Consider the following 141,087-nt stretch of genomic DNA (forward strand, 5'->3'; position numbering starts at 1 on the left):
CAGGGACTGGGGCAGTGACCACCAGGTGGGGCCATGGACCCAGTGGATCCACTTTAAGATGGACTTCAGCCAGGACTCCATTTTGACCTGGCTTATATCCCATCACTCTACTGGGGGTCCATGGTGACATTTCAGGTCTCTGAACATCAGTATCATTTCAGATCCTGTGTCCTGCCGGACGTTCCTCTCCCTGCTCATCCAACCTCTGCTTATAGTCTACTTGATGCCTGCTGACTGGTCCCAATGGCAATGCCGCATGTTTTAGGTTTTAATTATGGCAGTATCCCATTTCCATGCACCAATAATGATTTAATAATTTCTCACAATTCTGTGGATTAACTAGATGGCCGATCTTCTGGTCATGTCTGTTGTGCTGCATTCAAGTTGTGTTTGCATGGAGGCTTGGATGTTGGGGTGGTTGCATGTGGTTTCAGGGCCTCTTTTCCCATGTGGGCTCACATCCTCAAGAATGTCAGTCCAGGCTCTTACATGCAGCTGGATTTTAAGAGGGCCAGCGAGGGAACTGCAAGACCCCTTAGAGCCTAAGCTCTGGAACTTACACAGTGGCATATTCTATTGGTCAAAGCAGGTGACAAGGCAAATCCAGTTTCAAATGGTGAGTGGAGTAATAGCAATGCCTTTCAAGTGGGAGGAGCTTAATAAACACAATTCAAAAGAGCATGGAAGGAGGTTGACTCATTGGGGACCATTATTTAAGGATCTACCATACTATGTTCAGTTTAAGATGCCTTTTAAACACCTAAGTAGAGACGTCAAGTAGACACTTGGCTGTAAGTACCTTGATCCCAGAGTGGGGTTCAAGCCAAGGAAGTAAATTTGGGAGTCATCAATATGTAGACATGATGCCTATGTGAATCTTCCTGCCCTCCAGGTTCCTGGTTCCTGCATAAGTCTGGACCGTGGTTGAGGCAGGGTGCTTGCAGAGTGAGGCCCTCTGCAGCCAGAGCTGGGTGGAGGTTGGGGGAAGAGGAACATTCTGTTCTTACGGTGGTTCCAGATCCACTTCCCACTTGGGCATAGAGCATTCCACTAGCCTCTCCCTCCCTCTCCCATCTCCATAGAGCCACAGTCTTAGGGATGAGGTTAGGACAACTGGCCTGCATGTGGTGGACATAGGACAGTAAACCATTCCACTGCCTTGTTTTGCCACCTAAAGAAAGGAACCCAGAAAAATGGGGATCGAGGCACATTGCCCTATTTCATTTTCTTTTTGTTGTGTTGCATTTGCTGCTGGGCAGGAAAGCTTTGCAAAAGCAACCAGATTCCCATTGCTACCAGTTCTAACCATTTTCTCTCATTCTTCATCTACAGCCCAAACTGAGCATCACCCCAGACTGTCTGATAATACTTTGTTACCCAAACCTGATCACCCCTATTTTACATTTTTCTGTGTTTCTTGGAAGGAAGGCGCCATTTGCTGTCATGGTTTTAATATCTGGAAGAAGGAAAAGCAAGAGTGAGTTTGAGTCTAGTATTTCTGAAAGAAAGGGGTGACTTAAGAACTCTTCCAGACCAGCAGGAAAGACAGGAGAGATAACCCCAGCCTGTCCAAAGAAAGAAGCAGAGAGGAGGAGGGATTAGGAGTCAGAGACTGATGCAGATCAAGAGTTCCAGCCTTTACAACAGTGAAAACTGCCTATGTCCCTCTTTTTTGTAGCTGCACCAAATTCTACGCTCCTGATAACTCAGGAATAGTTGGGAGTCTGTATTCCCCAGTAGCTCCCCAACCTTAACACAGCTGTCCCACACTTGTTAATTCTCCGAGATCCTAAATTCAAACTGGTCCTGCTAATTTTTGCATTCTCCCCATGCCTGCTTCCAAGGAAGCCCAGGGTTGGGTTGGGGTTGGGGTAAGGCATGTACAGGAGTTTCTGGCTCCATCTCTCTTTTCCTGACTGAGCTGGGTTGCACTAATTGACCTCGAGGGTCTCTGCTGTGCTAAATTGGGTGTTTGTTAGATCTCGTAAGGCTTGTAATTAGTGCAGAGAATCTAGGTCAGAGGCAACTGGTTGGGGTGGTGGTCTCAAGGGGCATGAATACAGGCAGGGAATAGCAAACAGGTTTCCCATTCCCCATCCTGTGGGTGGGGTGAGCCAGGGACAGGGAATGGTGGGACTGGGGTCATATGCTCAGACAAATAGAAGGTCACGTGCAGAAAGGCGCTCAAACGTGTGCGTGTGTGGGTGTGTGCCTGTGTGTGTGGTGTGTTCCCTCCTGTATTTACTCGGGCTTCTTTGCAACCTCTTCTCCATATATGGTGTGGCTCTAGAGCGAGCTGGGGATTGGCTGCTGTTGTTGGGAGACTGGGAGGTAGGAAGAAAGCAGAGAAAGAAATGAACCAGGCAAGGGAAAGGGGTAAGAAGGGGGAGGCGGCTGCAGCTGAGACTGGAGGGTGCAGAATGGGGCTGGGTCCGCTTCCTGTGAGGTTTAGAAAGGGGAGAGGGTCTTTGAGACTTTTTTGGGGAATGAGGTAAAACTCACTGTTGGCAGAGGGGTTGGGAGAGAGGGCAAGAGCTATTTCCCTGGGGTCAGAGCACAGCATAGCTCGTGAAGGCTGGAGCAGGAGTTAGAAAAACTGGTGGGTTCCCCCTCCCACCTTTTCTTTTCACCCTAAACAATCCATAGCTATGCTGTGGAAACTGGGAAGTAGCATGCAAATTAACTCATCAACTTTCCTGGTCAACACCGCAGACAGTCTTCCTGATGGAGCAAGACCAGGAAGGTTCCCCAAACCTGCATCTGTTCCCAACTACCTACTTAACAATTTAATGAGGAAGAACCAGAAAAGTTGAGGGAAATGTCGCTGAAATATGAAATGGCATTTAGTTCTTTACCTGACTTTACCCCTCACCCTGTTTGAACTGTGTCCTGGATTTCCTCATCTCCCCACCCTAGGGCCTCCCAAAAGATTTTCCCTTTTCCAGTTCATTTGTGTAAGAATAGAATATAGCAAAGTTGTTGGGAGAGGGGGGAAGAAAGAATAAATATCCTGAAAAATGTCTACCGGCAACTGTGTAGTAAGCAAGTTGCCCCACGTGCTCCCACTCCATCTACCCATTTACCCCAGAACACAGTGGCTAGGAGGAAGTAAGGAAACTACTGCAGGTAAAGAAACTGGACTGGTGAAGTGAGGAAAGAGAGGTGCTGGGGGGGTTGGGCAGGGGAGGATTATAGTTATTATCCTCTAGTTGGAGTTCCTATGCTCACTCTTGTGAACAGAAATCGTGCCAGCACCCAGCATCAGGGTACACTTCAAGCTGTCTTCCTAGTGGGAAGCCTGGCTTTGTGCCAAGTTCTGAAATTCTTGGAGACAGGAGATCATGCTTCCCCCTCCTTCTGTCTCTAGCCATCATCAGCACAGTACCTGGTACACTCTCTCCTTAAAGAAGGGGAGGTTATGAGCACAGCCTGTGGACTGGATCAGTTCACCAACTAGAACAAAGTGACAGTGATTAACCCCATGCCTGAGGCCTCATTCCAGCCTTTCTCCCACCACTTGAGCTAGCTGTCCATAGCCCACTGAGTCACACTAGTAACAGTAGCTGCAGCAGCCACAGCTGCCCCTCATGAATGCCAGTGGCCATCTATCAACGGTCAGGCATTGTGCATAGGTTGTCTTTAATCCATTTTGCAGATGAGAAAACTCTCAGAAAGCTTGTGCCCTGACCAGAGCCTCACAACTAGTCAGAATTTGAACCCAGATCTGTCTGTCTCCAAAACTGTGTTCATTTTGCCACCTTGTGATTTGGTTCTCGTGCCTGAAGACTCAAGGAGCTCAGTGCCCAGCTCTTGGTGGCCCGGGATCCCCAGTCTTTCTTTGCTGCTTCTCCTCCCGTCATTCTTCCTAGTGTCTCCTCCACCCTCTAGCTCCCCTGGGAGCCACAGATAACTGGCATGTTGGGATATACATGCCATTCTTGCTTACGTCTTTTTCTTCATTACGTGGGAGTGAAAAGGGAGGAAAAAAGGGAAAATGCTGGTAAAATAAAATCCATACGAAGATGGAGACTTATAAAAAGGAAGTACCACTTTAACCTAGATCTTCAATATTTGTGACAATGGTCCGAGTTTAGGAGAGTGACGCCGGCTTGGAGGACAGGCAGTCTCGAGACCCAAATTCCCTCACCTGCTGCCCCAGGGAGACTCTGGGGATGACTTGTAGGTGGCACTCTGGTGCACTCCTCCCTACTCTGTAGGAATACATTCCCCAAGAAAGAGACTAGTTTACATAACTACAGACCAGATCTAGGTTAATCTTCAACTATGAGTGGTGGGGACTAAAAGAGCAGGACTCTCTTCCTTATAGATGGTTTAACTTGGAGGGTGCGCCCATCTTGCTTACATGGATCATGGGAGTAATAATGTCCAAGCAGAATAGGAATCCGAGGGTCTCTGTTTCATCCAAAGGATTTACTTTCCCTCCTACCGTATCTTCCTGAACGTCAGTCACATTGGGGCAGCCTCATAGCCAGGATCTACCAGCAATTGTCCGCATTTTCTCTCTTCCCTCATCCCTAGTGAAGCTCTAGTCTAGGTTTTGGCCTTTGCAGGTGAGATCTGGGGAAGCAGATCAAGAAGCTAGCAAGGGACATACTTCAAAGTGGCTTTCAATCCCTCATTTACTTGGTTCATGAGGCTGTCCCCTTCTTTCTGAAAATCATTCATATCTTGCCTTCACAACTCTTCTCTGGACCTAAACTCTTCTATTACTAAACTTAATCTTAGAAACTTCAGAGGAAAGAGGCAAACAAAATGAGTTGTGGAGGACCTACCACAGACAAGAATTCAAGGGAGCCTAGTTGGGAGGTGTGAGCATTGAGATGTTTTTCTAAAGTCGGGGCTTGATTAGTGTTGGAGGAGAGGTTTACGGAAGGAGGGGAGGCTACAGGAAACTTAGCTTGGCCGAAAGAGGAACCTGGGCACATGTTCGGTTTTCCCCTTCATCCAGCCTAGCTTGCATCACAAATCAGTTTCATTCTTAGTTGGTTCTCCGATTGGGGTCAGCTATCCCTAGTTCCTCTTTGCTAGAACCCCCTAGTCAAATAACCAAACCAATTCCATCCACACCCAGCGTTGTATCTCTGAATCAGTGTAGGGAAGGATTGTGGAAGATGAAGGCAGGCAGCTCAGTCTCAATCAGAACTTGCTGGGAGAAGCCAGTGTCTGGCAGGGAGGGTTTTAATTCCCCCAATCCTTTCAGGCCTGGGATAAACTTCACTTCTGTGTGCATGGACAGGTGGCACTGGCTTCCACATTCCTAGAGCCAGAGCTGGGCGGCTAAAATTTCACCCTCAGATGGAAAACCTGGAACCCCCCAACTTAAAAGCCTATACATGTCCTTGGGAGCATATTCCCCACTATATCTCAGAGGGGTGACATGTGTAAAATGGTTAGGCTGTGTCTTTATTATTCTTTCTCTCTCTTCATCTGGGCAAAGCTTCTTAATACTGCTATAGGGTCACCTCCTCCTCAAACCTGAGTGGAGGTAAGGAAGGAAAGGGGGTTGGGAAAGGAGAGTTGCAGGAGGGTTGAGCATCAGCAAGAGCAATGAGTTTGATTGTGTTTTTGTTTTCTTTTTTTGACTGAGGTAAATAAAAAAGCTTTATCCTGCAACATTTGGAGATAAGAGTCTGTGCCCCCGCCATCCCAAGGTCCAGACCCTGTCCCCTTCCTTCACATGAGGCTCTTCCGGTACTGACTGTGCTGAGTGGTCTGTCTGAGGTGGGAGTCCGGGGTCTGTAGGTCCATCTGTCTGTATAGGTCTCTCAGCTCCCTGACCTCCTGCAGCACCCTCTTTGCCTGGCTCCAATTTGAGGACGCCTCTCCCAGTAGCCGCTCTGTCTCCAGCAGCAGCTGCTCTGACTCAGAGGCAGGAGGAGACCGAGGGGGGTCCTTGGCCTTTCGCTTCCCATCTCCTAGTCCCTGAACCTCTGCCAGCAGCTCCTGAGTCTTCTCCAGTTTCCTTGCTACCAGGTCCTGGATCCGGGACAGCTGCCCCGGATGGGGTGGGATGAGGGTTGGGGGCTCCTCGGCCCGCAGTTGGAGGGTGCAGGCTGAGGCAGAGTCCCGCTGAGATAGGATCTCCTCCAAGGAGGCACAGCGGCCTTTCTCTGTGGTGGTCAACTTCTTGGGTGCCTGGGGGGTGTAGGTGGCCCCCTTGTTTGGCTTTTCCCAAGGTCGAGGAAGGCCGCCTGCCCGGTCTGAGGAGGGCTGGATACGGTCTGAGTCTGCTCTCTTCCGACTGCCTGCGAGCTGGGCCACTGACTTGTCCAGGTCGACCCGAAAACTCTCAGCACAAGAGGTTGGTTCCTCAGGGGAAGGGTCTTCCTCCTGGATCAGGTCCAAGGTCAGCATCCCATCTGAGGTAGAGGTCGAAGCCTGGAGAGGAAGAGGGCAGGAAGGAAGGGGTACTGTCATCAGTGGGTGTTTCAGGAGCGACTGTGGGAAAGAGATTCAGGCTGCGCTCGTTTTCCTCCTCAATACGCCTTCCCGATGGGAAGCCCTCCTGCCCGACTGCGCCCTTTGACACTATCTGCTGTTGCCTATTCCTTTGACAGTGATTTGCACTGCTTTCTTTCTTTTATTTTTCTGTGACTAAAAGTAATTTCTCCTACTCGTTAAGTGTTTCCTGGAAAGTGTCGTTTTTCCCATATCACAGACTCTAAGCATAGCACTGGGTCTGACTCTCATAGGAAGCTCGACACAGCATAGTAACTGCCCTTTTTTGTCTGCATCCTCCAAGCCACACACCTCAACCCCCTCTGCTATTGGGAACTCAGACTCTAGTAAAACTTGTTCTCTTGTTTCTAGGACACTCTAATTTAAAAAAAAGTGATAAGGGTCTTCAGTACCTCAGCTGTATGGACCCATATGTTGTTTCAATCACTGCTTACAGCAGCCCTGCACGGCAGGTGTGATTACCAACTGCCCCACTTTACAGGGGGAATCAGAGACTGCACTGCAAAGCTGGGTTCCCACCAGGTCTGATTCCAGAGCCTAGCCTATGTTCCTTCTACCTGATTGCCTCTCTTCCCAGACTTAGAGAGAAACCAACACTTTGTATGTTATGGGGGTTCACTGATCCTTCCTCCTCTTAATGGAACAGAATGCTGTTAGCTGTGAGGACAGCTGGCCACCAGACAGTAGCTTATATTGCTTTTGCCACTTTCCTGCAGGTATATAGCATTTTCCCCAAAGAATGATGAATTTGTTGAGGGCAAAGACTTTTGAACTCATAGTAGGTGCTGAACAAATATTTTTGAACCAGAGGAATAAGGCAGGGGGGTGGGGTAGAGGGATTTCCCAGCCTCCGACCTTGGTGTCACAAACGCCTCTGGTGGCTCTGTGAGATAGTCCTAAGATGAACTGACATGGAATTGGCCCTTCAGCTATTTTTACTCTCTCATAGTCTTACATACCACGGCCATTAGGTGTCCTCGAGTTGGCGGGCGGCGGGAGTGTTGGATTTTTGCCCTGTCTCGAGTGGGGTGGGCGAGATAGCTGTCCTCTTCAACGGTGACCTGAAGAGAAGCATTGTGAGTCGATGACTGCTCTTCAGAGACTCCGTCCCAACCCCGCATCCCCTGAGGCCTAAACACGCCTGGACTTGGAAATAAACCTACCCATGAACTGCTTCTGAGCAAATCCAAGGGCAAGGTTTACTGGACAGGAAGGGGCTCCTCAAGGTAACCCAAGGCTGGCCCAGGCATCATAGAGTGGGTAAAGAGGAATTACCAGAAAAGACTTAAGAAGGTAGAAAGAGGAAAAGGTTTTTCAAAAGGGAGCTGGAGAGGAAGCAAGTCAACGGGGCTACACCATAACCTCCCCTCTTCAGGAAGCCACAGCGGCTCCCTCTGCCCCAGTGTCCCTCTCCCCACCATGAGCCCCTGACCTCATCCAAGATGCGGTTCTTGGCCCGGGTGATAGCAGAGTTGAGGGCATTGATCCATAATTCCTTCTCTTCTGGACTCACTGCCAGGAAGATCAGGTTGGGTGCCTATGAGGGGAAGATTCTTGTTTCAGTCAGGGCTTTAGAGCTGGTGTCTCACCCTGACAGTGAAGAAATGAGAAATTATAATCTTACTCTCTTAGACTAGCTCCTGGAAGGAGAGAGACTCTGCTTCCAGAGTCATCTACAACTTAAAGAATCCAGCCTCTATTCCTGCAAAGTGCCACAGCTTGGAGGTTGTTTTAGAAATGGACAACGAAAAGCTAAGAAGGGTACAGGACATTAATACAGCACCGGAAATAATTAAAGGAGGTCTGGTAAAGGACAGTACTAAAATAAAGATTTTTAAGTGTTTGAAGAAACACAATGTGATAGGAATGGATTCCTTTAGCCAAGAGAAATTAGGTTCTGAAATTCAACCACCTATTGGGGTATAGGAAAAAGGGATTTTCCCCAAGAGATGTACATGTGCACTGGGGGGTGGGGGGAGAGGAGAGAAAGAGAATGACCTCTGTTTAAAGGCTGGCTTGCCTGGAGGGGAGGATGTGGCCATAATATTCTCGGGTTAAATAATAAAAGCTGGCAGGAGAGCAGTAATCCAGGGCCTCTGAACCAAGAGGGCTGAGGGAGAATCCTGGAGGGGGAAGGTGTTCTCCCGTCCCCCCCCCCCCCCCCGCCCCCGCCCTGGTCAGTGTTTTGTGGCCAGAATGGCAGGAGAAACATACCGTGTTACCGGGCTGTTTGGAGTGAGCAAGAGTAAACTTGCTATGATTTTTCTTGCTCCTGCTCTTGGATTTCCGGAGCTCTTCACACTTCTCATAGTCACTCAGGTCAAACACCTCCTGAATATTTTTCTCATCTTTCACCTAGGGGAGGGTTGGAGGTGAGGTGATGAGGATAACATTACTTAGTCTCTCTTCCCCCAAACTGTTAGTTTAGACCAGTCTTGGGAACCACGGGAAGCCTGAGGAGAGGGAGGAATGACAGGACAGGAAAGGGCTATCCTACCCAAGGCCCGAAAAGGCCCGACGGTGGGGGACAGCACTGGGCAGCTCCCAAGACCTGGCTCCTCAGGTGGGTTTCTGTTCAAACTGCTCGTCCTAAGCTACCGTGTCCAGAACCCCAGGATGCCGCGCTTCACCAAGACTCCCACTTTGTCCTTCCTCCGAAGGACAGGCTCACACAGCTAACAGGTTAATCCTGTCATCCTGAAGTAAGCAAGATGGGGATAGCCTGGATTGTCCAGAGGGAGGAGATGAAGGCAGGGCTTGTGTCAGGAGGTGTCTGGAGCCATGAAGGGCTGCTCTGGCCCCCACCATCTTACGTTTATGTTGTTCTGTTGTCACTTTCTTACCCTATGTGGCTCTCCCCCTGAAGATACACTATGATAAAGAGAGTCATCTACCACCTTCACTTCAGGAGCTTCAGCACCACAGGAACAGCAGCCCTCTGCGCTCGGTTCATTCAGATAAGCTGAAAAATATCCCTGTGGTCCCACCCCCCCTTCCTCCCCTCACAGTACTGTGACAACCCAACCTAGCTCTTCCAGGCCTGAAAAGCCATTTCAGTCACCCCTCTCCAGGCAAAGACCGCACTCATGCTCTCCCTGGAGGACTGAATCTGACTGGGAAGCAGTATTCTGCCACCTCGTCCCACGGCTTCAGTTTGAGAGCCTAAGTCCCCTCACTGCCAGGAAGTTCCTCCTCGTGTCTGAACTTAACTCTCCTGCTGCAGTATCTGTCTTGCACCCTGGTTCTACTCTTAGCAGTTACCCAGCAGTTGGCTCTTAACTCTCTTGAGGAATGTCTGACCAGAGGCCACAATTCTATCTACATCCTGCAAACCCAACCAACACTTTCTGAGTGCCACAAAACAAATTCCATTAGCATTTCTTCTATTTTAGACCTGAGTTTTTTCTCCTGCCCCTAAGGTGTTTCCTCACAGCCCTGGAACTCAGGAGCTGTGGCTTATGGATTGTTTGGGCGTGCGAGAGGAGAGGAGACTTGGTCACTGGCCCAGATGAAGCAGCCTGTGGTTAGAAAACCCATTCAGCCTCTGCTGCTTGAGCCTGGGGTTGGAAGACCCTGGCAATGAGCTGGTCCCATTTTCCTGGGAAGAGAGACCAACACATGTCTTGTTAAACTAAACAAACAGATAAAAGTAGCTGCATATCTTCCTAGGAAGACACCCACTCTCCCTGACTGGAATGATTTCACAAGTCTCCATTTGTCAAGCTCGGAAACAGGAATTGTGTGTGTGGAAGTGACTTTATCTATCCTCTTGGTTCTCAACAGCCTTGAAGTAGGGAAGTGGTTCTCTCTTCTATCCCCCAGCCCATCTCTGGTCTTGTAACTGCCTATCCTTGTGACTTGCTGCTGGACCCAGGGGGCTGACACAGATGACAGAACCGATCACACAGCCCCATTCAGGTGAATGGCTGCTTGTGCATTCGCTCTGTTTCTGCAGGGCTTGGCTTCTTCAGGGCCTTCCCTTTTCTAGAGCTCCTGGGCTTTGAGCTGGGAAGGGACCGGAGGCCTTGAAGGATTATGGGTAGAAATGCACAAGATGCTGGCAAGGAGCATCCAAGAACAATTCCCAGAAACATGGGCAGGGGTGTGGGATAATGCATCACTCTTCTTCTCCCCTTCCTTCCTCAGAATTGAGACTATCAGCAAAGGCCAGAAATCTTGGAGAGGAAAGTGCTGGGTGTGTGTATGCAGCCAGGGGAAAAGAGTTACTTGTTGTTTTCCTTAGGGGAAGGAAGGAAAGGGAAGGGGGAAGGGAAGAGGGAAGGGGAGGGAGGGGGGATTCTGGTATGGACACAGCTGATAAGGAGCTCTGGAGGACAGGAGACACACTGACAGAGGTTTGCCCTTGGTAGAGCAGGGGTAGGAGATGGCCGAGGCAAGCAGTAGAACAAGTATATTCCCGTCCCCAGGAAGATGGACAGCTCCAGCACCCTTGTTCTTCACTGTAGTTTCTCCCCACTCTAATTCCTAAAGTCTCATTGATAATTACCCATCTTCCAAACTTAACCCTTCCTTCCCCAATTCTTTGTCCTTGGCCCACAGAAAGGATTTCCCCATGCTTTCCAAAAAAGATGCCCTGAACCCAATTTCCTCTACTGTGAGGTCTTGGTAAGGGTCTAGTTTCCGGCCTATACAGCAGCTCCATGACCACAAGGTACCCTGTGACTGAAAATTAACAACAAATACAGGATGTCTTTGTTGGAGGCAGTTGTGGGATACTCTGCCTTGATGAGGGGAAGTACCAAAAAAGACTGTTGCAAATTCTTGGGGAGGGGGGTAGGAATTTTCTTACATTAACACGTAAATTACAAACATGACACTTTGCATTTCTTTCTAAAAATCTTGAATCCAGAGCTTTTGGGAAGCCTGGAGTCCTCTGTCAATTTCACCTTTAACCCGAGCCCACTGAAGCATGGAAACTGGCTCCAAAGAGAGTATCAATACTACTCTTTTCCTAAGCCCTTCTCAGCAGGGGGCAGTTTGCCCCATGACCAGTCAGATGCTCCTGACTCACAGGACACCACACATCCTAGGCTGAGGTCATTCCACCCTTTCCCTGTCTCTGTACCCCTTCCTCCACAAACAAGGAGCAGTAATGCTCTTTCACCCAGACTTTGTTCTTTGGACAAATACAAACAAGACAAACGTCTTGTTTCTTCTACCCTTTCACTGTTCTCCAGTTCCCCTTTGACGTGTGGGAAGTTCTCCCCGATTGCTCACTAGAGTTTCCTGCCATTATGAAGTTCGGGGGAAGACAGGAGATACACTTTGACACTTGCTTTTTTTAAAAACTGGAAAGCCAGCAAATTGTGTAATAACTTTCTGTAGGATTGGGGTTGCGTGGAGGTGACCCTTAAAAATAAATTATCCTGTCAGAGTCTTCTCTCACCTCTATCACCAAGTTCTCAGCTTACTGTAAACAGCAGGATTTAGGCATCTTGAAGAGGGATCTCTTTGGCCCTTGGCACTACTTAGCTCTTCCCTAGTTGTCTCAGTAGATGTTCTGTTCAGATGAATACTTTCTATAGGACTGTGTGTGGGTCCGTTTCAATACCATAAAAGGACTTATTTACCCAAATATAGTCAACTGCAGAAAGCAGAAGAGGTCAGAACCCAGGGAGGACTTCCCAGCTGGCCCCTGATGAGGGAACACGGAATCGGGGGAGGAAGGGCCACGCTACAGGGGAACACAGGACAGTCTCCTAGGCTGGCATAGTCACAGAAGCAGGGACTGGAGTGACTTCTAACCTATGGAAGGGAAATTTCAGTTTCTCAATATTACTTCATGTTATGAATCCCAAGAATTAGAGACAAAAGGGAGAAGAGTCTGGATCCAATGGTCTTGGCTTAGGTTCTGACCCAATGTGGACTGTGGTTTTCATTTTAACTGTAGGACCGAAGACACAGACAGATACAGGGGTTCATAACTCCATTTTCTCCCTTCTGATACAAATAGGGGAGCAGGAAGGGGGTAAAGAATGAGTTTCTTGCTGCTTTTTTGTTTTTTGTTTTAGTGGAGTTGGGGGTGGGAGGGGGAAAGAGAGGTATAGTTCATTGGCTTCAACAGAAATAATAGCCTGCCACTAGCAAATTCTCTACCTGAGGTCATATAGGACTGATCCTGGGCTGTATGTGTGTTTGTGTATTTCTGTGATTCCCGGCAGCTGTGCTGCTGCTCTGACCTGCGTGTGCCCCTGCTAGAGACAGGAAAGGGGGGGGGCTAGCTAGGCTGGGGTGGGGGGACAGGAAGGGGTGGAGAATATGCTGCTGTTCACAGAGTGTTTCAGCAGCAATAGCAAAGAAAAAATAACCCACTTCAGCTAGAGGCCAGGATAGGGTAGGGGACACCAGGGGACACTTAGAAGTTTTGGGACATCTTGGGATATCATCATAGTCAGAAAGATACTTATTTGCAAAGAAAAATCATTAAATAAGATCACACTCAACTTCTAATTCTAACCCAGGTCTTTTCACTAAAGGGTGACCTTCCCCAGCAGATAGTAGAGAGCAATGGGACCACTGAACTTGCTTTTGGAACAAAATGGGGGGCGAGGTAAGAGGGGGACTAGAGGCAGATAAGCCCCCTGTGTAGAGACAAAGTGGGGAATATAAGAAAATAGGGAGTTGGAGGCAAAGGGCACCTACCTCTTTCTCAGAGATGTAGAGCTGGTCCCCTTTCAGCACCACATAGCGGTTTTTCCAAATCTCCCTGAAAATCCCTTTCCCGCAGAATTTCCGGACCCAGCCGACCTTCTCCGGCAGTGCAGATTGATGATTTCCATCCTGAGGCCCCTGCCCCGGGGCAAGAGAAGAACGGGCAGTTAGGTGATCGCCGCCTTTTCCTTCTCTCCACTCGGAGCCTCGAGACCCTTCTTTCCGGGGACCGCCCCGCCGAAGGCTGGAGTCCGGGAGCCCGGCGCCCGCTCCCCACTTCCTAGGAGGTTCTCACTCCGAGGGACTCTCCCCCTCGCTCTCCTCCTCCATCTCCCAAATAAACAACTGCGACTGCAGGGGGGAAAGGGACCTGAGCCGAGGTGGCCTCCGGAATGCCGCCCGGTCCCGCCCCCTCCCCCAGCCGGCCCTCCCGGCGCCGGATTAACGGCGCTTCATTTCTTCCCTCATTGTCTCCTCGCCGCCGCAGAGCGCGACGCACGCCGCAGCCGGCCGCCCGGGGGACGCAAGGCTGGGGGTCGGGCGGAAACTACGCCAAGTGACACCCCCACCCAAGTAAACAAACAAAAGCCCCCCTACCCCGGGTGCCTCGGCGCGGGGCCGCGCGCATGACGGCGGGGCCGGGGGCACCGGGGATCGGGGGGCGGGCGGGGGCTCACGCCGAGCGCGCGGCCGCTCGCAGCGCCGACGGGCCGGGGTCCCTAGAGCACAAAGTCGGGCGCGGGGCCGGCGGACGCACTCACCCTCTTGGTGGAATTGTTCTTCTTCATCATTCCGGGGGGTGCGGGCGCGGGGGCCACGACCAAGGGCTTTTTCCCGGGGAGGGTGGCGGAGATGCCCCCGGCGCCGCGCCGCTCCGCCCTCCCTCCCCCTGGCGGACTCGCCTCCTTTGTAGCTCCGGTTACACTAAGGGCCGGCCTCCCCGGCGCTCGCACACACGCGCACGCCCGCTCCCCGCCCCTCGGCGCCCTCCATCCCCGCGCCCACGCGGCCCGGGTCCCCGAGCGCCCGCCCGGCCCCGCCGCTCCCCTGGCCCCGCGCGCTGTGGGCGGCCCGGCCCGCGCCCCGCGGTTCCATCCAGCAGCCGCTGACGTTGCGAGTGCAGAATAAAGGGCGAATCGCGGAGCCAGAGCTAGTGCGCTCCCCCCGCCCTCCTTTGTTTCTGACTCACTGAGGGTGAAGAAGACAGACCCAAACCCAGCCGGAGACCCAGACTCGGGCTGACGGGAGAGCAAGAGGTGGGGTCAGGAAAGACAGACCCGGCGGACCCGGCGTGGGAGCCGGCGGAGGCGGACGGGCTGGGTAATGGAGAGGCGTGTGGAGCCCGGGAGAACCCAGATCCAGATCGCTTCCCCCCGACCAAAAACAGACTCGAGCGCTCGAGCTGGCAGGGCGCGTCTCCCACATCTGGCGCCCGGAATCCATACTCCCCAGGTGGTAGGGATAGTGGCCTGGACGGGTCAGATGTTGGGGAAAAGTTTTATGCTTCAGAGGGTATCCGCGTGTAGGGGCCCGCGGTGGGAGAGAGTTAGGGTTAACACACACTTCTTCCAGTTTACAAAGCTTCAGGCCTTGCTCGCGCCTGTTACTCAGGAGAAGAACCCTAAGTATGATGCTGTGATCGCCATTGCACACAGAGAAAAGTGAGACTCAGAATGGGTGAGCGGTTTGCAGACACACACTGTAAGTGCTGGCAGGAATATAATTCTGACTCCAAAGCGTGATCCGTTATACCAAATGGCTTTAACTATACCTGGGTCTCTCTCCTTGCTGCACCGACATGGAAAAATCCCATCCTGTCTACATTGGGGGGAAGGGCCCAATGCCCACAGGATGCCCTGACTGCGGATCTCTCCCTCAACAGATTTGCCTCAGAGCCCACAGACCAACTTCTCAGTAACTTAATTGTTTTTCCAGTACCTATTTAATGGGAAGAGAGGAGTCAGGAAACGTAGGTTTGGGAACTGGTTTCATCACTGCTCTGTGGCCTTTGAAAATATAAATATTGCCCTCTAGGCTAATGATTGAATAATAATAAGCTAACCAACACATTGCCTGGCATATGATAGGCACACAATAACCACAAAAATGAATAAATATCGCTGACACAGAGGAGAGGGGGAACAGGAAGAACCCTTTTCCCAGAGATGTCTCAAGATAAAAGTGTGGCCAAATCTGTGGTTTGAGGAGTGGGGACGTCTTGGCTTTTTCTGGTACCTGTCAAATGAAGGAGGAGGCTTCTCTCTTTTCCCAACCCCCCCGTATCCCCTAATCCAATAATATTCCTCTTAACTGCTTTTCATTGACCATACTAATTCCTCTATATTAGATGGACATAGAAATTTATCCTTTCAAAATGCTCTAATATATGTTTCTTTTTTAATCCTCACCCAACGATATTTTTTCCATTGCTTTTCAGAGACAGTGTGGGGGGGAGATAGAAACACCGATGTGAGAGGGACACATCGAGCCGAGGGACTGAGCCTGCAACCAAGGTCCGTCCCCTTGGCCGGAATCAAACCTGGGACCCTTTAGTCTGGGGGCCAACGCTCTAACCACTGAACCAAACCAGCTAGGGCGTCAATTCTTTAACTATTTAGTGCTACCTTGTGAGGTATATAGAACAAATAAGGGCATGCAAATCACCTGACTTACCCAAGTTTACACAGCAAGTTACTGGCTAAATGGATTAGAATCCAGCTTTTCTAACTCCAGTCTGTTTAGGTTTTGTAAATACACACACACACACCCCTCTCCCCTTCCCACCCTCTCTTTCCCACCCTCTCTGTTTATAAAGTGATTTTAGAGGAATGAGAAAATCCAGGGTATCTTCATATGTGAGGAGGCAAAACACCCCAGTAATGTGAGAAAATGAGCCTGCATGATCTTTGGAGGGCTTGCTGGACAGGCAGATAGGAGTGGTTTGGATTTATAGTTCCAGTAGATTCTGGTTTATGGGGAAAAAGTAATTCACGACTTGCCCCATCTTCTTCCTTTGCCCTCCTGTTAGTCAACTAGTATTTGAGTGCCTCCTACCTGTGAGGTATTGGGGTCCTGGCATGCTGCGTAAGGCAGGAGCTGGAGCTTTGTGGAACATCAGACAGAGAGGGATTACTAAAATATCAAAACGCTCCGAAGTAATTTTCAGATTCCAGAACAGATGCATGTGGGCTGGAGAACCTTCCCTGCCTATCTGCTCCTTGAGATGTTACATAAATCTGTTCTCTCTCTCTCTCTTTCTCTCTCATTAACCTGTATTGCTGCACTGCCTCACATCCTGCCCCTACCTTCCCTCCCTGTGTCCCTTTGCCTGGTTACTCACCCCTCTTTCCATACTCCATACTCTTCCCCTTCTTCACACTGATTTCTCTCTCACCAGGTGAACCTCATGGCACCTGAATTGGGATCTATGAATTGGGACTGTTTCCAAAGATGGGATCTATGAATTGGGACTGTTTCCAAAGATCATTTCTTAAGAGGGGAATCTCAGAGTAAGAACTTGTGGGTTCCTTTACATATATTTATAGCACTGTCTCCTCAGTGAGCTTGACACGACCACACACACAGACCACAAAAATAACTTGAGCCGATTTCTCTTCGGTGGAGATAAGATACTGGGAGGACTTGTGATGGGGTTACCTCTCTAACTGCATCATCATGGATAAGACACAACTGCCAGTAGCTTTATTTTTCAGTTGGCTATGCTATTAGTAACTCCACATAAGGGAGGGAGAAGGTGGCTATCAGATAAAGACTTGTGAATTGCTGCTTGCAAGTTTACTGGACAGGAACTATTATCCAAATATTTGTTTAGCTAAAACAAGTACCGTGGCCTTTGTAGAATAAATAGGACATAGAAGTTTTGACTAGGGCATTTCAATCTATGGAAGAGAGGTCATTAAAAGCATATGGGACCTTAATTAAAATTATGTTTTTAAAGGGAAAAATAAATGGCCAATAATAATGTAATCAGCTAGGTAAATCTTTTTTTAAAAAATATTAAATATATATTTTATTGATTTCAGAGAGAGGAAGGGAGAGGGAGAGAGAGAAACATCAATGATGAGAGAGTCATCGACTGGCTGCCTCCTGCACGCCTCCTACTGGGACCGAGCCGCAACCAGGGAATGGCCCTGACCAGGAACTGAACCTTGATCTCCTGGATCCTAGGTCAATGCTCAACCACGAAGCCACGCATGCCCAGCTGGGCTCAGTAAATCTTAAATAAAAATGTGAGTCTTTGATCCTTATACAAAGAAATACCCATTTCTGGCATCAAATATCTGAGGGTAAGGCTCATTTCTTAGACTCCTTGATATCGTTAGTTGAGTAGGCACAATGCAAGCAGACAAACAATGAGGAGAATGGTATAAGAAAAGCCTCTGTTCTTATTCTTATTCCAAAGAGTTATTTTGCTAAGAGGAGAGGAAGGAGGTAATTCTCAGAGGAGGGAGGTTTCTGTGTGTTTCAAAAGGCTATGTAACTTATAAACACTGCATTCAGAATGCTGCCTCCCTAAGTAAAGGCTGTCTTACTTTTTTATTACTATTTAAAAAAATGAATTAAAAAAAATTATCTAAATAGACCGCAACAAAAAGAAAACAATTTAGATCTTAGCTCTTAGCTATAATATGGATTAAAAAAAAAAAAAAAGGCTAGGGCTTCACATGAGTGTAAGTAAAGAAACTAATTAGTGCAGTGAGAGGGTTGACAGGAATCCAGTTATTTTGTGTGATTCTGTATCCCCAACTTTGAGAAGGAATCAATTGTATCTACTACTATTAATTTCATCGAGTGTTTAGATGTTCTACGTGCTTTATATGTATTACCTCATCTCATTTAATCCTTACAATCCTTGAGGAAGGTACTTTATTACTCTTGTTTTATACATGAGGGAACTGCGCCACAAAGAGACTAAATGACATTCCCAAAGCCACATAACTATGATACAGATTTGAGCCTTGGCTATCTGATGCTTGAGAATGTTTATCAACATAAAGGAAAGGTAAAAAATATAAAGGGCTTACTGAGAACCAGGGAGGGATTATGCTGTGGTGTTTTTGCTGTGATATGAGGATGCCATAATTCCATGGCATTAATGATACCATCACTTTCCCTTGTTTTCAAGAGAAGTGAAATTGACACCAGAATTATTTGCCTTGACACACTTTAACTATGCTTTGGGTAGAGGCAATGCCTTCTCCATGTTTGGTGTAAAGCCAGCTCATGTCTCATTTCATGAATTCCCATAAATAGTTATTAACCCCAGAGAAACGAAAAATAAATCAATTGTATCTTTTCACAAAAAAATGGCTTTTTATTGTAGTCATACATGGTTTCTCAGGCCAAAATTGCAGTGTAGGGACAATTTTTGGATGGCGCTCTACTAAAACATGATTTTTCAGAAATGACTTGTGCAGGAATGTGGTTAATGAAAAATAAAAGGTCAAGAGGAGAGTGTGTAGTGTGTACATCAAATGATTACTTTTTAAAACTCCTCTAAGCTCTCACAACCCTTTTTGTCAAGTAAGAACCCAACAAAATTCATCAGAAACAGAAGTGATTGTGCTATTAAATACAAGGAATACATTTATTTATTTGATAAAGAAACCACAAGAAAAGTGGGTTGGGATAGGCTCAGACTTATTCTCAACTCATCCCTGGGAGTCTTGGTGTCCGTGCCAACAGTTCAGGAATCAGCAGGCTACCTGGAGATGGGTTATAAGAACAAGCACAAAACCCAAGGCTCCTTTTCTCCAACGCTTCTGGTCAGTGGGAGCGCCTGCAGCGAGGCAAGGGGGGAGCTGCGCCATTCTCCTCGCCTCTCCATGGACGTTTCACCTTCTGCTTGCTGACCTGGAGGTAACGTGAGAGCTCTCCTTGCTTCGGCTGTGCAGTCCAGAAGACATAACTTCCTCTAGGAAACTGACCAGTAGATTGGAGGTTACTCAAAGGAAAAAATAAAAAAGCATCTCCCCAAATAGAATATCTTGCTCATCTAACTATATGGAAAGATATGACTAGCATGCAAGAAGTCCTGGTCTGATTTGGGTGCGGAACAGAAGCATCAGTTGGGCACTAAACGTCCAGACTAGTGGGAGAGCCCTCTGTGCTCTTCCCCAGGGCTCTCCTATGTGTTTTAGCATGAAACTCATAAGATCTTTTAAGACTAGCATTTCAAATTTGACATTTCTAGTTAGGGACTCAGAATGTTTTAGGGCAAGGGTACTATATTAACTCGGAACCATGTTACATCGGAACCTCGGAACCTCTTATCTATAGGTACTCTTGTAATTACCTCAGAACTTGTATCGTGCCTCTAGTCTCTCCTCCATCCATTCGGCTCTCCAAAGTGGCACCAGAGTTACTTTTCTAAAATGCAGACTATAGCCTGGCTGGTGTGGCTTAGCGGTTGAGCACTGACCTATTGACCTATGATCCAGGAGATTGAGGTTTGATTCCCAGTCAGGGCACATGCCTGGGTTGCGGGCTCAACCCCCAGTAGGGGGTGTGTAGGAGACAGCTGAGCAATGACTCTCATCATTGATGTTTCTATCTCTCTCCCTCTCTCTGAAATCAATAAAGACATATTAAAAAAAATAAAATGCAGACTATATCCTATTTCATACTCTCCCCTCTTCTGCTTTAAAACCTTTCTTTTGCTTAGAGAATAATGGACAGATTAAAATCAAGGCCATTCATAGTGTGGCCTAATAATAACTAATACTGTATTTATTTTGTTCTGAGAACCGTTTTAAGCCATATGTATATGTGTATACACATGTATGAAATAGATGCTATCACTCTCATAAAAATGAAGAAAGCAAGCTATAGAGAGGGTAAGTGACTTGCCAAGGTCACAACAGCTAGTAACTGGCTTAGCTAGGATTCAAACCCAGGCCCTAGAAGCTGTGCCCTTCACCACACAATCCCACCTCTCACCTGTCTGGTTCCATCTCCCACCATGCAGCCTATGTGTCATCCATGCCCAACCTCTCACTGTTCCCTGAACATGTCATGCGCTTTCATACCTTCATGGTTTTGCTCTTACTATGTCTCATGTCTGAAAGGATAGACTATCCTTCTCTGTTGGATGAAATCCTTTTTATCCCTAAGGCTGAGAATTAAAAGTCATCTTTTCTGTGAAGCCTTCCCAAACTCCCTCATGCTGAACTAATCATGCCCATCATGATTACCACTTGGCTCTAGTGCTATATTAACGTTGTACTGATATGAATGAGGTACCCTACATATTACTGTTACCAAAATAGGGTGGGACTGCTGCCCCTTATGGTGGAACTCAGATTTACTTGGCTTGGATCTCCAGGGCTAAACACAGTGGCTGACATCTAGTAGGTATGCTGAAGAAATGAATTAATTAAAATAGCTACCCATTGGCAAGAGAGCCACCTTTATGATATGAGTTTTTTAGGCAGTATTTTTAAGTATGTGGGACTCACTCTCAGGAGACAGATCTATAGTGGACAGAAGGTTGGAGGAATGACCAGGTATCTTGTTATTACCATTGGTTTGTAGTAAAACCCGGAAGATTTTGTCCTTAGAGGATTTAAATTCCAAACTCCTTTGCAAAAGAAAAAGAAATGGTAAAGCAGAGGGAAAGGAGAAGGTAAATTTATTTCTTTACTGAAATGCAGACACCTCTGGCCTGGTTTTGTGGCCAGTTGGACTAGAGACACTTGGAGGTCAGAAAATGACTTTTAGTAGGAATGAAATATATGGGCTGGGAAACACTACAGGAATTTATTAGGTGATCTCTGCTTCACTTCAGAGTCTGCTACAAGTCTAAAGGAAAGGAGTAACATTCCTGAAATTATACTTAAAGATCCTCCTCTGTGTATCAACAAGACCCCACATTCTTGACTGCAGAGAAAACATTATTTATATTTTCCAAGCCTAATTTTGTTTCCTAGGGCCATTGTGGCTTTTTTAAAAATATCTATTTGGGGACTTTGATGAGTCACTGCAGAATGCTTTAACAATTACAGGCGATGAACATATTGGTTTCTGTACCCCAAATTTAGACTATGTTTAAAAACAACAAAAAATGAATTTTCTTTTCCAGGGTTGCTTTAAATCAGTCTCACTTAAAAAGCAAACTCAAAAATGCCTTTCTCCTGCCCTGGCCAGTGTGGCTCAGTTGGTTGGAGCGTGGTTCTGTGTACTGAAGGGTTGAGGGTTCAATTCAGGTCAGGGCACATACCTGGGTTGCGAGTTCGATCCCTGGTGGGGGCATGTACAGGAGGCAACCAATTGATGTTTCTTTCTCTCTCCCCCTTCCTCGCTCTCTAAAAATCAATAAACACATTCTTGGGTAAGGATTAAAATAAAATGTGGGTCTAAGAGAAAAATTTAACAGATTTATTTATAATTGTTATAAAGTTGAACTGCTAAAACTTGTTCACTGAAACATTTTGACTTGCATTAATATTTTATGTCCCCACATTTATATTTTAAAAAGTCACACACAAATGAAAATGGAAAAACTGCCAAAACCTGACGTCTGTCCCTTATTTTCCACTTGCAATCATGTACTTAGGTACCTTTTGACTCCATGGAAAAAATATCTAATGGTTCAGAACTACCAATAACAGGAAGAAGATAATTTAAAAAAAAAATAATGAAATGTGTCCTATCATAATGGATTCTTAAGCACGTGTTCCACGTATGCAGGGTGCTAGCTGGATGTCTTTTAGCATAATTGTTACATGTTTGGCATGGGTAGAACACAGGTTGGTGTCTTCAAAAAGGCTAGCCAGCCAGGCCTCATTTGCCTCCTGCAAAGCACGGATAGCTGCACTCTGACCGCAGATCTGTTTTAAGTCCTGAGCAATTTCTTGTGCCAGAGAATGGAAGGGAAGTTTGCAAATCAGAAGTTCAGTGGACTTCTGATAACGCCTAATTTCAGGAAATGCCCCATACCAGGCCTATAACAATGAGGTTTCTTCGCCCTTCCAGTAGAGGGCGCACTCCTGCCAGTGGCTTTGTTAGCTAGTTGCTTCCTTCATGCTTTACTATGGGTCAGTTTGCGGGCAGTCTGCTGTGTAGGGGCCATGGTATAGAGCCCTCTGTGCTTACCCCTCTCCTCCTTGGGCTGGAGCTTGGGGAGCTAGGAGAGGTGCTGGCATTAGAGAGCAATGGTGGCTGTGAACACCATTAATAGAGGGGTTTTAAGAGATGGGGGAGAAACAGCATGTTCTCTGCTTGTATGAATGATCCAACAGAGTGGGAAAAACTGGTTCAAGAGAGAGGAGTAGGTTTGGAGCGACATCCTGGAGTAGGTGAGGGATCTGATGCCCAGGGGGAAGGGCTGGGTTTAGCTAGAAGCATTGTCCGCTGTGAGGGGATGGAAGGAGAGGGCAGTTGAAGTTCTCTTCTGATGGCTTCCGTTACAGTTAATGCTCATCTTCAGTGATACCTTATCGATCTGTGTATTCTTAGTGCAAACCAGATGTTGAACTAAGTACCTCCTGAATGAATACATGTATCAGATTCATATTTGTTAAAGTGAAGACCCCAGCTTAAGTGTCACCTGTCATGCTAAGCTTTTTCTAAATATCTGACAGCAGTTGTATCAGGAACAAGGAAAAAGGTTGCATTCAACATCTGTATCTGAAGATACCAGGAATCTCATACCCAGAGAACAGCCTGCCCCTCACTGGATCTCTCTACCCATAAAGTACTTCCCATTATTTCTCAAATATGCTGTGCGTCCTTAATTATGCTGTTTCCTCAGCCCTGACTGCTCTTTCTTCCTATGGAAATCCAGTTTATTCTTTAAGGTCTAGCTGAAATGCTATCTCTTCTGTGAAGCATTTCCTGAGTACTCTGCCAGAATTAATTATTTCTATTTAGGACACGTTTTATTTAACTTGCATACATTAACACTTCTCAAATTTTTGTGCCTAAAAATCCCCTAACTACAGAAGAGAGTGAATTTATTAGTCTTGAGGGTAGAGTCCAAATTGATTTACAGCTTATATCTTTCTTTGTGGTCTGATATTTTGTTTTAAAAATGTACAACATTTTCATTTTTCATAAAGGAATCTTTTAAATTTTGAGATAAACATATTTTAAGGTAGTTATCAGTTAAATTATTTAATTCTACGCCTGAAAATCCCTATGGACACTCCAAAAGATGTATCATGCTCATTTTGTGCCTCTGTGAGTCCCTGGGACTAATCATATCCTAATTTGAGAAATACTAATTTTTTTGACTCCTCCACTGGACCATAAAGTCATCAAAGATATAAACATCTTATTTTCTTTGTATTTCAGTCCCTGCCTTGAACTGTACCTTGTATAAAGCAGCTACTCAATACATATCTTCCCTCTTGCTCCCAAACAACATAATCATAACATCTGTCAATATCCTTGGCTCACATTTCTTCTTGCTGCTCTTTGACAGAATAGTAATAGTAAACAAAACAAAACACCAGCAACTCAAATGTCTATGGACAGGTAACTGGAGAGGTAAGCTGTGGTATGCTCACAAAATAGAATGTTGCACAGCACTGAAAACGAAAGAACAAGCTTATATGGAACAGTACAGATGAACCTTAGGAGCAATGTTGAATGAAAAAAGGGTACTATTTTTATAAAGCTAAAAAAAAAAAAAGCAAAACTAAACAATGCACTATTTAGAAATACATAGGTAAGTGATAAAAATATCCCCCCCACCCAAAGCAGGGAGACTAAACACAAAATTTAGGATAGTGGTTACCTGTTGTAGGGAGGTAAGGGATGTTAGAGAGAAACTCACAGATAGACCCATGTCATTGGCGATTTTCTAGTTCTTGGATTAGGTGAAGGATTCAAGGGTGTTCCATACATTATTATACTTCCTAACACGTTACATATTTTATAAATATAAAATATTATATTAAAATATAAAGAAAAAAAGCTGAATGGATTTATTTACTCAGGAGTTTCTTATAATCTTTATTATGCAAATGTGAATTGTGACTTTCCCAGAGAAGGATACAGCATTTTCCAAGTTAATATCTTCCCAGATCTCCCCAGATTTTCTATGAAACAGACCTTGGGAAACACTGAATTAAGATATAAAATAGTTCCTTGACTATAACCATTTTCATTGAGGTTATTTTATACTTTCTTACAAACAATGTAACTCCTATTAAAAAAATGTAGCTGCTCCTTCCCAGTTCCCACCTTAGTACCAGATGCCTGGTTTATGAAAAAACAAAAAGCAAAGCAAAACAAATACAGCCCTTGGCCGTATTTCCTCCCCCACTGAGAAGAAATAGGACAAAAAAGCAACCAATAGGATTCTGCATGCGTCCAGCATTGTGCATGTATCATGCACTGGAGTATCATGTGAGCAGAAAGGACCATCCTCATGGTCTGCAAGGCAAAAGATTCATTCCCCAGGTATAAACTGCCTGTACTCTCAGTTCCACAGGTGTCTGAAAGGAGATTATGGTCTGAGAATAAAAAGAGCTACAGATGTACAGTACTTTCTCACCCCTGGGAACATTCAAAACCATGTCAGCTGGTCAGAGCAACCACAACTACAGGAACAGAATGGTGACCACCACAAAAAAATTCAAGAAACAAAGCCCCAAATAACCTAACTGTAGGAAGCCTGGATGCTGGTGACTCTATGCAAGTCTATGGATTATAGAGGAACTGATTCTGAGGCCTCAAAGGGGAAATTTTAAGTGAGTACAAATGGAAATAGAGCTACTAAAATTTTTTCTCCTCATGCACCACAAAAGTCATCTGGCAACTGGACTGTCTTCACAACAAATTTTATCACTGCCCCAGTATATTCCTACTTGGGATACTAATATAATTCTGCTCTTGTATTACGTGAAAGTGAGGGTTTTCGAAACAAGTGATTTAGGAGTATGGGTGATGACACAGGTGGTGGTGATGAATATTCAGTCTTTTGTATTTTATCTCCCCCAAATGTAATAGTAATGGCAGCTGCAGCAAGTACCACTTACTGAGTGCTTACCCTGTGCCAGATTTTCCTCTAAGCATTTTATATATATTGAATCATTCAAATATCACAATAATGATATGAAGAAGCTATTATTACCTATTTTATTTTATTTTTTATTTTTATTATTATTTTTTAAACATATCTTTATTGATTTCAGAGAGAGGAAGGGAGAGGGAGAGAGAGATAGAAACATCAATGATGAGAGTCATTGATCGGCTGCCTCCTGCACGCCCCCGACTGGGGATCGAGCCCACCACCCGGGCATGTGCCTTGACCGGTAATCGAACCCCGATCTCCTGGATCCTAGGTCGATGCTCAACCGCTGAATCACGCCCGGCCGGGCTATTACCTCTGTTTTACAGCTGAGAAACCTCAGGCACAGAAAAGTTAAATTTGCCTAAGTTCATACAAGTGGATTCATGGCAAAACTGGGATTTAAAAAATCCTAATTAAGAGCACTAGAGCCCAAGCTCTTAACTGCTATGCTACATTGCCTCTTAAAAGACCAAAGGGTACCAAAAGGTGATTTATAAATAACAGATCCCATTCTAGCCCAGAAGCTCTAATGATAACCCGAGTGGAAGAACACAGGCCCTGATGGATGCATCATTCAGTAGGGGAAGGTAATACAGTTTTGGCAGAGGAACGGCAACTCAGGGCTGTGGTGAGGATAATCAGCTTGATACTTTACTATTTAATAATCCCAGTGGCATCACACTGATGACTTTAAAAATGTAGAATTTTTTTTTGAGATCATAAAAAAGCACAGGATATAAAGAAGCAAAAGGAGTCACTTTTGTGTCACTACACAGCATTTTTGAGCTTCTCCTTCCATTTTTAACTTTGTTTAACCCAAGAAATCCTGAAACAAATATGCAAATGCTGTATTGGGTCTCACAGACAAAAAGGTATATCCTGCAGACTTGTAAGAGATGAGACCATTTTCCTAAAATGCAATGTTCTGGCTGCAAGAAACAGAAACCCATTCAAACTAGCTTAGGCAAAAGAAAAAAGTATACTGGATGGCAGGACGGTTGGGGGGGTGGGGGCGGGCCTGTCACTGAACTAAGGTAAGAAGGAGATAGCACCTCACACGGACCTGCAATCTGGAGCTGGAGGCTGCTTTGAAACCAGACAGTATCTACCTCTCTAATTCTCTCTTCTTTGTTTCTGACTCTCTCATTTATTGGTCTCTTCTTTTAGTTTCACGGTTGGTTTTTCTCCTCTGCATTTGACTTGAAGGGAACTTTTAAAACTAACTTTTTCCATACAAATTGATGATTTTTAAATTTAAGTTTATTTTTAAGAATCAGGAGCAGCTAACCTCAGTGCTGGCAAGGGCATGGTGTGAAGAGTATAAACTGGTAGAACTTTTCTGGCTAGCAAATTGGTAATTTAGCATCTTAAAAGTGTTGTAGCAATTTCATCTCAACATTGCTAATTGTGCATGGAATCTGGAATCAGCCAAATTTGAGCTTGAATTCCAGCTTTGCACTTTCTTGCTATACAACTCCAGGGAAATTATTTAATTTCTCCATGTTCGAGTTTTTTCACTTGAAAATTGAGATCGCAACAATATCTCCTCTTGGATCATGAAGATTAAATGAGGTAATATATGTAATGAAATCAACAGACTGTCTGGGACACAGAATATGCTCAATTATTATCCCAAGTGAACGACTGGACAAGTGAACAACTAAACAAATGTATAAAGTATATATATGTTACATATATAGAAAATGATGTTTATTACAGCGCTGTTTATAAGAGTGACAAATTATAAACAAGTGAATATCAAACAACATTTGTTTTGTTCACCGCTGTGTATCTAGTCTCAAGACCGCTCTTAGAATGTAGTAGGTGCTCAGTAAGTATTTGTTGAGTGAACAGCAAACTGAGGATTGGTTAAATAAGTTGTGGCACAATCAGACAATAGAATACTATTCAGTTATTTGAAATGACATATATTTTCATTGAAAGTACATGGAGCGTATAATCCCTTTTATTTAAAAATATGTGTGTACACATTAATAGAAAAAGGTCATGGTGACCAACTATGGAGGGATGACAGCAGCATGGGTGTTTTGATCTTCTTTTTTGCTTAGCTATATTTAATTTTTTTTCCTACAAAGATTATGCATTGATTTTGTAATGAAAAGCTATTTTTAATTTAAGAAATATATGTTCCAGTGCACAAATAAATTAAAATCAGGGGACACATGTATATCTGAATCATGGGTTAAATTCCAATTAGAGCTATTCATTTATATGCCTATTTTCTCATTAGACATTGAGATCCTTAAAGGTATCGAACATGTCTTCATCTTTCTAACACCTTGCACGGAATCCTACACACAGTCACACTCAGTAAATGCTTGCCAGTGACAGGCGCTGCACTCCATCACAGCTCTTGCGATGGTGTCTAAAACTTGGGTCACAGGAGGAAAGTAAACACCCCCCAAATTTCTACAAAGATGGTGATGGTTTTAACAGTTTCAAGACTGATCCTGAAATGCCCATAAGTGAGGAAGAGTCTCCTCTGAATTCCTCTTCCTTTGAAATGCAAATTCTGTCACAGGATCCTAATTTTTCTGTAAATAATTCAGAGATCCTACCAACTAGTGGTTACAGGAGAAGGTCCAAGTTTCTAGTGTTACCTGTTTAGGTAGAAATCTATAAGTACCTGTTGATGCTATCAATCAGCCCCCTCCCAGCTTCAAATTTATTTAGAGAAATTAAAAATGCCAACTGTTTTCTAAGCCCTAAATTGTACTCTCTACGAAAACATTAATGCTACTGACAAACATTACTTTGTCAGAATTGTCTTATGATCAACACTTAGGTATCATCTCAGGTAATGATGAAACTAACAACTGCCACTAGTTAGTTGAGTTGATTTTTATTCAAAGAGCAACACCATCTTAAATCTCATTCTTAACTATTTTTGGGTGGCAAAAATCTTAAAACAAAACTAAATGATTCCTCACTTTTGTACTCTTTCTCCCCTGCTTTGATTTACAGTATTTCCCAGTAGGCAGGAAGCTTCACATACTGACCACTTGGTAAAAACATATTTTGCCCACTTTATAAATGACATTTATAAGTAAGGCTATATAAAAAGTCATAGCTAGATCGGTCCTCCTAAAACAGTATTTCAACTGAGCGCTTAGGTGCCCAGAGACTAGAAACAGACAATCTGAGTTCAATTTCAGCTTTACCACTTATTAGCTCTGTAGCTTTGGACAAGGTACTTAACTTCTCTATACCTCAGTTTCCTCATCTGAAAAATAAGGTTGATGATAATAATAAAAATATTTACTTTGTTAGGAGAATTAAACAATTGAATGGGGTAAAGAAGCACTACCCAACAGAAATGTAAAACAAGTCACATATGTGAGCTGCTATGTAATTGTTTTAATTGTTTTAACCACATTAAAAAGGTAAACATACATAAAAATTAATTTTTAAAATGCTTTTATTGATTTTAGAGAGAGAGGAAGGGAGAAGGGGAGGGAGGGAGAGAGGGAGGGAGGGAGGGAGGGAGAGGGGGAGAGAAAAACGTCGATGTGAGAGAGTGAGAAACATCAATCAATTGCTTCCCATATGCATGACCAGGGACTGAACCTGCAGCCTGGGCATGTGCCCTGACCAGGAACTGAACTGGCAACTTTTCAGTGACAGGACGATGCTCACCCAACCGAGCCACACCGGCAGGGCCGTAAAATTAATTTTAATAGCATATTTGATTTAACCCATTTATCCAAAACATTATCAACTTTAAAAAATTATTAATGAGATATTTTATACTGTTTGGGGTACTAAGTCTTTGAAATCCAGTATGTATTTTATACTTGTAGCACACCTCAAATTAGACTAGCCACATTTCAAGTGTAGGATAGCTACTGTGGGCAGTGGCTGCCTTATTGGATAGCACAAGTATACAGTATTAAAACAATGTCTAGCATGTAGTATGTGCTAAATAAATTTTAGTTCTTAGAATCATCATAACCCCCCTCTTAGGAAATGCTATGGATCAGTGTTTCTCAAAGCATGCAACTCATAACACCAGCTAATATCAGGTGGTTTCAGGGCATGGCATTAAATAACACAGAATTACATAGTGAGAAACTATTCCTTTAAATTAGCTTTTTATCTTTCTGACTACATCAAGGAAAAAGTATCAGTTTGGTACTACAGTACTTTGGTGGTTTTTTGTAAATTTTTATTGAGATATAATTCATAGACAATAAAATTTACCAATTTTAAGTATATTGTTTGATGATTTTGACAAATGTTAATAGTCGTTTAACCACTTCCTCAATCAAGATATAGAACATTTTCATCACCTGAAACAGGGCTTCTTAAAAATCAAGAAACTTAACAAAACCTCAACAGCAATAAGAGCCATGAAGCCAACCCATACCTTTGAAAACATAGTGCCAAATAGCTATCCAGAAGAGATATTAAAGCAATTTATACTTCTACTAGCAATATCTGAGACTGCCTCACTCCATTTTATCTTAAGGACATAATCAGAAATGGGATAAGGGTTTATCAATATACAAAATGTTACTGCAGCATTATTTATATCAAACAAAATTGTGAATAATGTGTCCAATAGTAATGGTTAAAGACACATCCTTAAAACTGAAATTATATAGCCATGAAGATTATTTGAAATCATTATTAATTACATGGGAAAATGCTCTCAATATAATTAAAAGTGAGAAAAACAAGTACAAAACTGTATAGACAATGTGATCCTAATTATGTCAAAAACAAAACTTGAAACAAAACTCAAAAACCTTTAGGTAAAGAAAAAACATTAAGAGGAAATATGCCAAAATAGTAACAGTGGTTAACTCTGAGTTGTGGTATTATGAATGGTTTTTACTTTTACATTTAATTTTTTAAATGAAATAACTATGAATTACTTTGGGGAAAGCCTCTTTTTCTTCATTTGTCTTTGCTACTTAGAAAATAACTGAAAAGTGGGACCCTTAATGATTGTGCAGGCTTAGAGCTAATGAGGGTTTTACTGAATCCAGCAGTATTACAGAGAACCTACTATGTGCAGTCACTATGGCTGGCCTGAAAGGAATCTGGTAGTGAGAGGACTGCTGATCTAGAGTCACTTTCTAGCAGGATGCACCCTCCTCCTTGTCAAAAGTCTTAAGAAGTACTGAACTGACAGCCCTGAAGATGGCAGCTCTCTTCACCTACAGGTCAGGCAGGGCTTCGGCACCGACAGCGCCACCGGCTAACAATTCACCTCGCCTCCCCTTTCTTCTCCACCTCTAGCCTGAATTTCGAGAAGGCAGAGGGATTTCTTCTCCAGGAAGGACAATTCCATCCATATGGATCTGTTTCTTGGCCTCTCAGCTCACACAGCTAGCTTAATGTGTCAATTGCTGCCAGCAGGGACTAGAACTCTTTAATATTGATTAACTTGTGAAGTGATAGGCAAGCTAGCTCAAAACCCAAACCAGGATGCTCATTTATTTGCAAGGTAGGATCATGTGCATCAGAAACACAACTAGAGTAACAGCTCAGTCTACTGTAGGTGAATAAATAATGGGTATAGTTCATTTAAATACATCTAGGAACTTGCTTTTTTTACAATAACACAGGTTCATTTTGAACATTTAAGAGAAATAATACTTCTTTTAATTCATATTAGCTTTGATAGCCAGGGTGATCTTGCTAAAATATAGGTAGGCATTCATGGTTGTTCTCGAAACTCTACAATACACACAAAGACTTGTACACAAATGCTTATAGCAGCATTATTGGTAACAGCCAAAAGGTGGAAACAACTCGAATGTCCACCACTGACAAATGGGTAGAGAAAATATGGTAAATGCATACAATGAAATATTATTCAGCCATAAAAAGAAATGAAGCATTGATATAGGCTACAACATGGATGAACCATGAAAACACTTTACTAAGGTAAAGAAGACACAAAAGACTGTATGTTATATGATTCCATTTATATGAAATTTCCAGAACAGGGAAATCTACAGTGACAGAAAGTAGATTAGAGGTTGCTTAGGGCTGGGTGGGGGAAGACAATTCTTACTCAGGTGATGAAAATGTTCTAAAATTGACTGGGGTGATGGCTGCAAATATTTATGAATGTATGAAAAAGCACCACTGAATTGTATACTTTAAAGGGGTGAATTATATGATATGTGAATTATATCTCAATAAAGCCGTTAAAAAAAGACCCAAATCCTACAATGCTCTCTAACTTCTAGTGAAAACCAGTCCTCACAAAGTCTGTAAGGCCCTCCATGACCAGGCCCAGACGCCTCTGACTGCATCTCCCTCTACTTGTCCTCTGGCTCATGTAACCCAGACTCTCCAGTCTCCTTGGACACACCTTATGATCCTGCCTTAGGACACAGCTCTGCTGTGCCTGGGATGCTCTTTCCCCATTTATTTGGCTTACTCCCTCACCTCCTTCAAGTCTTTGCTCAAATCTTTTCTTAATGAGGCCTTTCCTAACATCATACTGGTTAGTGTGACTCACCCCCACTTTCCCTGTGCACTGACCATATCCCTTGCTCTGCTATTTTCTCCCATGGTGTTATCACCTTCTGATTTGCTATCACACATACTTATTTATTAAGTTTATTGTTTATTTCTGTCTCCTTTTGCACGAAAATGTAAGCTGCATGAGGGTTAGGATCTTTGTTTTAGTCAGAGGTATCCCAATGATCAGTAAATATTTGAGGAATGAATAAATTATTGACTTTATGCTGTTCTCATTTGTTCAATAAATATTTATTTATCTATTCTAGAACTCATAACTATGCAATATGATTTCTGACTCTTCCACACAGATGTTGGTGAAAGTATCTGTGGTGCTACAGAATTCATGTCAGATATAATTCCTAGAAACTGAAATCTGACTTATTCCTCCTTAATTTAGGATATATTAGGCCAGTATGATTAATGAGACAAATGAAAAGTTGTAAGCGGGGAGGGAAGTAATTCCATAAAAAGTGCAAATACTGAGACAGGAGACAGCAGCTGCACACTGCAAACCTGCATGGACCCCAGAGGCAAATGGGCTAAGTGCTTAGGGCAGGCACTACGGAACCCATTACCCAGGTCCTTTTTCAGGGCAGCTTCTCTGTCTTCAAAAAAGCATGAAAGTTATGCCTTAATGAGATCCCTGTAATCAGTTACTATCTTTCATTTCTTTGTATTATGTACCAAAGGAGAAGGGAAAGCAATAAAAAATTCATATTAAACTTTATATGGCTACAGAGAGAGAAGAAAATATTGACTGCCTCTCTTTATTCAGAAGGCAATTTTATTAAGAATGTTGCTAAGGAGGTAATAAGCTGCTTCTTTTTTTTCTTACACAGTATCAAATTTTACTGAATTTTAAGAATCTAAGTAATACAGAGATTCATGCACAGCAGATTATAACAGATAGTTATATAGTTTACACAATTTGCAGGGAGCCATTCATAAATCACGTTTGTTTACTAAAAACAATGTTAGACAATTAGGCACATCCTAATAATATTCCACAGATAGGGACTTCCAGCTAGCAAATACTATGAGTCTGTTTGCTACATCTGTCATTAACATGCTTAGGAGATTAGTACAGATCACCTGCCTTCTTTTGAAAGTGTCACAGACACATGTCTCCAATCCAACCCAGCAAGAGAATGGATTACAAACTTTCTGTGTGTGAACCATTTAATTTCCATTAAGGATCCTAGTTTCTTCCCTCCGAACTTCCTGTCTTTCCAGTTACATTCATAGCTAAATAAACTTGGCTGAAGAGCTATGAACTTCTTTTTTTTTTGTAAATTGAATTTATTGGGGTGACATTGGTTAATAAAATTATACAGGTTTCAGGCATACAATTCTGCAATACATCATCTGTATATTATATTGTGTGTTTTCCACCCCAAGTCAAATCATCCATAACTATTTATCCCCACTTTATACTGCTCCTCCTCCCCCTACCCCCATTCCCTCTGGCAATCACTATACTGTTGTCTGTGTCCACGAGTCTCATTTTTTTCCTTTGCTTAATCCCTTCACCCTCTCACCCAGCCCCCACCCCCTTCCCTCTGACAGCTGTTAGTCTGTTCTCTGTATCCAGGAGTCTACAGACTTGTTTTGTGTAGATAACTAGCTTCTGCAAAGTTCCTTGGTGTTTTAGCAGCAAATACGCACCTTCTATTTTAAATAGTGTTTAAATCTAAACAAAGATAATCACAATTACACCTAATCAGAACAGGCCCTCCCTATAGAAACAAATCATGTAAGTGCAGAAGGCCTGTAGAACTCTATTTCATTGCGACCAGTGCTAGAGTCACTGAAAATATTGTCACAAAGGACCTGTTTTAAAGAAATAAGGTACTTAAGAAAGAGCAGCTTCAATAATAACAGTGAATGGTAAGTTGATATATATATATGGTAAGATGACATATGTATCTGGCTTCAGATGGCTTAAGATGAAGCTTACTAACACACAGACCCTATTCTTTCACCGAAAATTACATGCATTTTTGGAAATATGCCAGGGGAGGAAGGAAAGAATTTTCCATTCTTTACTTTTTGGTTTTGTCTACAGCTAAGATTTTGTTTTAATTTACAGAAAAGGCAATCTCAGTGTACTAAGTCTTTGAAATCCAGTATTTTATACTTGTAGCACACCTCAAATTAGACTAGAGAGAGAGAGAAACATCTTTGTGAGAAAGACACATCAATTGGCTGCCTCCAGCACGCGCCCTGACTGGGGCCAGGGATCGAGCCTGCAACTGAGGTATGTGCCCTTGGCTGAAATTGAATCCGGGACCCTTCAGTCCGCAGGATGATGCTCTAGCCACTGGGCCAAACAGGCCAGGGCACTTATTTTTTATGTTTATTCTTTCCTAACAGACAATGACTTACTTGAGATAGAATCTTTATCTTCTCTTTGTATTCTTCTTACTAAATACTTACTGAACGAAAATAATTAATCAACAAAATAGAGAAACTCACAGAATTCAATACCATTATATCTAGGTATTTTCAAAGTGGCAATTAGATTTCCCCTTCTCTGAACATAGATAGGAAATATAAATTGTTAACAAGTGCAGGCAGGTCCTTACTTTTCAGGTCTTTGACCTAATTAAGTGATTTATGAACTTCATGGAGTATAGATCTTTCATCTCACACAAACTCTAAATTAGTCTATGAACTGATGATGTACTTTGGTCTTCAGCAGTTTGGTCAGCATTGACCTTACTTTTCCTACATAAAGGGAATTTAAGCTTTACTCTCTGGGAAAGACAGAATTGTAGGGCTGAAAGCTCTCCCCTACCTTTTCGTGTTGTGCACTGTGGTTCCTCCCAGGACAATCCTCACTCCAGGAGTGGTACGGTTCAGGTTATAAACTGTTAGAGCTTCTTCATAGGTGGCTCCTCCAATTACAAACACAATGATATCCTGAGGTCTGCAATAATGGAGACATTTAATATCAAAGGATGGGGGGGGGGAAGGCAAATATTTGTTGTTACTATTATATACACAGTTTTAATTTTTGAATCTCTCTTTTTTGGTGGAGGAAGCATAATTAAAGCAGAATAGAATAAAAGGTCTAAAAAAAGTTTTAATTATCTGAAATTGGCAGGAAACAGAGCAAGAAATGCTGAATAGTGATTTGCTTTCTGTTTATGAGCGGATGTCTTATAATTTCTGTGCTGTGGATTTCAGAATAGCACAATAGTGTTTGCTGGAAACCAAATGTAGAAATATTCTTTTATATTCAAGCGGCTGCAGAGTACTTCACTGTGACACGATTATCAATACAACAGTAACTTAGGTTTGTACTACACATCTCTCTTCATGTGTAAGACCTTTGTCAAATATTTAGTACAATGTCATTACAATGGCCTCTGTCCAAGGACTTCAGAGTGTTTTGGAAACTACTGGTATATTTGGATGTCCCATACCATGGAAACTAGAAACATTTAGTATTTTGAATGTAAAAAAAGAACGCAACACAGAAATTAATGACGCTTCTAGGAACGCCACCTCTTTTTTAAAGTCTTTGTTCTTGAATCCTTTTATAAACCAAGAAAAAGAAACCGAGGAAAGAAAGAAACAAAAAACCCATGAGTGTCGTTTTGATACTGGACATGCTGACACATCAGCTCAGTCACTAGCCTCATTTGGGTAGCACTGTGTAGTTTTCCTGTGTTTCAATCTTTATCAAAATAGTTTCATAACAAAAGTGATAGGTCCTCCTGGAGATATCAACAAGAAGGAGATCATATAATTTTCAAAACTGTTATTTAAAGTTTGCCTTGTTTTTCTTTTTTCATGCCATCAAAAGAAGATACAGTTACTTAACCTTAGTAGGCAATTACTTTTGTTAAATCACTTACTGGACATTATTTAAAACTAAATCAAACAGAGGCACCCATTTTGGAAGTTAGAGCACAAAACTAAATAGAAACATCTTTTATTGAAGAATATACATGCTTATGTATAAATCATGTTTGTCTACATTTCCTTTCCGTTTAGCTCTCTCTTTCAAAAAAAAAACCTTGAAGGAATTAAGTAAGAGAGTCCTGTTGGACTTCGTGGCAACAGAATCAGGTACTGTGTCTATTTAAAAACATTCAGATAGTCTCTGAATTGTATATACCCAATGAAAGGCTCCCAATACAGAAGAGATAGTATTTTGCAATTAATTAGAGTCAATTATGACATTTCTATGTGAACCTGGAACTTAAAATCATACCTCTGAAACACTAAAGTAACTTTTTTTAAAGACAAAATAAGCTTCATTGAAGACTACCTACCTGAAACAATGTATTTGGCACCACAATGCTTTAAGAGTCACATATTATTTTATACACTACAATTACATTTTTTGTTATTTTTAATTATCCCACTTTGACTAGATAAATGTTTGCACATGGTATAAAATACAAAAGAGTATACTGCAAAAAATGTTAGTTTCCCTCTCACTTCAGTCCTCTTGTACCACAGTTGCTCCCTAGAGACAAATGTTATTTCTTGTTTCTTATGTATCCTTTCAGTGATATTGCCTGTTTATATATATATTTTATATATACATGTATGTGTATATGTATACACACACACATATATGGCAATTAGATTTCTCTGATCTATAATGTGCATGATTTCTTTTAGTAGCTCAAAGAAGTAATATGAGTGTTTTGTCTAAGTTATTAATCCAATATTAATCTGGTGCTTCACACCCCAGAGATTCTTCATAAACTTACAGGAATGCATTACCACCATTGTCCATGAATAACTAAAATTTTCTACACTATCCAGGTTTTGCCTCCAGTTACTGGCCAGCTTTTTTCTTGCTGAGAAAGGTCATCCGCTTAGGAAGAGTTGTATGATTATGATAGAAATATTTTTCTACCAAGTGTGATGAACTCTCAATTATTTGGGGACTGAATATTCAGGCAAAATACAGGTTCTCTTATTTTTCTCCAACTGATAATACTATTTAACTCACACTAATATTTCTACAGAAGAGGAAGAGGAATATGAACAGCTAATACTCAAGTTCAATTCTTGTCAGGATGCAGAGGGACATATTTCATAAGAAAACGGATCGAATAAATTACAGTTGGCTGTAATTTGAAAAACTAACATGAGACCCTATAACTTTTATTACAGTATTATCCTCATTGATATACAAAGTTTCTTTTTAACACTAAATTTCTAAGGAAGTAAATTTTTAATTCCTTCCACTACATTAGTACTAGGAGTTCCAATGAGATAATTAATGGCTTCTAAAGCACAGTCACAACTGGTTTGAGATTCATTAAAGGGTGTAAAGAATTAGTTCTGTGGTGAAAAAAATCCAATGTTATAAGAATGTGCTGTCAAGGAGATAGAGGACACCCTACCAATAGTTTGGTTTATGTTGTAACTACCTAGGGGTCAGCCTAAGTGGGAAAAAACAGTTACTGTGTTCAGAAATAATAAAATTCTCAAACTGAAATGAAATTATACATATTTTCAGAGAATGAGTATTTTTTTTACAGAAAGATTCAATAAGGAATGTTCTTTACGTTGAAGGAGAACTCTAGCCTGAGACCTGTTATGCAGTTTATCTTGAGTAAATACTCATGAATTGCACAGATTGTTTCATTAAGAAGATGGGAGGGGAGCTTCTTCCCTGCCAGGGTACAGTGACTGATGAGAGGGAGCGGACAATGACACTTTTGTTTTGAGCTCCTGATCTGGTAAGTCAATTATTCAAAAAGCAGCTGAGCAGACTAATAAGGATTGTCCTGGAAAATGGTGTTGCTTCTCTATAGCTGTCCTCTGCCCATCACCTGCCTCAAGAGTACATCTGGCTCTTATGGAAAGAAAGACAGGAACTGGGAAGGAATAAACTCAAGGGGGTTCCAGCATAGCCAGAGAACACTGTCCTTAGTCTGATGATCTGAAGGTGCCAGAGTATTTTCGTATGACTAGAGAGGGAAAGAACGTTACGGATGGTAACTGTGAGTGCAAGTTATCTTAATGTAAGGACAAAATTTCCATAACTATTTTTCCCTTGTTACACTTACGGCTAAAATTCAAAATTTTTAATATATTTACAGATGGTAAAGACTTTATGAGCATTTACTGTAGGCAGGGCCAATGAAAAAGGACTGCTGCTTTTACAGAAACAAAAATGAGTGGCTGCGACAAGATTCTACTAAATTTGTGCAAATGTGAAAAAGTACTTCTTTCTAACTAACTGATTTCATCATTATGTAATTGATTCTTATAATTCAAAACTCATCTTAAATATCACTTCCTCAGAGAGATTCTCTCCATCTAAAGTAGTCTTCCCCACATTTATGAAGTTACTTTGTAGCATATTACCCTATTTATTTCCTCAGTGTACTTATCTCATCCAAGTTATATCCTTTATTTGCTTATTAGTTTACCGTCTGTCTCCTTCATGTAAGTTCCTTGAGGGCAGGTACCTGTCTCCTGTTGCTTCTATTTCCCCAGCATCTACAACAGTTCTTGACATATTGAAGGCACTCAATAAATATTCGTTATATAAAGGATGAAGCAACTGTATTATTAACTATATATGTATTTATGTAATATCGACAAATGCTAACAGATGCTGAGAACAAATGTGCACTTTGAGCTTTGTTTGGAAAAACGAATCCCCCAGATTAGGAAGGTTTGCTGTCATGACCTAATCATACACAACATACTCTTCTGTTGGTCTACGGTGTCCCTTTAGCAATAAATGGCTAATTTTTTGTTCAGTAATTCTTACATAAAATTCATAAGAAAATTAATATTTTTACTTTTATCATAGCGATCAGAAGGCTATTGAATGGAGTTACGCTGTTTTTCAAGCCTCTAAGAGAGGTGACTAGCTTTGGGCTGGTTTTGATTCTTCCTACTTAGCTGACATTTCTGAACCTTGATGCCAAGGTCCTTAAACATTTTATCTGAGTGAGTGTACTCTCAGAACTTAACCCCAGATTTTTTAAGATTTTTTTTTCTGTTCTGTTACCAAATTATAGTGTGTTTTTTTTTTAAGGAATAAAATGAAAAAATATATCATATAAAAGTCATCTAAGTAACTCAAAACATTTTTCTCCTTCCAGAAATTAATTATATTTATAAAACACTATTCTTCCAAGGCTCTTAGATTATGACTAGCTGAAATTATAGAAGCATTTTACCAACAGTAACAATTTTCACATCAATCCATCCAATAGGATTCAGCTATGTATATTAGGTTCTTTATAACATGTGGTCCCAATAAAAAATACACAAAAATAGAATTTATAACTAGGTAGAATTTGCGTATATTTAAAATTTCAGGGTGGCCTAAGTAAGCTGTTCTGACAGGGTTTGTTTTTATTAAAACAGACCACTGGATTAAAATGACAATTAATTGCTTCCTTCAGTTAATGCCCCAAAAGAAAGCCGTCCTTTTCTTCTGTGTGACAAATGACCTTTGTTAATTAGGTCTCAGTTTGTATGCTGGCCACATTTGGCAAAGTCCAGTTCTTACCAAAAATAGTAACCACCTGCTCCAGCTGGCAATCAAGCAGCAAATCTATTTTTGGCTTTCATGTTTGAAACTCCAAATGTTAGGTGCCATGGAACTGAACCTTAAATGGCATAAGCAAACTAGTCTGATACTAAAGGACAGAATGTAAGTATTTGGGTTGTTCCAAAACACCTGTTTCTTTATTCCTAAAGAAGTAATGTTTCAGGTTTAGCAGGTGAATTTGTATCTAATCTTAACACATGTAAAACCAAAAGAATCTTAGAACTGAAACAACAGGGGAAGGAGGAGTAAAATGATATAATGGAGTTGTAGTCCCTTACATGACTCTAAATTTCCTATTTTCTTAGTGTTTCTTGTTTTTATTATTAATATCTCTATATCTTACCTGTCTCTGAGTGTGCTGGGGCCGAGATATGGGTACAGGTTTTCTTTAAGCTTTCCTTTGATGAGATGGTCCAGGGTCTCATGGAGGAAAGGTTGATGCTGAGTATATACATTTTCTATTCCCTAAGACAGGGGAAAATAGTTCTTATGTCATTTTTGGGAAACTTGCAATATAGCAGTTTATGATATTCTTATCAGAAAAGAACATGCACTCTATAGAGATTTCATGAGATAGAGTCAAACAGGAATTTTAGGGTTAAATAATTTAAAAAATTATATTCACCAATTAGAAATGTTCCAATCTCATAATAACACTCTGTAATTTAAGGCTAGCTATTATAAAGAAATTTTAAAAATGAAAGTGCTTAACTCCTTTAGCATCTATTCAGTGACTCTCATCTTTTTGTGAAAATGTTATATGACAGGTAGAACAAATAAAAGAAAAAGATTATGTAAAAAAGGACACACTCAGGAAAGTGAAAAAATTTTAGGAAACATAAGAAAGGATAGCAGATTAAAACTAATTTTTGACCATTTTAAGAAAGTAGGTCAGTATTTTTATTTTTTGTCAATCCTCAACGGAGGCTATTTTTTCCACTGATTTTGAGAGAGAGAGATCAAGGGAGGGAAAGAGGGGAAGAGAGAGAAAAAGAGAAACCCTCAGGTGAGAGAGACATTGACTGGTTGCCTCCAGCACATGCCCCTACAGGGGCACAACTGGGAATTGAGTCCAAGACCCTTTGGTTCTCAGGCCCATGCTCTAACCACTGAGCATCACTGGCTAGGGCAACAGGTCAGTATTTTTAAAATATGTTTTTACTGATTTTTAGAGAGAGAGGAAGGGGGACGGAGAGATGAAAGATAGATGTGAGAAACATCGATCGGCTGCCTCCTGCACCCCCTACTGGGAATGAGCCCACAACCCGGCATGTGCCCTGACTAGGAAGTGAACCGGCGACCTTTCAGTGCATGGGACCAACCAACCGAGCCACACCAGCCAGCATTTTAAAAGATCTACAATTGTTTGCTTTATTTTTATTTTCCTTCAAAGAAAAACTACCTAACAAATCTTAAGTTATAAGCAAATGGAGTAAAATAGCGATGACTAACAGAACTATCCGTCTTTTCACTCTTGCATGGGTTTTCCTGGAAATAGCTCGCTATTGCCTGCTCAGCTACTTGGTCCAATGCTGATGTGCTCCAATACAGAATGCACTGTAAAGCTTTCGGGAGGATGTCTGCTTTAATTTCACTTCGTTGACATAGTTCTAAATCAGCAGCAAGCCGGGAGTTACTTTGACCATAGTCATTCACTCGCAGCCCCAGGGGTCTTGATTGCTGTTCACTTAGGACAGCACAGACATGTCATACCTTCAGTCCTTTGAGGAACTGTTTGGTAATAGCCACAGCATCTTTGGGGCTGAAGAGGTCGCTTCCTCTGACTCGTTTCCCACCATATTCAACAACTGCAGACACAAGCTATTGAGAGAGAAAACACCCTTATTGCTTGGGGATCAGGAAACTCATTTCATAAGAAAATAACTTTATTAAGGAAATGAAGACACAGGAGAACAGAATTACACACTTCTGTGGATAAAAATGTATGACATCATTTGTCAGTCAGAATATAATAATAAAGCTGGTTCCTGTTTGGTGGGATTAACGTATGTTTGGTTACCTTTCGGTATTTCTCAGAAACACCTTTATTCCTGAGGTCCATCATCAGGCCCGGTAGGCTGTTACTGCTGTGTCGCTCGTAATGCAGTGCATAGAGCATGACCAGGCGGGCAGCATCGAACTCTGTCACTTTGGGGTTTTGCAGGAGCCTCTTTACATTCTGAAGAAAGAGAGCAGAGAACTGATATTTATCCCCTCTTCACTTGAGTGACATTGTATAATATCTCAGATCTAATAATTATTGAATAGCAGTGATACATCTGAGTTCATGACTGATAACTACTATGGCAATGTACAGGTCGCAGGTTTAGCAACTGTTTCAACTATAGAAAATGAGATGTCTTTAGCCTAAGATAAGAATCAAATAGGGAAACAAATTCCCATTGTAGTTGCTTTAGGACAAACATGAATTAACTATGCATAGTTCTTTTCTTTCCTTTGATGAGATGGTCCAAGGTCTTATGTAAGAAAGGAACAACATATACTATTTCCACCACCTTAGTCACTACAGTACATAACAGAACTGACAGATTGACTTGCAAAATTCTACTGTTTTCTCTTAGTGACTGACCAGTGAAAAAATGGAGACAAATTGGTAGAATTTTACACAGGAGAACTGCTCTGAATCTCCAAGAAGCATCAGATGTAACAATATGTATCAACACTGTTTACAGGGATATGAGTATGTAAACAGCATGTAATCTTTAAATTGAATACTTATGATCTTCACAGGGCAGGTACTGACAGCAGAGAAAGCTAGAGGAAATCATGTTTAGGTTTTATCAATCCTCACACTAAGGGATAAATATAGATTTATATTTATTATGCAGAACAAATTAATTCAAGCCAAAAATACTTTTTGAGCCTCATTTAAGTGTAAGACACTATGCCAGGCACTGGAGGGGATACAGAGGATGAGTTAGAAACAGTTTCTGTCCTCGGTGAGTTCACAGATAATGGGGCGGAGGGGATTTAAAAAAGTATAGCCCATTCTGCTACAAAGCATGCGTCTTTAATGTACTTTAGCTCAGTGAGATTGGTAAATATGGAAATGGTGTCAGTTTAACACAGAAGGCATATTGGTTTATATGTAATTTTTCCAGCATATTAATATTTAGAAGAGACCTGGGACAAGCTTCCTCTTTAAAGAGGAAGCTTTACCAATATATCAAGGAAAAAAAACCATAAAAATGCCACAGAAGTGTTTTCTGCAAGAAATAGCTGTTTTTGTAGCTTGAAGAACGATTGTACTTCCCACTACATTAAGCTGTTTGGGGAAAGGACAAGTGCAGGTGAAAAGGATGCAAAACTAGTTCTTTGTGTTAAAAAGCAAACCGAAACGACCACCAAAAGCTAATTGACATCCCCATATTGCATTTTTAATTTTGATGAAAATAGTCTCTGTGAGAAGCAAGCATTTTTGAGACTTATATTTTGAAGAATAAAACATGAGCACCGTGAGTAAGGCCCCTGAAGGATGGACTGACTATATTTTAGGTGCAAAGGCCAGTGGAAATTTAACAGCGCTAGTATTTTTATTAGGATTGTTATCATTTTTATTGGGCGTTGCTTACAAAGTTACATAATTTTTTTTCTTTTAAAAAGAAATTATATAGACCATAACCCTTGTTTATATTTAATGCGTGATTTTGCAGAATGTGAGGTTTTAAGAACACATTTGTGGTATCATAGCAGAAACAAATGTATGCAAATAAACAAAACAAAAGCCCCAAACGGAACATCAGCGCAATGCAGGGAAGGGGACACAAAGTGAGGTACATGTGGCTGCTGGAGAGTCAAGAAAGACTTCATGAAGGAGGGGTGATTTGTGAAATGCCCTAAAGAATATTAGAATTAGTCTGAGAGACTGAAAAAGGAAATGCTATTAATAGGAATATGGAAACCAGAGAAAGAAATGGGTTGGGTTGAAAGATTGGCAAGAGGCCTGGAGGGCACTGGATTCTGAGGATGTAACAACTAACATCTATATGGTACTTTACAACTTACAAGATGCTTTTACATACATTACCTTGTTAGTACTTCACAACAACTAGGCCTAATGTCTAAGAACTCTCCCGGGAACCTCCCAGGTAACTTTCTAGTAGAAAGTTCTCTGAGTAGGATTCCTATTGTTGCTTTTCCAGGTGAACATTTAACTACCATGATTCTTAAGGGATTAAAATGGAAAAAAATTTCTCCTCTATAGATTTAAACTCTGCAGCATAAGAATTTCCTTCCTTTTTTTCATTTTGTGGTACCTCTTCCACAGAGCAGCCACTGAATACAGCCTATTTAGAATATCTGTTCAAATATTCTGCTAGTTTTTACTATAATATGAAGAAATTTCAGGGTATAAATTATTATCAAGTAAAAACACACAATTTCATATATGTTTCAGTTAAGTTGGAGTAAGTTTAAAACATCTATCTAGGATCTCTGTTGTCACTTTTCTTAGAGGCACAATGCTTCATATTCTGCCCTTGTAGTCACTCTTTTTACCTTAAATCTACTCAATTTCTAGCTCACCTGTCTCTGTACTTTTAAACAAATCTGAGGTACTGAAGTAACCATATACCCACAAAACATGTATTTGCAGCAATTAGCTTTTACCCTTCCTACTTTCTAATTATGTTCACTTGGATCTTGACTTGGCTCTGTTTCCCACTAAAGAATCCACTTCTATTCCTTGCGACTTGATACTGGTATTTAGAGTCCCTGGCTTGACTCTTAGCTCTCCCTCGAGGACCTGGCCCAGGGCTGATGTAAGATTACTCTGAATAGGCTACTTTGCTTACTTTTGAGCCTTAGGACCCAGCGCATGGTCAGGTCAGTGTTCTAGCTAGAGTTATCTATTTCATGATGAAAAGAAACCTGTAGGTACAAGCTGAGTTCTTTCTTCTCTCTTAGCTATGTAAGTCCTTGAAGCAAGGCATTTTTATCTGTCTGATCCCATGTTATTCTTTGACTTTTGAACTATTTCCCTCATGACTAATTGACTCATTAACTTTACTCACAGTGGCATGTATTACACTGAGATTCCAAGGTACTAATCAGAGAAGAGGGGAAAAATAATTTAAGAGATTTCTAATTACACAGCAGGTATGTGCTTGCTACATGGTGGCATTTATATGTTGGAAATATGAATGAATTTTATAATAAACGTTTTGGTTTCTCTTTTTTTATTAAAATTTCCAATAGCCTTGAGGCTATCAAGAGAGAAAAGCATACTGTCACATTAACAGTGGCTGAGTAAAGAACAAAGCAAAATTATTGTTTACTTAAGGAGACAAGATGCAAAGAGCTTTACTGAACCCTCACATCTGTGTGGGCCAGATCGAGGACTAGGAAAGCAAAACCACCGTCAATGAATATGTTTCGATGGTAGTACATGGCAGTTTGGTTCTAGTGGAATTCTTTCTAAGTAAAAATTGTGTTAGCCTGTACAATAACTGGTTAGAAGTGACTTATAGGTTAATTTTTGGCAATATATGAGCTTTTTTCCCCTCTCACCGTGTTACAGTTACTATTCAATAAAGCGAACCCCATCTCTACTCAGAAAACCTCAATTCATTGCTTTATGACGAAGGAATGCTATAATCCACCTAGGGGCAGGCCTTTGGCATCTACTCATTATCAAACAGAAGGTCCTTTTATAGACTATTGAAATCATGTTGCCAAAGAAATCCTTTATGATGGGGGGAGTACAAATCAACTGCTTACTGTAAAGTCCTAATATCATGGGCAAGAAAACCTTCAAAAGGTAACTTTAAAAAATATAAAGTGGATCACAAATGGAATTCATATTTTAAAAGTACTATCTTTTAAAGTGACCCCCCCCCAAAAAAATTTCAGGCAAGGAATTACAGTAATTTTTTTCCAACTACTTACCCTATGGTAGAGAGATACAAATAACGATATTAAAATTGGCTAATGATTATGTTTGGTTCTACTGTTTTAAAGGGAAAATAAAATGATAAAGAAACATAAGAAAATTTAAATTTAGTTGTAGGGCAAAATTTTGTTTTTATTTAGTAAGAGAAGAAAACTCATTGAGAAAAATAAAAAGTTTTCATAGGAATATTTCTATTAGGCTCATGAAACAATAGTCTTCAGTAGTGTTGTTTAAAGTAAGTTGGTCAAGCTAAATAGGTTGTGATACATCTTTGCAAAGGAATACTATTTAGTGATTAAAAAGAATGAGTCTTTAACTTTTGATCTGAAACTGTCTCTGAGATACACAGTTAAGTGAGAAAGTAAATGCAGAAATATGTGTACAGCATGGTACAATTTAAATTTAAAAAGAGAGATACACTCAAACAGGCTTGCACATACACAGACTAACCATAAGGATGCATGTGAAACTAATAACAAACTCAGCTTTTACTATATCTCTTTCACTAAGTACTTATCTATTTAAGAATCAGAATTTAAGACAATTAAAAAATATTATAAAGTCAGCCTAAGTTTTTTGTGAAGATTTCAGAACACAGGGATAAAATTAAAAGTGATGACAACCCGGCCAGAGTGGCTCAGTTGGTTGAGTGTCCTCCCATGTACCAAAAGGTCACCAGTTCCATTCCTGATCAGGCCTCATGCCTGGGTTGTGGGCTCGATACCCAGTGGGGGGGTGCAGGAGGCAGCAGATTGATGTCTCTCTCTCTCTCTCCCCCTTCCCTCTCTGTAAAATCAATAAAAACATACATATATTTTTAAAAAGTGATGACAGAGGTACTTTTCATAAATATAAAGCAAATAGCATCTTCATGATTTTCAAAATGATGGTGTTTTCAAAGGAAATTTCGATAAACATTTAAAAAAATTAAAAGCCAACAACTATATATCCTAGTAATACGTGGTATAACTAGAGCAACCACAGATGGGTGCATTTCTTTCTTCTGGTTGTACCATATATTTAAAAAATTGTGCTTAGAGAAAGAGAACCAAACTTTACAAAGTACCTGTCATATGTGCATAATCTTACATATTTCATTGGATCCTCATAACAATCTCAAGGTTTGAAATCATTATGCCTGAGGCTTGAGCAAAGTAAATAATTTTCCCAAAGAAACTGGTATGTAGAGACAGGCTATAAGCCAGGATGGTCTGGCTCCAACTCCTGTGTTGTTTTCATTTTACCACAGTGGCTGTGTTGTTTTCATTTTACCACAGTGGCTTTATTTTATAATGTAAAATCGCAGCAGGAAAAGAAAGAGACCAAGTTTTAGAATATTGGGTCCTTATCAATAAGGAAGTGTGCTTCTTATACTAAGTGGCTCAGAAATGGCTATCTCCCAAAGAACTCTTATTCCCAAGTTAACTTATTGTCAGTGATATCGTATTGTGTCATTTCTCAGGAACCTTGGCGTCATCTCTGATTAGTTCTTATACCCTTATATCCAATGTGTCACTCAGTTGTTTCCCCCTTTGGAATGCCTTTCCTGTATTGTACCTTTCTTACTACCATTGCTGTGAGTCTACCAGCCTCGCTCCTGTTTTTTCACCTCCAAAGTATCCTAACTAGATGAAGTTTTCCTAAAATACTGCTTTCATCATACGAGCTTTCTACAGAAGACCCTACCCGGGGTCTTTCTGCCTGTCGCAGCGAGCACAGATTCCTCTTCAAGCTCCTTCATGAGCTGGTTCCTGCTTCCAGTGCAGTTTACCCCTCATTCTCTTCCACTCCCGTTCTCAGCGGGTCAGACTGTTTATTACTTTCTGATACTCCTGCGTCTTTACTTCTGCTGCTATCGCTGAATGAAATCCTCCGGATTCTCTTCGCTCTTTTTGGTCTACCTTAATGGCACCTTTTCTCAGGAACTGTTCCTAATAACCTCAAATCTTATAGTCGGTATCACAGTTTTGATTTAATTAAACATTATCTTGAAACACGAATTGTTTCTTGTGCTTCAGTTTTATCTGTTCAACTAGACTGTAAATTTTTGAGGCCAGGGTCTGATTATGCCACTTTTCTTCTAAAATTTTCTGGTGGTTCCCATCATTTCAAGATTAAAGCCCTACCTCCTTTCAAAGCCATAACCTGGCCCCAATGTCTTTCTGGCTTGTCTAAGACCACTTCTCACCTTGTAGCCTGTGTTATCGACATTGAATTATTCTGTCCCCTTAATTTTTTTTTTAATATCTCCATGCCTGCATTTTCTGCTGAAAATTTCCCCCCTTTTCTCTGGTTGGTGGACTCCTCCTATTTATTTGTCCAGACCCATATCTAACGTCATCTCTGAGAAGCTCTAAGAAGCCTCAACTTTAGGGAAAACTGTTGTCCCTTTTCTGTGCTTCCATATTCCTTTGGAAACGTCTCTAGACTAGCACTTATTACACGGTATTATAAATCCTGGATTAAATTTCTTTCTCCCCTTACTACCATGTGAACTTTTTGAGAGAAAGGATGGTATTATATTGATCTTTGTACCTCTAGATCCTCATAGCACCATGCACATGTAGCGGGCATTCATGTGTTTGTGGAAGGAAAAACAGTTGTTCAGTATGAAAAACTGAGATAATGTATTTTAATATATATTATATATTTTAAAATCTTCCCATCAACACTGTGAGACAAATATCATTATACCTATTTTCCAAATGAGGAAACTAGCTCAGAGATTAAGACAACAGCTCCAGGTCATTAAGCTAGTAGGTGGCAAACAAAACCCTAAATTCCACACCTTCTGGTTTTAGTCTAGCATTCTTTCTAGTAGATCAGGCTGCCCTCCTAAGTACTCAATTAATTGCCCGAACCCTTTGGGACTGCACATTCTTCTTCTGTGGCTCTTATTATCTATCTATCTTAACAGTAAACTGTGTACTTGTCTCAACTCCTTGTTAGACTGTAAATTCCATGTTGGTGAAAAAGGATTACTTGCCTTTGTATCTCTTGCTCTGCCTGGCACAGTGCCTTACACATAGTAGGTGCTCATCAAATTGGACTGAATAGATACCTGGAGAGCACTAGAATGGTCATTTTGACAGGCCAGTTCTTGTTCAACCTCTGAAACCTCCAGCAGATTCCTCTCACCAACCAACCGACTCAGCTCTCCAACCACTGTCACGTGCTTTGATACAGTCCCAGACATCTTCTTGAACTGTGGGTAATTCTCAACAAAGGCCTGCCATGGGAAAAACATCAATTGGGGGTTCTATTATTTCTTAACCAAGGATAGGCATGTATAAAGGGGGGGGGGGGGGAAGGAAAAAAAACCAGAGATTGTTCTTCTGCCCAGAAGGCATCTACAGCTTTTAATCACATGGCATTGTTATGCCTAGGAAGAGAAGAACTGGTATATGCCAGTAGAGTGAGTCTTTTAATAGTCCAGATGTGACTGAAGAATAGAGAGAAGTTTATAGCTTATTATGAAGTTTTCACTATATTGTTTCCTAAAGAGAAATGCTACAGAAAATATCTCAAACCAAGCAAAATGAATCAAGGTAGAAATCAGACCCAGAATGTTCCAGAAATATTGCTTACACGAATCGCTCCAAAACCTGCATGCTAGTCATCCACATACATGTTGAGTTTACCTTCATGTCTGCTATCGATTCTAGTTTTTGCTGCTCTTTTGGTTTCTTCTTCTGAAAGTCTTCCATGAGATTCTTTATATTGCTACCAATCTCAGCAAAGTTCAAGTACATATTCTGTGAAAAAGGAAGTTGGAAACACAGTTCCATCAACTAGTCTGACTTTCAGACAATTTAAAAGAAGAAGTGAAAAAGAGTTCTGAATTACAGTTAGAATTGAAGGGCAAGAAAATTCCATTATAATTACCAAATCTGGACATCGGTCAGGACGCTGGTGAATACCATTACTATTCTCACAAAGGGCTACGGGAGGGAGGGAAGTAAGTAAATTGGGTTCTAATTTTAAAAGTGGAAAACCAAGTATGTGATTTCTATGAAAAAAATATTGTTAAAGGAGGTCAGAATCCAAGTCTTCTGCCTTCCCTTAAGATGCAGTTTATCCACATGATATCTCTTGACCTTCTTACATAAATCAACTAAATTCAATTAAAAAAATTATAAATCACTTACGTTAGCATAGAATTCATCATTTTCAGCAGATAGGACCACCTCTCTTAAGTCTTTACTGATCCCTGGCACTCTGGAAAGATCAATCCGATTGTTGTTTATGCCCAGTAGTTCATGGACCATGGCCTGATATGTCCACTAAATAAAGAATTATGACAAAAAATTTGGTAACTGACAAAACATGGAAATAGTACATGTTCAGGAACACAAATAAAAACTAATAACATTCTTAGTAACTAGTCTTCTTAACATGGAGATTCTCTATTTAGTTCAAATTTTATTAATACTTTGTGCTATACCAAACATTAAGATTGTTATTTTAATTGGTTAAACATCCAAAAGTCAAAATACTTTTAGATTTCACACTTTAGAAGGGCAGCAAGATTAATATTCCTGATTAAAAGAAAACAAATTAGATCCATCATTAGTTCCAATTTTGGCCTGTGAATTGAGTATATTTTTGGCTTCACAGATAGGGCTATATTGGTACTGCAGTTACAAGCTGTACCATTTCCTGTACGCTTCTGTGGCTTTCTGCAGCATGAGAAGTGTGTTCTTGCAGATCTGAGTGATGCTATATTTATCTTGGGAACACTAATATTATCAGAAAAGGCCTTGTAAGTTGATGAAAACACACATATTCAGAAGCTTTGTATTTTTACTTAATATGAACTGTGAAGAAGGGTTGTTTTCCAGTCTTACAAATGTGAACTTATTTGATAAAACTGGAAAGGAGAACCCCCAAATTTTGCCTTCTCACCATTTATGGAGAATGGGTTACTTTTAATCATAGACCCATTGAACAAAACTTAAGCATTTTCCAGCAATTACTCTCTAAATCTAGACTCTAATGCTAGAAATATTTATGTATGTATATTTCATCTTTTAAAAAAATCTAGATTAAGAAATAACTTGAGGTTATAAAAAATGTTTTATTTCCTAAAATATTTGTCAAATGAATCCTTGAAGCAGCAAGTTTCATTAGGGCATTTAAAATAAGCACAACAAAATGTTTAATGCTTCCATAGACAACATCCTGTGCATGCTTCTGCCATCAGCACTTGCTCTATAATTATCTGGTTTCTTCTCTCCCCATTGGACCGTGAGTTCTTTGAGAGCAGAGATTGCATCTTTTAACCTTTTATCTCTAGGACTTAATACAGTACCTGGCACATAATAGGTCTTTAGTGAAGTTTGTTGAATAAATGGTTGCTTTTCTTTGGGAAACAGAATTACAGGCAATCATTTCTCTTTCTAAATTTTTTATATTATCGAAATTTCTTTAGTGGGCAAATATTACTTTGAATTTTAGGAATATAAGCCTATCATAGAGGAGTTGCATTCCACAGCCACAGATTTCCCCAGCATTAACATTACTATAAGCTGGGAAGGAACTGAAATATAGACTGTGCCTTTCCCTACAAATTCAAAGTCACTATTAAGAAAGCATCTACTATGTGCAAGGCTCTGTTCTTGCATAAGAACAAATGCTGGTAAGACACAGTCTGCCTTGAAGGAATGTGTAACCTAGGAGAGTGTGAAAACAAAGGTTCAGCAATGGCAAGTGCAGTGCGAGACATAAATGAGAGACACAAAGTTGCCCAGTGATTTTAGGGGGAAAAAGAAGATGTCTGACTAAAAGGTTTCAAGATGCTTTGAGTGATTTTAATACAGAAGAATTTTGATAGGTGAAGTTGGGAAGAGAAGGTATTCCAAACATTCCAGAATTTAGACAGGTCACAACATGATTAAAATGATGGTGAAACCATGTATGGCATATCTGCACAGCTGTGAGCTGTAGGTTTTGTACAAGGTTGGGCCCATATTGTGAAGGCTCTTGAATGTCAAGATCAGGAGTCTATATTCAACTCAGTAAGAAAATGGGAACCAATGAAGATTTTTAAGCCAAGAGTAAACAGGATCAGAACTGTGCTTTGGAAAAATTAATTTAACAACATTGTGTCTGTGAAATACATTAGAGTAGAAATAAATGAAAAGTGGGGATTAAGTAGATGACTATTTTAGTATTCCCACGAGTGATTAGGGTCTGCGCCAAAGGAATGGCAGCAGAATGAAAAAGAGCAGACAGACACTGGAAAAGTAGAATCTACAGAACCTAGAATTTACCCTGATTAGGGGTGGGGGTGGCAGTAGAAAGGGACAGGAAGGATGAGGCAGAAGAAAGAGTCAACGATTACTGTGGCTAGAAGAATAGTGATATCAAAACACCAGGAAATACAAGGCAAAAACAATACTAGCAGAAAATAAGGAGGCAAATAAATGGGCCATGCTGTTCATTTCCACATCTGCATTTTGATGAATAACACTTGAAATTATCCTTATGTTTATGGTAACAAAGGGTTTTGCACCTGGTTTAGCAATGGGGTGATGGCATCATCGCAGCGATCTAAAATAAGTAGCAACGGAGGAACCTCAGTCCGCCGGAATTCAAACAGTTCATATTCTTTAGTTATCACTTGCTGTGGGTGAGAGAGATGGTTTGGTTAACCAATTAGTTGCAAATAGAGGTGATAGAAGTAGGAAATTAATAAATAAAAACCACATTTAAAAAAGTTGTTTGCACCTTCATAGGTCTTCCATAAAAGGGTTCAAAAACTTGACAAAGTTTAGTAGTAGTCTGCTTAAGGGGCTACAATTTGAAATTCTATTTTATAAGTGATTTGATTGGATTAAAAGAAGTTAAATAGCCTGGAAATGTTTCTTAGGTTCCACCTAAGAATTTTAACTTTAATTTGTTGCTTTCTTTTTGTTGTTGTTGTTGATTTCAGAGAGGAAGGGAGGGAGACAGAAACAGCAAGGATGAGAGAGAGTCATCAATCGCCCCCTACTGGGGACTGAGCCTGCAACTGGGGCATGTGCCTTGACAGGGATCCCATGGGATACAACGGCGATTTCTTGGGTTCCTGGGTCCATGCTCAACCACTGAGTACATAGGCCAGGAATTCTTTTGTGGTTTTGAGTTACAAAGACATACCTCTTTGCCAGTAAATCTAACACATCATCTCCTTGGATAAAATATTCCTTTAGTTTCTGAAATATGATAAGGAAATGAATGGTCTTGATGTTTTGGAACTAGGGCTCGGGAATGCTATACCTTAACACATTCTGCAAGTCTCTTTGCTGCCTCTGATGAAAGCTGATAACGAATCATGGGACATTTCTTCAGGGATAAAAGGAGAGCTGTCAGTCCTTGGGTTGTTCTGGATAGCTGGGCTGGATCCCAATTTCGACCCTTTTTAAATATTCAGAGAAAATATTTAAATTTTTTCTTACTTGCTGAATTAACTCCCACTTGATAAATAAACTTAAAAAAATCCTTCCTTCCATACATACCTGGCAGCAACCCAGAATATTGAGGGAAAACAAATGCGGATTCACAGCAATGTAATCACCATAAAATTCCTGCAAACAAAGCCCCAAGATCAGTCAGTTACTCCATAAACTCTAACTGTATCATGCAGTAACATTTTCATATATGATACAATACTACGCAATATAATCAAATTTGAGGAAATGCAAGTGTAAAAGATACAAAAATTGATGAATTAACAATTAACAAAAGTCAATGTGGAGGAATTAATAAAATAATTATAAAACAGCAGCAATAATAATAAATCTTTTAAAAAAACAACAAAAGTTGTAGAAGTATACGTATTATATTTCCAGAGATCTATATGCACACTAATCAACTAGTAAAAATAAAATGCTACTACAGGGTGTACGTTACACTGAAATGAAAAAGAACTTTGCTTTCCAGCAAATTCGCATGAGGGAGAATTTTTAATTCATTTTTCATCTAGAACATCCTTTTGAATATCCAAACCTTGTTTATTTGTCATCCTGAAGACAATATTCTTTAATTAGGTGATAAACGTATTCAAACGTTGGTGATAAATGTATTGGAGAACACTAAACTAAGGAGAGGGTAACATGGTATGTTCTAATGTGATGTATTATACAGCATGCAGAATAAATATTTAGGAGTTTCCAAGTTTTAACCTAAAGACAAATGTCTGCTGGTTATTCCCAAAGCAAGATAACCACAAACAGAACTTTAACAAACCTCACTCACATCCTTTCCTTCCTATTATCTCTCAATTAGACATGGTTCTAATAGATGAACATTCTTATAGGGTGGCTCATAAAACTATCATAGGACATAGCTGACTCTGTCTCCAACCCTGAGAAACTCATGCTACCAGTAGTAGGATCCAGTACCAGTCCAATCTCCTTATTTCCACGGACTCCTTTAATTCTGTTCCTATCCAATTTGATATCTCTTCCAAACTTTCTAAATGTAAGTAGAGTTTGGGCAATGCACATGTATGTGTCTGATGAGTAGCTGCCATTCTTTGATACAGCATTTTCCCTATTTTTAGACTCAAATCTTTAAAAAGGGCCAATATAAGAGATGAGTTAGAGGACCAATATGTTTACCTGAACCTCAGCCACAACTTCCTGTTCATCAGCTTCAGCTAATGACTTCACATCACTCTTGCTGATCACATTACTGAAATCTGAAACAGACATGTGAGTTGTTGACTAAAAGGAGATCAACTTGCTGCAATTAGACATAAATGGGCCTGACAGTTAAAGCCTAATGACCACGGGAAGTTTAATATATATTGTAGTATATGTCAAAGTTGAAATCCTTCAAAATGGAATGAGCAACACAAAGATGTTTAAATCCATAAATTCATAATGATAGATTTTTTTAAGGACGACCATTGTAGGCATTGGAGGATGCTAGGGAACCAAGTCTTATACTGAAAATAGCAAATACAGGGAAAGAAGCAAACTTTTATCCTTTTATATACAAACTGTACCATCAGATAACCAAATAGTAGATGAGGGGAAACTTCTCTTTATAGAAATATCCCAGCTAAAAAATAAAGAAGGGATGATAATGATAGAATTAAAACATTTTTTTCAACCCCTAATGAATCAATGAATGGACCTAGGCATTGAGCATCAACCGCTGCTGATATTACAGTAAGAGACGATCAATGGAAGCACACAATACTACCTATGAAGTATTCTTGCCAAAAAGAAATCAAATCTGAATCTAATTAATCCTCTATATCCAGGTACCAACTTATAGAAACTGGAGGGTAGAAGAACACTTTAAACTGCAAAGAACATGTTAAACTACCCCACGGGGATGCAATCAGCAAGATCCAGGTTATAGGAAACTTTAAGAGAACAATCTGGTTTCTTTAATAAATAAGTTGCACAGGAGAGATACCAAGAGAAGAGCAAAGAAACTTAAACAACATATCAACCAATAGCAATGTATGGACCTTATTATGATCTTGATCAAAACAAACCGTGGGGGGGAAAAGAAAAAAAAAAAAAAAAGAGAGAAAATGAGAGTAAATACTCACTGAATGAGTATTTAAAACACAGAAATTATTTTTTATTATTTGGGTGTAATAATAGTATTTTTAAAAACAAGTCCTTGTCTTTTAGAGACGCATACTGAAATACTATGGATAAAATCATAAGATGTCCTGGATTTCCTTCAAAATAATATTGGTGGGGAAGTAGGTGGCAGTATGACTAAAACAAGATTGGCCATAGCACAGTAATTATTGAAATTAGGTAATGGGTACATTGGAATTTATTATACTATTTTGTCTACTTTTATATACACTTTGAAAGGAGCCTGTTATACAAGATATTCAGTAGACATAAAAATATACAAAAATAAAATTATAAAAAAATAATATGAGCAGAAGGCAAGTTTAGTGCTAAAACAAATTGTACTGAAAGTTCATAATGAATAAAATTACTATATAGAAACACATTTTAGTTTATTTCAATCTAAGTAACTAAATAAAATTGTGAAATTGATTGCTTCACCCAAGAAATTTCAAGTCTATTTTTCATAGGTTTTAGTGCTAACCACTTTAATATATGTATATATATTATTTTTCTTTTCTTCATAGATTTATAGCTCAAATCAAACAATCTTTAGAACCAGAAGAGTAAATATTAGATTTATTATTCATTATTAATCTTAATTGCTGCATCAAATAACTCTCTTTAGAGGAAAAAGGAGCCTTTTTACCTCATGACCTATTCAACTTTTAGCTACAAGACACAGCAAAAGAGTGATTCTGTTAGATGTTCACTTACATTTAAATTTGGCAGCACAGGGAGTCAATCTCTCTGTCTATCAATCATCTATCTATCTATCTATCTATCCATCCATCCATCCATCCATCTATCTATCTAATCTATCATCACTGAGTGCAAAAGTATCTTCCGAAGTACCTAACTTGTGATAAGACTAAAAAATACTGGAATGACTACACATTTATCAGAATGGCTAAAATAAAAAATAGGGACAACACCAAATGCCTGTGAGAATACAAAGAAACTGGATCACCTGTACATTGCCAGTGGAAATGTAAAATGGTATAGTTACTTGAGAAAACATTTGACAGTTTCTTAAAACACTAAACATGCAACTACCACATAACCCAGCAATTGCTCTCTTGGTTCATTATTTATTATGGAGAAATGAAGACTTATGTTCACACAAACGCCTGAACACAAATGTTTTTAACAGCTTTATTTGTAGCAGCCTGAACTGGAAACAACTCAGATGTCCTTCAAGACGTGAAGAGTTAAACAAAGTGTGGTACATCTATACCACAGAATACTACTCAGTAATAAAAAGGAATGAACTATTCATAGATGGAACAACTTGGATTAATCTCTAAAGAATTATGCTGAGTTAAAAAAAAATCCCAAAAGGTTATATACTATATGATTCCATTTATATAACCTTCTTGAAATGACAAAATTATAGAAATGGAAAACAGATTGTGGTTGCCAGGGTTTAATGAGGGGTATGGGGTGGAAAGGAAATGGATGTGGCGAAAAAAAGGACAACACAAGGGATCTTTATGGAGATGGAAATGTTTTGTATCCTGACTGCATCAATGTCAATATTCTGGATGTGATACTGTACTATAGCTACATAAGATGCCACACTGGGGGAAATTGGGCAAAGGATATATGTGAATCTACAATTCTCTCAAAATAAAATGCTTCATTAAAAAACACACCCATGACTATTAGCCAAAACAAACCAACCAACCAACAAACCAAAACAAAACTAGGAATATTGAAACTAATAAAACTGCCTATTTTTACTTCTTGGGGTTGTTGTAAGGGCAAATGAAATAATATATAAGAAAGTTCTTTATAAAATTCAAAGTCTTATCACAAGTGTTAACTTTTGGAACCATCATTAATTGTAGTATATGCTGAAGAAAGTATGTATGTTGTAGACTACAGTTTTAAACCCTAAAACTCCAAAGCCTTCAAGTAAGCTTTAAAAGTTCTCAAATGCCCTACATATTGAGTGTTAAGTTTTGTCCTTGGTTTTAGAAATGGCACCAAATAAACTATGCTAACCTATAAAGATCAATAATGACATCTAGAGGAGAATGGATGTAACTGCCAAAACAGAATGTATTATATTAAAAACACACATCCATATAATTGTATAGAAACCACAAAACTAGTTTGTTTCCAGGCCTCTGTTCCCCTATCCCACTACCCTTCCTCCCCCAAGTGAGGCATGTAAGAGATATCTACCTGATGAATTGTACTTTCAAGTACTATATAAAGTAGCAAAGAGAAGTGAAATGTTTTTACCTGGTATGCAAAGTAAATCTCTGCCTGTCCAACAAACTCAAGTACAGTCTCCCTCCAAGTAAATAAATCAGTTTCTATGCCTCAGTTCATTAAAGTGTAAAACAGGAACAAGAATACACTTTGCGAAAGTTGGCTACTTACGACTTTTGCCTTACAAAGAATTTTGAAAGGCAAAGTTAAATAAAAAAATGTTTTACCTAAGCGATTAATGATGAATGGAAATCACATTTAGCTTTCTGAAAGAGAATGTTGGTTACAAGACATTTAAAACTTTGAAAGGACATTTAAAAAACTAGACTCTTTTAGTCGTGGATTCAATTAACTTATTGATTGTACAAAGCGCCCAACAGAACATACTAGCTAGGATATAGTTACATGATTAAATAGGTGAAATAACATACTTACAAATAAAATATATACTGTATTTGGGTCTTCGGAGCTCCTGAATCAGATAATCCACATTCTCCTAGAAAAGAACAAACAAGCAAATAAAATATGAGAATTGCTTAAGTGAAAAAGTAATGTCATCCATTGATATATTTAAGTATTTACTGAGAGTCTACTGTGTGCTAAGGTCTAGATTAAGTATGTGTATGTTGGGATGGTGAGGACTGGGGATGAAAAAGAAATTAAATATAATGAGCAAGAATCATATGGAATATTAACTAGCTGTGGTACGTTGGCTAAATTAAGATTAAAAATACATAAAGAACACAGATGTTGAAATACAACATAAAATTGATAATTCTTCAAATCTGCCTCAAGCTGCCTATTAATTGTATTCATCTGATCAAAATAATTATATAGAATATCAAAATATGTCTAGGCCTTTTAAAACCAACAGTCAAGATAAAATATAGTTAATTATATTCACTTTGGCTTTTAACTTATTGGGAACTAAGACTGCACAACTGCAACGTATTTGCAAACAGCAGGCCAAGACTTTTTTATAATTACATAATTTTAAAGTAATATATAAAATTTAGAAGTAAAACAGTTGATTTTTATATGGCCAAAACATAAGAATTCTGGTTATATAAGATTATAATGCAGGCCTTATCTATTTTTGATACTATAACACAGGGTTAAATTTGGTCCCCAAACTATACATGACATAAAATATCATTTTTGAATGTTAGAAAAATAATTGCCTTACAGAATTAAAAGTAATGGAAGCAATGCACATTGCTTGTTAAATAGGTTTTGACCTGGTCAGCAAGGCCATGGAAGATTTGCTTGCAGAGAAGAAGTTCCAGACAGAGAAAAAGCCTGTGCAAAGGTCCTGTGGCATGATGGAATATAGTGGACTGAAACACTAATGTGGCTAAGAGCAAAAGGGGGAATGGTTTGAAATGAGGCTGTAGAAATGATAGGAAATAGACCACACAGGGCCTTGCAGGCCACAATTAAAGAGTTTTATATGTATCATAGAAGTAATGAGAAATTCAAGGATTCCAAGCAGGGGTAAAATGATCAGATTTGTATTTTAGAAAATACATAATGTACAAGCATGGTAAAAGAGTGCACTGGAACTGAAGAACAGTAATATAAAGAGAATATACAGAATTAAATAGTTCAGGATTTTTAAAGGAGGGCTGAAGCAAGATTTAGATGTTGGACAAAAACTGATGGAAGGTTAAAGAACCTCTAATTAGGGGAAGAGAACAAATAGAGGAAAGGAATGAGAATACAGAGGGATCCTAAAGAGATCTAGTTGGCTGTAGTGGGCGAGCAGAGGTAGGACACTGGAGTTTGGATACATAAGGGCATACCAGACCAGCTAAAGGAGTTCTTTGAGGGCTAGGCTACTAAGTATAGACTTAATTGTGGAAATAAAATTGAGCCATTACATGTTTCTGAGCATAGATGTGCATAAAATGATAAAAACTCAAGACAATGATATAAGGATATAAGATTAAGTGGCAATGATGTTCAGTGTGAGGAGGTAAATCCAGGAATAAAGTAATGTAGGTCTCTGTTAGAATAGTTAGTGGCTTTGGAAGTAGCTGAGAACCTAAAAGACATTTTGAAGAAAAAACTGGCTGTAAGGAGTAAACTGCAATATGAGAAGGAGGAGGGCCAAGATTATAACTCTGACAAACAAGGATAATTATGATGCCACAAATGACGACAATACAAATTTATTTTGCCTTCTTAATGCTTTCAGATCACAGTGTTCTGTATTTGCCTGGGCGGATGGCAGTTCGGTTTACGTAGTACCTTCGTAGGTCGAAGAAAACAAATTGCTTTAAGGTGTTTCATGATCTCCCGATTTAGAGAATCAATGCGTTCAAAAAGGTACACTTCCTTCTGAAGAATCTCCGATTGTGTGTATACCATACTCACTATCCCAGTCTGTAAAAAAAAAAGAATTACTAATATTATGAAGGTCCAGAATAATAACAAGCAACAATACCTGACTTAAAAATTTTTTTTCATTAATACTTAGCTGGATATCTTAAATACTAACATATGTAATAACATTTACTGAACATCTTAAACATGTAGGTAATGTACCAGAATGCTCTCTCTAAACATGGACAATCCATACCTCCCCCCCATTTGTCTATCATCTTAAAGAGTTTTTTTAAAAATTCTGTGATCAACAAATAATAGCCTGTCATCTCAGCTTAAGCCCCAACAGCTTCACTTTAAAAATACAATGTTGAGTAGAAATCATCTCAGTCTTCCAGGTGCTCTGTCTCACATACTTCTTGGCAGAAACATTCAGAAAAGGATTTCTGATTCTAATAAATTGTCCCGGGTACAAGAAAAAAATCTCTGGCAGTGGTTAAAGCCATTTAGTCTGAAAAGCTACTGGGCAAGCTTTATACAACCTTTCAGTTCCATACAGAACTGACCCTCACTTAGAAACCTTTAATTAAATACTAAATCCTACAGTGGAACGTGACCGCCTATTGTAAGGGAGGGAGGGCTCCCTCCCGAACACCGAGCAGAAGCAAACTCACCGTCTCTTTATCCATGAGAAGCACTTTCATACCCGGTCCGCTGTCCTCTATCATTTTGGAAATGTACTGCTTCACAGCAAAAACCACGTTCATGGTGGCGAAGTGACAGGTTAGCTCCACAGCCCTTCCCGCCCCCTTTTCCTGGCTAAATGAAGCCCCGGCCTCTGGGCCGGGTCTCGGCGCTTCCTCCCCGCGCAGCCTCGGCTTCCGGAAGTCCGGGCGGCCGCGCTGCTGGGAGCTGTAGTTCCGCGGCGCTGGCCGAAGGCCGGGCCTCCCCGCGGGGTGGAGAACCGACCCGGGCCGCCCGGGCCGCCCCGACCGGACTGTGGACCACCTCCAGCCTGAAGGTGTGAGAGCCGGACTCCCAGGCCCCTCCCGGCCCTCGGGCCTGAAGCCCGTGCTGCTGGCTGGGGCCGAGGCGGCGCCTCGCGGTGTGAGGGAACTTGGCACAGGGCTGGCTCCGAGGCAAGAACCGAGTGTGGCGGTGGTGACTCTGTGCCATTAACTAACGCTTTCTTGGGTAAGGGGGGAGAGGTGGCCTTAAGCTCCCGGCCGCTCGGGACTCGGAGGGACGGCGCCTGGTAAATCCCACAAAAGCGGTACTTGTTATGAAATGGCCGAGACTCGCGTCGCTGGGTCGCGAACAAGGCGAGGACGGTGTCCCAGCAGAGTGAGGCCCGGACGGTGTTTGGAGGACTGAGCGCATCTGAAATTGAGCAGGTGTTTGTTGAATGAATGAACAAAGGGAACCCCGTCGAGGGGTGTTTTGCGGGAGGCCTTGGACCTCCCAGGAGGGCCTGGACCTGGGGTGGGCCGCCGGGCCTCGCAAGCCGCGGGCCCAGCGCTGGGAGACTTGACTCCGCGGGGTGAGGGGCCCCGCGACGCTGTGCTGCGGGCGGAGCCGAGTTACCCCGGCCAGAAACCCGTACGACGCACGTGTCCGGTGGGGCCAAAACTAAGCAGCGTGGGGATTTTAAGGGAAAACTCAACAAATGTTGATTTAAGAAACGACAAATGAATATTTGGCAACAAAATAAATCTTAAAGTCGTCAACTTCAAAGAGTCTGTATTTGTGTTTATATCCCACAGGTATTTCCCGAAAAGGAAGGTAAATGTTAGTTTTCCCACACCTTTAAATTGGGGAATTGTAAGGTCAGGAAGATAGCAAGAAACCACTGCAAGAAATCAGTGACTATAAAAATGCTTGCAAACCTCTCCACCAAAATAACGACCAGTGTTTTTGCGGTCGGTTCAATCAAGAGGTTCAAAATTACCAAATCAGTCATTCTTTCATCGTAAGTATACAATTAAAACTAGATCCAGAGCACATGAACATTAATCTGTCTGTTAAGATTACTCTGTAAAACGTTATATACAATTTTCACATCCTTTAAGGGATATTAGAAGCCACTTGATATATAGATTTTGTCACCACCTCTGAGATTGTGAAGAATGTGTTTTCTCTCCTTTTCAATTTTCCTACCAAGTAAATAAAACTTCCCATTGGGCATTTTTCCCCCTCTATTTTTGAGATTTTTTTTTTGAAAGGGAAGTTACAGTAAAATGAAAATGTGAATCTTTAAATGGATACAAATGAGAGAAATCTAATGTTATATGAAAGTTCTGTTCTTATCAATTTAAAATGTTCATATATTACAAAAAACAGAAAGCCCCAATGCTAATAAAAAGTGAAACACCTGCAAATCCTTTAAGATACTGATATTTGAAAATTCACCTCCACTCACCTGTCACTTGGTTTTTGTTTTTTCTTACCTGTAAATTGGGCTTCAATATAAGTTGTTTTCCATTTCATGCATTTTTTGAGAAAGAACAAGGAGAGAAAGGCTTGTCCATGAAACTTAACGCTTTTTTTAGACAGTAGTCAATCTGCAAGTAATACATGGAAAGAAACTGCATTCTTTTGATTATTTATACTTTATAACATTTTAAAGGGGAAGGAAAATGCCTATTTTGACAAGGTTCTTACTAAATCATTCCATTGCCCATGAAATTCCATTGATGTCAGGGGCAGTGTAATTTTATACATTGACAAGATAGGAATGTAAATATTTTGTACAAAATAGGAGGGAAGTAAAGATGAAATTCAATGAAATTCAAATTAGATTTCCTAACTTGTTAACAACTGAAAAAATATTTAGACTAAGAGTGATGGTATCACTAGTATCAGCCAGTCCTTGTGCAATATTCTTAACTTCTCCAACCATTTCCTTATCTGATAGATGTTGATAATATGTATTATCTACCTTGTGAAATTGTAAGAAAAGATAATTTGCATGAAGGGTTCTGTCTGCACATTCAATAATTTCAGTGATTTCGCCTTTCTGGTGGTGATGTTAACTTTGATCACTTGGTTTAGGTGGTGTCTGCTGAATTTCTCCATTGTAAAATTACTGTTTTTCTCCTTGTAATTAATATCAGATGTAGATACCTCGATGTGTTGCTAATATCCTATATCTCATCATACTTTCACCTAATTTAAACTGAAACCCATTGATGGTTCTTGCCTGAAACAATTGATGTTTATCTAATGGTAATTATTTCCCTCATTGCTCCTACAGTTATCATTTGGAATTCTGTAAAAAAGAGCTAATCTTTCCCTTCATTTATTTATTTTTCAATTATTTATGTCACTATAGACTCATAGATATTTTAAAAAATTATTACTTTAAAATAATAGGGAGCATATTTAGAGGATGAGAATGTAGGCTCTGGAATGAGGCAGCTTGGATTTGCTTCTGCTGTGTACTAATCGCAGGACTTTGTCAAGTGCATAATCCCTTTGTGCCCTAGTTCCCTCATTTGTAAATGGAGAAGATAACACCTACCTCAAGTTGGTGCGAGAGTTAAGTGAGATACTACATGTAGTCTTTAGCCTAATTACTTTTGCTTAACAAATATTTTGTACTATGCTTAGTTTTACTATTTGTTTCCCTATTATAAACTGAATATAAAAATATTTGTCATGTATTTGCCTCCTTCAGAAATTATTAAAATTCACAAAATGAAGTTAAAAGATTAACATTAAAGAGATGCATAAGTTCTTATTTCTTAAAAAAAAAAGAACTATAATATTAGTAAGATCCCTTTTATGGTCATGATTCTGTTCTTGGGCTGCTCTTTGTGGTACAAATGTAGATGACCATCTAATGTGATGCAATTATTTTTAACATTTTAGGTGTTTCAAGAAATAGGCAAGCTATATGAAATAAGTACCAAAAAATGCACGTTCTTCTAAATTCTTAAGTTTCATTAGGGGTAAAGGAGTCTTATGATATTTTCTATATTAAAATTCCTTTAGAAATGGCTCATTACTGACTTGATCTATCATTTGATCAGCATCACTTGTTTTTCTTCACTAGAAAAAATATTTAGTGTTGAAAAAATAAGATACAGAATATTTTGTTTACGTGTCTTTCCATTTGAAGCAAATGAAATTGAATATGGGATGTTGTTATTCTCTTTAATGTTAATATTTAATATCAATATTAATAAATAACAACCACCTATTACTGAGCTTTTACTATGTGCTGAGCCCTTTACAAATATCTCAGTTAACTTTTGTAACTTCCATTTGAGGTGAGTATTATCTTTATATTACAGAACTGAGGTTCCAAGAAGTTGAATCGTTTTCATGAGGTGACAGAAAGTAGCAAATAAAGAAAAACATATTTTTCAGTGGGCATTTTACCATATGTTTCTCTGTACAGATTATTTTTATACTTGCTTAGAAAGTACATTGTTATTTCTTTGAGGATAAAGAATGTGTTTGGTTTCCCCCGCACCCTTTTCACTAGTGCAGTGCCCTGCACACAGAAGATACCCAATAAATATTTAATGTTGGTGAAACTCATTACTGGGCAAACTGCTACAATGGCATGTTAAATAAAGTATAGAGTTTTACATGCACAGAACAAACAAAGAGATCAATATACTTATCTAGGTGATTCACACCAATAATTTTATTGAAGAGTATGGAATAAATTCTGGGGAAATATGGGTTTTCTCTCCAAATTCCTAGATAAATTACAGGGATGTAGACTGGACCGTTCTAGTTCTCTTGTAACAAATGACATGGCATTTGTTTTTTCTGACTATCTGCTAGCAGTGATTAAAGAGAGGATTAATTTCGTAGAATTAAGAATTTACTTGAAAAAGCATCCCTTTTAAAAAGTATTTAATTTACATTTGAATTTTTTCAACACTCAGACAGAGGGCGCCCTTGGACCACCAAGAAGGCTCTTTTTAACGTTGGGTGCCGGCTCACTGAGTAATGCTTACGTGAATATGGGCAAATACATTGTTTTGCCAAAATAGGTTACAAGATGTTTGTTTAATGTTGAGTTTAATCTGTTCTTGGCTTTAAGTCTTATTGAATTGTTGCATAAAGTGACTGCTTTATAATTTTTTCATTTTTTGAGAAGCTAGACAAAAGTAATTGCTGTAAGGTTCAAATCAACAAGCATTCTAATTTGGGAGATTAATTTAACAAGTAGAAAGTCAGACCTAAAATTTGAAGGGTGGGAATTTGATTATAACTTCCATTCATGTTTGATTGCAACCCACAATAGATCTGTCAGTATGAATATATGTATATCTTGGGCCACATGCTGAGTACTTTCATGCATCATTCTTACAACAACTCAACGTAAGTGGTGCTGTGGCCCTCTTTTTAAAAATGAGAATATTAAAGTTTAGAGAGATCAAGAAGATTTCCACTAATAAGTGACAAAACTGGAACTTGAACCTGGAGGTGTGAACACCAGAATCCATGGTTATACCCAGAATACTATACTGCAAGTGACAGTTTTCTCTGTTTATGACAAAATATATAATTAATAGTGAAATCGTTTTTTTCCTTTAAATTCCAGTTACTACTGAAAGAATAAAATAACATCCAGACTCACCACAACTTAATTTAGGAATAATATTGGGAAATTAGATTTATTATTTTCTGGTGACACGGTAATTTAAACTCAGATGCTATAGAATGATTCAGTTCCCTGTCAGAGGAACACTCAGGATTAGAGAGGACTTTGACTGAATGAAAGAACACTGAACTGAGAGCCAGGTAATCTGATTTATAGTATATTTTACTACTGATATCTGGATGAGCTTCAGAAAAGATTTAAGCTCACTAGTATTCTGTCTTTCAGATGAAGGAAATGGACTGGAAAGCCCCAGTTCATAAATCTATGAGTGTTATTTTTTGCATAGAGAAGTCATTGTCTTTGTTTTATATCTGTACATGTCTTGTTCAGTTTCTAGGAGCAACATATTCATATACATCTAACAATGCCATGATCTGCTTTAGCACTGGTATGGAGCCCCCAAAACGGTATAAATTCCAGAGTCCTTTGACATTTCTTAGGACATGCTGTCCTTTTTTCCTCTATCCATGAATAGGTTCCTGAGGACAGCTTGTTCATTCCTTTAGTTTTGGCTAAAGCATTTCCTTAAGGGGGGGCGGGGGGGGGGAAGAAGGCTACATCTCCCTTCTTTAGTTCCTGATGGAGGGGTGTGGATCCTATCAACTTTTTGAGGGAAGACTGCGTAAAGATAGGGGCCCAGTATCTCAGTGTTTCTTTGCTTTCTCCTGTGGAGTATTTAGGAACTATTTCTGAAAGTAAAGTGATGGCATCAAGACTTAAGACAGGAAAGAGGTAAAGGGAATGATGGTCTAGTATTTTTGCGAATGTTTTTGTTTGTTTTTTGTTAATCCTCTCCCAAGGATATTTTTCCATTGATTGTTTTAGAGGGAGTGGAAGGAAGGGAGGGAGAGAAGAGAGAGAGAGAAACATCTGTGTGAGAGAGACAGATCGATTGGTTGCGTCCCACTCTCACGTGGATGGGGCCCAGGGACCGAACCTTGGTGGGAAATCAAACCTGAAACCCTTCAGTGTGCCAGCCAACTCTCCAACCACTGAGCCACACTGGCCAGGGCTATGTGAATGTTTAATGCTCTACTTTTAATTGAGTTAAAACATCAAAATTGAAAGACATTTAACTTCCGCAAAGTCATTTTTCTATGTGGTTCTTAGAGGAAAGTGTGGGTCACCTATGCAGACGTCTAGCTCCTGACACTGGTTACTAGAGGATTTGTGGAGGGTATTCTTGCTTTCAACAAGCATTTATTGAATAGCTATTATGTGCTAGCCATGGAAAGACACCATTGAACAAAACAGATACAATCCTTAATCTCATGGAGTTTACAATCTAGTGAGGCCATTCAGACAAACAAGATAAGTAAAATTTATGGTCATTAGATAGTGATAAATTCTATAGAGAAAATAGGTTTAAAGAAGGGAGGTGAGGGAGTATTGAAATGAGTAAGATTTGCTGTTATAAATTGGGTGGCCAGCAAATCGTTCCCTGAGAGAGACAGAGAGCAAAAACCCAAAGGAATTATAAGGAATAAGCCACGTGGTATCTAAATAAAGAACCTCCCAGGAAGAGCAATTGCAAAGGGCTGAGGTGGGAGTGGCCTGTTCATAGAGGAGCAAAGTGCCCAATGTAGCTGGAGCTGAGGCAGTGAGAGGAAAACGGATAATGGGGAACGGTGTGTGGAGGCCCCTACTGTGAGGGCACTGACTTATTTTGAATGAGATGGTAAGTGACTGGAGAGCTCTGAGGAGAGGATCAGTCTGGCCGCTGGGCTGAGAAACTGCAGAGGGCAAAGGAAAAAGCAGGGAGATGAGATGAGTAAGGAGTTTTTATGGTGATCAGGCAAACACGTGGGAGGTCTAATCCAGGAGATGGAGATGGTGAGGGAGCGGTGGATTCTGCACATGAGGCAGTGTTAGCTAGGGGTTTGCGGGAAGGATATGTGACACAGAGGGGAGCCCCAGCAAGACACCAGGTTTTTAGCCTGAACAGCCGGCAGGACGAAGCTGCCATTGTCTGAGATGATGTCTGCAGTAAAAGCAGGGCTTTGGGAGAAGACCGCCTTTCCCTCCTAAATTCCACTCTTACTACCTATGCCACAGCCCTAGAACTCTCCAGTAGCCAATTTTTAGCATTTTCCTTTTCCAATCCACCCAGTATGCCATTGGAATTAAGACTAAGTTGTTTAGATTGGGAAAAAGTGAATGCTGGATCAATAGCCAAAGATTAAGCGTATTTTGCATTTATTTTATTTCTATAATAAATAGAAATTTATTTTTAGTGGTTCAATGAACTATGAATAGAACTACAAGCAATATAATTATTTCCTCTTCTTTATTAGAAATGCTTTTATAATCATGTTAATTATATTACTTTTAACTATCTCTTCTCTTTATAATGATGTTTATGCCTTCTGTAGTAAGATAAAGACTTTTGTTCACATCTTTACATTCTTGAGGACTTGCTGTAAGATTGCAGGGAGTTTAAAAATTGGGATTGGCGTGGTAACTTTGTATTATTAGTCTGATCTTAATGTTGTAACATACTGATCATGCAAAATATGTAATTAGTTTGTTTTTGTTGTTTAACATATGTAAGATTGTAACAACATAAACTAGAGAAGATTACATAAAGTACAAGAGAGCAAGTAAATTACTATCTAGTTAAAACATTTAAATCTAATATTAGCAGAATTCTCTAGAAAATTAATTAACTTTCTCAGTGCTTTTTTGTCTTTTTTTCCCCCCCAAAAAAATTTCCCTCAACTCTGGTATGTATCTATTGAATAATATTTCTGATTTTAAGAGTTTAGCTTAAAAACAAATAAAATGTTATCTTTTTTAAAATAGAATTTGAAATCTGAAGCTAATAATTCTTGATACCATTACTGATTTCCTTGGCACCACTGGACAATTTTCTGTTTAGGATCCTTGGCTACAACTACTACATAAATGTAGTAACATAATTTATCTATTTTAATAGTGAGGGTTTATTTTCTGTCAGTTTAAAGGCACACAATTGAAAAAACATTCCCACAGGTTAATATATCTTGTCTCTGCTTCATATTTTAAACTTTATTTTTTCACCTTTATGGAGATGAATGTAGCTGAGTTATTTTATAGACGTTATATTACTGAGTTGTTAGAGTTTTCTTTGCCTTTCAGGTAAGCAATGAATGAGTTTATTTGGTCATTGCACACCTGACTTGGACGAGCTTTTAGCTCTTAGAGTAGGATTAGCCATCATGTATATGTGGGGAAATATGATCTAAACTAAATCTTTAATAGCTCTGAAATTTTAAAAAATATAATTGTGTGAGCTTTTATTTACTCAGACCAATTTTGTACACATTGTATTAAATCACCAAATGTGTTTGAATTCTTGACTATGAAGATGGAGGCTGCCATTTTCATCTGAAAATGTTATTATAATGATTATAACTCGTACTGAGCTCATGAACCTAAAATTAGAGAATCTGAAGAATCCTGAGAGTTGGAAGGGAATATAGAAATCATCTGGCCTGAAGTAAATGTTTCTCTTCATTCTCTCTGGCACAGTCATCCATTATTTGATTGAATATTTTCAAACAGGATTAAACTCACTAATTCACAAGAAGGCTGTTCCATTTTTGAAGAGTCCAAATTGTTAGAAATCTATTCCTTATAGTACAGCCAAAATCTGTCCCCCACTAATTTTTACTCTTTGGACTTACCCTCTAAAAACTATATGGAATAAATTTAAAGTATCTTTCATACGAGTGGCATCTATTGTGTTCTCCTCACTGTCTTTTTTCTAGCTCTAAAAACTCTAAGTTTCTCATAGGCATTAAAATCTCTGACAAAGCAAAAGAAATTAAAGAGCTAAATACTGGAAAGGAGGAGACAAAAATCATTACAAGCAGGCAATATGATTGCCTGTTTAGATGATCTAAGACAACTAATGGAATGTTAATTAAATTAATGAGACAGTGCAATAAAATGTCCTAATATAAGATAAGCAAAATCAAGAGCTTCCCAAATGCCAGCAATAACTAATGAAAAATTAATAGAAAAAAATCTTATTTATAAGATTTTAAAAAGTATAAACCTAAACAAGAAATGTTTGAGACTTATATGAAAAAAATTGTAAATAGTTCTTAAAAGACAATTTAAAACATTTTTAATAAATGAAGAAAAAATATAATCTTGCATAGGAAAATTCAATGTTATAATGATGTCAATCTTTCTTATTAATCTCTATATTCAATGTAATCTAAATCAGAACTCTAATGAAAAATTTTGGGAGTAGGGACTTGACATATGAAGAGAGAATATAGATAAAATAGACAATTAAAAATTTTTTTCTTTTAAAAAGTAATGGGTACCAGATGGAGCTGGAAGGACTTGCTCTGTCAACTATTAGACCATCAAGAATAATTAAAATAGCTCGCAAATTGTAAAGGAAAGACAGATAGATTGGAACAGAGTAGAATATACAGAAATAGATTCTTGTTTAAATGGAAATGTACTCTATGGTACAGGTCATATTTTAAATCAATGGGGGAAAATGGACAGTGTAAGCAGTTGAGAACATTAGATATACATTTGGAAAATAAAGACAGATTTCTTCCCTGAAACCCTACTCAGAAATAATTATAAATGAATTAACAACCAAAATGTACAAATAAAAATGGTAAAACTATTACAAAAAAATAAAAAATAGCCTGGCTGGAGTGGCTCAGCGGCTGAGCACTGACCTATGGTCCAGGAGATCGTGGTTCGAGTCTCAGTCAGGGCACATATGAGAGTTGTGGGCTCGGTGTCCAGTGGGGGGCTATTAAAACATTCCTCCTTTTTCTAGCTACACATCTCTGTGAGGCTGAATTTTCTTCAAATATGTCAACCTTCTAAAACAACATATCACAACAGGCCCTGGCTAGTTGGTTAGAACATCCTCTGATACACCAAGGTTTCAGGTTCAATCCCAGGTCGGCACCTTAAAAGGAGCAACCAATGAATGCGTAAGCGGGTGAAGCAACAAATCAATGTTTCTCCCTCTCTCTCTCCCTTATTCTATATCAATAGCTATAACCCTTATAATAAAAAATTCTTTGAGGTCCTCAATAATTTTTTAATGCTAAGGATTCCTGAGACCAAAAAGATTGAGAACTACTAAAACAGGGGCAAAATATGACATTTTGTTGTGTGTTGATCTTGTAAAGAAAGCTGCTAAAATTAATTATGCAATGAATTTTATTAGTACTCTGAATCATAATAACCTTTTTAAAAGACCTGTCAACTGAAAAATAGTATTGACTAGGTGTTTCATCACCAAAAAGGATTTGTTCAGGAAAAAGAACGGGTTGCAACTTAGCGCATGCAGACATAGCAATCCATGGGCACACTCTGGCCTGCATGCCAAGATGGAAGGGTATTTATAGAAGGGAAAAGGAAGTTAAGGGAAGGGGAATTTAGAGCCATAGAGCTTTATTATAAACATAGAGTTCTTCCTCTAGAGTTCTCTCGGGTAAAGTTCTCAGGATTACGTAGAGTGTGAGAACTTCCAGAAGCCCTAGCTTCTTCCATAGACCATCCCGATTGATTATGTTTGCTTAAAGTTGCAGTTAATCTTTATGAGGCCCATAGGTAAGTACAAAATAATACTGCAGTATTCAAAATATGCTATTTTGAACAAGTCAAAACCAACATTTATATTTATATTTTTGACCTAACCTAATGCCATAACAACCCCAAAAAACTTATACTAAAAACTCAAGAACTTTTATTCAAGCATTGGAAAAACAGATTTCTAGATTATTCTGACTGTCATATTATGCTAAAAACCAGAAGGATGAGCTGCTTCAAATGTTTGCAGAAATGATTTCTTTTTTTAAAGTAGCTCTGTCAGCTGGAGAACAGAAAAAGAACAAACTTGCTGAGTGAGGATGGGTTGGAGTGGGCCAGCACTCTTGTCATAATTCTGTAATTGGCATTCCTGCTGGAACTAGGAGAAGCCTGTGTGTGGGAGATCTATAGGGCTGTCATCTACATCTAACTCAAAGTGCTTGTGTGAGTAATTTTGGAGTTCTAACTGCAAGTATGGTACTGGTTATAACCTTAATGGATAGCAATGGATATGTGAGATTTTGTGTTTATTACTATACTGCGACAGACTGCCTCAGTACAATACCTCTTCATCAAATCCCAGACTTACTATCATCAGCACAAAACTCTGTATACGGAAGCCTTTTGAAAATTAAAAGTGTTAAGTGAAGGAGATATATTATTAACAATAATATGCTTAGAGATATTTTAGTATTGTGGTTTTGGAGTTAGATTAGTCAAGGCTTAAATTCTGCCTTTGCCACAGATTATCATGTAACTTGAAACAAGTTTCTTTAACCTGTGTAACCCTCAGTTTTGTCCGTTATAATATTTATAATACTTATCACCTGGGTTACTTTGAGGATTAATGAAGGTAAGGTGCTTATTACAGTGCCTGAACATAATGAAGTGTGCAGCGGATGATAGCTGCTGCTGTTATTACTAAGCTGCAATAATAATTACACTAGTGTGAATTTCATACCTTAATGATAGAGGTTAGGAGACTAAAGAGATCCCATAGCTTACTCCTGCTATTTACACTGGCAAGCTCTTCAAGGCATAGACACTTGGGTAATATTAGATGTCACTGAAGGCCATAGCTAAGATTCTTACCTTCCCACAATTATTTCACTTAGTTATCTGGAAAGCAGAAAAATAATGAGGTTGGGAGACTGGATGAAAAAATATTTTATCCTCAAAAGGTCATATTTAAAAGATGCATATTACTGATGGGTAGACCGTTTCTGGGCAAAAGTTTAAAAGGTGATAAATACCAGTATCAGGAACTGTTCACAAAAATGAGATGGTAGAAATGTAAAATGGGCCCTGGCTGGGTGGCTCATTTGGTTGGAGCATTGTCCCGTACACCAAAATGTTGCAGGTTTGATTCCAGGTCAGGGTGCATGCCTAGGTTTCGAGCTCCATCCCTGGTGGGGGCGTGTGTGGGAGGCAACTGATGGATATGTGTGTGTCTCTCACTCTCTTCCCCCTTCCTCTCTCTCTCAAATCAATAAAAACATGTCCTTGGGTGAGCATTAAAAAAAAAGAAAGAAATGTAAAATGATACAATTTTTTTTTTGGTCAGTCAATTTAGTAATATGTATTAAAGACCTTAAAAATAGACTTTGACCCAGCATTTTTATTTTTAGGGAGTTTTTCTAAGGAAAAGAGACAGAGATGTATAAAAAAGTTTTTTTTTATGGATGTTCCTCACAGCATTATTTATAATAGTGAGTTAGAAACAACAGATAAACAACAATAGAAATTGCTTAAGTAAATTATGGCCTAGTCACAGAATGAAAGAATATGCAACTAATAATCATGTTGGGGCTGAAAAACACAAATGTCTACAGGTCCTTAGCAAGTAAACTAAAAGTGCAAAACATTCGAATATAAAGCACTAGTGAGTGTGAGGCTGGTGGTACACTGGAGGGTTCATGCTCCACCTAAAGGCATTAAAATTTAAATTATAAAGCAACACTATTCTGCTGACAAAAGGCAAGGTCTGAATTCTGCCCGGATTTACCAGCTTGAAACACCTGCTGTTAAAGAATATTAAAATGTGGAAGATATTCATGGTAGCCTGGCCAGGCAGGGCTGAGCAGTTGAGCATTGACTTAGGGTCCAGGAGATAGTGGTTCGGTTCCCAGTCGGGGCACACGCTCGGGTTTCGGGCTCGATCCCCAGTCAGGGGCCTGCAGGAGGCAGCCAATTAATGACTCATCATTCATGTTTCTATCTCTCTCTCTCCCTCTCCCTCTCTCTGAAATCAATAAAGATATATATTTTTTAAAAATTCATGGTATACTTCTAAGTATAAGAAAAGTGTAGGCAAAGGGTAATTCCAATATATTTTTTAAAAGTCTTTGTGTCTATAGGTATATATCCCTTTTCTGCCGGTCAGTTGGTCTTTCTTATTTTGCCAAGACAATGATAGTAAAACACATAAACCTTACTATGTGCTAAGGATTGTTTTAAGTATCTTACATATGTTAACTTATTTAATCCTCAGAGCAATAATAGATACTATCCCTACCCCTATTTTACAGATGATGATAAAGCTAAGACACAGAGAGGTTAGGTAATTTGACCAAGGTCACACACTAGAAAATAGTAGAGGTGGAGTTCAAGCTTAGGCAGGAGTCTGGGCTCTTAACTGCCGTGCTATATTAAAACCACAAGCTTATGACTTGTCTGAGATATTTTTGTGTGTGGATTTTCTTTTCTTTATTTTTTTGGTGGTTAAATTTTTTTCTATAATACAAATGTATTTTATAATCAGAAAAAGCACAATGTTTTGTTAATGGTGCACATTTATTGCCTAGGCATGTGCTCCTTTTGGCTTCTCCAAATACTGTTCTCTATTAAATGAAAATTAGTTTGTCTGATTTGCTGGCTGAAACCTAGGCCCTGAGGAAATAAAAAATAGGGCAAGTAAATTTTATGGAGGTGGAAGGGAGAGCATGTCAGTAACAGGCTCTGGGGGACAGCAGAGGAGCACTGAGCCAGAAACAGCAGATGAGGTTAATGAGTGGAATGCGGGTGGCTGTCACCAGAGAAACAACTATACACAAAAAATTGGACAATCTGGACGAAATGGTTAAATTCCTAGAAACCTACAATCTTCCAAAACCGAATCAGGAAGCATCAGAGAATCTGAAGAGACAGATGACATCTAGTGAAATTGATGCAGTACTAAAAAACTCCCAACAAACAAAAGTTCTGGACATTCAAACATTCAAAGAACTAATGTCTATCCTTCTCAAACTATTCAAAAATATTCAAGAGGAGGGAAGATTCCCAAGCCCATTTTATAAGGCCAAGATTATCCTAATTCCAAAACTAAATAAAGACACTACAAAGAAAGAAAATTATAGGCCAATATCTCTCATGAAAAAATCCTCAACAAAATAAATGCTAAAATCCTCAACAAAATATTAGCAAACCAGATCCAGCAATACATTAAAAAGATCATACACCATGATCACGTGGGATTTACTCTGTGGATTCAAGGTTGGTACTATATCTATAAATCAATAAATGTGATACATGACATAAGCAAAATAAAGAATAAAAACCACATGATCATATCAATAGATGCAGAAAAAACATTTGATAAAAATCCAGCACCCATTTATGATAAAAACTCTCAGCAAAGTGGGAATAGAGGGAACATACCTCAATGTAATAAAGGCCATATATGACAAAACCACAGGCAACATCATACTCAATGGGCAAAAACTGAAAGCGTTTCCCTTAAGATCAGGAACAAGACAGGGGTGTCCACTTTTACCACTCTCATTCGACATAATACTGGAAGTCCTAGCCACAGCAATCAGACAAGAAGAAGAAATAAAAGGCATCCAAATTGGAAAGGAGGAAATAAAACTGTCAGTATTCATAGATGACATGATATTGTACAAAGAAAACCCTAAAGACTCCACCAAAAAGCTACTAGAGCTAATAAATGAATTCGGCAAAGTCGTAAGGTACAAAATTAATATTCAGAAATCAGTAGCATTGTTATACACCATCTCTGGTGATAAGCACTATGAGATGTGAGGCTCTAGAGCTGTTATTTCCTCTTGTGTGGAAGAAGCCAGCCTGCACTGGGGGGAATAAAGGTCCAATGTAGGAAGGAGTTGTGATGAAGGCTGTAGCGAACCCTGGAAATATCTGAGTCCTCGGTTTCAGTCAGTCTTTCCTGAGGCCCATCATATGTTCTACTTTTCGTAACTCAGCTCAGGTCAGGTTGTGGTGTTTTATAAAACTTCACCGAAGACTCAGGGGTAAAAGAAGAGTTGTTGAGAGGGTTAAATGACGAGATCATCACCAATCCTGTAGCTATATGTAGCTGGTAAATAGCATACTCTAAATTGGTAGCTACAATTATTGCTATTTATTGAGATATTTGTTCTCAAATATCTATATTTATGTCTTTACAGTTCTTGTTATATAATGTCATTCAAGCTAGACTCCTAAAATCTCAAGAATAATTTTTCTAGCTTTGTGAAGAACACGGAAAACAGCATACAGATCACTATCTTTAGCCCTCTTTGGAAAGCCATCTGTTCCTAGGCTTTATCTGCTGGTACTCAATCCCTTATCCTCTGTCTTGTTCTCTTCCTATTTAAGCTAATGTCCCTTCATAAGTCTGTGAGATCCCTTATTGCCCAGAATGCAGAAGCAACAATCAGGGACAAGCTCCAGCCAGAAAAACTGTTACCTCAGTCATTACTATTTGCCCTGGTCTCATCCTTAACAACAAAAATGAAAATGGCTCTATTAAGGGAACTTATAGTTTGTAATCTAAAACAGATAATAGGTGCCTTGAAAAGCTAAGCAGGGGCCAGATTTAACTTGTGGAATGAAATATTATTCCATTGCCTTGAGCAGCTAAACATTTGAAAAGTGCTTTTATTAATATGCTAAGCAGTGCTGCTCCATTGAGAAATAGTTGTCTTTCACATCCCTGAGCACTGACTACTAACTGATGGGGCAAAACTGGGAAGGAAATAGTATTGCTCTGGGCTAAGGTGGTTAAATTCTGTCATTAATCACTAACATGTGTAGTAGGAAGCGGGAAGTATTGATGTCACTAGGTCAGGTTACTGTACCTTTTGGTAAAGTCACTACTTCCTGATTCTACTTTCAGAACATTTACCAGGTAAGAGGAGTTTCCTTGTCTCTTCTAGTGCCTGGTTCCCACTGCCAGCCACCATTTAATTGTGTTAAATGCCACAACCATGGCAAACAATCGAATCTTACTGGATGCTAACAGCTGAGGCCACTGACACTGCTGATGATAATATTCTGGTCTCTCAGGAGAGGCTCCTCCTACCCTTTAGTAACAGGGCACTTTGACATGTTTTTTTTTTCTTTTTCTTTTTCTCTTGGGTTCTTAAAAATAGATACCATAGGACATAAGATGAATTCAGTGAGACATTAGCGAGTTGAATAAAACTGAGGGTATATGGAGTGTGACTCCTGACTGACTTGCCCAGATAATAGACTCCCATCTGTCGTTAGTGGTTTGCAGAACCCATTTTAGAGATGTTGATAAGATGTCATTATACGGCCTGTGGTGTCTCTTTACCCCCACAAGTCTGCTGCCTGCATTTCCAATGAGCTCCCAGGTGATGTCCTGTTGTTGGTCTGAGAACCACATGAAGTACGTGCCCTGCTCACGTGAGCACGTGTGGATGTGGCTCTTCTAGAGGATCCTAGTTGCAAAGGGCTGGAGTTGCCCCCTCAGCCAGATCAGCTGCTTCAGACGCAGGCATACGATTTTACAGTATTTGTCACAGGTGAGACTGTTGGCCTAACCCTGACTCATCACTACCCTGACTCATCATCACTACTTCCATCCCGAGTTCCAGATTCTGGGGCTGGAAAGCAGAATAATGGGGGGGGGGGGGCGGGGGAGAAAGGACTTTTGTTCATTTTGGAATAAGAAACTGTTACTCCTAAATGACTGGGTTAGATGGAGTATTTGGTAGCAAGAGAAAGTCTAGAGTGACCACTGTCTGCAACGTTAGTGAATTTTAAATGTCCACATTCACACATTTTCCTCCCTTCTTCAGGAGAGCTCTGAGTTTGCTGGCAATATGCCTACTGTAATAAACCTTATATATTTTTCATCTACATTGTTGCCTAATTAATAAATCGATTTCATCATCTGAAAGGGATTCATTGAGCACTAGAGTCTGAGTTCCACTGGGCCAGGGCTGTCATACTGTCTCTCGCTAAACCTGTCTTGGGCTTAGGCCATGTTTGCTCACCCTACAACATGAAGCTCTGGGATAGTCTGTTGCATTCGTAGCACTGGACCCTTTCACCTCATACCTGCCTTAATCATTGCACTAGGGTTTACTGAATTCCTGATCTCTGACTTCACCTCCTATTTTTCGCTGACCTTGCTCCTTGGACTTGATGACAAGATTTTGCTTCTCCAGATTAATACTTAACCCCTGCCACACCTCCCCAAATATAGTTTTACACTCACCCTCTGGCTTCATTCCCTCCCAGCTGCTGTGAGTAAATACCTTACTCAAGTCGTTCCAGCCTGGAGAACCCTGACAAAGCCTGGCCTGGCTTCCTCCTCACCCCCATTGGGGAAAAAAATCAGACATCAAAAGCCTTAACAATACACTACTTGATATAGCAAAATGGAGCATGTTTCCTACTAAAAGTATATGACCCAAAGGGGGGGGGGGACTTGAGTCACTTAAAAAAATTGTTAGTTTTTTTCCTTCTGAGAGAAAGAAATATGAGTCCATTTGTTTGCTATTGAATAAAATATCTTTTAAATTATGCAGTGAACAATTATATTACTTTTATTTTATTAGAAGAATGGCTAATGGAAGTGGAAGGAAGGAGGCTGAAGCCAAGCAGAGAAGAGGTGAGAGGGGCAGCCCCAGCAGGGACCGGAGCAGGGACAGATAAGACAGACTAGAGGCCAGGACCCACACCCTTGCTTGAAAACTAAGAAATCAACAAGTACCAATAATTATTTTGTTATGAAAATGTGATTCTAGACACAGATAATTATTTGATAGGGGTCTACTTGGCTTTAGAGAAAAATTTCCAGATAAATCACTAGCTGTAAATAAAAATCTAGGTTTGTAGTCAAGACTTTTAATCAATAGCAAAGAAGCATACTTTCCCTTAAATACGTAGTTCTCTAGTCCCAAGCACTTTTTATTATAAATAGACCCACCCCTATCATTTGTGGGGCTTAGGGCAAGAGTACAAATAAAGGCCCATATACCATATGTCTAAAGAATTAAAAGTTATTCATAAAGCTAACAAGCTGGTAGATAAAATCTATTTTATCATTCCAACTTGACAAGTATCTTTTTTATAATAGCTTGAAAGGCCAGTCAAGTTTAGAATGATTGGACTCGTGGGTTGTGGCGTGGAATGTGGCCGTGTGAGGTGAGCTGGCCCGTCGGTGGTGTTCACCCTCAGGAACCTGGACCCTGTGAAGAGGCCCAGGCCCTGGAAGGGGGCTCAGACACTCTTGCTGGCAATTCCAGATTCCCAAGAACCCAGAGGGTGCTTTAGAGGGGTGCGTGTGTCCCGGGCTCCAGATGCGTACACCTCCTGATTCTATAGCCTCCGCATCCTTTGGGGAGAGAGATGGCCAGAGGAGAGTCGGAATGGGGCCTGTGCAAGCTCAGGGCTCAGAGTATAGGGGCTCCTTGTTGGGCTCGAGGGAGGTATGATTTGTCACCTGGGAATCACCCCCTGTAATTCCTACTGTACTACTAACCCCCTGTCCTTTTTTGTCTCTTTTCTTGCCTACTGTCTTCCCTCAGAACACACAGAGGCTACCTATTGTTCTGCTCAGATGCTGGTTTTACTAAATAGGACACAAGTATTGTGTCTTCCATTATTTCTCTCTTTGACTCCAATTTCCTCTACTAATTATCTGGGACCTTTCTTATTAGCAAAGATTACCTCTGGGAGGCCTGTCAGGGAAGAAGGAGCGTGGGTGGCAATAAGTCTGGAGAAAAAAGTTGGTGTTTTCCTTTCAGGAAGGAGGAGGCCTTCAGGATCCGACTGTTCTCGGGGTTGTGGCGGATTCCACCCCTCGAGGAGAGGGAAGGGCAATGGCCCGGCGGCATTCATACGGGTGGAGGGAACACAGCTTGGTGGCCACAGCTGGAGGAGCAGAAAACGATGACCGCCCAGGCCTCGGAGCAGACCATTTTAAAGGAAAGGAAAATGAAAAATGAAGGTCAGCACCGTCATCACATATTTACTTAGTACTGAGGGCCCCCTGTAGGACTCACAGGGAAAGGGAGTAAAGGGGGAATGAATATACACCTCTCATCAAGTTGTAACCCACGTTTCTGTGACGGTACTAGTGAGATTCAAATGAAACTGCTTTAGGTCCGTTCTCCTGCACCGGTCACCCCAGGAATTCTGGAGGTGGGCGTGTGTGTCATGCTTTTTTTTGTTGCTGATTGGTTCAACGGATGGATCATTTCACCAACTCTAGTGTGCTCTTGCTGTTTGGCACCACATTGCCCCAAGACGTGGAACAACTACTTTCATTTTCCCCAGAAAATATTCCTTGCACAGGGTATTTGTGTATGTGTTAGGCTTTGGTGACGATCTGGAGGCAATCGAGACGTTTTATATTGCCATGTTGCTTGGTTCTTTCTCTTCCTTTAAAGCTTCCTCATTTTCCTGACCACCTTCCATAGTGATTCCCTTTTATTGTTTGATTTTTTTTCTTATTATAGCCAAGGACTCATTAATGTGTCCTGCGAAAATATGGATTATCTGTTCCAGTTCCCATCCTGAGCCTCAGAAGGACCAACAGAGACTTCTGATGGCCACCACTCCCTTCTTGCAATTCTGCGAGGGGGAGGAGGCAGTGTGAAGAATTTTTTTCTTTGCTATAGCAATTACATTATCTCCTTTAAAATTATTATTATTATTATTATTGGCAGTAGATACATTTCTCTTCAAGGACAATTGAAGGTTTTTGAGCAGGGGAATAATGTGACCAGACCTTAGTTTTAGGCAGGGCATGAAGGGTAACAGGAGAAGAGAGAGATTAAAGGCAAGAGAGCAATTGTAGAGTTATTTTACTATAGTTCAGGTCGAGGTAATGAGCTAGAATTGTGGCAGTGGGAATTAGGAGAAAGAAATAGATATAATGATTCAGCATAGAGGTATTGATAATGCATTCAGACATGAAAAAACAATCACCTAGGTTTAAGCAAAGACACTAGTAACAAACTGAGTCTGCGATGTAATCTAACTGGATGTGTGTATGTCCAGAGGTGAGGGTATCCCACAGGAATAGGCCAGAGCAACACCAACTCACTAGGCTGTGCTTCAGGGTTAAGAAGTAAACACTATGCTCTCTTTCTGAGTGTTAGATGCTGTTTGCTGCATAATGGCCTGTAAATACTATTCATCTAGAGGAGGGGAGGAAACTAGAGATCAAAAGGAAAGTGTTGTAGGAAGCAGGAAATCAATGACAGAATGTACTGTATGGGTAGTAAGAATCAGCCCTTTCAGTTTCTTCCAGGAATAAATGTCAGTAGTCAAAGGCCACATTGTCCTTGTATAGTCTGCACCACCTTCCATCTTTTTTCCTGGGTAAGGTGAAGGACATGTGTCAAGCCAGAAGCATTTTGACTTCTAATGCCTAGTCTTGCTCACGAGAGCTTCTTAGGGGCATTGATTGTATCTGCATGCCTTACACAGGGTGAGAGCTTAAAAATATCAACAGAATTCACTAAATTGTGTCAATTCCCATTTTGTTGAGCTTTTGCTGCTCCTGTAGTGGATCTAGACAAGGAGGCAACCAGTCTGGTGCTATGTTCTGTATGATGTATTGGCAAGTTAGAGCAGAACTGCCACTTATGTGTGATCTCTGGCCCAGGCGAGGAGAAGGGCACCCACCCCCGGTGGGGAGCTGGCCCACTTAGAAACTGTTGCAGGGCAGCATCCCTGATTAGCACTTGTGACATCCTTCTACTATTTCTCTTTATTCAGCTCCTCTTTTTTCTTTCTTTCTCTTCTCATAGTCAATGCTTTCTCTTTCAATATTCCCCAGGTCTTATGCATTTCTCTTGAGTGCTCCTAGAGTACTTTACTCATCCATGGATCCCTCCCTAGCTCTTGGTCTTCCACCGATTTCTTCTGACCTCAGGATTCCATCTCTTCTTGAACTAGGAAGGTAACCTAACGCATTAGGTAAGTGTAACCTGAGTAATGGTAACACTTTTCAAGTCTAGCTTTTTTTTCAGCAGAAAAAACTGTCATCCATTTACTTCTCTGTGAAGAGTTGCTATGATCTGCAGGCTTGTCCACAGACCAGAAGCCACATGGGAACAAACCTAATGCTGATCAGTTCAGTAACCTGGAAAGCAATAGTCAGAGGGCACATTACTGAGAGAGATTTTAATAGATGCCAATTAGATATAGTGACTCAACTCTGGAACTCTCTAATGCAGATAAAGAAACTATATAATTTAGAAAACATTCTTCATGTGCAGTACCTACAGAGCTCAGTGTGGGCCATTGCTCACCTGAAAAGGGGAAGTTTGGTATAGTCTCACATCTTCTATCCCCTGAATGCTCTGTCAGTTTCCAATAGCCTGAATCTGGCCCGCTCCCCAGTGCTGACCTAGTCAGGGGACAGAGTGATTTAGTCACTCCATTCCCCTGGTCTTTCCTCATTGTCCCAGCCAATGTTGGCAGCCTCATTATTTGCTTTTCCTCCAAACCTGAGGGTGTGTCACCTATGAGGTGGAGATGACGCTGACCTACCTGGCTGGCATTCCAAGCAGGTAAGGTAGCACTTGCTCTCTTCAAAGCCTCAGGACCCAGCTTCTCTTCCTTGCCTACCTGTTGCTAGGCCTCTGATGGCCTTAGAAGCCCATTCTTACATCCTCAGGGGATTTGTCCAGACCGGAGTAGAAACACCCAATCTTGCCAAGAGTCCTTTAGTTAATATCCTAACATAGCTCTCCTGGGGACCAGCACTTGCAACAATTGAGCGCTGATAAGTTCTATTTACAACAAAGTACCTCCAGTGTAGTGATCTTTAGTGCTTACAAGCCTGTAGGCAGAGATTTTCTATTTAGGAGTTCCTTAATTGCTTAGTCCTAGGAACCCTTTCCGAGGTACAGGAACATAAATGGCGTCACTGAACTCTTCTTTCCTGCTGTTTTATTATTCCTAGATTTTTTCATTAATTGATTAAATAGTCAACTTAAGAACAAATACTTGTGAAAAATAACAATTTCAAGGCAATTTTTAGGTTCCAATTGATTGATAAAGACATTTATAGTTTAGGATTTTATAGGAAGTCTTTAAAATACAGGTTGGGCCTTGAACTCTAGGGAGAAAATTTAGAGACAGAGGAGAGAGTTGGATAGTAGCATGGTGGTGTGCTCTTACTGGCTTGCTAGTGCTGATTGCACATCTCTTCCAAATTCTGTGTTCAGTGACATCACATTAGTAGCATGAAATTGTCAGGGGTAAGAATATTTATACCATGGAAATTGGTAGATGCTATAAATCCACACTTTTCCTCTGGGAGAGCTGGTTGTTAATTTACCAGCACACCACTGTGGTAACGGAAGTAGAGCACAAATGTAGAAATGGAAATTAGCAATCCATATTCTGGAGTTAGGGCTAGATTGGGGTCAGATTGTATAGGCTTTTATAGGACAGACTAAGGCATTTTGACTTTATCCTATAGGTATGGAGAAGTTGTTGATGGCTTTATATTAGTTGAGATGCTTTTGATTATAAGTAATAGAAAAACTAAATTCAAAATGGCTTAAACAATAAAGAAGATGCATTATCTCATATAATAAGGAGTTCAACCAACTGTACAGAGAGAACTGCAGTTAAATGTTTGGTGCATTTTTTTCCAGTCTTTTATGTAATGTATAAATATTAAAATTATTTCATAGCTGAGATGATACTGTATATATGGTACTGCATCTAGCTTTTTTATTTCAACATGAGCATTTTCCCCATGGCATTAAACTGTCTTTGAAAACTTGAAAGCATTTTGGGCTGTCAGCATAACTGAACATGTTTTCTTGTGGTGTGGCACATGTATCTTTGTAACTGGTTTGATTTAGTGTGCTTCAATAAAAGTTCAGTATTACAATTAAAAAGAAAAGAAAATTTCAAGGACCACTCAGTTATGGCTAATTCATCAGTTCACTCAAAATGCAGACTCTTTTCATCTTTTTGCTCTGCCATTCTTAGTATGTCAGCTTATCCTCCAACGAGAACATCTGTTCTAAATCTAACGACATTCAGTAGCAGAAAAGAATCATTTACTTCTCTGTCTCTTTGTTAGAGCAAGGAAGTCCAGCAGATTTCTTCCACTCTCATATTGGTCAGAACTTTATCACAGGCCTAAACGAAGCACTGGCAAGGGAAATGGAACCCTGTGATTGGCTTAGATCCAATATCCCTTCCACTCAACCCCCACCTCTCCACTTGAGCCAGTCTCCCCTGAAGCCCAAGGTCATGTAGAGAAGGATGGCTACATGGACATAATTAGGGTTCTATAAGCAAGAAGGAAGAAGGGGGATGGTCATTGGTTAACTAACCAACATGCTGCTATAGCTTTTGAAAAAAGGGAAACTATCAATGAAATATTTTAGGAAGCATAATCCAGCAGTGATGTGTAAGCAGATACGTGGCCTGATAATGGAGAGACCCAGTTATACTATTATAAGAGTCTGGATGTGACTCTATTATGAATCTGGTATATGTTACCAAAGCATAGTTCTCAACTGCCAATTTATTCATTTACCCATTCATTCAATATTTACTTAATGAATGCCGTGGGTCAGGCACTACACGAGGTACTGTAGATAAAATGGTGAACTTATTTCATGGAGATTCACAGTCTAATAGAGCAAATATCAATAAAATAAACCACAGGTAAATGTAAAGCCTGTTCACTGAAAACTATGACACTAATAAATTAAATTGAAGACACAAATAAATGAAAAAGATATTCTGTACCTATGGATTGGAAGAATTAATATTGTTAAAATGCATATACTACCCAAAACAACCTACAGATTCAATACAATCCCTATCAGAATTCTAATACATCGTTCACAGAAATAGAACAAACAATCCTAAACTTTGTATGGAATCACAAAAAATGCCAAATAGCCAAAAAAATCTCAAGAAAGAAGAACAAAGCTGGAGGCATCATGCTCCTTGATTTTGAACTATATTACAAAGCTATAGTAATCAAAACAGCATGATACTGGCATAAAAACAGACACAAAGATCAATGGAACAGAATAGAGAGACCAGAAATAAAGCCATGAATATATGGTCAATTAATCTATGACAAAGAAAGCAAGAATATACAATGGTGAAAGGACAGTCTCTTCAATAAATGGTATTGAGAAAACTGGATACCCACATGCAAAAGAGTAAAACTGGATGACTGTATTACACCATATACAAGAATTAATTCGAAATGGATTAAAGACTTGAGTGTAAGACCTGAAACATAAAACTCCTAGAAGAAAACATAGGCAATAAACTCCTTGACATCAATCTTGGCAATGATTTTTTGAATCTCATTCCAAAAGCAAAGGCAACAAAAGGAAAAAAAAGTTAGACTGCATCAAACTAAAAAGCTTCTGCACAGCAAAGGAAGTTGTCAACAAAATGAAAAGGCAACCTGCTGAGTGGAAGAAAGTATTTCCAAATCACATGTCTGATATGGGGTTAATATCCAAAAAATATAAAGAATTCATACAACTCAATAGCAAAACAAAAACAGTCTGATTAAAAAATGGGCGGAGGACCTGCACAGGCATTTTTCCAAATAAGACATACAGATGGCCAACAGACACATGAAAGGATGCTCAACATCACTAATCATTAGGGAAACTCGAATCAAAACCACAATGAGATATCACCTCCCACCTGGTAGAATGGTTATCACCCAAAAGACAGGCAATAACAAGTGTTGGCGAGGATGTAGAGAAAAGGGAACCCTTGTGCATTGTTGGTGGAAATGTAAATTGGTGCAACTACTATGGAAAACAGTATGGAGTTGTCTCAAAAAATTAAAAATAGAGCTACCGTAAACTAAACTACCATATTATCTAGCAATTCCACTTCTGAGTATTTGATGAAAATGAAAACACTAATTAAAAAAACATGTATTCCCATGTTCATTGCAGCATTACTTACAATAGCCAAGACACAGAAACAATCTAAGTATCTATAGACGGATGAATGGATCAAGAAGAGATATATATATATACACACACACACATATATATGTATATGTATATATATATATATATATATATATATATATATATTTATTTATTTCTCAGCCACAAGAATGGAATCTTGCCATTTGTGACAACATGGATAGACCTAGAGGATCTTAGGCTAAAGGAAATAAGTCAGACAGAGAAAGACAAATACTATATAATCTCATTTATATGTGGAATCTAAAACAAAACAAAACAAATCAAAAACAAGCGAACCAACCAACCAACCAACCAACCAAGAAGCTCATTGGTACAGAGGACTGATTGGTGGTTTCCAGAAGAGGGGGTGATGTGGGCGGCGTGAAATGGACAAAGGAAGTCAAAAGGTACAAACTTACAGTTATAAAGAAGTCATGGGGATGTAATGTACAGCATCGTGATTATAGTTAATAATACTGCATTGCATATTTGAAAGTTGCTGAGAGGGAATCTTACAAAATTTTTGTAACTATGGTGATGGATAGTAACTGAACTTATTGTAGTGATCATTTCACAATGTATACATATATTAAATCACTATGTTGTTGTACACCTGAAATGAATATAATGTTATGTGTCAATTATACCTCAATAAAGAAAAGAACCGTGTATATTTTTAAAATATAGAGATTCTTGGTCCCAAGAATTTCGATTTAGTGAGTCTGAGGTTCCTAAGCACATACAGTACGTAATTTTTGAAACTCTACAGAATCGCTGGCCTAAATTATAGTGATGGTAGTGGAAAGGAAGTTATTTTGGTTTGGTTTTCTTTTCCACCACAAAAGCATATAAGTGCAAACAATTGCTGTGTTGTTGTTTTTTCCTGGTTAGCTGCAAAAATAGCTTTCTCTGAACATTTCCCCCTACTCTATCCATTAGCCCCATTGTTGAAATAATCTCTCCTGAAATGAAAAGCTGTTTTTTGTGCTCTTGCTTAAAGTAAAGTGAAAGCTCAGGGAGCTCCTTGCTGCAGCCCTTAGAATTACTAAGATGAGTAAACAAAAACAGGCCGCCTGGGTGGAAGAGAACTTTGTACCGAATAGCAGATGAGGGTGTGTGGCCCTGAGTACACTGGTAGGATTTTCTCTGCTGCTTTTACTTGTTTTCCTCACTATTCTTCTACCTGTCAGCAAAAAACCGATCAGCTGTGTTCTGGCTGCCGACAATGACATCACAACTCTTCTGAGCATTTAGCATAGTGACAACCTGAATGGCTGCACATCACTGCAGAAGAGGTCTTCAGTTTCTAGGCAGAGAAAATGACACACAGGAATAGGAAGGGAGTCACCTAATGGATTAGGAGCTGGCTGAGCTGGGACCAAAACCCAGGTGGCCTGGCTCCCAGCCTGGCTGACCACACTGCTACCCACACAGCCTGGGCTGACCCCAAACAAGCAGTCCATTGAGCAACTGCACAAACAACAATGAGTGATGGATGGTCAGAGCAAGAAACAGGCACAAAGCAACTGCAAGCCCGTCACTTCCTGGCCCCTAAATTTCCAGGCAAAGTCTGTAAAGTGTGGTCACTTAAATGAATCTGACCAGCAACTTAGCTCAGTTTTCGAATTTGGAAACTTTTTGTTGTCACTGCCAAAAGTAAAAAGTCTGCCTTGTGCTGCGGGTGGAGAGTGCCTTTGAACTCCATACCTGGTCCTAAGTCTGTGGTACTTAAGACTAGAAAGACATAGTTAACGGACATAACCTGGTCCTGGGAGGGCCTTGGTAAAACAAGACAACTTTAGATTTTTGAGTGCCCTCATCTGTGGATGTGTCCTCCTGCCACAGGCTTATCTAGCAAGGGATGGGTGTGATCAATGGCATTCAATTAGAGTCAACCTAAATGACCAAGTCTCATCATATTCTCCTCTTCAAATTTGCCACTGAGCTGGAGCCAAAATTTGTAGTCCACACATGTTCGAAGCTCAGGCCAAATGGCTCTGCTTGCCAACCTGTATCGTTGATCCTGGGTGCAAGGTACTCGGACCTGCTTGGCCTTGATATGGCCCCAGGCCCAGGTCTAAATCTTCAACTGTAAACCCAGGGTATCCCCAAGAGATAGAGCTAGCTAGGAAGTTTCCTGTTTCAGGTGTCGATTTTCTAGTCTTGAGCTGGATAATTCTAAAATGTCTATCCTCCACCTGTTCAGAAACTGAGGACTTCAGAACGCAGTGAGGGGACAGAACAGTTGACTGTAATATTTGTTTTTAAATAGACCTAACAGGCACAATTTAGACAATAGACATTTTGAATATGCAGACCAGGTGCCACGTTAGGAATTTGCATGAAGAATTTTCTTGGTCAGATTGTAGCAGAGACTGGCCCCATTTTGTGTTTGTCATACGAGATATTTATTAAATGACACTTCTTACTTGAAACAGTCCACGTTCTCCTAATATTTATTTATTCATTCAATAAGTGTGGAAGGTCTGCCATGTGCCAGGCAAGCTTATATTCCCATAGCCATAGCTTATTGTTAAGCACATAGTACATATGTGAGTTCTGCCTTATATAATATAGTTTTATGTATTCTACTAAAGTGTAGGATCCTTGATGCTTGTAATTATGTCTTGTTCATTTTTGTGTCCCCAATATCAATGAGCACAGTTCCTTGTACATAGTGGAGACTCAAGAAATATTTAAGTTGAATTATGCTGTAATTCTGTTAAAAGGCATTACCAAAAAAAGGTCCTACGTAACTTTTTAACTTTTTTTGATTGTGCTAACGGTCTATAGCAGATGTGTCAATAAGGTATCATCATATGCAAACTAAGTATTGGGTGTTTATAGAGACGAGTATGTTCACTTCATGAGTGAAGAAAGGAGCGTGCATAACTGCGTGGAGACTGTTCTGGAAGAAGTGGTGGTGATTTTCCTCTGGCCAGTCTACAACGATTGAGTCTTCTAGGGACTCTAACTGGAATTTCAGTCTTCTCAGTATTTTCATCCCTCTCGCCTTTCTAGAACTTCCCCGCTTCTTTCTGCTTCTTCCCAAAGTGCTGTAGCCAACTGAGTCTACCGCAAAGTCTCAGGAGTCCGCCCTGACCCCTCCAGCTCGGGTTCAAGAACTCTCCAGACCCGCGGCTTCAGGAACACGGGCCAGGAAAACACCGGGTCACGCGCAGGGCAAGCGCCAAACCGGCCGCTGCCAGGGGAGCGGCGCTAAAGGCGGGGCTGCTGCGGGGCGGGGCGGGGCGGGGCGGGGCTGCTACGGGGAGGGGCGGGGCGGGGCGGGGCGGGGCGGGACGGGAGGCCGGGGGCGGCTTGGGTGTCACCAGCAACCCGCTCCGGCCGGAAACTGGCGCTTGTTTCCGGCCGGACGGCCGAAAACCACCGATCCAGAACCAGCCTCCGGAGTCGGAGAGGCGACCGTGTGTGGAGTAGGCAAAAAGCCACTGGACGAGACCAGTCCGGATCAGTCCCGTCCGGCTCCAGCTCCTGATCCTGTGCGGAGCGACAGCCGCGGTCGCAGTCGCCGCCACCGCCACCGCCACCGCCTCCGCCTCCATCGTCGTCGGGGGAGGGGCCGGCCGGACCCCGGGGTCACAGCAGAGGAATGAGGAGAGGCGGCCGGGCCCCGCGCTCCGCCCCGGCCTAGGGCCTTGCCCCGGGAGCCGCGAGGGTAACGGAGCCCCCGCCTTGTCACCCTCCCCCGTCTGCTCCCGCCCCTCCCGCCTCTTCAGTTTCTCAAACTCTGACCCTCTGATCTCCACTGTCCCCCTTCTCCTTTCTGATTATATTTCACCCGGAGCCATCGCCCGTCCGCACCCCTTCCTCGCCCTGACTGTCCCTCGCTTCGTCCCAGCCTTTCCCCTGTTACTCCCCCCTTTCACCTGTGTCCGCGTTGCTCGCCCCCCTCCCCCGTCCCTGGCCTCCCGAGCGTGCGGGGCAGCTTGGACGGTCCCCTCGCGGCAGCTGGACTTTCGGGGAGGGATGGTGGAGTTTTAAGGTGGCTGGGCGCGCAGGCTGCTACCCCACAGTAGGATAAAGTTCATTGTGAAGTCTCCGTGTAGAAGTAAAATGGAAAGGCAGGCTTGCTCGCCCCTGGCCGTAGCCAGACTGAGGTGCGTCCAGTAATGGAGGAAGGGAGCGCGAAAGAGTGCGCGCGAGAGAGCGATTCTAGGGCAGCCTTAGGAACTTCAGAAACAGCAAAGTTGCCATGAGCCGATGGAAACTTTAGACGCTGATGATGAGTAAGCCGGGGGCTGCGTGAGCTCACAGCTCGTCTCGTAATTACTAGGTTAACGGTGTGGCCCGGGTCGGGACGGAACGGGATTTGTTTACTGGGCCGGCGTATTTTTAGCCTCTCGGCTCGCGGGGACCGGCGCGCTGAGCCTCCCTCCTTCCCTCGCGCTCTCCGTCTAGGTGCCTAACGTAGGTGGCTCTTCTGCGCATAATACAGATATAAATATTAAGTTGAAAGAAGCTGACTGGTGAGATTTTATGTAAGAGATTCTCTCCCAGACTCTTAAGGGAGTTTTCGTGAATGCAAAAGCGAGAATTAGCGGGACCTGAACTCTTCATTTCCTTATCTTTTTATAATGGCGAATTTAAAATGCTTTTTAGAAAATCAGAAACTGGTAATTTTTCAGTCTTGTCTTGTCATATTGTGTATTTAGGAGAAGTTTGAGGAGGCTGGATCCCTTTGTCTTTCAGAATCTTTTTGTAAGGTAGGAAAGGACAAAGTAGACGGAAGAGGTGGTGGTAAGGCTAGTCCTAAAGGGTAGCTCATCCTAAATGTTTTAAGAACGTTTTCTATATTATATAACTTTAAAATTTTCCTTCCTAGCAAATGAGATTGCGGTCTTGATGGGGTGGAGAAGACTGTAGGGACTTAAACCAGGTGGCTAGGGAAAATCAAGACTTGTAATTAAACATTTGCTCTGCATAATTTACAAATGAATACATTATAGGCAAACAATTATACTCTTTGTCCTCATTGTTTTTTGAGCAGTTCTTTTAAAGTTTACTAACCAACCGGCTGTGCTAGTCTATTGACATTTTGAAGGCTGAACTGAACTGTAAAATAAATGAAGTTGGTGTTGCTCATCTGGAGCCTGAATACCGGCCTGTTATAATTTCCACTAGCTACCCTGTGTGCCTCAGAGCACCTCCCTGAGTAAGTGGCCGGTTACTATGTACTTTGGGATTGCAAATAAATACAAATATTAGCTCATGCTAGGAATAATTGAGAAGGTAAATATGCTGAAAAGATATTCCAAAACTGAAATAAGTTATTTAAATTTTTTCCCCATTTTGGATTATCAGCACCTTTCTGCTGATAATTATCCATTAACATGAATAATTTAGAATTGAACAGATACCCACTTTGGACATTATGCATTCAAGCAGGAAGGAAAAATGGAAGGAAGATAGTTCCCAAGCTAGTGCTAATTTTTTGTCGTTGTTGTTGCCCAATTTGACTTACCCCTTTCATTTAATGCCAAAAGACTTCCTTGTGGAAAAACAACAACAAACCTAAACCTTTGCCAAAGGAAGGGGCTGTCTGCTGACTTGTATTAAGGCAGGCTGACCAGTAATGAATGCTAATTGTTAGTTGGACTTGGAGTTATGTCACCAACAACTTGGAAATTTTCTTGAACCTTTATTTCCTTAATCTCTTTCCTTTGGGACACCTATTGAAAAAAGATTTAATTTGGAGGGTAAAAGCTAATTTTTAAAAATCACAGAGTCTGCTGACAGTCAATTCTTTCAGTATGTGAGTTGGTTTGTGTCAGCCTTAGTGATGATATCTGATAAATTCTATTTATATCTGTATTTAGCAACTTCCCCTAGTTGAACTACATATATTATTCTGTGGGGATGGGGGTAAGGATTGAAGGGGTTGAATAAACCTAGGTTTAAGTGTAGGGCAGCCCAACAGCCCACCACTATTCTCAGTTTTCAGAAGGCTTTGTTTGGAATTTTGAGATTCAACGTATTTAACCAAGTGAATTATGATGGAATAACTCAGTATTAAAAATAAGTTCTCAGTTTGTTATGGGGGCACTGGCTCCTAAATGTCTCAAGCATGCTAAGGATGCTGGCAGAGGACATTGTAAGGGAGCACCCCTTCTTACTGTAATCATTCATCCCATCAAGGAAAAAAATCCCAAAACAATGCTCTAAAATGTGACTTCAGCGGCATCTTTCCTATGGGAATGTGGGAGCCGTGGAATGGCAGACTATGGAATCTTCTCAGTAGCCCCCAATAAATTTAGATAATTAAAATCTGTGTAACTGGGATGTAGATGCAGGGAAGTTTTATCATGAATGCCTGAACTCAGTTGATTTTCTAATATGATAGGAGAAGGGAGTTGATTTTTTTTTAAAGTAAGAAGTCTTTGCAGAGTAATGATTGAACACTCCTGTGGATAAAGCAGTCTCCAAGCTCCAGTGACAGGCTTTGGGAAGATATAAAAGGTGTAGACAGGTGTTTTTGCCTTTGGGATGGGATGGGTTTGGGGAAGGTGGTATATAGTAAATGGGAAGGCAGACTTTTATAAGCTTTAACATTTAGGAAACAACATAGTAACAAAACCAAATTTAATGTGCTGTAAATGCAGTATGTAAAGTCTAGAAAACTTGAAGTAACAAAAGAATGAGATGAATTAGGGATTATTCTGAATCAGTAAAGTTTGAAATGGACTAGGGAGGCAATGGATTAGAATCATAACCAGGCAGGGGCTACAGAGAGCTTGGTTCAGATCTTGGTTAATGTTTGTACTATGTGACCTTGGACAATTTACTTATCCATCCTTATATATAAAATACGTGTGAGCATTTAAGTAAATGTTAGGAGTAAAAGAAAAGATCTTGCAGGCAGAAAGTATAGAATGTACAGTGTGCACTGATGGTATGCATGATTAAGTTGTGCTTGTCGGGGGAATAAATGAGAGTGACTGGAGAGAATGTGGGTTGGTCAAGTCATGGGTAGAGCAAGCAAGAGGGTGGAGGGGACTCAGTGGCCTGACTCTGTTGTGAGTTGATGGAAGGGTCAATAGAGTCATTGTAGGTCCTTGAACAAAGGATGGATTTAATAAGTAGTATTGAGCCTTCTGGTCCAGGAACTCAGGGACAAGGAGGCAGGCAGGCACCGGTACATTGTGTCTCCTCTGCTTCTCTTCTAGATCATCCTGGCTTAAAAGGACCAGCCAGGAGACATAAGATTCTTGTAGAAGTTTTTGTATTCACACACTTGCTTTGCTTGCGCATGTCTCACTTTGTACCGATCTGTGGGGAAGTCCCAAGACTGTGGTTGGATTCTCTTCAAGAGCTTATGGTAGGGACAGTATCATGTTTTTAGTACATTTAACTTTCTTGCTATTGTAGGGACTAGTATAGGTAATTCAGAATGTAATAAAGAAATTCCTTGGTTTGAAATGCATTGTTTTTTAACCAGGTTTATTTTCATGTTTTGGGATCATCCTAATGTTGAAACGAATATGCAGTTCTAAGCCTGTATTACCTACTTAATGGTGAAGAAAGTATACTGATGGCGAAGAACAGTCAACCCTGGATTAAAGATTTTGCCTCAGAAATCCATAAAATGAATAATCCAATAATCCATTTGTGGGTAATTAAGACTGGACTGCATATGTTAATGAAGAACAAATTATTTCAAAATCTGTGTGGGTCCAGTGTGGCCTCTGAGGCTGTCTGCCTTATGCTTAAGAGCAAGTGATGCCAGTGTTACAGCCAGAATGCGTCTCCACTCACAGTGTTTGGAGGAATCTTATTGTGATATGTTGCATTGTTGAAGATTAAGGTGTTTCTTTCAAAAGACTTGTGCTTTGTAGGGGCTCTTTCAGATGTCAGCTCCACTAAAAATCTGTCAGATTTTTCCTCCTGAAGTAAACTTTTTTGAAAATATGGCTAATTTTTTTAAAAAAAGGAACAAGAAGTGTCCACAGTTAAAAATGAACAATCACACAGCTGTTCTTTCAACCTTGTTCTTTTGATCAACTTGCTTTCCTTCATTCCTACCTGCTCCCCACCCCCACCTTATCATCATCATTACCAAACTATGTGCTTGTGATGTCATGAGTACAGTTTTATTATTTACCTCTTGAGTCAGAAGATTGTAGTATCTCAGCTGGAAATTAGAGGTGGAAATTCAGGAATCTTAATTTATACAATGTAGTTCAGGATTATTTTCAACTGTGTTTTTTAGGATTATGTTTTATCCCTTTATTTCCTCGAAGAAATCGTTTTGAATAGGAGAAATTACTAAGCTGTTATTTTTAGTCACCTGCTCTGAGTTTAGTTCTATGCTAGGTGCTGTGGAGAATTAGGTAAAATGACAATTTTGTGCCCTTGAAGAGTTTACGGTCCAGTTAGGAGTAAGGAGAATAGGAAGGAATGAATACCTATTGAGCCTCTATTATGCCACACAAATAACATTTTAAAATGTGGAAGTATATTATCGAATGTATAGTACACACTTCGTACCGTAGGTATTTTGAGAGACGAGGACTCAGGTAGTTACGAATGTCACAGAGGAATTGAAACAGACTCCAGATCTTAAAAAATAAAATGGTATTAGGTACAGGGATGAAAACAACAACAAACTATATCATTTTGAAGCTGAGAGGGATCAGGCAAAAGCCTGGAGTAGGGATGCACTCGGGGTGTCCTTGGGGCAGTGAGAAGACTGAGTAGCTCTGAGTAGTAGAGAAACGAAGGTGGTTAGGACGGTTCAGAGCTATGCTTGTAAGGGGCCTTAAAAGCCAGGCTTATAAGTTTAGATTTTAAATGGTAGAAAATTGTGAACCACTGAGAAATTTTGATTTGGAGAGTAATGTGATGATAGCAAGGGAACAAGGTCAGCTCGGAGGTAAGGGCGATTTGGCACCTGGGGTGCACGAGGTGACTCGCTAGAGTTGTGAGAGTGGAGTAAGAGGGAAGAGTGAAAAAGACCGAGAAGGAAAGCTTGAACTCAAGAGGACTGGATGTGGAAGGTGGAGGAGAGTGATTAATCGAGTGTGGCTGTGACATTTTAAACCTGGGTTTCTGAGACACTGACTGAAATAAAGAAATTAGGAAGGTTTTGTCATTTTTTTAGAGGAATATAATGAGTTCCATTTGAGATGTGTTGGATTTAAAAGTGGCAATGAAACGTCCAAGGGAAAGCCATTCCAGTTGTTAGAGATGAGCCTAAAGCTGGCATAGAGGGGAGGTTTACTACGTTGCACGTATGGTTTTGCAGCTCTTCAGCATAGATGTGGTAGCTGTATCCAAGAGAATGAATGTCTGAAGGCTAGAGTTAGGGAAAAAGCAGAAGGCCAAAGCTGGTGGTACTGATAACACTGACTGTTCTCCACCCTTCAGGCCATCCTCATGGATTCTTCTCCTTTCCTGTTTCCCATTCCCCTAGTCCCTGCTCCATCAAATATCCCTTCAATGAGCATCATCTTGTAAGCACTCTTTTAGGCACTGAGGAAACAGATGAGTCAGGTAAGGTCTCTACCTACAAGGAGCTTTTGAGTTTAGTGGGAGGAGACAGATATACAAATATCTAGATGGAATGAAGGATTATAGATGCTGCACTAGAAGTATGTAGGGGGAAAAGTGGGGGCCTAAAGGTCAGTTCTGCCTTGAGCATGCAAAAGTTGGAAAGCGCCTCCCAGAGATGACATTTGAGCTGAGTCTTGCAAGATGAATTGAGGATATACCCTACAGATGGCAGGGAGAAGTACACTATAGGCTGAAAAAACAGCATGAACAAAAGCTTAAAGGAACGAAAGAAATAGCCAGGCTTCTTCAGGTAACTTTAATTAACTCTTAAGGCTGGAGGACAGGGTTGGAGGGCAGGGATAAGGCTGGGGAAGTAGGTAAGGCTGATCATGGACAGCTTTATCTTGTGCTGAAGTAAATGATGAACCACATTGGGCGATAAAGTAAATTTCATGTTCTAGTGTGTAGGGTGGATTGGAGAGGAACAAAATGAAGGCTTTTAAAATAACTTTATTATGCTTTAACAGTAACACATTTGTTGTTGAGTGATGTTTATAGAATCATGGAATTAGAGAACTGGAGGGACTGTTAGGCTTTCTTAGTCTCTCTCATTCATTTTCACATGGAATGCCTGACATTTACTCAGGATCACAGAAGCAGTTTAATGACCGCTTGGTCTTGAATTCAATCGGCAGTGCCTGCAATGTGGTAGGTGATTAATAAATGTTAGGTCACCTCTCTTAAGTTCCTCACAAGTCCCATTCTAGTGCTCTTACATTCTCCCACCCTGCATTGTGCCAGAAGGCACAGGAATTTCTCTCATTCCATTCCATTGTCCATTTTACCAGTCCAAAGTGAACCTTGGTATTTTCCCAGGTCTGAGTGGGGAACATCTGTCCTGAGAGTACTTTGGGGGGTAGGGACTTTTGACCTCGGACAGTTGGGTGCCCTGGAGTGGAGTGAAGAGGATGTTAGCATTATTCAGCTGTAGTGATTCAGATGTGGAAGAATGTTAAGGTATTTGATTTATTGCATGTGTCAGATGTATTTATCTCTCCTGCTAAATTTCCTTCAAATTGTTTTCTTTTAAACTTAGTCTTAAGTTGTGCCAATGGAACTTGGGTAAAAGAAAGAAATTGGGCACTGACAAAAAATATATTTATCTAAAAAATCCCACAAACAAGATATGTCATTATATTTGGATTCTAAATCTTCATATTTTTAATTTCATTGGATTTTTGTGAGGAAGATTGTTTGGATTTAAAGTGCTAAATGAGTTTGGATTTTGTGGTTTAGTCGTTTTTGCTGGAGAAGAGCCTAGGAACAGGATAGAGGACATCTTAGAGGTCCTTAGATTTCCCCTGGGGAAAGTTGGGATACAAGGGGATGTGGAAGGATGGATACCTTCCATTGATAAGTTTTTCTTAAAACTTCACTGAATTGTGATTTCTTTACTCTTTTCTCCAGCTCTGTCAACATCTTCAGAGAAGGGCCTTGTTTTGGAAACTGTCCACTTTAGCAGAGCTGCCAGTTCTTAATTCTTTCTCAAGTGGGCAAGGGTACATTTTGTTTTTGTTTGTGAGTGTTTGGGGGAGGGGAGGAGAGATAGGAGGCACAGAATAGCTACTCACAGTGAGTCTTTATCTGAATTCTTGTGTAACTGGAAGTTTCCTTGGCTTTATTTTGGGGAGAGGACTTGGTTACACCGGCATTTATGTTAGTGGGAAGGTGGGTCTTTCTCCCCTCAGATATCTGATTTAGGATGGCAATAACAACTTCCTTCTTGTCCATATTTGCCAGCCCCACCTCATCTGTTCTAGGTGTCTTTGTGCACACTGTGTGAAGGAGATGAAGGGTCCTTCCTTAGTCTAAAACTGGACCAATCAAGTGTTCTCTTAAAGTTTAAGGGACCCTTCCTCTTCCTGACGATTATTTTTTATGTTAATGACTTCACCAATCCAGTCACCTGGCCCTTTCTTAATTTAAAAATTTTGGACAATGAGATATTGTAAATACTGTTTAGAAAAGTTCAGGGGAAAAACCCTAACACAGTTTTGAGCCAACAATCCAAATTTAGTGGATATTAACATTTTGTCATACTGTCTTAAATGTCTTGCTTACTTTAAGATACAAAGTGGTAGTTATAGCTAAAGCCCTGCCCTATGTCCTTTCCCCCTTCCTGTTTCTAGGGAAATGACTACTGACCTGATTTGGTATCTATCATTCCGTTTCATGTTATATACCTTTCTTTTTATTTTATTTTAACATATACACACAAACAACACATAGCTTTGTTTTGAATTCTTACATAAATAGAATCATAGTGTGTGTATCCTTTTGCATCTTTTTCTCCCTACATTGTTTTTCAGAAGTGTCTACATGTAGATCTGGTTCATTCAATCACACAGTCTTGAAGCCTGTTTCCTCCATTGCTTTCTCCATGTACCCTGTTGAAAAAATCCTACCCATCAAAGTCCCAGTTTAAGTCATATCGTTCATGACAACTTTCCTGATTTTTTCTCTCTCTAATAGGATATGATCTTTCCCACTTCTGAATTCTCCTTTCATTTTATTGGTTATCATCTGGTGGTAGTTGTAGATTCTTCTATTTGAGTTTATTTGTGCCCTTCGCATGCCTCTTCTACGACATTGTAAGCCCTGGAAAGCAGATAAATTGTCTCTTTTATCTTTGTATCTCCCCTGGGGCTTGCCACAATAACTTACACATAGTAGGCATTTAGTGCCCATTAGCAACTAAATGTTTAATTAATGAATAAGAAAATGTAAACAGTCTTTTGCAATGGTGAACTGTTTAATTATGGGCATTATAGGGACCTCTATGAAAAATAAAGCTTAAAAAGAAACTTTCAGCCTGAAAATTATATAAAAATGCACATAAATGCTGAGAGCAGTCAAGACTAACTTCCTGTAGATGAGAGCAAACATCCCTGAGAAATGGGAATTGATCGCTGATCTCATCCCAATGAGGAAACTCCTGGGAATTGCTCCTGATGGCCTTTAAGGCAGTGTGCTTCTGTGGCCAGACTCACTTCACTAGCTATCAAATTCTGCCATTGTCATCAAGGTCTTGACACCTTCACTGGAGATGGGATGTTGGCGTTGAGAAAAAGCAGTCTATCTGTTCACTTAATGAACACTGCTGAGAGCCAGGAATTCTTCGGCCCCTAAAGAAGAAAGCCTAATATACACATACGTACGTGTATACTACGTACTTATATGCATATTTTTAGACAACAGGCAAGCATGAAGCACACTACCATAGTAGAGCATCTCTAGGCAATGCCATTTAAAAAAAAAAAAAAATTTTTTTTTAATTGATTTCAGAGAGGAAGGGGGGGGAGAGAGAGAGAGAGAGAGAGAGAGAGAGGAGAGAGAGAAACATTAGTGATGAGAGTCATTGATCTGCTGCCTCCTGCATGCCCTCTACTGGGGATTGCAATTTTGTAGGTAAAAGCAGTCACATATCAGCAGTTTTGTATGGATTAACTTAATACTTCAGGCCTTGATTTCCTTTTGCGTTTCTGAAAAACATCAGGAACCTTTTCAAAGTGGATAATCCCAAGTTCATTTGTGATTCTAAAATGTATTTCTAAAATTTAACTTGCGGCCAACTTTTTTTGGTAGTTATGTTTAGCTCAAATTTTTGATAAAATGTTTTTATTTCTTAGCACACATTTAGTATATTTTGGAAGGTTTTGGAGGGATGTGTGAGGGTTGTAAGCCAGGATAGGCTTTGGGAAATAAGCCTGAGATGAAGCTGTCAATAGCATCATAGAATTGATGGAGTAGACTTTAATAAGCTTATATTTCCTTTGAGTAAATGACTCCCCACACCCTTTCCTGCTACTCCAATGTCTTGATAAGGGAGATGTGGTGGTGGCAAAAACCGTAGACGAGAAAACTGCCTGTGGCCCTTGGAGATATAACAGGGAAGAGGGCAAGAACCCCAGCTCCGGCGCCAGACTCTTACTTTGTAGTTCCCCACACAGTTCTTAGGATAAGGGGTAGGGAGATGCAGAAGTCAGGGAAAGGAGCAAAGAAACAGAAGATAGCAGGAGTTAGCAGATACAGTATCAGACTGAAGAACAGGAAAGGAAAGGTGGGGGATAGGTATAAACATTTAAACAGGTTCTGTTTCCTCTCATCCTTCTAAACCTGGCATAGAATTCTTTATGAACCTTGTACCTTAACTATATCAAAGTTGTATTCAGGCTGCATACTACTTGGAAAACATCATGTATAGAATTCAGCTTTGAAAGAACAGTTTTGTGTTCTAAAATAGTACTTTGAAAAGTCAGGGTCATTTAAAATGAGTTGGTCTACTAGTACCTTTTGAATCATTAATAACTGACATGAAAATTCCTTCGAGGTTTTTGTATTAGTAAATTTTGATATTTATTTGAAGATAATCAATCCTGTGTGAGGAATTGAGGCAAGACAGTGGGAAAATATAATACTGCTAACAAAAATATTTTAGACAGCAGATTCTCAACTGTTTTCAAATTTACCTGCTCTTATGAGTTCCTTTGTGAGCATTTGCTTTTGTCTCCTTTGAACTGGAAGCTGACCCGGCTGAGTGTTAGACTATTTGTTTTCTGAAATTTTCCATCAGTACTAAGGACAGGATTACCTGACGTGAAGGACACTTGGTTCCTGTTGTTTACTGATCAGGGATAAAGACTTCCCATAATGCTCAGAATTCTGAAAATAGAATTTGAGATTTAGCCTTAAGATATGCTGCATCCGGCCCTGGCCAGTGTGGCTCAGTAGTTACAGAGTGTTGGCCTACCCACCAAAGCATCTCGGGCTCAGTTCCTGGTCAGGGGCATGTACCTGGGTTGCAGGTTTGATCCCTGGCCCCAGTCAGGTCAGGGCATGTGCAGGAGACAACCAATCGATTGATACCTCTCTCCACCCCCCCCCCTTCCACTCTCTCTAAAAATCAATGGAAGAAATATCCTTGGGTGAGGATTAACAACAACAGAAGGATATGCTCATTCTAGCTTCTGCGCAGTTCTTCGTTGCCTAAAGTAAATTCCTAACTATTTGGCACAGGTGACCTCTCATTTTAACATTAAATTACTTCTCTCACATTATCTTTGTAATTTTTTGTAATATACTAGTTCATTCTAGAAATGAAGACTTAAAAAAATCATCTACGTAAATTCCCCTTGATGTTTGCTGCCTGGTTGAGACTATAAATTCCTTTCTACTGAACACCTGCTGTGTGCTGGAATTTGGACAAGTTGCTATAAGGAGATGCCAAGGAAGTGTTACCCAGTAAATAAACAAGTAGTAGGAGAATTGGCCCTTTGGGAATTTATATTCTGGATTAAATGGAAAATAGTTACATATACATAAATACATATATAGAAAGCAAGAAATGCAAGAAATAAATACAGGCTATTAGTAGTATGTATGCCATCATATAGCATTTTAGAACTGAAAGGAAATTTACATATTGTCATCATTTTTTAGGTGAGGAAAATGAGGCCCAGAAAATTTAAATGATTTGTCCAAGGTAGTAGTTACCACCAATATTTTATTGGATATCTGCCTTCTGAAAAGTTAGGCCTCAGGTATAGAAAGAGTAAAAGTTATCAAGAACTTAATTAGTTGTGAAGACTGAATGCATAAAAAGATAAATAGTTATACTAATTCCTGGATACTCAAGTGAGGAGTACAGTTATATGGAGTTACATGGAAGTTAGAGGGAGTAGGTAGGCACATTTTTACCTTTCGGGTAATCTAGGCCGCAGAAGAGAAATCGAGTAAGTATAGAGGGGACACATTCAACGCAGGAGAGCAGCAAGCTGAGCCCACCTTGGTTTGTGGGCAGACTGAGTAGACACTATGCAATTCTTCGTTGCCTCGTGTTCCACCTGCAAGAGCAGCGAGACTAGTGAAGTTGGAGAGGGCCTTAAATCTCAGGCAGAGAAGTTTGGTTTATGCTTAGAGTGAAAAATCCACAAGCAGGGAATTTTATGTATAAATTAGTACTTTAGAAAAATTTATTCAGCCGTGTGGTGTACAATGAGGAAGAGAGACCAGTTAGAGCACTGTTGTAATAGTCCTGGGAAGGAGTCTGCAGGGATGATGGTAATGGAGAAACTGGATGATTCAAATGATTTGAAGAAAAATAAATAGAACTTGGTAATTTTTTGTGGGAAAGGGGTAGACAAGAACAATGTATATGTTTTTAATCTGGGTTATAGCAATAGGAGAGCTGGGTTTGGTTAGTTTCTGATATATCTGCTCTCCAAAGGGATACCTGGGTGGAAACCTTTGAAGAGCACTGAGTCTAGCCCCACATTCTCCGTTAATACTGAATAGAGAGAGTTTAAACAACTGGTTTAAGTAGTAGAACTTGGTGTAGAGCCCATTCTTTTAACTGTCGTTCAGTACTCTTTCTATATCATATTGCTTAGGAGGTGGGTTTAATGGTTAAAAAGACAGAGCAGGTGCCTGGGAAGTGAAATGGGAAGTCGAAGACCACATTATGATGAGGTTTAACCACAAGCTGTTTCAGTTCTGCATAGGTTTTCCTCATATTTAGACACTAAATATGTGTACTTCTCTCTATCAGGCTCATAATGCAACAGTGACTCTGGTTTCTTCGAGCTATATCTTCTGAGATTTCGTTCTTCATAGTCAAGGAAAAAGATTCCTTCAGATTTCGGATTTAATTGCATATGCTCTTCGAACTGCAGTTTTGAAGATGAAATAGTTCTTTCCCTTGTGTGTAGATAGGCTGCTTTGGATACAAGCTGTCGGTGAAGTAGCCTCTAAGGCTCCATTAGTCTTTTTGGAGTAAAGCGAGACGAGTTTTGGACTCAAACCTTTCAGGTTTATTTACTCTATCAGCAGCTAAGAATAATTTACTTACACTGATTGTATTACCTAAAAAGGCCAGTAAATACTGTGAATCAACATTTTTGCTAATGGGAAGTTTTTAGAGAATTGAATAGCTTTTTAAAAAATCCTTTATACGTATTTTTTTAAAATACGTTTTTATTGGTTTTAGAGAGAGTAAGGGAGAGGGAGAGAGAGAGAGAGAGAGAGAGAGAAATATTGATGTGAGATTGGCTGCCTCCTGCATGCCTCCTACTAGTGATTGAACCTGCAACCTGCAACTGGGCCTGTGCCCTGCCTGGAAATCAAACCGGCAACCTTTTGGTGCATGGGACGGTGCATGGGACACTGCTCAGTATGTAGACAGGCATACTTAAGATGCAACTCAGTCTCACCTCTCCTCTTTTTTTAAATTTTTTGTTAATCCTCACCAGAGGATATTTTTTCCATTGATTTTTAGAGAGAGTGGCAGTGGAAGGGGGTGGGGTGGGGAACAATTGACCGGGAATCAAGAATTGAACCAGAGACCCTTTGGTGCATGGGCTGATGTTCTAACCAATTAACCTCAATGGCCAGGGCTCTTCCCTTTTTCTGTTTCTTTTTCTTTTCAGCCAGGCTTTAAATCTGTGGTAACAGATACCTGAGGACTCAAAATAGCATTTTCTGGATGAACTAATATTTATTATGTAGGTACTATGAGGGTCTGACACTGTATCTAATTTCATCTGCCAAGATTAAATATTCCTGGGTTTTATGACTAGGTCCCTAGTAATAAACATCTTCCAATGCTTGGCTTCTATAATTCTTATCCCATCTTAATCCTTGCCATGACTCATCTGTTATAACTTCTGACCTGGCTGGGCATTAAAGGGAAGAAAACTTTATTATTTAACAATGGGACCCTACCCTGAGTTATACTAAGCGCTTTATATATTACCTCATTTAATACTCATAATAATTAAATAAGATAGGTATTTTTAAACCTATTTACAGGTTAATTCATCCAAAATATTTATTACTATGTTAACGAAGTACTTAATTGATCCAGAATAGTTAAGCACTGTTTAAAGTGCTGAGGATATCGCAGTGAATATGAGATGAGGTTCCTGCTAAGGCACAGAGAAGTTAAATAACTTGCTGAATGTCACACAACAAGAAGGTGACAGAGCTAGGATTTAGAAATACATCTGATGGATTCTAAAGGAATATCTACAACCATTATCATATTATGCTTCCATTTACATACATTGCTGGTTCTCTGTGATTATATAAATAAATCAAGTGATGAAAATAGGTGGGACCCCCAGTATTTCTTTGTTAAATAGGTTCTTGATGGATCCAAGAACGAAATCTGCCTTGGTGCTGACAAGCACACCTGCCCTATAATGCTTTTCCTCTCTTCCCCTCCCCTGTTCCCACTCCCTCGTCGCCCACTCATACCTGGGTAGAAACTGGACAGTGTGTCCTGCTTTGACACTTGAATGTGTTTGTGCTTTGAGGACTGGGAGAGTTTTGTTTGTTTCCTTGGCTTCCTGAATGTTCCTTGCCCACTTGCAAGTTCTTTCTTGTAGTACAATGGTGAGTAATGTGTTGTTAACATTGTAATGTAGTCACGCCAGTTGGAATATTTTTTCTTTCCCCCCCACTTCTCTCTGATGAACCTTGGGTCAAATTTGCCTTCTGCAATTCACTCAAGTAGAGAAGGCTTTTTGTATTCAGAGGACTAGGAAATAGTCTCAAGGTTGGGAAGACTATTTAAAATCCAATGTCTTCTGCCCAACTGAAATTCAGCTTTTTTAGCATTCTAGGTGTATTTTTAACTAGTGTGATCCAACAGAGTACTTGTTTTAGATTATGGCCATTATCACATGTGCCATACTGGGATGAATGGTGTTTATTTTGGAGTTAGGAGCTTAAAAATAGACACAAGGCATTTTTGTGTGAGCATTATTACCTAGTAGAAAGCATTAAAAGCTTCAGTCTGTGAAAATGAGGAGCTGGGTTCCAGTAGGAATTGACGTTCAGTTGAGTTCTAGGGATTAATTAGGTAGGATCAAGATTGCAAGTGTTAAAACTTTTGTATTGAGGATCCAGTCAGTTTAGTTTTGGGGATTCAGGAGTATCTGGGCATGCTCATGAGGTTAATGAGATGATTTATGTAGCTGGGTCTAACCTAGTGCTTGGTATTTTTATTGGTGCATAATAAATGTCAGTTAAATCTTAAAGAGGTAGTTGAATGCTAAGTGTTGTCAGTCTCTCTTGGGCACCTTTCTCTCCTTAAGTATTTCTTCAGAAGAATATTTATTGAGCCTTAAACTATGGGTAAAGCATTTGGGAAGGGGGTTGGGGTAACAAGGATTCATAGTATCAGATTCTTGCTGAGACTGTGGTCTTAACATTTATAAATTGAATCAATTAGGCCTAGCATTTAAGGTCACATGTAAGGGGAAATTTGTGATTTTTGCATTGCTAGAGTCAGTCATCTGCTTTTTTAATAGAAATAACTTCTTGACCCCTGGGTAGGATTGAAAAAGCTTGCTTTTCAATTTTGGTTAACCTGGGTTTAATTTTTGATATTTGAGATAGTTGCCTATGATATTTCCTCTTATTCCCCTCTCCATTTTCCCCCCCCGCAGCAAATGGTGTAATGTATTTGAAAGTATTTTGTGAACTGCAAAGCTAGCAGTTGCTATCACCACCATTACCAATAATATTAAAAATATTAATTGAATAAGATTCATAAGGGTTGGTTTCCTGGATTAATTTCAAGAGGAAAAAATCAGAGGAAAATGGGATATTTGCCAGATAACTTGTTTACTAATTGATATTTTTTGAACTTTTTGTGGAAGGGAGAAGGAAAAGCAGAGATCTGTCACCCTGAAAACTTGAAGGGTTGCCTATAGTGCTTTGGCGTACTGTATGGTGGCAAGAAAGTGTAACAGGACTTGCCACATGTTTGACCTTAGAGACTTATAGTGCATTCTACTGGAGGCATCTTTCTACATAGGAAACAGCTTATCTCAGATTGTTGGTAAGATAAACCACAATATGGATCTTAAAATAAATAACAAAAGTGTATCAGTCCAGGACAGTATCTGCCTGGGCTCACTAAGTAGTAAGATTAGGGAAACTATCTTTGACCCAAATATTGGTTAGGTGGTGTCATCAAAAGCCTTTACAGCCAACTTCTGATGATTGGATTCTTGGAGAAGAACATGTGGTTTTAATAATTCAAAAGAGCTAGTTGTTTAGTAAATTTTGAAAAGACCTCTTACTTTTTAGAATTTCCTCATTTTTTTCCTGTTTCTGGTGCCTAGCACTCAGTAAATCTTTGTTGAATATAAAGGAAATTAGCTGACACCTATCTTGGTATTTTCTCTGGAACCAACCCATGAGATGAACTTATAGAAAGCTGGGATAATGACTTACTGGTTGATGTGTTCCCTTTACTTAGCAGACTGGCTGGTACAGAGTAGGTCCTTAATAAATGCTTATTGAATGATTGAGTAGGAGGTTAAGGTTTTCATTGGAAAACTGCAGTGGTCTGCATGCTGCTGTGTTGCTGGTCACCCTTCCTAAAAGGAAGAAGAAATGTAGCTTTCCTACAAATAAACATGAATAAATGTGAATGTGAGGAAAGTGATTGCTTTGATGCTTCCAAGCATTTTATCCTTTTGGACAAGGAGAAGTAATTTGTTAAAAGTTGGTGTTTTATTTCTTTCTTGGTTTTTATTTTATGTTTTATCCTGTTCAAAATTTAATTATTGCTGTGATTTCTTAATAGCATATGATAAGTATATTACAGCTTCAAACTATCAATGGAAAAGATAAAAATCTGTATTCATGTAAAACATAATTTTATCCTACCCTCTTGCTACAACACTTCAGACCTCAGGGATACAGTGCTAGAACAATATTTGCAATCCAGTTTATATCTTTAGAGGTGATGAGCGAAACAAAAATGATGATTTGATTGTGCTATGCCTTCATGATTTTCTTTATAGATGATTTTCCTTTCTTAATATGGTTTGCTTAAGTGATTAAGTTTCCTAAATATTCATCTTTTTTGTAGAAGTAAGAGATTTAGCTGGGTGGCAGGAGGAAAGGAAGTTTTCATAGATAAATCCATGAGTGGATCACGTAGAGAATTGAAAGTTACCGATATATGTGAAGTCAAGTAAAGATTGTTGGAATAGGGGTCAACAGATTTATGTGCTATACACAGTTTTATCACTAGTTAGCTCTGTGACTATGGGCAAGTCACTTAATCTTATTCACTTGGTTCTCAGTGCTGTCATCTGTGACTTGAGGGTATGAAGTGAAATGATCTCTGATGTCCTAATTCTAAAATCCATAATTCTAAAGTACTAAACAAGGAAAATAGACTGACTTTCTGTACCTCACCGCCAGGCTTATTGCACATAAATCCCAAATGTGAAATGTTAATTACGTAAATAATGGAAGTGTATATTCTCTATTCCCAATTCTCTATAGAATTGTCAGATTGTGTTACATGTTTGTAACTAATTTTTTTTTTTTTTTAGTACACAAAGTTTTCTTTAATTATTTTTTGGGGGAAGGGATACCACACTTCTACCCAATTAAGAGAAACATTTTTATCAGTACAGAGGTCTTTTTTTTTTTTTAACACTTATCATGCCATGAATTCATAGGGAATGGGTTCCAGCAGCTCAGGCTCCTTTCCATTGGTTCTCACAAGGTGTACTTCCCTGGGTGCAGCAGGCTGACGCTTCAGTTGAACCCAGGTACCTTTCTCTTTGGCTTCCTTCTTTTTCTGATCATTTTTCTTCACACGTTTCAGGAAGCTATCTCGGCTCTTAGAGTGCTTAATATGCTTAATACGCACATTAATTCTCTTGTTAGGAATCTTGCCCTTAACTTGTTTGTTCACAACAATGCCCACTGCATGCTGGGTGACATTGTAAACTCTTTCTGTTTTGCCACTGTAAACTCTGCCTGTTTAAACATTTGTGGGGCATTCCTTTTTGAACAGTGCCCATTCCCTTGATGTCTACCATATCACCTTTCTTGTAGATGCACATGTATGTGGCCAAAGGAAAACTCCATGTTTTCTAAAAGGTCTAGAGAACATATAGCAGGTGCCTCTCCTCTTTCCCTTTGTGTTGGTCATTTTGGCGAATTACTGGCAAATGGCGGTTCCGGCCAAAAGTGTAACTCATTTTATGTGCATAACTATAAGAGGCATGGTTGCTTTTAAAAGAAAAATTATTACCACAAAAGGCACAACCTATACAAGTCAGTTTAAGGGCCGCAAATGATACTTAGGATAGAGTATTTGGGTTAGAGTTTCTGCTTCTTAATTCCAACCTGGAAATAGAAATATATGTGTGTTGGTGGGATTGGCCGGGGGTCGGGAGGATGGTGATGGCTAGTAGACAGTGTGGGTGAACATGGGTGGTATTTTTAAAAGTAGAATATTAAAGTGCGTTAACCTGTGGAGTTTGTATGACTAGACTGATTTGGTTTTGCTCTACATCCCTGGAGAACTAATATGAATCCTGTATTCAGATTCAGAGAACTTAGGTCAAGCTCCTTATTTTCTGGGTATCATTTAAGCTTTGTAAGCTTCTCAGTGTGTATGGGTTTTCCATCAGAAAAGAGGAGATTAAAAGTTTCAAAAAGTACTTAATTTTGAAAATTTTTATTAAATGAAGACATATTTGCTAAAGTGCTTTAAAAACAAAAATTCACAGCAGACAAGAAACTATTCCCTCAGTGGACAGCTGTACAAATATATTTTTCATATAGACCTTGATTACATATCTATGGGGTGAATGATGACATTTAAAACCAGTAAATAATTCACATGCCTGTTTTAGGTATAGATTAGCTCTCAGTTATCAACAGGTATGGACTGGCATGAATAATTTAGAACCACAAATATTTGTTAGGCATGTACTATGTTAGGGCTGTTTAAAAATTTTAAAAGTGTTAAAGAAAGATGCCAACCTAAAGGATCTTAATTCTATTTAGAATGTGTCTTCTTCTCCAGCCTGGTAAGCTCTTACATGTCCTAAAGACCCAGTTTGAGAAACTTCCCTAACCTATCCAGCTAAACTGGTTGCTCCTTATACCTGTTCCTACCCCATTGGGCACTAATAACATGTTTAGATTTCTTTCTTCAGACTGTAGTGCCTTGAAGGTAGGATTGTGGCTTCTCTTCTTTATTTGTATCCCCAGGCCCTAGGGCAGTGCCTGGTACATGGTGGACCCAGTTTGGTAAATTTTGAATGAATGACTAATAGTCATATTGGAGAGATAAGATGTGAGTATCAGCAAGGCCAACTAATATTACAGGGCACTTTATGGTAACAGCAAGTGCCAGTGAATGTTTTGCGTACTGGCCTGTAGGAGTTCCAGTGAGGCTTAGATATGGCCAGGAAAGATGGAATTATGGAACTTGCAGATGGAGAATTAAAAATAATAATAGTCATAATATGTTTGTGTTTTTTTTTTTAACTGAATTGCATAATTTTATAAAAGGTAAATTTTTTGGTTTTTTAATCCCCACCCAAGGATATGTTCGTTTATCTTCTAGAGCAGGGGTGGGGAACCTTTTTTATGCCAAGGACCATTTGGATATTTAGAACATCATTTGTGGGCCATACAAAATTATCAGCTTAAAAATTATCTGGCGCTATTTGGTGAAACATTTAATTAACTCACCCCTAATGGGATGGCTGGAACTGCTCTTCTTTGGTGAGGCCTCAGCAGGGCCAGACCAAATGATTGTGGTCTGAGGGCCTGACATTCTCCATCCCTGCTCTAGAGGAAGGGGATGGAAGGGAGAAAGAGAAAGATAGAAACATTGATGTGAGTGAGAACCATCAATTGGTTGCCTCCCATCTACACCCTGACTGGGGGATTGAACCCACAACCTAGGTATGTGCCCTGACTGGGAATGGAACTGGCACCGCTTTGGTGTATGGGACGACACTCCAACCAACTGAGCCACACTGGCCTGGGCAAGACAAGTTTTTAAAAATTGTTCGAAGCTTTAAAAAGTTAGTAGTTATATGCTGAAGGAAGTTAATTTACTAGAAGAAATTTACAAAGGGAATTTATTTCCTATTAATAACTAATTGCAGGTACTACAGTAATTGGAATATTTTTCTTTTTCTTTTCTTTTCCAGTCAATGAAAGGGAAACTTTATTGAGGCCTCAGCACCATGGGGTTCAGTCAGGAGGCTGCCCTGCGGGCTGAGGAGGTGGTGGAAGGGCCTTAATTATTTAACCTTCTTAGAGTGCTGGTTGTTGGTGTGGCTGTACTTCTAGTGGCATTTGTCACCGCCAGGGGTACAGGCAGGGTAACACTTGTGGTAGATCATCTTATCGCAGTTGTACTTCTGGGCAAGCTGGTGGAGGGATGGCTTGATGGTGCCGCTCTGCAGATGAAGCACCAAGTGCAGGGTGGACTCTTTCTGAATATTGCAGTCTAAGAGAGTGTGGCCATCCTCCAGCTGTTTGCTGGCAAAAATCAGATGCTGCTGATCAGGCGGGATGCCCTCCTTGTCTTGGATTTTAGCTTTGACATTTTCAGTGGTGTCACTGGCCTTGACCTTGAGGGTGATGGTCTTGCCAGTCAGATTCTTCACAAAGATCCATATCTCTGCCTCTGCTGCCTTATTGAAGAGAAAGAGCTAATTGGAATTTTTTCTTTCTGCCACTTTCCCCCTTGAATGGAAGTTCTATAACTAACAGTGAAATGCCCTATAATTAGGAATCAAAAAAAGAAGAGGTCTTTAGCTACCGAATGTTTGAGGGTTGAGTCTAGAGAAACTGTGTTTTGCTATTGGACTAGCCTCTGTTGGTTTGTAGTATTTATTTTTTTCTCTCATGTCAAAAGTTCAGTAATCAGGATCTTTAAGGGCTCAAGTAGAATTTTTGTTTTTATAGCCTATTCTTTTAAAAGTTGAATTTATTGAGAACCAAACCTTGGACTATCCTTGCCCTACCTGAAAGGAAAAACAAAAAATTCATTGTGTGTCATAAATAGACATACTGGTCTGGATCTGAAAAAATAAACATTACATGATTGCTGTTTCTATTCAAGTTACTGTGGTTGTGCCAATATTATAATAACAGACTTTCTCTATGACTCTCTCTGCCTTTATTTTTCCAAAGGTCAATTTCCATTGTACAAATCTTCCAAATTATTAAATTTTCCAAATAACTGTAATCCAAGGAGCCTTTTATCAGTAGCACTGAAAAGACAAATGCCAGTTCACAAGGAGTTCTCTGTGAATGTCTTCGAAATCATTATATTAGCATTTGGCTATTAATGGGAATTGTCTCTTAGAGATTTATTTTGCTATTTATAGGCCTGATTTGAAAAACTCGAAACCTTAGAAAAAATTAGTTAAATCTTGTTCTGACATATACACATACCAGTGATAGTGATGAAGCCATGGGGCTAACTTGTATGTCTTACTGGTATGTATCCACATTAGCATATGGTAAACTAATAAATTGTTTGGGGAGTGGCAAATTGTATGATTTGCATTGAGGTTTTTTTTTCTTAAGTCTGATTTAGGGGAGAAAATAGACATTCCCTGAGTATATACTATAGTGGAGGTAGAAAACATCCCAGTATTGTGTATGGTAAGTAGGAGGAGATGTAAACATTTCTTTCCAACAATCCAAAAAATAGATAACATGTATGAGAATAAGAGAATATGATAAAATATTGAATCTGGAATGAGTAGAGTACTAAGGGGTAAAGGTGAGGAAGTAGGACTGGTAGATTTAAAATATTAGAATTTCAGTGAATACATGTGAAATTGCTGTTTCTTGTGATTTGGGAATGAATGAGCTATTTAGCTGTGTCTGTATGTCTAGGAGAGGACAGACTTTTTTCTCTTGCTGTTATTTTTGACGGACCTTCTGGTAGAAGGTACAACTAAGGAACCCCCTTTACAACATTTTTCTTGAAGGTTCAAAGAGTTGAAAGACACTGGAATGGGAATGATAGGGACTGGGTGTTGTGTGTATGTGTTAAGACTGTGCCTTGGAAATGGTTGTAGGGCTGGAGGATTTGGGTGGAGTAGAGGGAGCTTTTGAAGGAAAGATATAGGGATTGTGTTGGGCACCAGTGGAGTGAAGCAGAGTGCTTGGGAGGGAATTAGATAGAAAGAAGGCAGCTGACATTTTTTGAGGACTTTACTGTGTGCTAGGCACTGCCCCAAAGGCTTTACATATCTTAAGTCATTTAATCCTAACAAGAAGTCTGAAATGCAGATATTTTATACACAAAGGAACAGAGGCACAAAATGGCTATATTACTTTCTCATGATGGCACAGCCCTTAGTAGTAGGTTGGGGATTTGAACCTAGATCTGTCTAAATCCAGAGCCGATTCTCTATCAACATGAGTTGAAAGGAGTTGAAGCAGTGAGAGTGGACTTCCACATGGGTGGACTGCCCATGCTTTCTCAGTCCAGCTCCCTGGACTAAGTGTGGTATAGTGCAAGTGTCTGGTCTCCGGAGTCAGACAGGCTGCGTTCATAAAAATCCTGGCCCTGCCACTTTTTAATCTCTGTAACCTTGGGTAGATTACCTGACCTTTGTGAGCATTAGTGTCTTCATCTATAGTGTGGGGTTAACAGTACGAACAGACCTCTTAAGAGTTGTTTGGAAGTTTAAATGAAATAATGTCTATAGCTTTAACACATTACTTCTTTTTACTTCTTTTCCTCCTTTCAGGCCCATGTTATTATCCCAGGGTTGTAACATTTAATGATAACATAGGTCCCTTTAAGTATGGAATTTGGTCGTATTTTCTTTTTTCTAAGAAGGTTGTATTTTGTTTCTTTCACTTGGAAGGACCCATATTAACTAAAAACAATCTGCCAAGACAATCTTTCCTCTCTCCCTCCCACCTAATCAAGAATTGTGTGAAATTTCTAAAGGTTTTTGTCCCTCCTCTTTCTCCCTGTCTGGATTCCTCTAGACTGACGACATAGACGTGGAGGAGTCTCTGACCTTTGAAAATTCTTCACAGTCTTGAATGTCGTGGTTTTCCAGTGAGTTTTGGGAGGAGTTGGAGAGGACTCAGACACAGCTGTAATGTATCAGTGGAACCAGGAGAGTGGGTATACTGGAAGAAAGGACACTTTGGGGGATCTTGTAGACAAGAGAATGTAGGGTCAGTAGCTTCTCAGGCATTTTAGCATAGCTCTTTTATCTACAATCGGTATTTAATTTTGGGTCATTTTTTCTTTGTTACTAAATAGTTGGGTACTCAGAGCATGCAGACTGATTTTAATATTAGTCTGAGCTAAACAATGTTTAGGAAAAGAAATCTATTGCAAATCAGATCATATAACAATCTTAAGCAAATATCTATGAGATGAGCCATTGTTTTAGACTCCCCTGTTTACAACATTGATTATTCTGTTATCAGCAAATATTGTTTGTGTGTGTGTATGTTGTATATACATGCAGTGGGGTACTAGTATAAATACAGTTCAGTTCATCTGAATAAAAATTGAATACCTACTAGGTACTTGGATGCTAGGGATACAGAATGAACAAGACGATTCCTGCCCTTAAATTGCTCATGGTTTAGTGAGGAGACAAACATGTAAATAAACACAAATACCGTGCAGTGTGATGAATAATATGATACAGGTAGAGTACAAGGTGTAGCACCAAGGAGGAAGTGGGCAGTTTAACTTGGGAGGCCAGGGAAGATTTTGCAAATTAGGTAATACTCAAGTTAGTCTTAAGAAGAGATAAGAATTCACATGCTAGACCAGGAGTCATTCCAGGCAGAGGGAACAGCGTGTGCAAAGGAACTGAAATTTGAAGCACATAGTGTACTTGGGGAACTGCCAGTACAAGAAGGGGAATCATGACGAGAAGTAAATAAGGCTGGAGAGTTAGATGCAGCCGAACATGAAGGGCCTTATTTATCATGTATAGGAATTTGGACCTTATACTTTAGTCACTGGGGACCCATTGAGGATTTTGGAGCAGTAGAATATAATACTATCATATTTGCATTTTAGATTGATCAGCCTCCACAAGTAACCACTGTAAATAATGGCTGGACAGAGAAAGAGGGATAAATAGCTAATGGAAACCATTTCCTAGGGTCCAGGTTATGCAAACCTGAGAGAGAATAAAGATGTAGCAAGTGGAAGGTGGTGGATGGATCTGAGAAATTTTAAAAGTAAAATTAGTAAAACTTAGTAAAAGACTATTTGTGAGTGAGGATAAGGCAAGAAGAAAGTCCAGGGTGGCTCCCAGGCTTGTGATTTGGGTGATTGGGGGGTGGGGGATGATGGTACCATTTGCTAGCATAGGCAATACTAGAAGAGAAACAGATTGAAAGGGTAGGGGACATAGATGAGAGAATGAGCTCAGGTTTTAAGGTGCTGAATGTGAAGTGCATGTGGAATTCCCAGGTGAGGTGTAGAATTAGGGGCTGCAAATACATTTGGAGTCATCAGCATTTGGGTGCTCAGAGGCATATATGAAGTTTCTCGTGGGGACGATGTAAAATGAGAAGATGGAAGGCCTGAGGTTAGAATTGTGGGTGCACTACCTTTGGTGACGGCACAGGAAGAGGAGCCCACAAAGGTGACCAAGATGTAGAGCCAGAGAAGCAAAAAGATCACATTAGATAAGCAGCAAGGAGGACTGATGATCTTATCTATGTCAGTGCTATTCTCTTTTAAAAAAAAATTTTTTTTTCAGTTATAGCTGACATACACTATTATATTAATTTTAGGTGCACAACATAATAAATAGACATTTATATATCTTACGGATTGATCATCCCAATAAGTCTAGTACCCATCTGGCGACCATCAGTTTGTTCTATCTGTGACTTTGTTGCTGCTTTGTTTGTTTCTGTATTTATTTTGTTTTTTAGATTCCACATATGTGAGTTCATAATGGTATTTATCTTTTTCTGTCTGCCTTATTTCACTTATAATATCCTATATGCCCATCCATGTTGTGGCAAATGGCAAGATTTCGTTCTTTTTTATGGTCAAGTAATATTCTGTTGTGTATATATACCACATCTTCTTTATCCATTCACTGAATGATGGACAGTTAGGTTGCTTCCATATCTTGGCTGTTGTAAATAATGCTGCAGTGAACATGGGGATGCATGTATCTTTTTGAATTAGTGTTGTAGATTTTTTCGATAAATATCCAGGAGTGGAATTGCTGAGTCATAAGGTAATTTGATTTTTAATTCTTTGAGGAACCACCATTCTCTTTCACTAGAAGACCATTTGGTAGGTAGAGGACTGAATATAAGGTGAGAAAGTAGCATCAGTGAATGTCTGTTTTAGGGAATTCTGCAGGGAGGAGGGGACTAGCCAGCAGGTAGGGGCAGGGGAGGAAACCTGAAGGAATGCTCTTGCGTTGTTGTGTAATTTTTTCTGTGAAATTGGTCATCTGCCAGGAGTAGGAGATGTGATAAGTAGGAGGCTCAAGGAAAATGGTGAAAGTATGGGATAGTACTGAGAAATTTGGTTGAGGTACCAGAGTCAGTCAAAAGATAAGCAGTGTTACATTGAAGGGGTATTTGTAGTTGTATTGCTCTGCAAGGTTATGTGATCTTGTCTTGCTCAGTGGCCCCATTTAGTAGCAGAGAAGTTGAATGTGGGATCTGTCCACATCAGGCAGATGAAATAGAAGGATAAGGATCTAGGTTCTACAAGAAAGTAAGTCATCAATCACTGGGTTCACATTCACTCAGGCAAGAAGGGACAAAGTGGAATCTATTCATTTTTTTCAGTCTTCACTCTATCCTTCCTAGTCCAGCTCACCATCATCTCTTTTGTAATAATATTTTAATCAATTCTCCCTAAATCCACTTTTGTTCCCTCCAAACTACTTTTCTCACTGCAATAGGGTGATTTTTTTTTTTTTTAAAGAAACCTTTTTTTTCTTAAAACATATCTTTATTGATTTCAGAGAGAGGAAAGGAGAGGGAGAGAGAGATAGAAACATCGATGATGAGAAAGTCATTGATCAAGCTTGCAACCAGGCATGTGCCCTGACCAGGAATCAAACCCCGATCGCCTGGATCCTAGGTCGATGCTGAACCGCTGAGCCATGCCCGGCCCGGCTGTTTTTTATTCTTGATTGTTGGCATCAGTTCAAGAGGGCACAGAAGTGAGAGTAGGGATGAGAGGCAAAGATAGCAGAAGTGCATTTGGAACAGGGAACCCAATTTCATTTATTCCATGTGTTGAGTTTACACTTACAGGGTCAGCACTTTTACAAATGAATACAGGTAAAAGCAGGTGCTGCTGTGGAAGAGAGGATTTTGTAAAGTAGGAGTCACTGGCTGGCTCATAACATTGCACTATTGAGCCACAACAAATTTTTATGTAAAGAAATGCTTAATCTGATCATTTCCCGTGAAAATTTCATCATTCCCTGGAGTAGATTTTACTGTTTTGGAGAAGAGAACAAGGATCGTTACTTGAAAGTTATAGGTGGGGGAGGGATGGTGATTAGTTTAGAAAAGTATTTCCTAACAATTAAATCTGTCTAACAATAAAATGGACATCCTAGCAAAGGATGAGTTCTCCATCAAAGCTTCTATTCATGTGGAGACTGGATGATTGATCTGATATAATAGAAGGTTTCTTGCATGGGGACAAACTATGGATTAAATAATTGCTGAAGTTTCTTCCAGTTGGAAGATTGGAGGATTTTGACTCCAATTGCGATTTGTCTAAGTATCATTCAATCAACAACGATTTGAATGCTGCTTCTGTTTCATTTGAAGGTTTGAAAGCCAGGGTTTTGTTTTCTTCGTTTCCTTCCTATGTTCTGAGACAGAGCCAAGGATTGTGAGTCTCGGTGTTGCCTTGGATATTCCCATTTGGAATTTGAGAAGCTCAAGCCAGGTGTTGGTGGTGATGTAACAAAAGCTGCTGTCCTCACCTGTTGGGTGGGTTAGGGTGAAGTTCATGGCATGCACCTGGAGACATCAGTATAAGAATGTGCTGCCAAGAAATATGGTTTAGTGCTTTGAATTTTTGAGCAAGTCAAGTCATTCTAGATAATGTTGGACCCCTAAATTACTTTTAAAAAATATTTCCTGAGAAGAATGACCTACTATGTTGGCAAATTCATTTTCAGGTATGCGCTTGGTTTTGGATTATTCATGCATTAAAGTTATTTGGGCTGCTACCATCTCCTGTGACCTAAGACAGTGACTGAAATGGTCCTAGAGAAGGAATTTTTATCTGTATTAAGCCACTCGTTTATCTATGAATTCTTAAGAAATTTAATTCTTAAGTATTAAATGTAAGGAACTAATTTATTTTATAACATTTTGAATTTGAGGTATCTTAGGCCAAAAGTTCTTTTTGTATTTGTAGCTTTTTCTGACAATTGTGATACTGGAATGGAAGTAATTTAGCCATTGATAATACATAGACCAAAAGAGAACATAAGGATCATAGTTTATGAGGCTGTAGTGAACTGAAATTCATTTTTTTTTAAATCTGGAAAGGATCTTAGAAGTCATTGACTCCAAGTCTAGGATATATGAGGCAACTGAAACCCTGTATGTAATTTGACAAAAGTCACCCAGCTAACACATACAGGTGTAGGTAAAAATCATATGATATGAGGATGGTGGAAGTAGTGACAGTACAGTTGATGTCTCTTTAGAAAGGAGAGTTTATAAAACTTTGAGAGATGGACTGGGACCAGGGAAGCCCTTAGAAATAGAGGAGTGATACAAAGTATGAAGTACCCTAGAATTTCTGATCTGCTAAGTTAAGCCTCAGATTGATTGGTTTGGTGGTAGCTGAAGTGGACGTTCACTTAATCATTTATTAATCAGACATTGATTGGCTGCCTACAATATTGCTAGATGCTATGCTAAGTGTTGGGGCTACAAATATGAATAAAACATGTCCCAGCGTTTGTACATCTCTTATACAGTACAAGAGAGAATACTTTCTATTTTGCCATCTCTCTCATAGAAAAATTCATTGTTATCAAGTTAGTGACCTCTAATACTTCCAAGGAATGCGGAAAATCAGAATCTGATCACACCACTAAACAGGTGGTGTCCTGGGGTCAAGGGTGGTATGAAGATAAAGTATCTGAGATGTTTCTAAAGAGACAGTCACCCGTTACCTTTGAGAATTCTACTTTTGCCTTCCCCCAAAGGCAGGAGATGAGTCAGTGTGGTAGGGCAGGTGTGTACCTGGTGACTTTATGAACAAGTCCTCTACAGAGAAATATAAACAACCTGTCTGATATGGCAGTTTGGTTAGAGATTGTTCTTCATTCCATTATTGCTTCCTCAGCTGGGACTACTAACTTCAGAGGAATTCAGGTTGGTGCCAGGCTGTCAGTCAGGGACACAGTTTCTGCCAAAGTCAAGTCAGAAAGAAGAGATCCTTTTCAGGTGAACTTATTTGGCAATCATTTGTCCTGGGTGGAGTTAGCGGACAAAGATTGACTTTTGCTATGAACCTTTGGGATCTCCACTCTGTGTAATAGCTTATGGTTTTATTTTAGGTTGTTCCAGATATTTTTGTTCCTCCCATTTCCTCAACTAGCATTGGAAGAGTGGTCAGCTGTAAAGTTAGTGTGTAGTATTCACTCATTCATTCATGCAGCAAATATTTACTGAGGGCCTGTGTGCCAAGCACTGTACCAAGTGCCAGGTGATACATGCTGGGGACATATTAATGAACAGCACACACAAGCTCCCTGCTTTCAAGAAACTTACATATTAGAGGAGAAGGCCAGATAGTAACTAATTAAAATAATTTCAGAGTATATAAAGTACCAGGAAGGACATAAACAAAGTGTTATGTTAGAGAATAATGCAGGTTGGGAGTTTTTCAGGGTTGTAGTCTGCTGCTTCCTTCTGTTAGGTTAGATAAGCAAACTGATGGGTAGAAATGTAATATTCTAGAAATATAGGGGAAAAGCATTATTTGGTGTGGTATTGTGGTTTTGTGGTTAATGTAGTAGTTAAGAAATTAATATAAATATTAATGAGGAATTAGGAAGCTAAGTGTTACTCTTCATAATAAATTCAACCTGAAATGAATGCACTAGGATGGTTAGCTTCCCCACTTGGTTAGGAAGCTGCTGAAATTGGGCTATGATCATCCCATTCCAGTGTAATTTGAACCTTACGTGTTTATTTCTTTCTCAGGTGGAGGCCCGAATTTTGATCTATGTCCTCCCTACATCCACTGCCTGAAAGTACTTAATGATCACATGACCCTGGACATGGATGCTGTCCTGTCGGATTTTGTTCGTTCCACGGGAGCCGAGCCAGGGCTGGCCCGAGACCTCCTGGAAGGTAGGAGATGATTGGGGGAGAATGAGAAGAAAGTAAAATGTGGTACTTCTCAGGATGATTTGGAACATTGAAGGTGATCAGAAAGACATTTTGTGTATGGTAGGCCTTACATTTAAGTTACTTCTAATAATCTATATCTGACCCACCATCATTTTAAAATGCAAACTCGTTTTAAGTTGAATTTTTTTAGGATAGCTTTCTCCACTGCCAATTTATGCTCAGGTAAGGGAAGTAAAATTTTATATTAGTTCACTAAAAGCATAACTCTAGATCTTTAAGATTTCTTTATGTATAAATGACTTGGATTTTCATATTTGGGATTATCCATGGTTTTGTTTCTTTTCTATTTTGTATGGATAATTCTCTGTAGAGTGAATTAATTTTAATGTCTTCATTTTTGCTGCTTTTATTTACTTGTAACTGTATATACACATAAGTGTGAATGTTCTAGATTTTAAAGTCCCTGAGGCTTGGAATCATGCAGTGTGAGATTCTTGTTTGGCGTCATTATTAACAGATGCTTTTTAATGATGACAATATATAATAATTCAAATAGATAAGCCTGTGGGGGAAGGGGCAAGTTCTTAGTATACGTGGGTAATTTTTTATAAATTGTCAGCCCTTGGAAAGGTATAACAATTTGACATTTGCTTAGCTACCTGTAAGTAGAGCCTTACTTTGGAAATAGAAGATAAGGGTTGCAGTTCCCAGTATTATAATTTTAAAACTGAGGTTCAGAGAGATTAAGTAGGATTTGAACCTAGGCAATCTGGTTTCAGAGTCTGGCTCTTAACAATGATATTACAAATTAATGCTTGAGTATTCTTTCTGTCTCGCTTTCACTCTCTCACAGCCATACCCCCATACCCATCCATATGCACACACTCATGCTATGAAAGAACTGCTATGGAAGTGTAAGAGAGAAACCAAAATTAGATAGAGAGTGCAGAAAGGCCTTCCTGAGGAAGTGACATTTGAGCTGAACCCTGAAGGATATGTAGGAGTAGCAAGACAAAGGAATGTAGAAGAGAGTGCTTATGTAGAAGAGATAGCTTATACAAGGATCCTAAGGTGAAAGAGAGTTTGGCACATAGGAAAAACTAATAGTGAGGTAGTAAGACTGGTGCAAGAGGTAGGAAGCCGGATAGACAGGCAGGAGAGACAATAGGGGGTGAGGTCTTTGTAGGCCGTGGTGTAGAGTTTAAATTTCATTCTTTTTTCAGTGGGAAGCTGGTGAAGGATTTTAACCAGGGGAGTGACATGATTGGATTTGAGTTTTTAACAATGTACTGGTTGAAGGAAATGGAACGGATTGGAAGGTGGCCAGAGAAGAAGTGGTAAAATCAGTTAAGAATATTTCCATAGTTTAGGTGAGAGATTATGGTGATTTGAACTACAGTGGTAGCAGTGGAGTGAGAAGTGGATGGATTTAAGATATAATTTAGAAGGGGAACCAAAGGACCTGATGTCATTTTCTTTTTGTCTCTATCTTTCTGTCTCTTACTTTTTTCTTTAAAAGTTAACTCTGATTGTAATGTAAAGAATAAATTAGAGAGGGGAGAGTAGTAGAGACTAGAAAGCCCTTCCCAAAAGACCAAAGACCAGGTGAAGATTGTGAGGACTTGAGTTAGGATAGTGACAATAGAAATGAACAAGAAAGGATGGATTTGAGAGATGTTTCAGGGATACAAACAACCCTGAGGATTGACTAGATGAGTGAGGGAAGGTGAAGAATCAAATCTGAGGAATAGTGAAGAGCTGAAGATGACTGAAATTTCTGACCTGGAGGGACTAATTTGGGGAATATAGACGGAGGAGAAGCAAGTTTTGGGAGGGAGCCCAGCTGGCATGGCTCAGCGGTTGAGCATCGACCTAGGATCCAGGAGATTGCGGTTCAGTTTCTGGTTGGGGCACATGCCCAGGATGCAGGCTCGATCCTGAGTTAGGAGAGTGCAGGGGGTAGCCGATCAGTGACTCTCTCATTACTGATGTTTCTCTCTCTCCCTCTCCCTCTCCCTCTCTCTGAAATCAAAGACACATTAAAAAAAAGTTTTGGGAGGGAAGATGATGGACATTCAGTTTTGGACACGTTGACTGTTTATGAGGAAACAGTTGGAAATATAGATCTGGTGCTCAAGACAAATGTCATTCATTTATTAGGACAAAAGTTCTTCATTTTCCAAAAAACATTATTGAGTACCCTACTATGTGCCAGGTTCTAGGTACTTGAACAAAACAGACAAAAATCTCTGCCCGTACAGTGGGAAAGATAGTCAATAAACAATAAACATTATAACCAAGTAAATTGTAAAGTGTATTAATAAGGTGATATGGAAAATTGTAAGAGCAATGATGAGGTTGTGGTTTTTACTGGCTAGTCAGGGTAGGCCTTATTAAGAATGCGACATTTGAACAAATATCTGAAGGAGATGAGGAGTTGTCTGTAGATATATTGGGGAAAGAGCAGAGGGAATAGTTAGTGGAAAGGCCGTAGGCGGGAGCAGTCTTTAGCATGTTCTAGGAACAGCAAAGAGGCCAGTATGACTAAAGCAGAGTGAGCAGAGGGAGTTGGAACAAATGGTGAATGTAATGGTGCAGAAGTAAATTCAGCAGACATGGATGATTAATATAGCTTAGCTGGAGACTTATAATAATAAGAAATATAACACTATCGGCATTAAATGCATATATAATGCTTTCTGTGTACCAAGCACTGTTCTAAATGCTTTCAATTCACTTAATCTTCATAACAACCCAATATGATATCATCTCCACTTTTATAGCCAGGGAAATTGAAGTACAGAAAAAAGGCTAGAAAAATAGACTAGGTCATAGAAAGCCTTGAATGTCACACAAAAGAGCCTAGGCTTTATTCCATCGACAGTGGTAAGCCAGTAAAGATTTTGATTATGAAATTGAAATGATTAGAACTGTACTTTAGAAAGAATAATCTCAAGGAATTCTTTAGAATAGATTGGAGATGGGACACTAGGTGATAGGAATTGAATTAAGGTGGTAGCAGATGGAATAGAACAGGAGGAAATGTGAAGAGTTATGCAGTTTGTTATTTATAGAATAACTTAACTGTTGAAAGCAACAGAAGAATCTGTTATAACAAATCTGTCTTTTAGGGTCTTCAGCATTCAGTAGAGCAGTGATTCTTAAATTTGGGTGGGTTAATTCCCTTCGATAATCTGATGACAGCTAGTAGCTCTCTCTTCAGAAAAATGCCCATACCTATAACTTTGTATACAGTTTCAGATGGCTTAGGACACCCTAGAGGATGTCTAGGTTAAGAACTCTTAGAATTAGGAAACTTGGGCTTGATTCCTGCTGGGCCTGGGTGCAAACTGGCTGTGACTTTGGGCAAGTCGCTCTACTTCTTTAGCTTCATATCCTTTATATGTAAAATGAGGTTACTAGGTCTCTAAGGGCCTTTCAGTACAGAGAGACAAAGTTTCTGTGTTATTGGAGCTTAGTTAGGAAATAGACAATAAGTAAAGAAAGAAATTTTGATATTTCGGATAGAAGTGTTATGAAGAAAATTAAAGCAGGGTAAAGAAAGGAGAATGATTAAAGTGTGCATGAGTAAATGCTTGCTAATTTTGATAGGATGGTTAGAGTGATCGTTTAGTGTCCTCCCTCAATTTTTCTATATTTGAAGTGCCCAATTCACTTTTTGCATTGTCTCCTGACAGGAAAGAATTGGGATGTGAGTGCTGCCCTCAGTGACTTTGAACAGCTACGTCAGGTCCACGCTGGGAACCTGCCCCAACCCTTTAGTGAAGGGAGTGGTGCCTCCAGGACCTCTGAAAAAGGGTTTTCTGATAGAGAGTCTACTCGCCCTCCCCGACCTACCCTACAGCGGCAGGATGACAACGTTCAAGGTACTGGAGGAACTGAGGGATACTTCGTATGGAGTAGAAAGGAAGGGTGGGGGCTGCCAAATGGAGTCAGGGAGTTCAGTGATTCTTTAGAGATGATTCCATTCTCCCCCTTATCCCCAGCCAAACTGGTCAGAGGTGGCCTCAATCTGTCCAGGTGTTGGAGCCCCTTACTGTCACTCTGCGTCTTGAGTGTTATTATCCTGTATAAAGCTCTTCTTCTGTGAAAAAATAGAGGAAGGAGAATACGGTCTAATTGTTGAGATAAGGTACACATAAAGACAGAATTCAACGGGTCACTACTGTCTACTTCTTTGGAGGCCACTCTGTTAATATTGTCAGTACTTACCAAAATTTAAAAATGCATATATAAACTGACTCAGCAATTTCATTTCTAGGAATTTATCATGTGTGTTTATGTATGTCTCTGTATATGTGTGTGTGGTGTGTGTGTGTGTGTGTGTGTATATATATATATATATATATATACACTTTAAATAAATACATATATAAATAGACACACACATATTTAGTGTAAAGCTTGAAAGTTAAAGCTTGAAAAGAACTTTTAATATCCATTAATAGAGGAGTGGTTAAATAATTTGTAATCATCCATATTGTGGAGTATTCTGTAGCTGTTAGAAAGAAGTAGGTGGAACTTGATGTGCTGCTTTGGGAAGAAACCTCTAAAATCTATTAAAAAAGGTAAGATACAGTATATAGTATGCTCCTGTTTAGGTTTTTTAAATGACTTTAAAAGCTTTATATGCTTCTATGTGCATAAAAAAATTCTAGAAGGCTATGTGAAAGGTTGCCTCTGGGAAAGAGATCAGGAATTTTGAACGAGAGGAAGATTTCTTTGTAACACTTTGTACCTTTTGATAGTATTTTGATTTTTTACCATAGGCATGTGGTATTTTTAAATACCTAAAAAAAGAGTTTAAAAAATAATATCACTATAAAATAATTTTTAGACAAATCTCAACTTTGTACATCATCTCTGGCAAATATTGGATTAAGAACTGCTACCCAACTCATTTTTTAGCTCTTTTGATAATCTTTCTATAACTTGAGCCATGCAAATGAATTATAATACTACAGTGAGCAAATTATTATCACAATGGGATATCTGCTGGAGAATTGTAAGTGCCATGTATTCAAAATAAATGAAGTAATTTGAGGCACTGTCTACATTACTATCTTCCTCTGTAGCGAGTTAAGTAAGAATTGATTGTACCCATACATTTGTGATAACTGTGAGTATCAAGAAAAGTTGTTGTAAATAATGTGATTAAATGTTATTAATGTAGATAAGGAAGTTCCTGAATGTGTAAGATTTTTCATTAATTTTCTATAATGAAAATCCTTTTCTATATTCTCCAAGACCCTTAAAATTATCGGAGAGATTACTTAAGTCAATCTAGCCAAATGCAACCCCATTTCCCTTATTCCCTCTTCCTTCCACCTAACAGTGACCAAGTTGCCAAATGAATGGGTCCCTATTATATTGAGAAATGAAAGTGGAAAAAGACAGTGATGGGAAGAGGAAGAAGTTAAGGCAGATTCCCAAAAGGGTAGAAAGAGGATTGTATATTTGGTGCTAATGTGAGTGCACAAAAATACCATTTTCTGTATTTCTCCAATTGTGTTTGGTTTGAGAAAGGGTTGTGGTATTTGGCAGCCATTGAGACTCAGTTTTTCCCTGAGTGGAAAGTCCTCTGAATGAGCTGTGTATGTTCTAAGGTGACTCAATTTCTCATTGCAGAAAAACGCCTGTCTAGGGGCATCTCCCACGCCAGCTCCAGCATTGTTTCCCTGGCCCGGTCCCATGTCTCCTCCAATGGTGGGGGTGGGGGGAGCAGTGAGCACCCCCTGGAAATGCCCATCTGTGCCTTCCAGCTTCCAGATCTCACTGTGTACAATGAAGACTTTCGCAGCTTCATAGAGAGAGACCTCATTGAACAGTCCATGCTGGTTGCCTTAGAACAGGCAGGTCAGTAAGTTCTTTCTTTTCCATGTTCTTCCCTCTGCTCTCTTCCTGTAGGCAGCCACTTGGCGGAATGGGGCTTTACCAATAACTTCCAGTCGAAGCGTGTGATCTGATTACAATCAAAGTCAGCAGTCAGATAAGCATGTACTAAGCTAGGCACTTCTTCAGGTTAAAGAAAGGACACAAATTAGATACTTTCCTCTGGAAATTTCCTGTTTAATGGAAGGGATACCAGATATACATACAAAAGGCCTTGGAATCAGGACCTAAAAATCAATACGTGAGCCTGGCCAGCGTGGCTCCGCGGTTGAGCATCGACTTACGATCTAGGAGATCGTGGTTCGATTCCCAGTCAGGGCACATACCTGGGTTGCAGGTTCAATCCCCGGTTGGGGTGCATATAGGAGGCAACTGATGGATGTTTCTTTTTCACATCTTTGTTTCTCACTCTTTCTCTCCCCCTTCCTCTCTCTCTAAAATCAATAAAATCACATCCTTGGGTGAGGATTTTTAAAAAAAAGAACCACTGATCTAACCAGTTGTGCTCACCAAGTTCTGATCAACTGGATATAAGTGAAGGAGATATAAAGAGTAATAGCATGATGGTTTTATTCTGGTAGGCTTCCTAGAAGAGGCAGATTTGGAGTCTGTTTTAAAATTAGGGAAGTGGGAAGGGCTTTATGGGTAATCTGCCCTTCTTTTCTTCCTTTTTCTGTAGGGCGTTTAAACTGGTGGGTGAGTGTGGACCCCACTTGTCAGAGGCTGCTTCCTTTGGCAACTACTGGAGATGGAAACTGCCTCCTACATGCAGCCTCTCTTGGTGAGTCTTGAAAGTGGCCCTCCATTCCCTCGTAGAAAGAATCAGTAGAGTTAAGTGTCATGTGCAGGACTTGGTCCAACCAGCCTTGATCATAGACAGAAGTGATGGTTCAGAGCAAAGACACGTGTGTGTGTGTGTGTGTGTGTGTGTGTGTGTGTGTGTGTGTGTGTGTTGGTGCAGGAGATGGAAGAGAGTCCTCCCCTGGTTTTTCAGTCTTACTCAGAAATCATATGGAGAACACAGAATTATCCTGACACATGAAGTTGACTGTCAAAAATAATGAGCAGCAAAAAGCAGACAATAGATAGCTCTATGTGTGTGTATATAAGTCTACTTAATATTTATTCTTTTGGTATATAAAAAAGTATGTTTTCATTAATCCTCTGTCAGACTTAATAACTTTATAAAGGCTATTTATAACTTAGTATGTTATTTGCCTTAGCTTTAAAAAAAATCTCCATTTTTCCAACCATCCCTCAAGTTTTGATGCTGATTGTCATGTTCCAGACCTGTCTCATCTGCTGCTACCCTGTTTAGTTTTTGTTAGACTTGCATCAGGAGTAAGGGCTTTCTATCAAGAGTCTGTAGGGTGTGGTGTATCCCCCACTTTCAAGTCCTCAAAATTTCTGAACTTCTAAAGCAGGAACATTTTTTTTTCTTCAGTACCTTTCCCCTAAGTAACAGAAAGGTTTCTTTGAACTTGGCTTCAGTCTGATTTCCTTCATTCCAGGATCTGTGTATCATAATTAATAAGGGGAATTGAGTCATGGGAAGGTGTCTTACTGTTGTTTTCTTGCCACAGGGATGTGGGGTTTCCATGATCGGGACTTGATGCTGCGGAAAGCTTTGTATGCACTGATGGAAAAGGGAGCGGAGAAGGAAGCATTAAAACGACGCTGGAGGTGGCAGCAAACACAGCAGAATAAAGAGGTGAGGGAGCTTGGGTGGTAGCACCTTGTTTCCCAGTTACCCAGGGGAAATGCTCAGTGCCTTCCAGTAAGAAGTGTTTCCTGGTGCTTAGGTCCTCCTGTAATCCTGGAAATTGTAGAAAATGCAGATAACACCAATGCCTTCTGATATAGTCATGAGTACTGGTGTGGGGAAGCCGAGACCTCTAGAGGAGGTATCTAACTCAGCTTTTCACCTGATAGGTACTCAGTAAGTCTTTAGTGGCAGTCTTTTACAAAATGAGATATAAGTCCATAGGATTTTATTGCTTATAATAAGACTAGACCAATTTTTAAGGACTTGTGTTCTCAACCTGTGTAGAAATATAAATACTTGAAAATAATTTTGGCCAAAGTAGCTCAGTTGGTTGAAGCATTGCCCCAATACACCAAGGTTGCAGATTCGATCCCTGGTCAGGGTACATATAAGATTCAACCAATGAATGTATAAGTAAGTGGAACAACAAATTGATGTCTCTCTCTCTCTCCCCCTTTCTCTCTCTCTCTCAAAATAAATAAGTAAAAAATTAAATATATTTTTGGCCATATATACCATTTATGTTTCAGATACTTAGTTTGTTTAAAAAGTTTAAAAGCATGCCTGTTAAATTGAGTTTGAATGGTACTTCTCAGGGGCTTAGGAAATGTTGAAGCTGCTTTTGTATAAGAAAGTAACAATGGACTGTTTGTATTTTCCATCCCCATAATGGGTTGGGCTAACTATGGCCTATGAGCCAAATTCCACCACCGATTTTGTAAAAAAAAAATAAAAATTATGGAATACAGCCCCGCCCATTCATTTACATGTGTATGTTTATGTAAGGGTTTTCCTGCTATAGCAGCGGAATAGAGTAATTGGGTATGGCTCACAAAGACTAAAATATTTACTATCTGGCTCTTTATAGAAAAAGCTTACCCACCCCTTCCCTTTAACTTTAATACTGACATTAACATTTATATAAAGACAATGGGTCTCGCTATTTCCTTTTCCCCTGGTTCTGTCTTCTGTGTTTATCTCTTGCCCTTCGGGTGTATCTCTTTTTTGCCATGTATATGGCTGGGTGTTTCTGGCATTAACTTGGGAATATCTATTCAGAAACTTACCTTTTTCTTTTCATATTCTTTCTTTTCTCCTTTTATTGTTTTATCATAACTGGCCATATATAGTACTAAGATTTTTTTTTTTAGTCATTAGAATTTTATGTCCTGAAGATTTAAAATACATTAAGTAGAATGTGATCTGTTTCTTTCTTAAAAAACAAAGAACCCATTGTTAAATTTAGGATGATAATAAGATCAGAATCCTATCTTTGATCAGCAATCTGCCCCAGAAGATTCCTGAGGGAAATAAATGCACAGGGCATGGCCAAGTACACGGCAAGTTCTTTATACCACCAAACCCCATGGCTCCCTGGTGAGCTGAACTGGACCTTGTGGAGACCTTCTTTTGCCTGAGATAGAGCCAGCCCAGAGTTTGCCTTCTTCACACAACATCTAAACCTTAACCTTAGATTTGACCACTGTGGGGACAAGAAAAGTCCAAACCAGAACATGCTGGTTATTAAGTAGAAGTGACAGCAACAGCCAGAATAGGTGTGTCCAGTTCCAGCTTTTAAGCTATTACAGTTACTATTTTTGTTTGTTTTTTAGAAAGAGAGAAAAAAGGAGGGAGAGAGAAACATCAGTTTGCTGTTCCACTTTTTTATGCATTCATTAGTTGATCCTTGTGTGTGCCCTGAACAGGGATTGAACCCGCAACCTTAGTGTATCAGGACAACATTCTAACCAACCGAGCTACCTGGCCAGGGCTATAGGTATTATTTTAAAGGTGGGGTTAGATTATGATGGTATTTAGTGAGGAGACCCAGAAACCCCAAGTTCTATTCTTGGTCAGCCACTTACTTCGTCTCAAAGTCTCCAGTGAAAATATATGCATAGAGAATAGTAGCTGTCTAAGGAGCAATCTTTTTACTCCTTTTGTGGGGCACATTGAAAGTTCCATACTAGAAATATGGTCTAGGTAATTGAGCTCAGATTGCTCAGATCTTGGGAGTGGGAATGGGAGGAGAGTGGTGATGGATTGGGGGCTTCTATTAGGCAGTATCAAATACCACACAAAAATGATTTTGATTTCCAGACCTCCTTGTTTTGTGTTGAATTTGGTTGGTAAAACGCAGTGAGAACATTTTCAAGCTAGAAGGGTACGCCACCTAGTGGCTGTGTGTAAGAACAGCAAGCAGAAATAGGTGAAAGGAAGAGGGAGACAGATCCTCCTGGATATGTATCAGTTACCATGTATCAGAGTGACCAGAGCACCCTATATATAACCTGAGCATTGTTCTTATTATTTTTAATTGAAAAAAATTTTGATATCAATTTACATACTGAAAATAGCTTTGTCATTTTTTTTAAAGTAGAACGTGCTCACAGTAGCTCTTTAATTTCTGTTAAATTTTTCCTGATGCCCCTCACGTTTCTTTTCATTGTGATTCTTTTTACTCTTTCAGTGTGGTTTTTAAGCATTTTAATACTAATGTAAACCAAATATAATAGACTCATCTCCCATATCATCATATGCATCCTAAAGCCAATATGATGTTCTTAAATTGTTTGTACCACTTCTGCTCCTTTGATGGAAATTACAGTTTCACTCAGCATATATATTTATTGATTACTAATCACATAGTAGGCACCAGGCGTTTTGCATAAAAATTGGTCCAGGCCCTTAAGAGTAGCAGGAGGAGACGGACATGTAGATACATAATTACAACAAAGTAATAGGGTTGACTTTTATGCTGGGAGACTGTGTAGCAGTGGAGGAGGGAGGGCACAGAGGAAGGAGTAGTTGATCTACCAGGGAGATTTAGGAAAGGCATCATAGAGGAGTGGTACTTGGGTTGTCTCCTGACATGAGAAACTATTCACTGGGTGAATTGGGAGTGGGCTGCTCCAGGCAGAGGAAACAACTTAGACAGAGGCTCAGAAGTATAAAACAATGTGGTGCATTCAAGAAACTACAGCTAATTAAATGAGATCAGAAAGGTAGGTAGGGGCCAGGAAGTGGACTTTGAATGCTATGCCTAAGGAGTTTGAACTATATCTAATAGGTAATGATTCTTCAAGGAATTTGTAGCAGGAAGCAAACATCATATTTTAATTAAAAAAACAAACATCTTTCTGGTGGCATTGCAGAAAATGGATCAGAAGAATGTATAAACTGGAAGTGGTAAAACCAGTTAAGGGTCCATTGCAGTAGTTTATGCTTAAGGATTATTGACTAAAGGGATCCCAGTGTGGGTAGGTGAAAGGCGAGGAGTCTTCCACAAGTCACTGGTTTCTAGCTTGGGCGTTTGAGTGCTAGTTGGTGCTCTTCACTAAGGTAGGACTGTGGGAAGAAGAGTGGGTTTGGAAGAGGTAGTTTAGTTTTGACTGTATAGAGTTTGTGGTAGTCGTGGGCAGGTGGCAATTTTCAGTAGTCACCTGAATGTGAATATAGGAATTATATTCATTATTTGCAGAGCCTTGGGTAAGCACTGCGAGGTGTGCAGGAAAGGGGATATATAGACCTTTGGAGGAAAAAATAAGGTGTAAATTAGAACAACGCAAAATTCTCAAAAAATTCAAGTTGGAGTTAATTGATAAGGCTTCTAAGGAAAGAATTATTAAGCAGGGGTTGGAATGAAAAGGGGGACTCAATTGGCAGAGTGGAAGAGGGATTGCCCACTACAAAAGAACATAGCCTTAATAATAATCTTCATGGTTTCCTACAGCTGGAGAGGGAGAATTTAGAGTCCTGAGCATGTAGATGGCAGTAGATGAGACACCCAGGAGAAACCAAGTCTAAAATCATTAACACACAACACTGTTTCTGGGATAGCAGAGTTCACAGAGATAGGAGAAAGTAATGTGGAAGCTAAAGGAGAAGGGAATTTAAAGAGATCAAATGCCACATGAAGGCTAAGAAAGATGAGAACCAGTGAGTCCACTGAATTTGGCAATTAGAAGGTCACTGTCCTTTGCCCAGAGTTGGTTAGGTGAAGCGGTGTGTGGAGGTGGAGGGCGTAGGCTGGAGGGCAGAAACAGAAACTAGATTGCAATGGGTTGGAAAGAATGGAAGAAAAATGTGAGAGAGATCATAGAATATTCTTTCTTGGGTCTTGGTTTTAAAAGGGAGAAGAGATTTGACTTTATAGTACAAATTATAAGCCAAATGCTAAGAGAATAGGGTGTGGGGTAATATGAGTGAGTTGGAATGGCTATTGCGTCTTGAACCTAGCCTCTAGTTGCTTGATATCCCCTGCCTGTCTTTCACAGTCGGGGCTGGTATACACAGAGGATGAATGGCAGAAGGAATGGAATGAGCTGATCAAACTTGCCTCAAGTGAACCCCGCATGCATCTAGGTACCAATGGAGCCAACTGTGGTGGGTAAGTATGGCTAAGTGTGGGAACACAAAGTAATCTTAACTGAGTCCTCAGAGTCTAAAGAGCTCTGTACTAAGAGGATGTTAGGAGGAAAGAGAGGAGCCATGGCATGAGTCGCATGTTTTAGTTTAGTATTGCCAGAATATAGAGTGTGTGGTGCAGAATGACTGATGAGGCTGGGCAATCCAGGTTATGTGTGCCATGCTCAGGTTTCTCTTGTACCATGGTAAGGTATCCGGACTTTGGGAAACTGCAGGACAAATGACCCCATTTCCTCAATAAATAAATTGCAAGGAAAATAATAAGGGCGAGGGAAACTAAGTTTAAAGACACTTAAGAGACATATCAACCAGTTGGAACGTATGAACATATAAGACAGTTAGGGCAATGTGAACAGTGCCTACATGTTTGATTAAAGTGTGATATTAATGGTATTGTGGGTATTTTTTAAAGGAGTTCTTTATTTTTTAGAGATAGAAGTTGAAATATTTATGGATGAAATGATATGTCTAGGATTTGCTTCAGAATAACCAGTGGGTGAGGTGGGGGTGGCAGCTGATAGGGAAATAGATCAAGGTGTAGGTGAAATGAGATTGATCGTGTGTTTATTATAATTGTTGAGGCTGGGCAATGGATACATGAGAGTTTAGTATAATATTCTTTCTAGTTTAGAATATGTTTAAAGTTTTGAAATATTCTATAATAAAAAGTTAAAAATTATAACTGATCCATACTTTGTTGTGCATAAAAGTAATCTGGGAAGTTTGTTTAAAATGCAGATTTCAGGCCCCCCCCACCCTTGAGTTGGACTGAGGCAAGGCCCAGAAATCTGCATTTGTAGCAAGCACCCGATGTTGGATAACCTTGCTTTAGGGGGGGTGGAAAGCCACTGAGTTGTGCGTATGTGAGTGACAGGAGCAATTTCATGTACTGTATTTAAACACACTGACAGCAGAGTGGATGATGCAGTGGAGGGCAGGGAGACTAGAGGCAGTTGTAGTAATCCAAGAACAAGAGTCCTGGGTATGAACAAAGGAGTGGATTACAGATAAGCCAGAGGAGACAGATACAAGAGACACTTAGGAGATGGAATTGGCCGAACCAGGTGATTAACTGTAGGTGAGAGATAAAGAACAGTAAATATTTCACAGATTTTGATTAGACTACTAGGTAAATAGTGAGGTTGTTCTCCAATCAAGGGAATATAGGAGGAGTTTTTGTTTTCGTTGGACAGTATGATGTGTGGGTGGTTGTGGTGGGTAAAGCCAGCAGGATGAGGCTGCTCAGTTGTGTATTTAGCTGCTTTATAAAGAGAATTGGGTAAGGTTGTTGAACAAGACAAGTGTTAATAGAGAAATTGCCTTCAGATTTCTAACACTACTTTAACTATATATCCACAGAGCTTTCAAATATCTTTTCTTGGATTTCCCCATCTGTGAAATGGAAGCAGAAACAGCCATGGTAGCATAAAATAATCAGCTATGTCCGGGGCAGCCTTAGGCTTAGAAAACCAGGCAAGGACTTTCCTCTTTTTCCTCTTTGCAGAACTGGTCTTCAGGAGTCTCTGTTTTGTTTTCTTCCCTCCCGTCCACTGCACCCCTTCCACTCTTTCCCCTCCTGCAACTGTAGGGTGGAGAGTTCAGAGGAGCCTGTATATGAGAGTCTAGAAGAATTCCATGTCTTTGTCCTTGCCCATGTGCTTAGGAGGCCCATAGTTGTCGTGGCAGACACCATGCTGAGGGACTCTGGGGGAGAAGGTGAGTCAGTCAGTCCTCACTGCACCCTGAGCACCCACTATGTGCATAGCCTTGGACTAAACACTGGGAGGAGTGCAGGAAAGGGCATATATAGACCCTTGCGGGGGGGGGGGGGGGGGGGGGGCGGGGCAGGAAACAAGGTGCAAATTAGAACAATGCAAAATTCCCAGGAGATTCAAGTTGGGGTTAATTGATGAGGCTTCTTAGGAAATAATTATTAAGCAGAGGTTGGGATGAAAAGGGGGTAGTTGGTAGATTGGGGTAGAGGGATTGCCCACTAGGCAAGAACATAGCCTTAATGAAAATCTTTGTGGCTTCCTGCAGCATTTGCTCCTATTCCCTTTGGGGGAATCTATCTGCCCTTGGAAGTCCCAGCCAGCCAGTGTCACCGCTCCCCTCTGGTGCTCGCCTATGACCAGGCCCACTTTTCTGCACTTGTGTCCATGGAGCAGAAGGAGAATGGCAAGGAACAAGGTGCTGAATACAGTGTCTCTGTCTCTGGTGCTTTTTGGTCTGCTTTATTTTCACTTGGAAAAACTGAAAAACTGGAAAGAGAGAGAGAATGTAGGAGCAAGCCGGTCAGCGCATGTTGATACTATTCTAAGCTATACAATACACCAGGGTTTTAAAATTAAACAAACAAATAAACAAAGGTTTGGGGGAAAGCATAGTAGTCTATATTCTCTGCTTCCTAAAATAAAGAGCTTATGTATTAAGGTCATAGAACCTTCCAAATGATGCTTTGCTGTATTTGTCTTAGTGACTTTCAATTCCCTGAATCTGCATTAACTGGCAAAAATATCATGAGTGTTAGCTGACTGGATGGTGGGGAGTCATGGAGATTAGTGGCCTAAATTGTGTGCTGGCTAGTAAGCGAAAACCAGCCTTTTAGTTTTTAATGTCAGGGTAATTCACATGTAAGAACTGAGAAGTGACTACAGTTAATCGTACCCTACCTGTGGTCTGATTCAGCCTCCTTTTCAGTGAAGTCAGTCTGTGTTCAGTTGCCTTCCTCTCTCCTTGAAGAGACTTCTTGATGACATGTCTTTCCCCTCCCCAGCTGTGATCCCACTTACAGATTCAGAACATAAGCTGCTGCCCTTGCACTTTGCTGTGGACCCTGGAAAGAGCTGGGAGTGGGGCAAAGATGACAACGACAATGTCCGATTGGCCAGGTGAGGCAGACCTTTCCATTCCATCTGCTTTGTAGCTGCGATCTCTTCCACGTACAGTGTCTGTCTCCTGGAGACTTTTCCTCAGCTCAGAGGCAAGACAGTCACATCCTAGATCCCACATCTTTGGGATGATGGACGGGTGGAAGATAGATTGGGCACCAGGACTCTTGGAGCGTGGAACTGCTTTTTCTCCCTGTGAAAGATGAAAATCCCGAACTCTCAGCTTGTTTTCTTACAATATGAAGAGTGTTCTTGCACTAATACCTCCCAGAATCCCCAAAATGGTGATCAGAAAATCAGGATACTCAAGTCACAGTTCTTCTCCCAGACCAAGTGAGAGGGGTTTTAAATAGTTGACCAAAATAATTTGCTCTGGATTTTTGCCTTTCTAGAATTTGAATAGCAAGAAAAATATGTTCTTCCCCACTGTTTGCCCTGCATCCCAGAAGCTGGTTTAGTCTTCCTCTGCTTCCCACCACAGCTTCCTGTGATGAGTATACGAATGTAAAAGTTCCTCCCTTACCTCTTACGCAGCATTTCCTTCTTTGGGCTCCTTACAGAGAGGGTTTGATTAAAAAACCCAGAGCTTATGGCTTTTTAACTAAGTTCTCACCAAACTTTCAAAAGCTCCTTCTAAGTAATATTTACAACAACGATAACAATGGCTATTGTTTAGTAAGAATTTCCTGTTTGCTAGACACTGTACTGTGCCCTTTTTTTAAGAAAGTGTGGAAGGGAGGGGGCAGGGGAGACAGAGAGAGAGAGAGAGAGAGAGAGAGAGAGAGAGGATCATCGATTGTTTTCTGCTGCACATGCCTGGACAGGGGCCAAGGATCAAACCTCCAACTCAAGTACATGCCCTTCACAGGATATCGAATGTGCAAACCCTTTGGTGCCCAGGTTGATGCTCTAACCACTGAGCCACACAGGCCAAGGCTGTGCTGTGTCCTTTCTAAGTGACATTTTAATCTTCATAACAACTTTATAGGATATATTATTATCTATACATACCATTATCGACTTTGTTTCATAGAGGTTGAAGTGACTTGCTCAAGGTCATCAAGCTTAGTAATTAGTGGAGCTATAATTCAAACCCAACCTTGCCTCAGTCCCAAGCCATGTGGCCCTCACCCACCCTGTTTCACCAACTAATCACACTGCTTTGCTTTTTATAGGTCACAGAACATTTCTAATTCTGTTTTTCTCCTTTTCACAGTGTGATCCTGTCCCTGGAGGTCAAATTGCATCTGTTGCACAGCTACATGAATGTGAAGTGGATCCCAGTGTCCTCTGATGCACAGGTGAGGACATCTGTACCTGATGCTTGCTGGTCCTCCTTTTTAGTGACGGAGAACAGGAGATTTGGTGGTGCTCTCTTTCTGAATCTCTTGAGTGGTGTCTCATGATTCCAAATTAGGAATAACTGGAAAATATTAGATAAGTTCCCAAAGACACTTTTTCCTGCCTTTCTACCTGTTAGTGCCCCCCGTTTTCCACATCTCTCCAACCAAACTCTGCTTTCTGATACTAAACCCCATTTTTCAAGGAAAGCTTTCTGGACTTTTTGGTGAACTTGAGGTTGTCATTGCTTTGTCCTAAGTTGTCTATACGTAGACCTCTGTGTTGGCACCAGAGGAGACAGAACAGCTTAAAGAGCTCCTGATCCAGTAGGTTCTGAGGACGTCATTAGTAACCATAGAACAAGAACACAGGAGCAAGGGCAAATCGATGGATTCCAGTGCTGAATGTGTAAAAGTTGAGGGGACTACAGAATGGTTGGAGTTGGTTGATTATGGTTAGACAAGACTTTCTTGAGTTTAATTTTGGAAGAATTTGGCATAGGGAAATTTATAATAAAATAAAGGACACTCCAGTGTTTATAGAATATTCTCTGTCCTTACCCAGAGGCCATGTACTATATCGTAATTCATTGCTTTGAAGAGCCATCAGGCTTCATCGAAATATCTCCTTATTACAGAAGGAAGTCATTGCAGGAGGTGATATAAAAGTTAGATATTAGATACATCTTTCCCTTGTCCATGGGAGAGCGATTGGAGTTGCCCTCGTGGGTGACCATTCCCCATCATGACATCAACCCTTCTCTAAAACTAGGCAGTCGCTCTAAGGGTTGAGTTCATAGGGGCATTACCACTCTCTTCCACTTGGCTAATTCCTGAGTCATATGGATGAGCAGGGGGTCGCTGGGTACCTCCCCCAACTCAGACCAATGGGAAAACTGACAACCCTGTTTTTTCTCTTCCAGGCTCCCCTGGCCCAGCCTGAGTCTCCCACAGCCTCAGCTGGAGATGAGGCCCGGTCCACTCCTGAGTCTGGGGAATCAGACAAGGAGTCAGTTGGCAGCAGTTCTACCAGCAATGAAGGCAGCAAGCGGAAAGAGAAATCAAAACGAGATCGGGAGAAGGACAAGAAGAGGGCAGATTCTGTGGCTAACAAACTGGGCAGCTTTGGGAAAACCTTGGGCAGCAAGCTCAAGAAGAACATGGGAGGCCTGATGCACAGCAAGGGTTCTAAGCCCGGGGGGATGGGAACAGGGTCAGGAGTGAGCAGTGGCACTGAGACACTGGAGAAGAAAAAGAAAAACTCACTGAAGAGCTGGAAGGGTGGCAAAGAGGAGGCAGCTGGGGATGGACCTGTGTCTGAGAAGCCCACATCTGAGTCTGTGGGTAATGGAGGGAGCAAGTATAGCCAGGAGGTGATGCAAAGCCTGAGCATCATGAGGATTGCAATGCAAGGGGAGGGAAAGTTTATTTTTGTTGGAACCCTGAAGATGGGTCACCGGCACCAATATCAGGAGGAGATGATCCAGCGCTACCTTTCTGATGCTGAAGAGAGATTCCTGGCAGAGCAGAAGCAGAAGGAGTCTGAGAGGAAGATCATGAATGGAGGGGTAGGGAGTGGGCCTCCTCCAGCCAAAAAGCCAGAGCCAGATGGTGGGGAGGAGCTGCTGACTGCCCCCCAAACAGAGTCCAAGGCAATGGCATATTCTACTGGCTACCCTGGGGGCTTTACAATCCCTCGGCCTTCTGGGGGTGGAGTTCACTGCCAGGAACCCCGGAGGCAGTTGGCAGGGGGTCCATGTGGGGGTGGCCTCCCACCATATGCCACCTTCCCTAGACAGTGCCCTCCTGGGAGACCCTACCCTCATCAGGACAGCGGCCTTTCTCTGGAGCCAGGCAGTCACTCCCAGGATGGAGTTCACAGGGGTACATTGTTACCACCCCACTTCCGTGTGGCTGATTCCTATAGCAACGGCTACCGAGAGCCCCCTGAGCCAGATGGATGGGCTGGAGGGCCCAGGGGGCTTCCCCCAACCCAGACCAAATGCAAACAACCGAACTGCAGCTTCTATGGACACCCTGAGACAAACAACTTCTGCTCCTGCTGTTACAGGGAAGAACTGAGGAGGAGGGAACGGGAACCAAGTGGGGAGCTGCTGGTGCACAGGTTCTGAATTGGGGGGACCTTGGAGGGCAAGGGGGCTAAACAAAGAAAGTTAAGCTCAACTAATTGGCTCATCAAGACCCAGCCCCCACGTTGACGGGGCAAATGCAGTAATGTTTGTGGGAGCCTGGCTAGAAACTTTTAAGTGTGTGTGCACTGGAGAGCTGCCAGGCTGGCAAGAGCAGGCCAGGGCTGGACGGTGCCGCAAGGGCTGGACTAGTCCTTTGCAGATCTTGACTTGATGGGACTGAGGAGGTACAAAGGGGGAAGATGGTGATTCTCTCTCATAACCCCTTGGGTCCAAGAAAGCAGTAGGGGCAGGTTTGGTGTGTGGGGGTGGGGAGGTGGTTAGCTGTCTGGGAGAGGAACAGGCAAAAGTGGTTCTTAGTCAATAAAAGAAAAAAACAGACCAAAGTTCTTTTAGGCTGAAAAAAACGCATGGTGGTGGAGTTGGGAGTATGAAGAGAAACTGATAGACAAATTGCTATTGATTTGAATTAAGATAGAAATTAGGGTTGGATAAATTCTTCCTCCTGAAGGGTCGAGAAAGACAGGGCAGAAATATGTGCTTATGGGTGCCTATTAGGAGGGAGGTAGTTTAAATGGGTTTATTGAGATGGGGAAGGGAAGAACTTAAAAGAGAAAGCCTTTTCCTCTTAAGTTTATTTCCTTCTGAACTCCGTCTGTCATCTGTGCTCGTTTGAGAGGAGATGGCCGATGGCCCCCCTATCTTTTCCTCATCCTTTTTGAGGGGCTGAGCTCAGCTAAATTAAGAAGGTTGTGATTTTTTTTTACAAGACTTTTATTAAAAAAAAAGTTCCCTCTGGGGAAGGGAAGAGAGTGATGGGAAGAGCCAACTGTGTGTGTTGAATTTTCTCCAGGTGAATTGGTGCAGAGGTGATCTTTTTTAAACTACTTAGCAATAACCACATATTGGGGTTCGAGTGTGCCTTGGGAGGGGTGGGAGGACAGACCTTTGGCCAGACTGTTTCAAACAAAACCAAAAACCTAAATAGAGCACTACCATCCTCTGCTGCTGCATTTCTGTAGAAAGCAACTTATTTTTTGACTTTTTTTTTTTTTTTTTAAGGAAAAGAAAAAGACCCCAGCAAGCAAAAACATTTTAAAAATAATTTTTTTTTCCTATTTAAGTGATTCTTTCTCCTTCCTCTCTACTTTTGGAGAATGAACTTAACATCCCGGCTTCTTTTGTTAAGCCATAGCTGACCTTAATCTGTGGTTAGTTTATTAAAATAATAAAAAATACTTTGTAAGAAGAGATATTTTTTATAATGGGACTGATGAAACATGGGGTAGAGGCTGGGGCAATTTATAAAAAAGGTAGTTAGAGAAATCTATTTTAGTGAACTATAACCACAGATCACAGATTACTCCCAATGAGCTGATCTGTCTTTGGATTTTCCCCTTTCCCTGACCCAGCCCTTTTCCCCAGGGGGTGGGAGTGGGCCTGTGGGCACAGTGGGGGGAGCACCTTTGCATTTTGCACAAAGCACAAGTCTGGACAGCCTATGCTCTGGCCAGCACCATTTTTAAGAGCTTTAAACCAGAGGGCCTATTCTGGGCCAATTTTCCTTTTCCTTTCCTTTTCCTGGGAAAAAAATCAACTATGCAATTGTATACACTCCTGGGTACATACAAAGAAGGAGAATAAGTGTACTTAAGTGTCCAGGTGTTAATTTGGGCTATTTTTCTGTATTTGGATTTCTCTTTGAAGGTATCTACTCAACCCACCCCATGGAATGTAATCCCCACATTTGATCTGAGGCAGACATGGGCTGGGCGGGGGGAGCGCTCGTGTCTGCCATATGTTGCTTCTGCCCAATCAGGAAAGTTGTCACCCTGTTTCTCCCTTGGTAACAAAGCCACCAAGACTGTCCTCTTCATTGGAACTGCTCACATTTTAGAAAGGTTCCTTAACAAACTTGAAAGTTACTTATTTTCCAAATCTGATAGTCTGTTGATTTTCTTATTTCCTATGGCTATGAATTCTTAAGCTTTTATTTGAAAATAGACGGGTTTTAAGGAAGCAATGAGGTCAAAGGAATTAGGTTCCAAAGGAGGGTATGTATATATTCTATGCAGGGCTGGGACTAGTATGAGACAAGCACTCCTCTCAGGTACAAAACTGAAGAGGGTACTGAAAAACTCAGTAATCAAGATAATGTTTTAATGCAATATTTTTTTAAAAATCAATGCAAAAAAAAATCTATGATGAACAAAACACCAAAATCTTAAAGACAGGATTTAGCAGGACTGGGATTGGGATGAGGGAAGCAAGGCTGAGTTGAGCAAATACAGGATTGAATTCTGTCTTTATTTAAAATTGCGATACTTTGTTCATTGTGTTTTTGGTTTTAACAGTTTTGATTTTCAAAAATACTGCATTAAAATAGTATCTTGGTTACTGGGTTTTTGGGCACTACTTAAATTTTGTGCCCCAAATGAGTGCCTTGCTCACCCTCACCCTGTTTTTCGGTTAGAACAACGCTAGTGAGACCACCACCTTGTGGGCTTCCATCCCCTACCGTGCACCCGAACACAGGTGGCTCAGACTCACACCTTGAATTTGCACGACTCTCTGAGCTTTCTCATAGGCATCCATCTATGTCATAGGATTTTGGCCCGGACCAGTAGGAGTGGAAACAGACCAGAGGTTTCCCTAGAGAACAAAACCAGGAACATTTTGATTCTCCACTGGACTGCTGTGTTTGGATTTGTTGTTATTAGTTCTAGGTAATACTTTTGTTTTTAAAAACTGAGGACAAATGAACAAAAATGGAAACCTTGTGTCGTTTGTTTTTCTTTTGATTTATAAATTAACCAATCCCAATTTCTTCTGACTTCTTTTCAAATAAAAAAGATGGAAATTCTGGGGGATGGCCTAAGGGTGAGTATGGTAAAATAGGGCTTTATTTAGGCCCTATAACTTTTTATTAAGAAATAAATTAATATTTTTCTTAATTTGGGAAGGTAACTATTGAGGCATTAAAAAAACCTCTCCATTCTAAGGATGAGGGACCCTGAGTCAATGGATGTTTTGCTATAGGGATGAGTAAGGTTTGTTTTGCTTCATTTGAGGGGGTTGTGTGGGATGGAGTGAAGAAACGAGCTTGGGTTGGTTTGTAGTATTTTGGGAAGATGAGGAGGTGGAAGAGGCAAGCCCATGCAATTACTGTGTCGAGAAAAGTGAAGAGTGGTACACAGTGTGTGCTCAAATTGAGCAAAAATTCTTTAGGAGAGGTCTGTGGGTGAAGTGGGGGAGGCAGACCTGCATAACCCTAGCTGAGGGATGATATCTCTCAGGCTTAATAAGTGCACTTAATCCAGGGTGTTGGGGCACCTACTGAAGTTTTTATTGGGGAGGGGAGATTTTCCCCTTTTGGTTTTAGACAGTGTTACCCCTCCACCCTAATTCACTCCAGCCCTGATGGAACAAGCATACTATAAGCCTCCAAAATCCTCCCTTAATCTATGCTGGTTTTACTGAGGGTTACAAGATTTAACCAAAAGTTTCCCCCTCATACTGGATTCTATCATCAAAATAAAAACATCATATATTTAAAAATTATTTTTTAAAGATTCAGTCTCTGTCTGGAGTGGGGATGGTATTAAATACAGAGTTGTACAGGTCCTGGAGGGAAGTACCCTCCCTCTTCTGTTGGCTCAGTTTCTTCTCAGGCAAAACTCAAGTTCACAGACCAATAAAACAAAAATTAGCAATGACTTCGTAGTGTGTATTTGGGAGGTGATAACTGAGCAAGAAAGAATGGAGCTGGTTCTGAATGACTTCTGAGAACCTAGCTTTTACCATTACTCCTTTCTAAACAGCTACATGTCCAAGGTTCCAGTCACATTTCCCAATAGAGGAGCTTCAGAGGTGATTGTCCCCGAGTTACTCAGACACCTTGGACTCTGTCCTCTTCTTTCTCCAAGCATCCGTGCCCAAGACACCGCCACAGGTTAGAAGACAGAATTAGAAGCCCCTTCCTGGCCTGGAATCTGCATCCCAGAATTTTCTAATTCCCTTTTCCCTCCAGGCCCTTCAACTATAGATTCAGTGAGTCATACAGGCACTGTCTCACTTTGTAGATACCCAGTCTGCAAATCACAGGGTGTTTTGCCCCTTGTACTTAAGTTAACAGAAGTTAAGATATTTATTATGAAGTCTCCCTTGTAGACACTTTCCATGGCACCTCCCTTCACTGGCCTGGTGGGTAAGGGGCAGTAAAAGAGAGGAACGGAAGCTGGCCTACAGTAGCAGAACTGACGGGAGTGGGGGTGGGGAGGACTTTGGCCTCTTTCTGTGCTTATAACTGGATCTGTGACTCATTTTGTGAGTCACTCAGCTCCTCCTCCAGCTGCCCCTCCCGGCAGCCTTCACTCCTAGCACAAACCTACAACCAGATCAGGATTCTGAAAACTAATCTGGTACAGCCCCTGGCCTTTCCACCCTTCCTTTCGTCCACTGAGCCTCCACTGGGGAGTGTATTGGGTGGTGAGAGGTGGTTCTGCTGTTAGTTACCCCTCAGCTGCTGCCCCCATTGCATTCCTGGTTGGGTACTAATCCAAGTCACCCTTTTTCTCCCTCTGACTTGCCCCCAGTCCCTTGATGTTTTTCTCTGTATTCCTCTGTTGTTCTTACCTCAGAGTATTAAAAAACAGAACGAGGCTCTTGAATGAAGGGTGGTGGGAGACGAGTGGATGAGATTCTAGAATTGTGGTACACACCTCTTATTGCAGCAGACCTTGGGAGGTATTTTCTTCCCCAGAGGTTGAGGCCCATGGAATGCAGGTGGGGGTGGGGATGCTTAGTCGCTCTTAGGACCTCCAGAATCAGGTATTCCTCTTTGTTCCAGATTGACGCCCTGTCTCACAATATGTATTTTCACTATTTCCACTGTTGCAGCCAGACAGGGAACTTTTAAAGCTGAGGCCGGAAGGGTGTGTGTGCTGGGGGTGGAGAGAATAAAGTGACACTTTGGAAAACGGGCCCCCACCTAAGGATTGCTGCCTCTGTACAGACTCAAAAATCAATAAAACAGCAGCTCATTAACTCTTGTTTTGTATTTCCTGTCTTTCTCATGTCTAAACATAGATTTTGCATTCATACCCTAGTTCCCCTCACCTGTAGTTCCTTTACTTCCTAGTGCCCTCCCCCCACCTTTGTTTCTTGGATCGCAAGGGGGAGGGAGGA

At 40.3% G+C, this 141,087-nt stretch overlaps 3 protein-coding genes and 2 pseudogenes across 9 annotated transcripts; 1 reads left to right on the forward strand and 4 right to left on the reverse strand.

Annotated features, from left to right (window-relative positions):
* Positions 1-2,602: 2,602 nt before the first annotated feature.
* PLEKHO1 (pleckstrin homology domain containing O1) lies at positions 2,603-14,211 on the reverse strand. 2 transcript variants are annotated; one of them, XM_081121162.1, is made up of 6 exons: positions 13,914-14,211; positions 13,144-13,290; positions 8,695-8,835; positions 7,913-8,017; positions 7,440-7,541; positions 2,612-6,399 (listed from the first exon to the last, which is right to left on the reverse strand). In XM_081121162.1, the coding sequence occupies exons 1-6, from the start codon at positions 13,941-13,943 to the stop codon at positions 5,695-5,697; spliced, it is 1,230 nt and encodes a 409-aa protein (XP_080977288.1). In that variant the 5' UTR covers positions 13,944-14,211; the 3' UTR covers positions 2,612-5,694. The 2 variants fall into 2 exon arrangements, with proteins under 2 accessions (XP_080977289.1, XP_080977288.1); XM_081121163.1 differs by lacking the exon at positions 7,913-8,017 and having other exon boundaries at positions 2,603-6,399; positions 13,914-14,111.
* Positions 14,212-18,470: 4,259 nt separating this feature from the next.
* On the reverse strand, positions 18,471-60,134 carry VPS45 (vacuolar protein sorting 45 homolog). Its single transcript, XM_081121161.1, has 15 exons — positions 59,960-60,134; positions 59,211-59,345; positions 57,396-57,456; positions 53,757-53,836; positions 52,653-52,721; positions 52,414-52,551; positions 51,668-51,778; positions 49,302-49,436; positions 48,795-48,908; positions 48,215-48,382; positions 41,263-41,421; positions 40,956-41,063; positions 39,586-39,707; positions 34,494-34,625; positions 18,471-19,095 (listed from the first exon to the last, which is right to left on the reverse strand). Exons 1-15 carry the CDS (start codon positions 60,050-60,052, stop codon positions 19,008-19,010), a joined length of 1,713 nt encoding a protein of 570 aa, XP_080977287.1. The 5' UTR covers positions 60,053-60,134; the 3' UTR covers positions 18,471-19,007.
* A 27,839-nt stretch (positions 60,135-87,973) lies between these two features.
* OTUD7B (OTU deubiquitinase 7B) lies at positions 87,974-139,429 on the forward strand. Of its 4 annotated transcripts, none has more exons than XM_081121157.1 (12): positions 87,974-88,353; positions 117,264-117,413; positions 121,112-121,300; positions 123,063-123,290; positions 124,006-124,107; positions 124,910-125,037; positions 129,369-129,481; positions 131,108-131,235; positions 131,560-131,709; positions 132,296-132,410; positions 133,627-133,711; positions 134,674-139,429. In XM_081121157.1, exons 2-12 carry the CDS (start codon positions 117,329-117,331, stop codon positions 135,880-135,882), a joined length of 2,532 nt encoding a protein of 843 aa, XP_080977283.1. In that variant the 5' UTR covers positions 87,974-88,353; positions 117,264-117,328; the 3' UTR covers positions 135,883-139,429. The 4 variants fall into 4 exon arrangements, with proteins under 4 accessions (XP_080977283.1, XP_080977286.1, XP_080977284.1 ...); XM_081121160.1 differs by having other exon boundaries at positions 88,035-88,353; positions 123,197-123,290; XM_081121158.1 differs by lacking the exon at positions 87,974-88,353 and adding an exon at positions 88,617-88,795.
* LOC308549109 (large ribosomal subunit protein eL21 pseudogene) lies at positions 105,700-106,212 on the reverse strand (annotated as a pseudogene). The gene has a single exon. The product of its transcript is annotated as a large ribosomal subunit protein eL21 pseudogene (transcript).
* On the reverse strand, positions 108,374-109,511 carry LOC308549343 (ubiquitin-ribosomal protein eL40 fusion protein pseudogene; annotated as a pseudogene). Its single transcript has 2 exons — positions 109,491-109,511; positions 108,374-108,724 (listed from the first exon to the last, which is right to left on the reverse strand). The product of its transcript is annotated as a ubiquitin-ribosomal protein eL40 fusion protein pseudogene (transcript).
* Positions 139,430-141,087: the final 1,658 nt, after the last annotated feature.

This window comes from Miniopterus schreibersii (genome assembly GCF_964146895.1).
Source record: "Miniopterus schreibersii genome assembly, chromosome: 19".
NCBI classification, from domain to species: domain Eukaryota; kingdom Metazoa; phylum Chordata; class Mammalia; order Chiroptera; family Miniopteridae; genus Miniopterus; species Miniopterus schreibersii.

What these genes read in the sequence shown, in the direction of transcription:
- PLEKHO1 (XM_081121162.1), bottom strand. Translation starts at nt 13,943, where the DNA reads ATGATGAAGAAGAACAATTCCACCAAGAGG. An exon ending in TCTACATCTCTGAGAAAGAG is followed by an intron (nt 8,836 to 13,143) that starts GTAGGTGCCCTT and finishes ACCCTCCCCTAG; the next exon opens with GTGAAAGATGAGAAAAATAT. An exon ending in CCAAACAGCCCGGTAACACG is followed by an intron (nt 8,018 to 8,694) that starts GTATGTTTCTCC and finishes TTCCCCTCATAG; the next exon opens with GCACCCAACCTGATCTTCCT.
- VPS45 (XM_081121161.1), bottom strand. Translation starts at nt 60,052, where the DNA reads ATGAACGTGGTTTTTGCTGTGAAGCAGTACATTTCCAAAATGATAGAG. An exon ending in AAGTTGTGGCTGAGGTTCAG is followed by an intron (nt 52,722 to 53,756) that starts GTAAACATATTG and finishes CTTTGTTTGCAG; the next exon opens with GAATTTTATGGTGATTACAT. An exon ending in AATCGATAGCAGACATGAAG is followed by an intron (nt 48,383 to 48,794) that starts GTAAACTCAACA and finishes TTCCCATGGCAG; the next exon opens with GCCTTTGTTGAGAATTACCC.
- OTUD7B (XM_081121157.1), top strand. Translation starts at nt 117,329, where the DNA reads ATGACCCTGGACATGGATGCTGTCCTGTCGGATTTTGTTCGTTCCACG. An exon ending in CCTACATGCAGCCTCTCTTG is followed by an intron (nt 124,108 to 124,909) that starts GTGAGTCTTGAA and finishes TTCTTGCCACAG; the next exon opens with GGATGTGGGGTTTCCATGAT. An exon ending in GAGGGACTCTGGGGGAGAAG is followed by an intron (nt 131,236 to 131,559) that starts GTGAGTCAGTCA and finishes GGCTTCCTGCAG; the next exon opens with CATTTGCTCCTATTCCCTTT.